Below are 112,864 nucleotides of genomic sequence, written 5' to 3'. Positions count from 1 at the left end.
TAACCAAAGTCACACGATAACAATTAAATTAATTAATACACTGACCTCACACAACTCCAAACAATCAGAAGTATCCCTTTATCCATATCTAAACTAAAGCAAGACATCTCCTCGTCTTCCAGAGTCGTGAAACTCGAGTTGTAACATATTCAGAGTCAGTTCACGATGCACGTTTTATGAATAGCTTCATGAAGGAGCAGAACACCTTTACATAAGGTAAATACATCATTCTGATGAGGAAACACTGAATTAATTGCAGTGGGGTATTAAAAATAAATGAGTGCAGTAAAGACAGTTTTTAATTTAAACTCGAAGCTCAAAGTAAAACTTGAATTCTTCATTAGAAACACAGAATTTTAAGCACATTTTTAGCGTCTATTTAAAGTTGCTTTATCTTCCTCTCACGTGTCGAAGGACCGTTAGACAACTCAGTGTTGCAGAAGAAGAAACCTGTCTTGTTTTCTTTTAACCTTTCTCAACATCTGGCTGCAGCTTGTCGTCTGTTACGTGAGGAACAGCGAGGAGACGAAGAATACATTAGAGGTAAATCAGTGGAGGAGGCTCTTGTTTTATGGATGAGACGACTGTGTGGGCGATCAGGTGACTCAGCCTTGTTAGAGAGAGAGGAGTGAGTTGTGGTCTTATAAAATCAGGTTGTGTGTGTGTGTGTGTGTGTGTGCATGTCTACGCCCTGTTTATAATTTGTTTCATTGATCTCACACACACTCATTAGCAGGGAAATCAATGGAGGAGAAGGGCAGAGAGAACAATTAAAGAGGTGCTGATGACTCAGGCTGTGTTATTGTCTGTTTGTATTTGTGTGTGTTTAGGGACTGAGCTAACTCCATAAAGACCCTGCATGTCCACACAGGTGTTCTCGTGCATTCTTCTACTTAATTAAACCAGGACTCAGACGCAGGAACTTATTGGGTAGGCGTAGATAGGGAAGGAAAAGATCCACTAACCCAAATACAAGTAAAAATAGTAAACCCACTTCCTCCGACAACACCCGCACCCACCGCCAATAAACCCTCCTCCAGACTAACCCCACAGGACAGCCAAAATCCAGCCCAACAACCGGTGCAATTTCAGTCAAGGATTTTTCTGACGTACCAGGGACTGTATTAACCTCTAACCACTGACCACTGGTTGCAGTGTGCAAAATTCACCGCTAAACTGTTATGTTTGCGCCACGGGTAGACCGAATCTAATAACCATGCCATTTCCACTCAATTTCACCAATTCTGTTAATGCTACTAAATGCATGTTGACCTCCGCAGGCCTTACTTCTTCAGAATGTAATGACTTACGCCTTTTAATTTCCCATCCTGAAACATCCAAAAACACTCCGTCCTGCAAATTTGCCTCAGGAATTACGAGTGTTTTTCAGTTAATCGTACCGGCCCAAAAATAGTCCCTAAAGGACACTTTCCTTTTTGTACCCTAACATGGTACATGAACTCAGCAGGAGGTATGACTGCACATGTCCCAGGAGACACTTCCCATGTGACTACAGTTTATATTCCCTTCACTACATCCTTTGCACCCTCAGCCAGATCAAATATCTGGTGGGCATGTGACGCGGGAGTAAGAATGACACAAGCATTACCCACTAACTGGTCAGGAACCTGGACACCAATAATGCTAAACTGGAGCGCAGCCGGTCCCTCAACCTCAGTTTTCTTTCTCTTCTCCCCCCAAGACCCAGCCTACGCATCTGGTCGCCCGGCACCACAGAGGGCTCCTCAAATGCAAGGGCTGGGGTGCTGGCGGTGCGGCAAGCCTGGCCACACCCGGCGGAACTGTCCAGTCATGGAAGTGGGATAATAATAAGATAATAATGGATCTGAGTTTGGGAGCATTTTCCCAGAAGAAGTTCCTGCTGCAAAAAAACAAACATTTTTGGAAATTTAAAGACATTTGAGTTTTTGGCATTTTATTATCTGGAGTTAAAAATGAAGCATGTTGTTAGAAAAGCTTGAAAGTCCACAAACGGACTGAAGGAAAGTGAATCCTGACCTCTAGTGGACAAAACACAGCAACATGCACAATCCACAACTATACATTTAATGTGCAAATATACAGATAGAAATATACATTTAATACATGAGTATAATATGCATGTATAAATTAAATATACAAATCTAATATGCATATTTAAATATAAAGGTAATATACAAATCTAATATGCATATTTAAATATAAAGGTAATATACAAATATAATATGCATATTTAAATATAAAGGTAATATACAAATATAATATGCATATTTAAATATAAAGGTAATATACAAATATAATATACATATATTAATTTTAACAAACATTTGCACGCTTCAAAATACAGAAAATATAACATAAGAACGGGGAGTGACACAAAACATCTTGAGTCTGGAATTATTTTTATTATTATATTTCCCCATCACTTATAAAAGTGTAAAAATATCCTACAATAATGTAAATATAGTGAAAATGTTTATCAAGGAGGCAGACACATTGAATTCATATTTGATTGTTTTCTATTTAGAAGTCATTTAGAGTCCAAACAGCCCAAAGTGTTTTGTAATGTGAGAGTAAAAGACACACAGTGAAATTAGATTTGCTTCATTTCATGAGGTTGTTGTACGAGGGTTACCGCCCCTTGAGGCACCTAAGACCTTGAGACCACTGCTCCTCACGGCAGCTTCAGGTGAACTCGGGTTCAATGCCCCCAACCTCCACAGGGATGTCTGATAAGCTCAGCCAGAGGTGTGAGTTGAAGATCTCCAGGACAGGGGCTTCCTCCAGACGTTCCCAGTTCACCCGCACTACCCGTTTGGGTTTACCAGGTCTGTCCAGAGTCTTCCCCCACCCCTTGATCCAACTCACCACCAGATGGTGATCAGTCGACAGCTCCGCCCCTCTCTTCACCCGAGTGTCCAAAACATGCGGCCTCAGGTCAGATGATACGACTACGAAATCGATCATTGACCTTTGGCCTAGGGTGCTCTGGTACCACGTGCACTTATGAGCATCCTTATGTTCGAACATGGTGTTTGTTATGGCCATTCCATGACTAGCACAGAAGTCCAACAAACGACCGTTCGGGTTTAGATCAGGGAGGCCCTTCCTCCCAATCACGCCTCTCCAGGTGTCTCCATCGTTTCCCACGTGCACGTTGAAGTCTCCCAGCAAGACTACGGAGCCCCCTACTGGAGCCCCCTGCAGGGCTCCATTCAGGGTCTCCAAGAAGCCCGAATACTCCGAACTGCGGTTTGGGGCATAGGCACAAACAACAGTCAGAGTTCCCCCCCCCCATAACCCGAAGGCGTAGGGAGGCGACCCTCTCGTCCAGCAGGGTGAACTCCAACGTAGCGGCGCTCAGCCGGGGGCTAGTGAGTATGGGATGGGAGGCACCACGTAGCTTCTTCGGGCTGTGCCTGACCGGGCTCCGTGGCAAACCCAGCCACCAGGCGCTCACTGTCGGGCCCTCCCTCTGGGCGTGGCTCCAGACGGGGGCCCCGGGCTTCCTCCGGGCAGGGTCTCTCCTTTCCTTTCCCTTTCTTTCATGAGGTCGTTTTTGAACCATTCTTAGTCTGGCCCCTCACCTGAGACCAATTTGCCTTGGGAGACCCTACCAGGAGCACTAGGCTCCAGACAACACAGCTCTCAGGTTCATAGGGACACACAAACCTCTCCACCACGATAAGGTGATGTTCCCTGGAGAGGCTATTTTTATACTATTCTAATTCTGCTATTTTATTTTTTTATTCTGTTTTTATAATTTAATTCTGCTATTTAATATTTTAATTCTGCTATTTTATATTTTAATTCTATAAATGCTATAATAAATGCTCTGTCTAATCTTGTACTATGTTTTTGCTGTGAAACACTTTGGGCTGCAATTCTTTTATGAAAGGTGTTATACAAATAAAGCTTATCATTATTATTATTATTATTATTATTATTATTATTATTATTATTATTATTATTATTATTATTATTATTATTATTATTATTATTGACTTGTTCACATACATTAGATGACATCACAGGTACCACCAAACATGGGTTTTTATTATCGCCCTTTTGTCCGATACATTTTCTGGGTACAGATCTGATGCTTCTGCTAAACATCCGTCTCATTTCCACTTCAGAAGGTCTCAAGGTGGTCAGAGAAACAGCCACTCACCTCACTGTGTGTTCATGTCACATTGATTTTGAGAATAATGATGTTGATGACAATCTTCCATTGTATGTGTACCAATGGAAGATTCCCAGAGACCCTGTTTCAGATACATTCTCTCAGATGAGGGTAAATCCTTGGTTTCATGGGGCAGAGACTGAACATATGACAATCTATTCTTTAATGCAGAGATGCTGTTTGTGTGCAGGATCTCATCCTGTTGTGCGGTGCTGCCACCTAGTGGCCGTTAAATGAAAGACAACGTGACTGCACGTTTCAGCTGATGTGCTCAGTGAATGCAGCTATTTCAGATTTCTTAATTGTGTTCTCCAGTTTTATTTCACTTTACGTGAGAAAACAAATCACCTGACCTCACATTATATTTGTTAAAGTTAGATAATCAACATCCTTTCATTGTTGCCAGATGTTGTGTGTTTGGAGGATATTACATGACACATTATCTGTGCTTCTACAGAGCAGCTGGTTGAGATCATGTTTCCCCCAAAACAGTTTCAAATTAACTTTGTGCAGATCAACTATTAACGACAAAATAAATCCATGACACAAAACTGAATCCGCTCACTAAATATGAAAAGTTGCAATGAAAAAAAAATAGTGCAAAGTTTTATTCCACATGTTATTATCTGAACATAAGCAGCAGCCGACAGTTTATATATATTTCACCACGAGGTGTCAGAGTTTTAACAGCTCGCGCAGCTCAGTGCGCAGAGGAAACACTGAAGTCAAAGCACGAACGAATACTGTTCAAAATAAAACCCTCCTCGACCTCACCTTTCTGTAGAAGTCCGATCAGAGCAGGGGAGGCTTTTATTTGTAAGGCACCTTTGCCTAACCGGAAGTCTTATTTTGTAGGTGTCTGCATCAGCTTGACGCATCTTTCATGGCAACATTTAGAGGCTGAGCCACGCGTGACACACCAGCACTTGTGTTTGTGTGTGTTACTACATGATGACAGCTGCTACGCACTTGGAGACACACGGTCACGATGTGACATTTGGCCACGCGTAATTTGCGCATTTGGAGAGCGGTACGCACGGTGAATGCGCCGCTGTGCGTGCGATGATTTGACTGTTTCTGTGCCTGGTGCTGTTGGAGTGAGTCCAGGGATGCTGCGGCTTATCTGGCTGCCGGAGTGCCTTCGCGCAACGAGGGGCTGCGCCCTCCACATTTGCTGAGCAGGAGTGGCGCGGATCTGGCGTTTCTGCGCGTTTGCCGACCTTATGATCTGACTCGCGCTATGGATCACTCCCGGGACATTTAAGCATCTCCTGCGGTGATATCGCTCGCTGCTGGGACTGTTGGAGTGCGTGTCCTTCCCAGGCTGCAACATGGGGAACAGTTTTTCCAATTTGGGTGCCTTCCAGTCCTTGCACATAGTCATGCTCGGCTTGGACTCTGCGGGAAAAACCACCGTGCTGTACCGGCTGAAATTCAACGAGTTCGTCAACACGGTGCCCACCATCGGCTTCAACACGGAGAGGATCCGGCTGGGCGGAGCGGGGGCCTCCAGGGGCATCAGCTGCCACTTCTGGGACGTCGGGGGCCAGGAGAAGCTGCGGCCCCTGTGGAAGCCCTACAGCCGCTGCACGGACGGCATCGTGTACGTGGTGGACTCCGTGGACGCCGAGAGGCTGGAGGAGGCCCGCACCGAGCTGCACAAGATCACCAGGTTCTCGGAGAACCAGGGGACCCCGCTGCTCGTCATCGCCAACAAGCAGGACCTGCCCCGGGCGCTGGATGTCGGGGAGATAGAGAGGCAGCTGGCTCTGGCGGAGCTCAGCCCCTCCACCCCGTACCACGTCCAGCCGGCCTGCGCCATCATAGGAGAGGGGCTGGATGAGGGCATGGACAAGCTGTACGAGATGATCGTGAAGAGGAGGAAGTCACTGAAGCAGAAGAAGAAGAGGCAGTGACCGCACATTCTCCTTACTATATAAATATAGAACTTTGCAGAGATATATAGCATTAATATCATCATTGATCACCACTGAAACATTGCAAGTCTCCATATATACAGAAATATATTTATAGTGATGCTAAGACATATTGTCACTTTAAACTCATTAGGGTATTTGGTTGTACATGAATGTGAAAGAGCGACATAAAGAAGACAAAGCTGTCGAAACTCCATTTAGCAGAGAATTAGATAAGTATAGATATTAATAACAAAACAATCTAAATAATCTTACATGTATTGTTCAGCAGATTCAACCTCTCCCTGAGTGAGTCCCTGATGTAGGATAAAGCTTTATAAAGCACGTGGATCTGCAGAGCGCCCTGTTGCACAGATGTGTGTGTGAGTGTGTGAGTGCTGCAGGATGCACTGATGCTGGGAGGTGGTGTTACACCAAAGATGATGAAGAAAGCTCTTCCATCCATCCGTCATTGTTAAGTCACGTACAACCCTCGCTGCCTCTCTGAGGTGAACGTGAAGTGAAACTCTTCGTTTAGGTTCTGCTCAGTCTAAATGTTCATGTTCAGTTAAGACGAGACTCTGCAGGTGAGGAGGCTCGAAGTTTAACTGATGCACATCATCACGTTACGCACGTTAAGACGCTTCTTCTTCACGTTTTCTGGAATTTATGTTTAAATATGCAAATGAGGCTTTCTCTTATTAAATATGTGCTGGTTTGCAGAAAAGTGAAGTCTGGATGAAGCAGAAGTGTTTCATGTTGTTCACATGTCAAAGGTTTGTACAGATTCTGGATCTGTCTTTGTATCACTCCATAAATCACTGAATCCTGTCAACACACAGAACTCTGTGCATCTCCTGCATGTAGTGAGTGTAGCGTGTATAACATGAGCTGTGAGTGACATGTGAACAAAGCCCTCTGCACAAAGCTTCAGAATATAGAGAGGAATGAAAGTGGAAAGTTTGGTGTATGTAAGTGCTGCTGAAGTGGAGACTTCTGCTGAAGAGTGTGAGAAAAAGCTCCTTTAGAGAAAAGCTCCTTTAAAGATATGTATTGTAACATTCATACGTGACAAGTTTTAGTTTTAAATATGCTAATGAGGCATTATGTAATGTAACTTTAAACAGACAAAGTTAGTAATTAAAGGTTTTCTTTCCACTAGTTTGAAAGAAAACTAAATGTTTGTGTAGAGTCTCGTCTGAACTTAGAAGCAGGTTGTTCATTGGGGATAAAGAAGGGCTAAACTTTCACAGGTTAAAACAATAATAAGTTGCATGTGATGCAGTTATGTGCCATCGATCCTCTATTGGAAAGAAATCTGCAGCGGTTTAAGATCAGGAAAGTCAACCTGATTTTGCACTTTGAGACTGAGCAGCGTCTCCTCCTCAGAGTCTTCACCTCAGAGAAGCCACAGTGGAGGTCTCGAGCTCTGCGTGACGCAATAAGTCGAGCATCAGCAGCTTCACAGCAGAAGAGATGCAAAGAGCTCGTTTAATGTAGCTGTTTGTGTCATTTGTGCACCAGAGGCTGCAGAGCGTCTTCTCACACACATCGTGCAAATGTTTCCACATGCGAGAGAACTAATGTCGTCGAGACGCTTCAGATTTAAATCCAAGAAAGTGCATCCCACAGTGTGGAGCTGCGGGCAGTGAGTCTGCGAAGTGTCTTCCTGTAAACAAACCGACGGGCTGGAACCTGTTCTGCTTCTCCCCCGACCCTGATCAACACGATGCTCCACCCACACGAACAGCTTGCAGAATAGTTCTTAAAAAGTCTTAACGTTAGTCTGTTCATTGTCTCAGATGGACTGTTTTGGGGTTAATTTGGTCATTTAATCTGTTGGAATGCTCACATATAATACCACAAGTGTTGAACATCGCATGACAGCCGCACCTTCACACTGTAACCGGTGCAGAGAAGTGTTACAGCCGAGATACAGCGAGACCAAACCATGTGTTACAAGCCAAAAGAAGTGGAGAGAAGTAAAGTATTTTTGGGATTAAACTCTTTGTAATTGAACTTGTGTTGTCTGGCTCGTGTTTCCAAAGCTTTCATCAGGGCGGGACCTTCCCAGCAGCTCGCAGCTAAGTGCCAGTTGTGTATATTGTTGTAAGTTACTATTAAAAATGATCTACACAATATAAAGTTCTTTATATAGCGTGAGCTGCTTTACCAACCTGCTGCAACGTCGGCTTGTTGGCCTCTAAAATAATCATCTAAATATTTGTTTTTACTATTTACTTATTTATTTTTTGTTGTAATTTACTTTTATATTTTATATTATTTATTTACTAACTTTATCTTACTCTTCTTGTTGTTATATTTGTGCACCCGTGTTAGTTTCTACTATATTTATTACTTATATTTTTCTAATTTTTAAGCGAAATCTGCTAAAGTTGTATTTTTATCTTTAAAAAGGTTTTATATGGTTTAACTTAACTGTTTTAATTAATACTTTACTAATGCTTTAAATATAGTTTCTAAGTCCTTAATGCGTCTCGGGTTGCCAGGCTTATCAAAAAGTGAGAAATAATAAGTATAATTAACATTTTAACGATGAACACTTGAGGAAGTAGACGTTAGTTCTGGCAGCGCTGTAAATAGTTTTCCTGCTGCTTGTTTACTCCTCTGTCTCGTGCCAAATGTACCTTTCTGTTTACAGCTCCCGTCTTGTTATTATGGTCTGTAACTCACTGATACTGTTATTTACTTGTTTGGTGTAATTGCAGCTTTGTGTTCCTGAAATAAGACGGTTTTTATCTCCTCGGGGATTAACTGTCTGGAAGCATGTTGACTGATTTATGTGAATATCACGTTTACCTGCAGAACTTCAAGTCTCTGCAGATAAACACGCTTCCATTACATCTCAGAGGACAAACGCTGTCTGCTCACGAAGTATCTTTTATTTAAGAAATAGTAGAAATGCCACAAACTCACACTCACTCAACCCCACACACACCGTCCTGCTGCCACAAACACTCACTACAGCACCGAATGTGGATTAATACGCCGCTGAAAATAGTCCCCAACAAAAGCACTATTTCCTCCTGTTTGTATGATAACAAACGACAGTTTGTTATCATTCTTTGGGGGGAAATTGCAGGTTCTAAATCTGCGTCTGGTGAAGCAATCATTGAGTTATGAGTGTTGCAGATCTACAGCCTAACCAGCCCCCATATATAATCTCTATTATGGTCATTTTCCAGAGAGAAAACTTGATTTAAGACGTGTTTATACATTTTCTACGTCACGCCGGTTGCTCCACATGTATTCCTCCTCAGTGGATGTTACTGTGTCGGCGTTCATCTGCTTCTTCTTCTCCACCTTCTGTGTGTTGTTTCCGTGGGCGGCTGTGAATGTGGTTTTCATCTTCTGCTCGCCGTCACGCCACGGCGAATAAAAAGCACGCTTGTTTTTATATCATGCCAAGAATATTAATACTACATTAATCCGAGCCGCACATACATGAGCGTCCAAGGTGCTGCTTCTGTAGGGAATGAAACTCTTCATGCAAAGTTCGTCTGCGGCCTCTTTCCTGCTGCGTCCAACGTGCTGCGTCACTTTTACTGTTTATGTGTCGAGTCTGCCGACAATAAAGCTGCAATGTTTCAGTTTGTTCTCGTCTAGTTTCAGAGTTTTAAATATCTACTTCCTGTATTTCTGTTGTCCTCCCCATGTGGCATTAAGACCCAAACGTAACCCTTTGTCTCTCCAAACTTTCTTCCTCGTGGTTTCTGTCCGTCCACCTCCGTCTTCTTTGGTTTTTGAGGAGTTTCTTCAGGATGAACTGATTTAGATTTTGGTGGTCAAAGGTCAAAGGTCACTGCGACCTCACAAGCACAGATGTGTAACAGGATCAAATGAAGTGAAGACATTTTGGACGGACATGAAGCTCTTGTCTTGATTTTGATGAACTCTGGTTCTGTTTGAATAACTTGTCCCACAACACTAAAACACACGATGTTGCCGCCACGTGTTGAGAGAAAATCCTTCGTTCAGCTCGCTGTTTCAGATCCAGAGCGTCCTAATTTCTATTCTTTTGTTCAAAATGGATTATTAGACACTTTGGAAATGAACTCCTATTAAAATGCTAATCCCACCTGCAGTGCTGCAGCTCCAACACACACACACACACACACACACACACACACACACACACACACACACACACACACACACACACACACACACACACACACACACACACACACACAGAGAGAGAGGGAGGAGTGTGTTCGGCGGTTCAGGCGGAGGCTAATCCGCCCGTGTCTCCTCCTGCCCGCAGTGTGCCGGGGTGAACCGGGAGTCACGGCTGACGTCACGACGAGGCTGCCTTTGAAGCGCCGCTCATTATCATTTTAATTACAGGCCGAGCGAGAGAGACGCTCCCTCAACAAGTCGTTTAAAGTCCAGTTCACGGTTTAAAGATGAAATATGTCACTTATTTATCAGGCAAGACGAAGGTCCTTTAAGGTCACGAGCGTAGAAGTCTCTTACATAGAGTGTGTACGGGGACCCAGAAGGAACAGCGACACAAACATATAACATATATCTCACAATATTGAATTAAAAGCTGAAGTTTAATGGACATGTCGGTGTTTTATTAAATATTTCCAGGAAATTAATTTTGCAGCATGAAAACAAAACACAATAAGAGAAGTGAAGACATTTTGAATTTCACAACATTTTATCTTTAGTGACGGAGTTACTGCAGGAGAAGAGGAGGAAGGTAATCGACATGAGAACCTGGAATAAATAAACCGTGTTGTTCATGCATAGACATGAAAACACAAGAGAAGGAACGTCAACGGGAAGTTTCCACAGTATTTAAACTCGACGCTTCAGAAGCTGCAGCTGCAGCTCGACGTCTGAAGGAGAGGAATCTGCTCGGATGTGTTTTCTGGGTGAGAGGCAGCGCAGCTGTGATGCTCTGCTGCAAAGAGTTCATATGTTGCACACACACACACACACACACACACACACACACACACTGAGGCACCGACTGGATGAATCGTCCTTTAAAAGACGTTTGTTAAGGAGAATTCATTCAGTGAAAGCTGCAGGCTGAGCCACACTGACGTGTATTTGTGCATCTTTTCTGCGCTGCCTTCACATTTAGGTGCAAATCAAGCTGCAACAAACACGCAGTGAAGAAGTGCGAATGAGAGTGGAAGAAGTTGACTTCAGATTTATGGCTTTAATGGCAGCTGTGTGGAGGAGCGTGTCATTAACGTGTTAAATTACACAGCTCAACGCAGAGTTTTTAATTGCAAAGTAAGTGAATAAAAGTGGCAGGTTCCATGTAAGCCTTACGTATGCAGGGGAATTATCTCCCACCGCCCATCAGTGGTGTTCAGGCCTCGTTACTGTACGCAGCACTTTGCAGAGTTCCAGTTTGATGGTGTTTCCAATGAAACATTTTGGGACACCTCGAGGACACATGTACGTGAGCGGTTTGTTTATGTTCTTAATGTGCAGCTGGAAAGTAGAAACACGGAGCACATTGTACTTACATCTGTGCGTCTGCAAACCTTCAACTTTTCGTAAAATAAGTGTTTTTATGCCGAAGATGAACTGATTAGATTTTGGTGGTCAAAGGTCACTGTGACCTCAGGAAACTCCTGCTCATTTCCTGTGGAGCTTCTCCTCTGCTGGGCTTTCCTTTAGCTCCCCCTTGTGGCCACTTTCCTCTCCTGCACTCTGTATGTGACAAAAACATCTCTGTTGCTGTTTCTTCTGACGTAGAGGACACACAAGGCTGCAAATTGAGAATGAACAGTTAGCTTTCTTAAAACCATGTTCTGTTTATGATGAATTGCACAAAACTGTTGAATATGTAATGGTCATTTGTATCTTGTCTTGTACTGTCGTATTCTCCATATGCTTATGTTTGTCGTACTTACAGCAATTAGGACTCATGTCAGCTTGTACTCTTGTATCAGCTGGATGTGCGTTCTATTGTATTCTCTGTTCGTTGAACTTCACAAACCTTTGGCTTAGTTTGTATCAGCTGAATTCCACGACAACACAGACTGGTCTTTACCTGCGCAGGTAACAGAGTGCAGGTAATTATTATATACTTGTATTATGACAAGCTGCAGAGGAAAGTTAAGCATCTGCAGACCTGTTGGTAAAAAAATGTTTTGTGTTTCACAAGTCAGAGATTTCTGGATCCAGTCAGAGGGAGTTCAATTCAATATAAATTGATATTTTGTCTTCACAAAGTCAACTGCGCTTGAAGATGTCTGGAGAGAAACAAGGAGATATTTTGTGCTTCTTTATCAACGGGAAAAAGGTACGTACAAATAAATATATATTTATATATATATTAATATATATTTATATTTATATATATATTTTATATTTATATCTATATATATATATATATATATATATATTATATATATATATATATTTATATATATATTTATATATTTATATTTATATATATATTTATATTTATATATATATATATATATATTTGTGATGGTGAGATATTGGTCATTTGATGACTGAGACCTTATCGATGTCCTCAACAGGAGTAAATGATTCAACATGACGGGGGAATATGTCTGTATTCTGTTGTAGAGCTGCAATGATTAATCAATTTGTAGATTGAGAAAATTAATTGCTGACTATTTTTCTAAATAAATATTCAGTTCAGTCATTTTTCAAGAAAAAAAGCCAAATATTTGCAGGTTCCAGCGGCTCAAATGATATTCTGCTTTATCTGGCCATATATGATAGTATATTAAATATATTTGGGTTTTGGACTGTTGGTCGACTTTTTGAAGACATCACTTTAAGCCCTGGGAAACCTTTTCATAATTTTGTGTCATTTTATTAACTAAAAGATAATGAAAATATGTTTTGTTTCAAAGTTCATTAATTAAGATGAAATGTTCTCCTTCTGGTAAAACAGGTAACAGAGAAGCATGCCGACCCTGAAACCATGCTGTTGTCCTTCCTCAGAGAGAAGCGTATCCTTCAGATCAGCTCCATCATGTGGTTTTATGATTTGAGTTGTATGTTGATGTGAGCGCCTGGTTACTTCCTTCACTGTGGCTGCAGTGAGGTTAACTGGAACCAAGTATGGCTGCGGCGGGGGAGGCTGCGGGGCGTGCACCGTCATGTTGTCACGCTACCAACCTGCCACCAAAACCATCATGTATCCTTTATGATAAACCACAGGAGCCAGTTGTGACTAAGTACATATAATCAACAAATGATCTTTTAATGGAATCATATCGAAATAAAATCATATATAGAAATATCATAAAACACAATTGCGATTATTAGCATGAAAGTAGTACTTGTGCTGTACCAGTTGAATGTTTTCTGCAGGATGTTTTCTTTCACTACACCCTCAGACATTACTCCGCCAACGCCTGCCTCCTGCCGCTCTGCCAGCTTCACGGAGCCGCCGTCACCACGGTGGAGGGCATCGGCAGCACCAAGACCAGGATCCACCCTGTGCAGGTCAGATGCAATATTTAAACTTCCTGATGCACTGAGCTGATTCCATGCAAGAATAATGTGATCATGGACGCAGTTACTCCCTCCTTTTTTCTTTAATTTAACGAGCACAAGCAACAGGAAGTTGCCTTGAAGATATTGTGTCAGTTTGCACAATATTGGCGTCCATCTCCCAAAGTTACAGAATATACATGTATGTGAAAACTGTAAATCCCTTAAAGTGCACAGCTCCAACCCCACTTCCTGTTTGATGCATAAACACCGAGCCAAAGAAGAACTGTATGATCGGATGTGTTTGCAGGAGCGAATAGCGAAGGCTCATGGCTCCCAGTGTGGCTTCTGTACTCCAGGCATGGTGATGTCCATGTACACGCTGCTGAGGAACACGCCCCAGCCCGCCCTGGAGGACATCACACAGCACCTCGCTGGTCTGTCTGCTCTCTTCTATCTGCTGTAATGTTTAGAGCTCTGTAACAAAGATTAGTGTGCACTGTTTCAATGTATAACACACATGATATGCAATGATTCCCATGCATGTGAACACGCAGTCCTCTCCTCATCCATCCATCCATCCATCCATCGTCTACCGCTTATCCGGGATCGGGTCGCGGGGGCAGCAGCTCCAGTAAGGAACCCCAATCTTCCCTTCTCCGGGCCACATCCTCCAGCTCCGACTGGGGGATCCCGAGGTGTTCCCAGTGAGGAGATATAATCTCTCCACCAAGTCCTGGGTCTTCCCCGGGGTCTCCTCCCAGCTGGACGTGCCTGGAACACCTCCCTAGGGAGGCGCCCACGTGGCATCCTTACTAGATGCCCGAACCACCTCAACTGGCTCCTTTCAACGTAAAGGAGCAGCGGCTCTACTCCGAGTCTCTCATGGATGGCTGAGCTTCTCACCCTATCTCTAAGGGAGACGCCAGCCACCCGTCTGAGAAAACCCATTTCGGCCGCTTGTACCCGTGATCTCGTTCTTTCGGTCATGACCCAGCCTTCATGACCATAGGTGAGGGTAGGAACGAAGATCGACCGGTATATTGAGAGCTTTGCCTTCTGGCTCAGCTCTCTTTTCGTCACAACGGTGCGGTAAAGTGACTGCAATACCGCCCCCGCTGCTCCGATTCTCCGGCCAATCTCTCGCTCCATCGTCCCCTCACTCGCGAACAAGACCCCGAGGTACTTGAACTCCTTCACTTGGGGTAATGGCTCATTCCCTACCCGGAGTAGGCAATCCACCGGTTTCCTGCTGAGAGCCATGGCCTCAGATTTGGAGGTGCTGATCCTCATCCCAACCGCTGCACACTCGGCTGCAAACCGATCCAGTGACTGTTGAAGGTCACAGACCGATGATGCCATAAGGACCACATCATCTGCAAAGAGCAGCAATGAGATCCTCAGGCCACCGAACTGCAACCCCTCTCCTCCACGACTACGCCTCGATATCCTATCCATGAAAATCACGAACAGGATTGGTGATAAAGCGCAGCCCTGGCGGAGGCCAACATTCACGGGAAACGAGTCCGACTTACTGCCGAGTATCCGGACACAACTCTCGCTTTGGGCGTACAGGGATTGGATGGCCCTCAAAAGTGACCCCCTCACCCCATACTCCCGCAGCACCTCCCACAGTATCACCCGGGGGACCCGGTCATACGCCTTCTCCAGATCCACAAAACACATGTAGACCGGTTGGGCGTACTCCCAGGCCCCCTCCAGGATCCTTGCAAGAGTAAAGAGTTGGTCTGTTGTTCCACGACCAGGACGGAATCCACATTGTTCCTCTTCAATCAGAGGTTCGACTACCGGCCGAACCCTCCTTTCCAGTACCTTGGAGTAGACTTTACTAGGGAGGCTGAGAAGTGTGATACCCCTGTAGTTGGCACACACTCTCTGGTCCCCCTTTTTAAATAGGGGAACCACCACCCCGGTCTGCCAACCCCTAGGCACTGTCCCAGACTTCCACGCAATGTTGACGAGGCGTGTCAACCAAGACAGCCCCTCAACACCCAAAGCCTTCAGCATTTCTGGACGGATCTCATCAACCCCTGCGGTTTTGCCACTGTGGAGTTGTTTGACTACCTCAGTGACTTCCATCAGGGAAATTGACGATGATCCCCCATCAGCTTCCAGCTCTGCCTCAACCATAGAGGGCGTGTTAGTCGGATTCAGGAGTTCCTCAAAGTGCTCCTTCCAGCGGCCGATAACCTTCTCAGTTGAAGTCAGCAGGGTCCCACCCTTGCTGTACACAGCTTGGATGGTTCCTCGCTTCCCCCTCCTGAGGTGCCGGATGGTTTTCCAGAAGCACCTTGGTGCCGACCGAAAGTCCTTCTCCATAGCTTCTCCGAACTTCTCCCACACCCGCTGCTTTGCCTCTGACACGGCAGAAGCTGCCGCCCTTCTAGTCCTTCGGTTCCCTGCAACTGTTTCCGGAGTCCTCCCGGATAACATAACCCGGAAGGACTCCTTCTTCAGTCGGACGGCTTCCCTGACCACCGGGGTCCACCATGGTGTTCAAGGGTTACCTCCTCTTGAGGCACCTAAGACCTTGAGACCACAGCTCATCACCGCAGCTTCAGATATAGAGGTTTTGAACATCGCCCACTCAGGTTCAATGCCCCCAACCTCCACAGGGATGGCTGAAAAGCTCCGCCGGAGGTGTGAAGTTGAAGATCCCCAGGACAGGGGCTTCCTCCAGACGTTCCCAGTTCACCCGCACTACCCATTTGGGCTTACCAGGTCTGTCCAGAGTCTTCCCCCACCCCTTGATCCAACTCACCACCAGATGATGATCAGTTGACAGCGCCGCCCCTCTCTTCACCCGAGTGTCCAAAACATGCGGCCTCAGATCAGATGATACGATTACAAAATCGATCATTGACCTTTGGCCTAGGGTGCTCTGGTACCACGTACACTTGTGAGCATCCTTATGTTCGAACATGGTGTTTGTTATGGCCATTCCATGACTAGCACAGAAGTCCAACAACAAACGACCGTTCGGGTTTAGATCAGGGAGGCCCTTCCTCCCAATCACGCCTCTCCAGGTGTCTCCATCGTTTCCCACGTGTGCGTTGAAGTCTCACAGCAAGACTACGGAGTCCCCTACTGGAGCCCCCTGCAGGGCTCCATTCAGGGTCTCCAAGAAGGCCGAATACTCAGAACTGCGGTTTGGGGCATAGGCACAAACAACAGTCAGAGTTTTCCCCCCCATAACCCGAAGGCGTAGGGAGGCGACCCTCTCGTCCACCGGGATAAACTCCAACGTAGCGGCGCTCAGCCGAGGGCTAGTGAGTATCCCCACCCCGGCCCGACGCCTCACACCTTGGGCAACTCCGGAGAAGAATAGAGTCCAACCCCTATCCAGGAGTACGGTTCCAGAGCCAAGACTGTGCATGGAGGTAAGCCCCACCAGATCCAACTGGTAGCGATCCACCTCCCGCACTAGTTCCGGCTCCTTCCCCCACAGAGAGGTGACGTTCCACGTCCCCAGAGCCAGCCTCTGCTGCCCGGGTCTGGTCCGTCGAAGTCCCTGACCATCACTGCCACCCGTGTGACAGCGCACCCGACCCCAGCGGTTTTTCCCATGAGTGGTGGGCCCACAGGATGGATGGATGGGAGGCACCACGTAGCTTCTTCGGGCTGTGCCCGACCAGGCTCCCAGGCCACCAGGCGCTCGCTGTCGGGCCCTCCCTCTGGGCCTGGCTCCAGACGGGGGCCCCGGGCTTCCTCCGGGCAGGGTCTCTCCTTTCCTTTCCCTTTCTTCCATGAAGTCGTTTTGAATCCTCATCCTGTGTGCAGGTAATCTGTGTCGCTGTACTGGATACCGACCCATCGTTGACGGTTGCAGGACCTTCTGTCAGGTACAAAGCTCAGCACTGTTTATTGAGTTTCTAAGCTAAGAGGCTTCAACTGAATCCTTTTGACTCAATTAAATAAAGAACGTGAGAAGTTAAATGCAACTAATTCCAACAGGAAGCAAACTGCTGCAAAGCCAAAGGGGCCGGAGACTGTTGCCTCAATGGAGCGGAAGATACTGACGAACCGGAGCAGGTGAGATCCAGAGATTATTTTTTAGTGTTTCTGTCTTTGTCTTTTCTCGGCATTTATCTTTTTTTTATTTATCTTCTTTTATTATAATGTTTATTGGTTTTTATTGCTGGTTATTTTTCAGTTTTATGCATTTTAGGAAATTATATAGTTACAGAGCAAATAAAACTAAAATTAATTAATAATCAACAAAACAGAGGAGGAAATTAAGAAAAAAACATTAATTAATATGAATTAATTCATAGGATGTAGTTGTTGTGGAATATTCTTCTATATTATAATAAAGTTCTCGGTGAGATGCTCAATAAAGTTACGGAAAACCAGATTTCGTCTTTAACACTTTATTCTGAGATCTCAGAGGCACAAGTCATACAGAGTACAGCGGAGTCTGCAGGAGAGTGCTTCAGACAGAGAGAAAACATATATCTTATATCCATCATGAGGTGACCTCGCAAAACATTAGTTGCCGTCGGGACATCTGTTCTGAGCAAGATGTTCTTTTGGTCTCGCAACAAGATATCAGTTGGATACACAAAACCCGTTCACAGCAGAATGCAGGCGTGGGAACGTCCTGGCACACAAAGCAGTTTTCTGCTGAAGGACGAGTGAATGTTACTCACAAGTCCCCGGCTGAGCGCCGCTACGTTGGAGTTCACCCTGGTGGCCGAGAGGTTCGCCTCCCTACGCCTTCGGGTTATGGGGGGGGGAACTCTGACTGTTGTTTGTGCCTATGCCCCAAACCGCAGTTCTGAGTATTCGGCCTTCTTGGAGACCCTGAATGGAGCCCTGCAAGGAGCTCTATTCAGGGTCTCCATAATCTTGCTGGGAGACTTCAACGCACACGTGGGAAATGATGGAGACACCTGGAGAGGCGTGATTGGGAGGAAGGGTCTCCCTGATCTAAACCCAAAAGGTTGTTTGTTGTTGTACTTCTGTGCTAGTCATGGAATGGCCATAACAAACACCATGTTCGGATGCTCATAAGTATACGTGGTACCAGAGCACCCTAGGCCAAAGGTCAATGATCGATTTTGTAATCGTATCATCTGATCTGAGGCCGCATGTTTTGGACACTCGGGTGAAGAGAGGGGCGGCGCTGTCAACTGATCATCATCTGGTGGTGAGTTGGATCAAGGGGTGGGGGAAGACTCTGGACAGACCTGGTAAGCCCAAATGGGTAGTGCGGGTGAACTGGGAACGTCTGGAGGAAGCCCCTGTCCTGGGGATCTTCAACTCACACCTCCGGCTGAGCTTTTCAGACATCCCTGTGGAGATTGGGGGCATTGAACCTGAGTGGGTGATGTTCAAAACCTCTATTGCTGAAGCTGCGGTGATGAGCTGCGGTCTCAAGGTCTTAGGTGCCTCAAGGGGCGGTAACCCTCGAACACCGTGGTGGACCCCGGTGGTCAGGGAAGCCGTCTGACTGAAGAAGGAGTCCTTCTGGGTTATGTTATCCGGGAGGACTCCGGAAACAGTTGCAGGGAACCGAAGGACTAGAAGGGCGGCAGCCTCTGCCGTGTCAGAGGCAAAGCCACGAGTGTGGGAGAAGTTATGAGAAGCTATGGAGAAGGACTTTCGGTCGGCACCAACGTGCTTCTGGAAAACCATCCAGCACCTCAGGAGGGGGAAGCGAGGAACCATCCAAGCTGTGTACAGCAAGGGTGGGACCCTGCTGACTTTGACTGAGAAGGTTATCGGGCAGTGGAAGGAGCACTTTGAGGAACTCCTGAATCCGACTAACACGCCCTCTATCAGCTGGAAGCCGGTGGATTGCCTACTCCGAGTAGGGAATGAGCCCTTACCCCAAGTGAAGCAGTTCAAGTACCTCGGGGTCTTGTTCGCAAGTGAGGGGACGATGGAGCGAGAGATTGGCCAGAGAATCAGAGCAGCGGGAGGCGGTACTGCAGTCGTCTTACCGCACCGTTGTGATGAAAAGAGAGCTGAGCCAGAAGGCAAAGCTTTCAATCTACCGGTCGATCTTCGTTCCTACCCTCACTTATGGTCATGAAGAACGAGATCACGGGTACAAGTGGTCAAAATGGGTTTTCTCAGACGGGTGGCTGGCGTCTCCCTTAGAGATAGGGTGAGAAGCTCAGCCATCCGTGAGAGACTCGGAGTAGAGCCGCTGCTCCTTTACGTTGAAAGGAACCAGTTGAGGTGGTTCAGCATCTAGTAAGGATGCCACCTGGGCGCCTCCCTAGGGAGGCGTTCCAGGCACGTCCAGCTGGGAGGAGACCCCGAGGAAGACCCAGGACTCGGTGGAGAGATTATATCTCCTCACTGGCCTGGGAACGCCTCAGGATCCCCCAGTCGGAGCTGGAGGATGTGGCCCGGAGAAGGGAAGAATGGGGTTCCTTACTGGAGCTGCTGCCCCCGTGGCCCGACCCCGGATAAGCAATGGATGGATGGATGGATCTTTTAACTAGTTTCTGTAATTTGTTTAATTATTGCTACTCAGAATAATCTCTTCTTCTGGTGTTTTCATAAATAGTAGGAATAGTGTTCTTCTAATGTTCTCCTAATAGAATTACAAGTTGGTTATTTTCCTAATTAATTTGTTTTCTGATGTCTTTGTTTTACTTTTGCTCTTGTGACAAATAAAAAAAGTGCAAATAATAACATTTCTGAAAATATGTATGTAGCCAGAAAGGCTAATTTTCATCTTTTATTTCACTTCACACTTCCATCCCCGTGAATCCCTTTTCAACTCTTGTTCTCCTCATCTTCATCCACTCCTACTCCTCCAGGAAAAGCCACAGTTGTTCCACGAGGAAGAGTTTCTCCCACTGGACCCGACACAGGAGCTCATCTTCCCCCCTGAACTGATTGTAAGTCTTAAGATGATGTTTCACACAACAACAAGTTGCAGTCTGAGGTTCAGCTCGCTCTCTGACTACAAAGTACCTTTAATAGTATTAACAGGATTTAAATGACACTTCCTCCACAGCTGATGTCTGAAACGGCGAACCCACAAACACTCACCTTTCACGGGGAGAGGATGAGCTGGGTGTCCCCCGCCTCCCTGCAGGAGCTGGTCCAGCTGAAGAGCAGGAACCCTGAAGCTCCGCTGGTCATGGGAAACACCAACATAGGTGTGAAGTTCATTCAGAGTTTCTTTCAACGTTTGTTACAGAGAAAACTTAAAACATAAGTTATGGACATTTTTAAAAACTCTTAGAGTTGTTGTTAGTAAGCAAGTTAACAGATCTGGGGTTGATTGATGAACTTAAATAATAATAAGTAATGTGTTCTCATCAAACTAAACTCCGGTCTTTCTGCTTTTGTGTTGAAGGTCCAGATATAAAGTTCAAAGGCTTCCTGCATCCGCTGATTATATCTCCAACCAGAGTCATGGATCTGTTTGAGGTCACGCAGACGCCACACGGTGAGTCAACCCCGTTTCTCTGTGATTGTGTCGTACACAGATTAATTGTGCCTGCAAGTACAAAACATTTATGTTTCTTTCACCGACCAGCGATGTTTAAAAACTCTTCTGCAACTTTTCAAAGTCCCGGAGCTTCATGAAACTCATGAAGCTTTGTTGGTTAAAACGCTGGTTCCTCTGCAGGTGTTTGGGTGGGAGCGGGCTGCAGTCTCACTGAGGTTCGCTCTCTGTTGGAGAAGTTGGTTCCTCCAGCTCCCGGAGGAGAAGACTGAACTGTTCAGAGCTCTGATCCAACAGCTGGGGAACTTGGGAACCCAGCAGATCCGTAACGTAGCTGTAAGTAGACTTCAGACGAAATCCTGCAAGTAAAATCCTGAGAATTCATATATTTAATGTGTGTTTATTCTTGCTTTTGCATATTTAGTCTCTTGGGGGCAACATCATGAGTGCATTCCCAAACTCAGACCTGAACCCTGTTCTGGCTGCTGGGAACTGCAAAGTGAGCGTCATTTCAAGCGGTGAGTACATCTGGAAGAATCTCTTTCACGTCGTGTTTCTTCGCTCCTGACTAACGAGCAGTTCTGTGTGAATCCACCAGGAGGAAGACGAGAGGTTCCTCTGAATCAACACTTCTTCGTGAGCTTTGGGAAAACCATCCTGAAGCCAGAAGAGATTGTTGTTTCTGTCTTTATTCCCTTCTCCAAAAAGGTACAAATATTCTTCCCCAGCTCTTGTTTTTCTCCAAGAGAAACTCACAATGTGTGGCTTGTTTAGAACGGCTGATGGTGACGCAGGTAAATCTTTATGCATTTCTGCGTCTGCTCCTGCAGGGGGAGTTTGTCCGAGCTTTCCGCCAGGCTCCGAGGAAGGAGAGCTCCTTCTCCACGGTGACGACCGGGATGAGAGTGTTTTTCTCAGAGGGGTCCAGGGTGGTTCAGGATGTCAGTATTTACTACGGAGGACTGGGACCCACCACCTGTTAGTGCCACCAAAACCTGCACAGCTATTGTGACCAGGTGTTTATTTAGTTACTGTCTTTATTCCATCATCCTTTTCTTTTCTGGTGTCTTCGCTTCTGCCTTTTTCCGTCTTTCTGTATCCGTGTCCTCTGTTTCTTTCTATATCCGGGATTATCACAGGAGCACCTGAATGCACCGTTGACCTTGGCGAAGGTCTGCGCTTTCCGCTGCCACTCTAGTTATTTTTCTCTTATTTTATTTCCTTTTCTCTCACTCTTTCCCGCCTACCTTTATCCTTACCAACCTTCCTCTCCCGTTCTTTTCCTTTTGCTTTTGCCCTTTTCTGTGTCTCTTTCTGTCCAAGACATATGACCCGACAGATGTTTCCTTCAGGCCTTGGGATGAGGAGACCCTCAGCCGGGCCTATGACATCCTCCTGGAGGAGTTGATCCTCCCTCCTTCGGCTCCTGGAGGAAAGGTGGAGTTTCGTCGCTCTTTGACTCTCAGCTTCCTCTTCAAATTTAACCTGGAGGTCCTGCAGAAACTTAGAGAAACGGTAGGACAGGGCAATGATGACAAACATGTCTAGTGTTTAAACCAAGGCTTACAAAGAGTTTCCATGCACAGAATGTGATAACAGATGAGCTTCCTGAGAGAATGCAGATCCAGCGTTTACCCAGAGAGATCCAACCCAGCCTGCAGGAGTTCCAGGTCAGATCCTGCATTTAAAGCATTTTCACAGTTTGATAAAACACTTTCAATATCCGACTGTTGCTTCTTCTTCAGCATGTGTCAAACAGCCAGAGCGACCAGGACCCAGTGGGGCGTCCCATCATGCATCGCTCTGCCATCAGCCAGGCCACAGGTGAGGCCGTGTACTGTGACGACATCCCCAGAACAGACGGGGAGCTCTTCCTGGTTGTGGTCACCAGCTCTCGAGCGCATGCTAAACTCACGTAAGCAGAAGGATGACCTCTAACTCTCCTCTTGTTTTACTCCCCTCCCGTTTCTAAACATTTCTTCTGAATGCAACAGAGGGCTGGACGTGAGCGAGGCTCTGCGGCTTCCTGGTGTCGTCGATGTCGTCACAGCCAAAGATATTCCTGGGCAGAAAGTTCGTAAAATGTGTGGTTATGAAGAGGAGCTGCTTGCTGGGACCGAGGTAAAGTGACAACAGCAGTTGTTTGCACGACAAAGTAATATATTGAAAACATATTATTATTTAATATATTGTGCAGTAAAGTACCTTACATGATGTGTAGTGTAATTCACTTTGTCTCAATGTATAAAATAATATTTATGTATATTTGTCTGTTTCCTCTGCAGGTGTCCTGCGTGGGTCAGATGTTATGTGCGGTGCTCGCTGATACGAGGGCACACGCCCGACGAGGAGCAGCAGCTGTGAAGGTCGAGTATGAAGACCTGCCCGACCCAGTGTTCACGCAGGAGGTCTGTGGAGCTTCACTGTCAGCAAACATCCCACAGACGCTGCTTCTCTGTGGCTGCACTGCTTGAAAGTTTGTCTGTAGAGAGAAGTAAATGTCCTCTTACGTTACTTCTCCATCTTTATTTTGTTTGTTGGTGACAGGAAGCCATCGAGAAGTCGTCTTTCTTTGAGCCTCAGAGAACGATTGAGAGAGGAAACGTGACGAAAGCCTTTAAAACTGTTGATCAGGTTTATGAAGGTAAAAGGATCATTAATATTTACACTTTTGTGAATGTTTGTACCTCACCGAGTGTTTTCTAACTGTTTCCACAGGAGAGTTTCGAATGGGGGGCCAGGAGCATTTCTACATGGAGACCCAGAGCATGCTGATCGTTCCCGGGGAGGAGATGGAGTTCAACGCTTACGTCTCCACTCAGTGGCCGACAATTACTCAGGTACACACACAACTATGTTAACATGTGTTTAAGATGTATTTTAGTTTTTTAAAACAGAGAGGATGTGACTTTCTAGTTACTTGTAGTGCGCTTTATCAATCTAGAGAGTTAGGTGTCCATAATATGTTGGAGAAACCATATCACCGAGCAGAAGGAAGCGTGCATCTACTCGGCAGGTGTGGTTCGGTAAAGAGAAAATAGTTCCTACATGAAACTGCTCACAACACGCTCTGGATTATTAGTGAAGAGACAGTTGCGTTAGACATCTCTAACACCTAAACTATCCAGGTTGATAAATAAAACTCATCATCGATTTGTCTTATTGTCCGGAGTGCAGGACGCAATAGCGGAGACGTTGGGCATCCCGTCCAACAGAGTCACCTGTCACGTCAAAAGGATTGGCGGAGCTTTCGGCGGGAAGGTCTTTAAAACTGCGATACTGGCTTGTATTTCCTCTGTGGCTGCGTGGAAGTAAGCAGCAGCAGCAACAACAACATGGACATTTCATTAGTGAAGACAAAATGTGTTTTTAATTATTATAATTGTTTTGAATTTTCTGCTCAGGACCAACCGTGCAGTCCGCTGCGTCCTGGAGCGAGGAGAGGACATGTTGATCACAGGAGCCCGTCACCCTGTCCTGGCCAAATACAAAGTACAACAACACACTCAAGATGATGAAACTCTGGATACTTTACTTCCTTTTCTTTCGATTTAAACTATCTGAGAAGGAATTACTGCATCACTTTTCTCTCAAACTGCTCACGTCAAAGGCTTTAACTTAAGGGGTCACAAATTATCCGTTTGCTTAAAATTTACATTTGTTGAGTGCATACATACATACATACATACATACATACATACATACATACATACATACATACATACATACATACATACATACATGGTTTAATGTAATCGATTGATGGTGAAGTTGTGTTGCTTGTTGCAGGTGGGTTTCATGAACGATGGAAGGATCGTGGCTGCAGATCTCCAGTACTTCATCAACGCAGGCAACGCTATCGATGAGTCTGTTCTGGTGGGTAAAATCGTTTTTCTTCATGCAGATATACAAAGAAAAAACAATCTAATCATCAATGTTCTTCTTCTTCTTGCAGATAGTTGAAAATATTCTGCTTCACTTTGACAACGCCTACAACATCCCCAACCTGAGAGGCCGCGCCGCCGCCTGCAGGACCAACCTGCCCTCCAACACTGCCTTCAGGGGCTTCGGCGTGCCCCAGAGCACCGTGGTCGTGGAGAACATGATTAACGACGTGGCCGCAGTGCTCGGACGCCCTGCAGACCAGGTCGCAATCCAAGCCGTACAATTTATATTAATCATCTTGTGAAACTGTCGTCATTAAAAAAAGAAACAAATCAGAACAACTTTCCAAAAAACTAGAGTTCAATGTTTCATTTTTAACTAAATGTTTTGTCAGATTCGGGAAATCAACATGTACAAGGGGCCGTCTATGACCCACTACAAGTTTGAGTTCAGCCCGGAGAACATGCTGCGCTGCTGGGAGGAATGTAAGGTGAAGTCTGACTACAGCACCCGCCGCAGCGCGGTCGACCTGTTTAACCAGCAGAACCGCTGGAGGAAGAGGGGCATGGCCATCATCCCCATTAAACACGGGATTTCATTTGCAGAGAGCTACTTGAATCAGGTCTGTGAGTTTCAGTTTGGTCTTTCTTAACTCTTTTACTCATGCACTGATACGGTTTTGTGCTTGTGTTCCCACCTTTTAATGGATTATTTCACTATGACTTAAAGCACAAATATAACTGGGAAGTTTATCTTATCAGCCATGGCTGTCTTAAGATAATGAAGGTGCTAAAGGGACAGTTCAGAGTGTGGCTGTATATGTAGATGCAGTTTTATGAAGCAGACAGGCGCAGACAGTACACAGGAGTTACTGTTTACAGCTGCGTGCATCAGTTAGTTTGTGTTATTGTGTGACTTTGGTGTTTTAAAGGGTTATGTAGCCGTGGTAGACCAGCGACCTCCGTTCTGCGAGGTAAAATTACTGTTTTTGTCAAAGAAGTCTGGTGAATAACTGCTTCAGTTCACTGTCAGACAAAGTAAAGTTATATATTAATATAAAGTTATGTACGTTAACTTATATTGAACACATCCGCAGCAGTACATTGTCAATTTTTAACTGAAATGTTTGTGATTTTTGAACTGAAGGGAAGGTGATTGTGAGCTTGTTTGTGTGTAACAGGCTGCAGCTCTGGTCCACATCTACAAAGACGGTTCTGTTCTGGTCACTCATGGTGGGACGGAGATGGGGCAGGGACTCCACACAAAAATCCAACAGGTACTGTGTCCAACAATATCATGAATCATTGACAACTGTATCACAAAGGTCTAACAATAAAGTACTTTTGTTTGAATTTAGTTTGGTGACATTTCTTTACAGGTTTTCTAGATTAAATTCAAACAATTCCAACATTGCTGGTACTATCTAGAAGACAGAAACGGATAGAAACGTCACAGCCACACAAACACAAAATATGCAAGTTGTTGTGGAAGGTCTTCATCGTGAGTGAAAAAGAAATCTTGTAATTTGTAACTCCTGCAAGTCAAATTTAGCCGTGGAGGAACAACCTTAAAAACTTTAAGGTTCGCTGAGACCAGTGGCAGAGCTGGGAAGGATGTTGTGGGCATACTTGATCCACAAGAGTTGCTTAGACCAGGAGAAGGGATTGCGGGAAGCGAGGCAGCGTAGAGCTGTCTCCATCTCTTGGTTCATTCTCTCTTCCTGACCATTGGATTGGGGGTGAAAACCGGATGACAGACTGACAGTGGCCCCCAGCAGCCTGCAAAACTCAGACCAAAAGCGAGAAGTGAATTGTGGACCACAGTCAGAGACCACATCACGGGGCAGACCATGAACTCGGACCGCTCTCACTACCTGCTTCAGGTCGAATAGTCCTCGAGCGACCTTTCTTCCAGGCGTGACATGATCGAAGACCTTCCTCAGCTCCTCAGTGAAGAGTTTGATGGAGAAACAGGCTGGAGATCCTTTCTCCCACTCGGCAGTTCCCCAGTCCTTAGCCCTGCTTGTAAGCAGAGAGACAATATATGCCACCCGGGATCTCTCTGTAGGGAAGGCGGAGGGTTGGAGCTCAAATACCAGAGAACACTGCACAAGGAATGCCCGACACGAACCAGGAACGCCAGAATAGCACTTCGGTGGAGGTAGGTGTGCATCTGACGCCGGAGAAGGGTGGACCGGAGATCTGGAGGCAGCAGTGGTATCCAGACTCCGGGCCGTAGTGGAGAGATTCGTGACGTGCTCCCGGAGAGATGCAAAGCTATGCTCGTTGCTAAGAGACATCGCCTGCATAGCCTCCGTAATGAAGATCAGCTGTTGCTCATGACGTTGTATCATCTCGACTGGTGTCGGCGACGCTGTCTGGAATGGTGCAGAGTCGGCTGGGTCCATGTTGGGCCAGATTGTACTGTAAGGTTCGCTGGAACCGACAGATCTGAACCCAAAAGCACGACACAGAGACAGGCAGAATACAATATAGTTCAGTTTACTCAGTAATCCAGGCAGGGTCAAAAAACGGTAAATCAGTCCAAAAGTCAAACAAATCCAGTAAGGGGCAGGCAGAAGAATCAGAGTCCAGAAACAGGCAGTCAGGGTCAAAACGGGCAGGTCAGGAAAACTAAACAGGTAAACTAGACGACCGCTGGAGAGCTTGGCAGGAAAACACAAGACAATCTGGCAGGGAACAAGTGGGACAGAACTGGTATATTTCCTAAATTAGAGACTAATGAGGAAATGAAAAGTGAGGAGATGGGCTGTGGAAACCAGGTGAGGGGAATAAGTTGATTGCAGGCAGTGAGGATGAACCAGGATCTGAAATGATAAGAGAATTACTGACAAGATAAAACCAAATGAAAACAAACTAATCGTGGATGGGACGTGTGACAAAAACAAGGTTTAGATAACACGACGGTTCCTGTAACTTGGTGCAGTTTTGTAGAAAGTGCAAGTTATTTAATAGTCAATGTTTTATTATGTACATACAGTTGAACAAAAATGTTTAGTGTATGCTGTCAGTTATAGTTCTTAAAAAGAAAGAAAATCAGACTTTACATCACCGGGTTTGTTTCCTGTTAGGTGGCGAGTCGGGAGCTTCACATCCCGTCCTCTAAGATCTACATCAGTGAAACCAGCACCAACACCGTCCCCAACACCGCCCCGACTGCTGCCTCCTTCGGTACGGACGCTAACGGCATGGCGGTCAAGGTGAAGTCCAGCTCCTGCATTGGTCTGTTCTGTATTAAAACTGCAGATTATTAATAATCATTCATTTTTCATCGTGTCATTCAGGATGCCTGCCAAACTCTGTACCAGCGTCTGGAGCCAATCAGGCAGAAAGACCCCAAAGGATCATGGGAGAGCTGGGTATGTGATAAGAAAAGACAACATGAGTTATTGGGGAGTTTACAGCATTTTAATGACAAACACGTTTCTTTCCTCTGTACTCAGGTCATGGCAGCGTTCTTTGAGAAAATCAGTTTATCAGCTACTGGATTCCACAAGTAAGACAAACAGGAAAGGAGTCTGATTGAATTTGTTTGTTGATACCGTGAAGGTCACAGCTTCCTGTGTGTCCTCAGAGGTCCAGACCTGTACATGGACTGGGACAAGATGGAGGGCGAGCCGTACGCTTACTTTGTGTTCGGGGTGTGTTGCTGCGAGGTGGAGCTGGACTGCCTCACAGGAGACTACAGGGTCAGAACTGAACCACTGCTTTTTATTATAACGGAGGGAAATCTTCACACTTTGAAAGAACTTTATTGGTTTTGTCTTGTAGACGCTGAGGACAGACATTGTGATGGACATCGGGAGGAGTGTGAACCCCTCAGTGGACATCGGCCAGGTGAGTTCAGTCTGTTGTCAACAAACTTATAATATTCATTTTCAATCAGTTTGTACTTTTAGTATTTACTTTTTGACTTATTTGACTGTTTCTTTCTTTTCTTACTTCATACTTTCTTCCTCTACTCCCTCCATCTCTCTTTCTCCCTCCCTCTCCTGTCTCCTCCCTCCATCTCTCTCTCTCCCTCCCTCTCCTGTCTCTTCCCTCCATCTCTCTCTCTCCCTCCCTCTCCTGTCTCTTCCCTCCATCTCTCTCTCTCTCTCCCTCCCTCTCCTGTCTACTCCCTCCATCTCTCTTTCTCCCTCCCTCTCCTGTCTCCTCCCTCCATCTCTCTTTCTCCCTCCCTCTCCTGTCTCCTCCCTCCATCTCTCTCTCTCCCTCCCTCTACTGTCTCCTCCCTCCATCTCTCTCTCTCCCTCCCTCTCCTGTCTCTTCCCTCCATCTCTCTCTCTCTCCCTCCCTCTCCTGTCTCCTCCCTCCATCTCTCTCTCTCCCTCCCTCTCCTGTCTCTTCCCTCCATCTCTCTCTCTCTCTCCCTCCCTCTCCTGTCTCCTCCCTCCGTCTCTCTCTCTCCCTCCCTCTCCTGTCTCCTCCCTCCATCTCTCTCCTCCCTCCATCTCTCTCTCTCCCTCCCTCTCCTGTCTCCTCCCTCCATCTCTCTCTCTCCCTCCCTCTCCTGTCTCTTCCCTCCATCTCTCTCTCTCTCTCTCTCTCTCCCTCGCTCTCCCCTCCTCCTTCTTCCCTCCTCATCTCTCTCCCTCCCTCCCTCTGTCTCCTCCTCCATCTCTCTCTCTCCCTCCCTCTCCTGTCTCCTCCCTCCATCTCTCTCTCTCCTCCCTCTCTCTGTCTCCTCCCTCCATCTCTCTCTCTCCCTCCCTCTCCTGTCTCCTCCCTCCATCTCTCTCTCTCCCTCCCTCTCCTGTCTCTTCCCTCCATCTCTCTCTCTCTCCCTCCCTCTCCTGTCTCCTCCCTCCATCTCTCTCTCCCTCCCTCTCCTGTCTCTTCCCTCCATCTCTCTCTCTCTCCCTCCCTCTCCTGTCTCCTCCCTCCGTCTCTCTCTCCCTCCCTCTCCTGTCTCCCCCTCCTCCTCTCAGATTGAAGGAGCGTTCATGCAGGGTTTGGGTCTCTACACGATGGAGGAGTTGAAGTTTTCCCCCTCTGGGCTCCTGTACACTCGAGGTCCGTCTCAGTATAAGATCCCTGCGGTCTGCGACGTTCCGCTCCGCTTCAACGTTTATCTGCTGTCAGACTCCAACAACCCCCACGCCATCTACTCCTCAAAGGTCAGAGGTCATGATGGACATAAATACACCTTTCTTTGTTTCTGTCTGTTATTTGGTATTCTTTCTTCCGTCTAGCAGCCTTGTCTCAGACTCCCTTTCTTGGATATTTGCTGTGTTTACCTCAATCTATGTAACAAGTATTGTTCCGGATGATTCATTCTGCAGGGTATTGGAGAACCGGTCCTCTTCCTGGGCACTTCAGTGTTCTTCGCCATCAAAGACGCTGTGACTGCAGCGCGCTCTGAGTCCGGATTAGTCGGCCCGTTTCCCCTGGACAGCCCTGCGACGCCGGAGAGAGCCTGTCTGGCTTGTGCCTCCCCGTTCACTCAGAAGGTAAACATTGTGAAAGGTTGGAGTTCTTACACGGTGAATTCAGCGGTAAACTATTTGTTTCCGCACCATTCACTAAACTGGCACATTTTTAAAGTGTCCTACTGCACTTAGTTAAAAGATAGGAGAAACTTCAGGATGCTTTCAGCCTTTAAAAAATATATTAATTCATCTGCAATAATTAAATCAATGTTCAAGGAAAATATATATATTATATATATATACTGCACGTTATCTGATTTTAATGTAAGGTCAATAATAAATGTCAGGTTAATTGGAAAACTGAAGCACAAGCTTCCATCTTTTTGTCCTGAATCTTTTCTGATTGACGCCTTCTGTAAAATAAATCAAACTTTAAACAATAATATAAAATATATTGAGTTTCCATCAATGTTTCTTTGTTTTTTGTTTTCAGATTCCAGTCAGCAAACCCGGATCTTTCAAACCGTGGGCCTTAAACATCTAAAACTGAATCTGGGTTCTTAGTTTTTATTTGATCAGACTAAAGCCAGGCTGTTTGAGAAATGAACCACAATAATGAAGTAATACAATAGTTCTCTAATACTAATCTTTCTTTACATTTACATTTTTAACAAACAAATTAAACTTTTGACTTGATTCATATTGCACATGTATTCTCATTTCTATTGATTTTTATTACAGTACATTTAGCTCTTATCCTACACTATCACTACTTCAATAAAAGCACAATAAATAATTGAACACATTGAATAAACCCGGTGTTTCCTCTTTATTTATTCAGTAGTAGTACACAACCATAGAAGCACAAAGAGCTTTCAACTTTTCATAAAATAAGTGTTTTTATGCCGAAAATAAACTGATTAAATTTTGGTGTTCAAAGGTCACTGTGACCTCAGGAAACTCCTGCTCACTTCCTGTGGAGCTTCTCCTCTGCTGGGCCTTCCTTTAGCTCCCTCTTGTGGCCACTTTCCTCTCCTGCACTGACGAAACATCTCTGTTGCTGTTTCTTCTGATGCGTCACATTTACTGTGCAAGGACACACAATTGAGATTAATGCATACCTGTCAACCCCCCCGTTCTCCCCGGGATTATCCCGTATTTTTGCTTCTATCCCGTTTTCCTCCCGTTTAAATATTTCCCGTATTTTTGACCTTTTAAAAAAAGAAAAGGCCTAATTAAAAAAAGTGTAAAGTGGTCCCCCGATAGAGCAGGTGGCAGTATTATGTTTAACTTTAGCTGAAAAACGTTACCCGCCAGTAAACACACAGAAGAAGAAGAGAACATGATGAGAGTCACAGTGAACGGGAGAGAGATGGAGACGCAGCTGTACCTGCCAAACAAGTTTAAACTTTATGCAAGTACCAAATGGGAGGAGGCCTTCCCTTATTTATTAAAAGCAGAGTCGGGACAACTCGTGCTTTTTGTAAAGTGTGCCATTCAGATGTTAGCATCGCACACGGCGGAATGAGCGATGTTCGCCAGCATGAACAATCGTCCAAGCACAAACACGCCAAGAGGCACAAAGACATTCACTGTCGATGACTTCATGTGTGACAAGAACTGTGTCGGAGGCAGACCAAGAGACCAGAGCTGAGGGAAAGATGTCGGTGCTTTGCACTAAAAATAATGTCGCCTTCAGCTTCTGCGATGATTTCAGTCGCAGTGTAGCGACATGTTTCCAGACTCTGCCATCGACAGGAAGTCCTCGTGGGGGAAACACAAACAAAAGCCACACAACTCATCCATCATCAAATGCATTGATGATAATAACTAATAAATAAAATACATAAATTGTATAAACATGTCTGTAGGCTATAAGTAATAGGTAGTGTGCAAACACGTGACCAAACTGTGTGACGTATATGATTCTGAAGGTAAAGGTACGTTTGTGGTTGCTTCACCGACCGGAGGTCAAAGGACTGTAGTTGTTTGCCTTATCTGTAGAGATAAGAGTCAGAGAGAGGCATCAGTGACAGGAAATGAACTGGCATTGCATCCAAAATAAAAGCTTATTGTCTTTTGATGGCACAAAGAATGTAAATAAATGTCACCAGAAAAGTCACCAAAGAGCATGAATTGTTGTATATTTGTCTAATTTATTTATTTAAAGTCTAATTTTCTGTTGAAAATACATAACCAATTAAAAAGAATGACACAGGCCTACATATACAATTTTTTTTGTTGCTAACTTTTGATATCATTTTATTCTATTTGAATGTGTTCAGATGAATTTTCTGCTAAATAAAAGTAAAATAAAATAAAATAAAAGCTTAATTTCTACTTATTCAGATGTAACAACCGGAGAATTAAAGTCAAGTATTTGCATGCAATGCTCACAGTTAAAACACATATTTGTTTTGTTTATAAGGTTCACAAGCCCAACAAGTTAGAACACATTTAGACCTATGTTTAAATAAGCTATAGTAGTGTATAAATGCAAAAGAGTAGAACATCTAAATGCAGGTCACTAAAAAGGAAAAAGCGAAGTACCACTTCAATTTTAAAATAAATGCTAAGATTTATTTTAAGCCTTGATGGGTTTTATTTTGAAAGTCTGTACAGGCGGAAGTCGTGTAGATTCAAGTTAACTTGATATTTTGTCTTCACAAAGTCGACTGTGCTTGAAGATGTCTGCAGAGAAACAAGGAGATATTTTGTGCTTCTTTATCAACGGCAAAAAGGTTTGTTATGCATTTAGTTTAGCTAGTTTTAGCCGTCAGCCAGTAGTTTCTGTCAGTTAACGTCTGATTTCAAGCTGAAAATTATTTAATTAACCCTAACCCCTCAGAATCTGTGACGGAAATGAGTTTAACAAATAAGATCTGGAAGAAAATGCAACAGAACAAATATAAAATAAAATTGCAATATGTTCATTTGATATGTTTTGAGGAAAATAAATGATCCTAGTGCCATGATATGACAAAAAAATCATACAAAACCATATAAACATATTTAAATTAATATTTAACTAACTGTCCTCAAATGACTCCGGGAAATGTAATGTAGTAAATGATTCAACATGACGGGGGAATGTGTCTGCTGTAAAGCTGCAATGATTAATCGATTAGTAGACTATTAGTCTGACTATTTTGATGAATAAATATTCAGTTCAGTCATTTTATCAAGAAAAAAGCCAGATATTTGCAGGTTCCAGCGGCTCAAATGTGAGGATATTCTGCTTTATCTGGCCATATATGATAGTATATTAAAAATATTGGGGTTTTGGACTGTTGGTCGGATAAAACAAGACTTTTTGAAGACTTTTTCATAATTTTGTGTCATTTTATTAACTAAAAGATAAGGAAAATATGTTTTGTCGCAACCCTATTTTGTTTCAAAGTTCATTAATTAAGATGAAATGTTCTCCTTCTGGTAAAACAGGTAACAGAGAAGCATGCCGACCCTGAAACCATGCTGTTGTCCTTCCTCAGAGAGAAGCGTATCCTTCAGATCAGCTCCATCATGTGGTTTTATGATTTGAGTTGTATGTTGATGTGAGCGCCTGGTTACTTCCTTCACTGTTGCTGCAGTGAGGTTAACTGGAACCAAGTATGGCTGCGGCGGGGGAGGCTGCGGGGCGTGCACCGTCATGTTGTCACGCTACCAACCTGCCACCAAAACCATCATGTATCCTTTATGATAAACCACAGGAGCCAGTTGTGACTAAGTACATATAATCAACAAATGATCTTTTAATGGAATCATATCGAAATAAAATCATATATAGAAATATCATAAAACACAATTGCGATTATTAGCATGAAAGTAGTACTTGTGCTGTACCAGTTGAATGTTTTCTGCAGGATGTTTTTTTTCACTACACCCTCAGACATTACTCCGCCAACGCCTGCCTCCTGCCGCTCTGCCAGCTTCACGGAGCCGCCGTCACCACGGTGGAGGGCATCGGCAGCACCAAGACCAGGATCCACCCTGTGCAGGTCAGATGCAATATTTAAACTTCCTGATGCACTGAGCTGATTCCATGCAAGAATAATGTGATCATGGACGCAGTTACTCCCTCCTTTTTTCTTTAATTTAACGAGCACAAGCAACAGGAAGTTGCCTTGAAGATATTGTGTCAGTTTGCACAATATTGGCGTCCATCTCCCAAAGTTACAGAATATACATGTATGTGAAAACTGTAAATCCCTTAAAGTGCACAGCTCCAACCCCACTTCCTGTTTGATGCATAAACACCGAGCCAAAGAAGAACTGTATGATCGGATGTGTTTGCAGGAGCGAATAGCGAAGGCTCATGGCTCCCAGTGTGGCTTCTGTACTCCAGGCATGGTGATGTCCATGTACACGCTGCTGAGGAACACGCCTCAGCCCGCCCTGGAGGACATCACACAGCACCTCGCTGGTCTGTCTGCTCTCTTCTATCTGCTGTAATGTTTAGAGCTCTGTAACAAAGATTAGTGTGCACTGTTTCAATGTATAACATACATGCTATGCAATGATTCCCATGCATGTGAACACGCAGTCCTCTCCTCATCCTGTGTGCAGGTAATCTGTGTCGCTGTACTGGATACCGACCCATCGTTGACGGTTGCAGGACCTTCTGTCAGGTACAAAGCTCAGCACTGTTTATTGAGTTTCTAAGCTAAGAGGCTTCAACTGAATCCTTTTGACTCGATTAAATAAAGAACGTGAGAAGTTAAATGCAACTAATTCCAACAGGAAGCAAACTGCTGCAAAGCCAAAGGAGCCGGAGACTGTTGCCTCAATGGAGCGGAAGATACTGACGAACCGGAGCAGGTGAGATCCAGAGATTCTTTTTTAGTGTTTCTTTCTTTGTCTTTTCTCGGCATTTATCTTCTTTTATTTTAATGTTTATTGGTTTTTATTGCTGGTTATTTTTCTTATTTAAATGATATAGTTACAGAGCAAATAAAATTAAATAATAATCAACAAAACAGAGGAGGAAATTAAGAAAAAAACATAAATTAATATGAATTAATTCATAGGATGTAGTTGTTGTGGAATATTCTTCTATATTATAATAAAGTTCTCGTGAGATGCTCAATAAAGTTACGGAAAACCAGATTTCGTCTTTAACACTTTATTCTGAGATCTCAGAGGCACAAGTCATACAGAGTACAGCGGAGTCTGCAGGAGAGCGCTTCAGACAACAAACATACATCTTATATCCATCATGAGGTGACCTCGTGAAACATTAGTTGCCGTCGGGACATCTGTCCTGAGCAAGATGTTCTTTTGGTCTCGCAACACGATATCAGTTGGATACACAAAACCCGTTCACAGCAGAATGCAGGCGTGGGAACGTCCTGGCACACAAAGCAGTTTTCTGGTGAAGGACGAGTGAATGTTTTGCATAGTTACAGAAGAACATAAAAGTACATGAACATATAATAAATGCTATCACATTCCCCCCTTTGATCATATTTGATCAACTACAAAAGGACAGTCATAACAGTCTTGGACGTCTACACATATAATTCATAAAGTGATTTTAATATCCACTTCATGATGACTAGTCATGAGAAAGTAGCTGTTTTTGTGGAGGGTAGTCCTCCTATTGTTTGTAAGCAAAAGAATTTAATAATGTATATCAGTTATATTTACAGTTCAGTGTCGGATTCGTAGCCATCGGAATTGTTTGGTTCGTCATCGGAGCTGTCTGGTACCGGGCTGTATCGGGTGTCAGTGGGAAACTGGGGAAATGAAGTGTATTGTACATACCTTTCTTAATTATGGGGATGACAACACATGTGCAACAACAGAGTAGAAACATGATGGTGAGGAATGGTACTGCTAGCCCAACCAGCCAAGCCTGCCAACCCCCGGAGGTCAGCCAGGACCACCAGTCCCAGCCACCAGGGCTGTTTGGCTTGTCGTCCGCCTTCATGTCTGCCAAAAGGTTGTTAAGGTGCTCTATAGTGTGAGTGATGTTTTCAGAATTGTCAGGAATGTAAGTACAACATGAATCTCCTATCACGTGGCATAAACCTCCTTTTGAGGCAAACAAAATGTCAAGGCCCATTTGATGCTGTAGCAACACGTTTCTACTTGCTAATGGAGTGAATGCTTGGAAACCCTGTGTAACCTCGAATGTGAGATTTTCTAAACGGGTATGAGTCTTATCGATATTGTGAGCATTATTTATAACACCCCACCAATTAAATATGCCGCTGAACCCTTTTTCTGCTGGAGAAGTGATCAAAGCTCGTTTTGCTCTGGGATGATCAGGGTGTATCAGATCTACTAGAGTGCATGTGCCAGTCCATACTAGTGCCAAAGTCTGGTACAATTTATTTCCGCAAAGCCAGACGTAATTTTGTGGGGCTCCTGCTCCGGCATCAGAAGGCCAGGCTAGGAGTGTTGAGGTGTGTGTGAAAGAGGGAAACGCCATAGAGGAGTTTATGCGATTTGGGACATTAGCTAGTGCACATACTGTTTTGTTGAATTCGCCGGGACCACAGGTGCAGTTTAGGATCCGTTGACAATTCTTTGTAGTCCCTAAAAACATGCCTACATGGCTCTTCCTACGGATTATAAATAGGGCATGAATCAAATTCTGTAGGTAGCTAGGGTGAACGCTTGCTACTGGTGCATACATTTCAAACGTACTTGTTTTTAGCTGAGATGCATTTGTGGCGCAAAGGGTGGCGTTGGACATAAACACACATGGTGCAGGTAGTGACCACCAGGAGTTGCCTCCTTTCACAGGATCGGTTAGTGCTAAAAATGCACAGAACTGTTCTGTTTCTGTCAATGGCATAGGTCGTACGGGCAGGGCCATTGAAGTTTGGTGTGGAAATGGAGTGCAGGCATAGCATGACCCATTGTTTCCTGCGGCTTGCAGAAATGATCTTAACGTGAGCCACCACATGTTTCCTTCTATGTGTTTTTTGTTGGTGTATGGAGTACGCACAATGTGTTCAGACTTTCCTATCGCAGTGAGGGTGGTAGTTAGTTTAGATGACGTAGATGTTTTATTTGTGGGTGTTGTTTTGTCTACGACGTCGAGATAAAATGCTCCACAGGGATCTGTCCCTTGGACGTATGCACACACAACGTAATAGCCACGGTCAGACAGTTGTGCTTTGTTTAACTGTAGTAGCACGGATGGACCGGTTGAATTTAGTTTAGCAATGGATAAGATTAGTTTTGTCATTTTATTTTTACCAGTAGAGTCACGAGAGGCAGAGCCATCTACGTAGAGCTCCAGATCTCGAGTAGGGGCACATCACTGAGATCAGGTCGTGGTGTGCAGGTGAGTTCTAATTCCGCCAAACAATCGTGTGAGAGATCGTGAGGATCTCCGTCTGTAGGAAGAGTTAAAGAGAGGCAGGATTAATGGTGTTATATCGTTGAACAGTAACATTTGGCATGTCTAATAAACATGTGTGATAGCGAAGATATCTGGCTGCCGACAAATGGCAAGTCCTTTGCTCAAGGAGAATGAGTGCGACAGAATGAGGGACGAGCAGAGTTAGTGGAGCATAGGCAACTATGTCCGTTTTCTGCTGCTGCGATTGCACGGAGGCATGTTGGAAGGCCTGCTGCAACTGGGTCTAATTTGCCTGAAAAATATGCCATGTGACTGAAGAAGGACGGACGTCATGCATCCTCCTTTTTCATCTACTGCTTGCACAAAGGGTTTGTTCGGATCAGGCAACCCTAAAGTGGGAGGGGACAACAACAACATTTTCATGTTAACAAATGATTTGTCTGCCTCTGGATTCCAGACTAGCACTTTGTTAGCGGTGGAGCCTGGAGTGTGTGATATCCCTAAGTGGCTGCTCAACTTGAGAGTAGTTAGGGATAAAACATCTACAGTAGGAAGCCATGCCTAGAAATGACATCATGTGTTTCTTTGAGACAGGCTTTGGATTGGACTGTAAAGCCTGTATTCTTTTAGGAGACAGTGTTTTCCCCTCTCCGGAAATGACATGACCTAAAAAGGTGACAGTAGGCAGAGAGAACTGAAGTTTAGACAGGCTGGCTTTATGGCCTTCTGCGGACAAATGCAAATCTCATCCACTCCTACTCCTCCAGGAAAAGCCACAGTTGTTCCACGAGGAAGAGTTTCTCCCACTGGACCCGACACAGGAGCTCATCTTCCCCCCTGAACTGATTGTAAGTCTTAAGATGATGTTTCACACAACAACAAGTTGCAGTCTGAGGTTCAGCTCGCTCTCTGACTACAAAGTACCTTTAATAGTATTTACAGGATTTAAATGACACTTCCTCCACAGCTGATGTCTGAAACGGCGAACCCACAAACACTCACCTTTCACGGGGAGAGGATGAGCTGGGTGTCCCCCGCCTCCCTGCAGGAGCTGGTCCAGCTGAAGAGCAGGAACCCTGAAGCTCCGCTGGTCATGGGAAACACCAACATAGGTGTGAAGTTCATTCAGAGTTTCTTTCAACGTTTGTTACAGAGAAAACTTAAAACACAAGTTATGGATATTTTTAAAAACTCTTAGAGTTGTTGTTAGTAAGCAAGTTAACAGATCTGGGGTTGATTGATGAACTTAAATAATAATAAGTAATGTGTTCTCATCAAACTAAACTCCGGTCTTTCTGCTTTGTGTTGAAGGTCCAGATATAAAGTTCAAAGGCTTCCTGCATCCGCTGATTATATCTCCAACCAGAGTCATGGATCTGTTTGAGGTCACGCAGACGCCACACGGTGAGTCAACCCCGTTTCTCTGTGATTGTGTCGTACACAGATTAATTCTGCCTGCAAGTACAAAACATTTATGTTTCTTTCACCGACCAGCGATGTTTAAAAACTCTTCTGCAACTTTTCAAAGTCCCGGAGCTTCATGAAACTCTGCAGACGCAGACTTGCAGCTTTGTTGGTTAAAACGCTGGTTCCTCTGCAGGTGTTTGGGTGGGAGCGGGCTGCAGTCTCACTGAGGTTCGCTCTCTGTTGGAGAAGCTGGTTCCTCAGCTCCCGGAGGAGAAGACTGAACTGTTCAGAGCTCTGATCCAACAGCTGGGGAACTTGGGAACCCAGCAGATCCGTAACGTAGCTGTAAGTAGACTTCAGACGAAATCCTGCAAGTAAAATCCTGAGAATTCATATATTTAATGTGTGTTTATTCTTGCTTTTGCATATTTAGTCTCTTGGGGGCAACATCATGAGTGCATTCCCAAACTCAGACCTGAACCCTGTTCTGGCTGCTGGGAACTGCAAAGTGAGCGTCATTTCAAGCGGTGAGTACATCTGGAAGAATCTCTTTCACGTCGTGTTTCTTCGCTCCTGACTAACGAGCAGTTCTGTGTGAATCCACCAGGAGGAAGACGAGAGGTTCCTCTGAATCAACACTTCTTCGTGAGCTTTGGGAAAACCATCCTGAAGCCAGAAGAGATTGTTGTTTCTGTCTTTATTCCCTTCTCCAAAAAGGTACAAATATTCTTCCCCAGCTCTTGTTTTTCTCCAAGACAAACTCACAATGTGTGGCTTGTTTAGAACGGCTGATGGTGACGCAGGTAAATCTTTATGCATTTCTGCGTCTGCTCCTGCAGGGGGAGTTTGTCCGAGCTTTCCGCCAGGCTCCGAGGAAGGAGAGCTCCTTCTCCACGGTGACGACCGGGATGAGAGTGTTTTTCTCAGAGGGGTCCAGGGTAGGTTCAGGATGTCAGTATTTACTACGGAGGACTGGGACCCACCACCGTTAGTGCCACCAAAACCTGCACAGCTATTGTGACCAGGTGTTTATTTAGTTACTGTCTTTATTCCATCATCCTTTTCTTTTCTGGTGTCTTCGCTTCTGCCTTTTTCCGTCTTTCTGTATCCGTGTCCTCTGTTTCTTTCAATATCTGGGATTATCACAAGAGCACCTGAATGCACCGCGCTTTCCGCTGCCACTCTAGTTATTTTTGTCTCAATTTCTTTGCTTTTCTCTCACTCCTTCCTGCTGGTCTCCTTTACCAACCTTCCTCTCCCGTTCTTTTCCTTTTCCTTTTGCCCTTTTCTGTGTCTTTTCTGTCCAAACATATGACCCGACAGATGTTTCCTTCAGGCCTTGGGATGAGGAGACCCTCAGCCGGGCCTATGACATCCTCCTGGAGGAGTTGATCCTCCCTCCTTCGGCTCCTGGAGGAAAGGTGGAGTTTCGTCGCTCTTTGACTCTCAGCTTCCTCTTCAAATTTAACCTGGAGGTCCTGCAGAAACTTAGAGAAACGGTAGGACAGGGCAATGATGACAAACATGTCTAGTGTTTAAACCAAGGCTTACAAAGAGTTTCCATGCACAGAATGTGATAACAGATGAGCTTCCTGAGAGAATGCAGATCCAGCGTTTACCCAGAGAGATCCAACCCAGCCTGCAGGAGTTCCAGGTCAGATCCTGCATTTAAAGCATTTTCACAGTTTGATAAAACACTTTCAATATCCGACTGTTGCTTCTTCTTCAGCATGTGTCAAACAGCCAGAGCGACCAGGACCCAGTGGGGCGTCCCATCATGCATCGCTCTGCCATCAGCCAGGCCACAGGTGAGGCCGTGTACTGTGACGACATCCCCAAAACAGACGGGGAGCTCTTCCTGGCTTTGGTCACCAGCTCTCGAGCGCATGCTAAACTCACGTAAGCAGAAGGATGACCTCTAACTCTCCTCTTGTTTTACTCCCCTCCCGTTTCTAAACATTTCTTCTGAATGCAACAGAGGGCTGGACGTGAGCGAGGCTCTGCGGCTTCCTGGTGTCGTCGATGTCGTCACAGCCAAAGATATTCCTGGGCAGAAAGTTCGTAAAATGTGTGGTTATGAAGAGGAGCTGCTTGCTGGGACCGAGGTAAAGTGACAACAGCAGTTCTTTGCACGACAAAGTAATATATTGAAAACATATTATTATTTAATATATTGTGCAGTAAAGTACCTTACATGATGTGTAGTGTAATTCACTTTGTCTCAATGTATAAAATAATATTTATGTATATTTGTCTGTTCCTCTGCAGGTGTCCTGCGTGGGTCAGATGTTATGTGCGGTGCTCGCTGATACGAGGGCACACGCCCGACGAGGAGCAGCAGCTGTGAAGGTCGACTATGAAGACCTGCCCGACCCAGTGTTCACGCAGGAGGTCTGTGGAGCTTCACTGTCAGCAAACATCCCACAGACGCTGCTTCTCTGTGGCTGCACCGCGAGAAATGTGCTTGAAAGTTTGTCTGTAGAGAGAAGTAAATGTCCTCTTACGTTACTTTTCCATCCTTATTTTGTTTGTTGGTGACAGGAAGCCATCGAGAAGTCGTCTTTCTTTGAGCCTCAGAGGACGATTGAGAGAGGAAACGTGACGAAAGCCTTTAAAACCGTTGATCAGGTTCATGAAGGTAAAAGGATCATTAATATTTACACTTTTATTCAGTTTTGCCAAAACGATTGGGCAAACCTTTCTGGGAACCATCACCTCATCGTAGTGGAGAGGTTTCTGTTTCCCTATGAACCTGAGAGCTGTGCTGTCTGGAGCCTAGTGCTCCTGGCAGGGTCTCCCAAGGCAAATTGGTCTCAGGTGAGGGGCCAGACTAGGAATGGTTAAAAAACGACCTCATGATAGACAGGGAAAGGAAAGGAGAGACCCTACCCGGAAGAAGCTACGTGGTGCCTCCCATCCATCCTGTGGGCCCACCACTCATGGGGAAAAAACGCAGGGGTTGGGTGCGCTGTCACATGGGTGGCAGGGATAGTCAGGGACCTCGACGGCCCAAGATGTGCTGCGTCGGGCGGGTGTGGAGATACTCACAAGTCCCCGGCTGAGCGCCACAACATTGGAGTTCACCCAGGCTGGACGAGACGGTCGCCTCCCTACGCCTTCAGGTTATGGGGGGAAACTCTAACTGTTGTTTGTACCTATGCCCCAAACCGCAGTTTGGAGTATTCAACCTTCTTGGAGACCATGAATGGATCCCTGCAGGGGGCTCCAGTAGGGGACTCCGTAATCTTGCTGGGAGACTTCAGCGCACACGTGGGAAACGATGGAGACACCTGGAGAGGCGTGATTGGGAGGAAGGGCCTCCCTGATCTAAACCCGAATGGTCGTTAGTTGTTGGACTTCTGTGCTAGCCATGGAATGGCCATAACAAACACCATGTTCGAACATAAGGATGCTCATAAGTGTACGTGGTATCATAGCACCCTAGGCCAAAGGTCAATGATCGATTTTTGTAATCGTATCATCTGATCTGAGGCCGCATGTTTTGGACACTTGGGTGAAGAGAGGGGCGGAGCTGTCAACTGATCACTCACTGGTGGTGAGTTGGATCAAGGGGTAGGGAAAGACTCTGGACAGACCTGGCAAGCACAAACGAGTAGTGCGGCTGAACTTGGAACATCTGGAGGAAGCCCCTGTCCTGGAGATCTTCAACTCACACCTCTGGCAGAGCTTTTCAGACATCCCTGTGGAGGTTGGGGGCATTGAACCTGAATGAGCGATGTTCAAAACCTCTATTGCTGAAGCTGCGGTGATAGCTGTGGTCTCAAGGTCTTAGGTGCCTCAAGGAGCGGTAACCCTTGAACACCGTGATGGTCCCCCCGGTGGTCAGGGAAGCCGTCCGACTGAAGAAGGAGTTCTTCCGGGTTATGTTATCCAGGAGGACTCCGGAAACAGTTGCAGGATACCGAAAGACTAGAAGGGCGGCAGAGGCAAAGCAGCGGGTGTGGGAGACGTTTGGAGAAGCTATGGAGAAGGACTTTCTTGGAACCATTGAAGCTGTGTACAGCTCCCGCGACCTGACACCGGATAAGCGGTAGACGATGGATGAATGGATGGATTTGGCAAATTGGTGAAATTTTGTACCTCACCCGAGTGTTTTCTAACTGTTTCCACAGGAGAGTTTCGAATGGGGGGCCAGGAGCATTTCTACATGGAGACCCAGAGCATGCTGATCGTTCCCGGGGAGGAGATGGAGTTCAACGCTTACGTCTCCACTCAGTGGCCGACAATTACTCAGGTACACACACAACTATGTTAACATGTGTTTAAGATGTATTTTAGTTATTTAAAACAGAGAGGATGTGACTTTCTAGTTACCTGTAGTGCACTTTATCAATCTAGAGAGTTAGGTGTCCAAAATACTACTCGGCAGGTGTGGTTCGGTCGAGGGAAAATAGTTCCTACATTAAACTGCTCACAACACGCTCTGGATTATTAGTGAAGAGACGTTGCGTTAGACATCTCTAACACCTAAACTATCCAGGTTGATAAATAAAACTCATCATCGGTTTGTCTTATTGTCCGGAGTGCAGGACGCAATAGCGGAGACGTTGGGCATCCCGTCCAACAGAGTCACCTGTCACGTCAAAAGGATTGGCGGAGCTTTCGGCGGGAAGGTCGTTAAAACTGCGATACTGGCTTGTATTTCCTCTGTGGCTGCGTGGAAGTAAGCAGCAGCAGCAGCAACAACAACATGGACATTTCATTAGTGAAGACAAAATGTGTTTTTAATTATTATAATTGTTTTGAATTTTCTGCTCAGGACCAACCGTGCAGTCCGCTGCGTCCTGGAGCGAGGAGAGGACATGTTGATCACAGGAGCCCGTCACCCTGTCCTGGCCAAATACAAAGTACAACAACACACTCAAGATGATGAAACTCTGGATACTTTACTTCCTTTTCTTTCGATTTAAACTATCTGAGAAGGAATTGCTGCATCACTTTTCTCTCAAACTGCTTACATCGAAGGCTTTAATTTCATTTTAATGGCTCACAAATGATCAGTTTGCTTCAACTTCACATATTTTGAGTGCCTACAGAGGACGGGGTTTAATGTAATCGATTGATGGTGAAGTTGTGTTGCTTGTTGCAGGTGGGTTTCATGAACGATGGAAGGATCGTGGCTGCAGATCTCCAGTACTTCATCAACGCAGGCAACACTATCGATGAGTCTGTTCTGGTGGGTAAAATCGTTTTTCTTCATGCAGATATACAAAGAAAAAACAATCTAATCATCAACGTTCTTCTTCTTCTTGTAGATAGTTGAAAAAATACTGCTTCACTTTGACAACGCCTACGACATCCCCAACCTGAGAGGCCGCGCCGCCGCCTGCAGGACCAACCTGCCCTCCAACACATCCTTCAGGGGCTTCGGCGTTCCTCAGAGCGTCGCGGTCGTGGAGAACATGATTAACGACGTGGCCGCAGTGCTCGGACGCCCTGTAGACCAGGTCGCAATCCAAGCCGTACAATTTATATTAATCATCTTGTGAAACTGTCGTCATTAAAAAAAGAAACAAATCAGAACAACTTTCCAAAAAACTAGAGTTCAATGTTTCATTTTTAACTAAATGTTTTGTCAGATTCGGGAAATCAACATGTACAAGGGGCCGTCTATGACCCACTACAAGTTTGAGTTCAGCCCGGAGAACATGCTGCGCTGCTGGGAGGAATGTAAGGTGAAGTCTGACTACAGCACCCGCCGCAGCGCGGTCGACCTGTTTAACCAGCAGAACCGCTGGAGGAAGAGGGGCATGGCCATCATCCCCATTAAATACGGGATTGCATTTGCAGAGAGCTACTTGAATCAGGTCTGTGAGTTTCAGTTTGGTCTTTCTTAACTCTTTTACTCATGCACTGATACGGTTTTGTGCTTGTGTTCCCACCTTTTAATGGATTATTTCACTATGACTTAAAGCACAAATACAGCTGGGAGGTTTATCTTATCAGCCATGACTGTCTTAAGATAATGAAGGTGTTAAAGGGACAGTTCAGAGTGTGGCTGTGTGAGTTACTTATCCTCGGTCAGTGTATCACCTGCAGTAGATGCAGTTTTAAGAAGCAGACAGGCGCACCAGACTCCATTGAAAGAAACTGTAATTTAACCTCACAGACTACAGGACTTACAGTTTACAGTTTTTGTCAAAGGAGTCTGGTGAATAACTGCTTCAGTGTGCCGTCGGTCAACAAGGTAAAGTTATACATTATTATATAGTTAAATATTTTAAATATACTTAAACTGATATTGATTTTTTTAGGTGTCTAAAACACGTCCACAGCAGAACATTCCTTAGAGTCCGTGCTGATACTCCTGTCTGCTTCTCTAAACTCGTACAACCTCACCTCAAAACACACAAATTATCCCTTTAAGATAATGAAGATGTTAATTATTGGACAAGTCTATTGAGTGCCACACTGCTAGAAAGAAACCGTCACAAAACATCAGATTTTGAACTGAAATCTTTATCTTTCATCTCTGTTTGTCATCTTTGTTCTTTGAATTGAAGGGAAGGTGATTGTGAGCTTGTTTGTGTGTAACAGGCTGCAGCTCTGGTCCACATCTACAAAGATGGTTCTGTTCTGGTCACTCATGGTGGGACGGAGATGGGGCAGGGACTCCACACTAAAATCCAACAGGTACAGTGTCCGTCATTGAAAACTGTCTGTATGTATCGCATACAGACGATAGATGTGGAAGTGAAAAAGACATAAAGCAATTTGAAACACCTGCAAGTGAACAACCTTAAAAACAAGGTTACACGACGGTTCTGTAACTTGGTGCAGTTTTGCAGAAAGTGCAAGTTATTTAATCAAATGTTTTATTATGAACATTCAGTTCAATTTGAATTTTCCATTAAAAAGGTTACTAAAATGTTTAGTGTGTGCTGTCAATTATAGGGAATCTGTCTATCTCTCTCGTACTCTTACATCTCCGGGTTTGTTTCCTGTTAGGTGGCGAGTCGGGAGCTTTACATCCCGTCCTCTAAGATCTACATCAGTGAAACCAGCACCAACACCGTCCCCAACACCGCCCCGTCTGCTGCCTCCTTCGGTACGGACGGCAACGGCATGGCGGTCAAGGTGAAGTCCAGCTCCTGCATTGGTCTGTTCTGTATTAAAACTGCAGATTATTAATAATCATTCATTTTTCATCGTGTCATTCAGGATGCCTGCCAAACTCTGTACCAGCGTCTGGAGCCAATCAGGCAGAAAGACCCCAAAGGATCATGGGAGAGCTGGGTATGTGATAAGAAAAGACAACATGAGTTATTGGGGAGTTTACAGCATTTTAATGACAAACACGTTTCTTTCCTCTGTACTCAGGTCATGGCAGCGTTCTTTGAGAAAATCAGTTTATCAGCTACTGGATTCCACAAGTAAGACAAACAGGAAAGGAGTCTGATTGAATTTGTTTGTTGATACCGTGAAGGTCACAGCTTCCTGTGTGTCCTCAGAGGTCCAGACCTGTACATGGACTGGGACAAGATGGAGGGCGAGCCGTACGCTTACTTTGTGTTCGGGGTGTGTTGCTGCGAGGTGGAGCTGGACTGCCTCACAGGAGACTACAGGGTCAGAACTGAACCACTGCTTTTTATTATAACGGAGGGAAATCTTCACACTTTGAAAGAACTTTATTGGTTTTGTCTTGTAGACGCTGAGGACAGACATTGTGATGGACATCGGGAGGAGTGTGAACCCCTCAGTGGACATCGGCCAGGTGAGTTCAGTCTGTTGTCAACAAACTTATAATATTCATTTTCAATCAGTTTGTACTTTTAGTATTTACTTTCTAACCATACTTTCTTCCTCTCATCCCTCCATCTCTCTCTCTCCCTCTCCTCTCCTGTCTCCTCCCTCCATCTCTCTCTCTCCCTCCCTCTCCTGTCTCCTCCCTCCATCTCTCTCTCTCCCTCCCTCTCCTGTCTCCTCCCTCCATCTCTCTCTCTCCCTCCATCTCTCTCTCTCCCTCTCTCTCCTCGTCTCCTCCTCTCCTATCTCTCTCCATCTCTCTCTCTCCCTCCCTCTCCTGTCTCTTCCCTCCATCTCTCTCTCTCCCCTCCCTCTCCTGTCTCCTCCCTCCATCTCTCTTTCTCCCTCCCTCTCCTGTCTCTTCCCGCCATCTCTCTCTCTCGCTTCCCTCCCTCTCCTGTCTCTTCCTCCATCTCTTCTCTCCCTCCCCTCCTCTCCTGTCTCTTCCTCCATCTCTCTCTCTCCCTCCCTCTCCTGTCTCCTCGCCCTCCATCCTCTCTCTCTCCGCCCCTCTGCCTTGTCTCCTCCCTCCATCTCTCTTCTCTGCTCCTCCCCTCTCCTGTCTCTTCCCTCCATCCGATCTCGCTCTCGTCTCTCCTCCTCTCCTGTCTCCTCCTCTCCTCCGTTCTCTCCTCTCCCTCCTCTCCTGTCTCCTCCTCCCTCTGCGCCATCTCTCTCGTCTGGGGGGGGGGGGGGGCTCTCTCCCTCCCTCTCCTTGTCTCCTCCTCATCTCTCTCTCTCCCTCCCTCTCCTGTCTCTTCCTCCATCTCTCATCTCCCTCCCTCTCTCCTCTCATCCCGTCCGCTCCTGTCTCTTCCCTCCGTCTCTCTCTCCCTCCCCCTCTCCTGTCTCCTCCTCCGTCTCTCTCTCCACTTCCCTCTCCTGTCCTCCCTCCCATCATCGCTCGCTGCCCTTCTCCGCCCTCTCCTGTCTCCCTCCATCTCATCTCTCTCTCTCCTCCCTCTCCTGTCTCTCCTCCCGCCCATCTCTCTCTCTCCCTCCCTCCTCCTGTCTCTTCCCTCCATCTCTCTCTCTCTTCTCTCCATCTCCCTCTCCTGTCTCTCCTTCTTCCCTCCATCTCTCTCTCTCTCTCCCCTCCCTCTTCCTGTCTCTTTCCCTTCCATCTCTCTCTCTCCCTCCCTCTCCTGTCTCTCCTCCCTCCGATCTCATCTCTCTCCCTCCCTCTCCTGTCTCCTCCCTCCATCTCTCTCTCTCCCTCCCTCTCCTGTCTCTTCCCTCCATCTCTCTCTCTCTCCCTCCCTCTCCTGTCTCCTCCCTCCGTCTCTCTCTCCCTCCCTCTCCTGTTCTCCCCCTCCTCCTCTCAGATTGAAGGAGCGTTCATGCAGGGTTTGGGTCTCTACACGATGGAGGAGTTGAAGTTTTCCCCCTCTGGGCTCCTGTACACTCGAGGTCCGTCTCAGTATAAGATCCCTGCGGTCTGCGACGTTCCGCTCCGCTTCAACGTTTATCTGCTGTCAGACTCCAACAACCCCCACGCCATCTACTCCTCAAAGGTCAGAGGTCATGATGGACATAAATACACCTTTCTTTGTTTCTGTCTGTTATTTGGTATTCTTTCTTCCGTCTAGCAGCCTTGTCTCAGACTCCCTTTCTTGGATATTTGCTGTGTTTACCTCAATCTATGTAACAAGTATTGTTCCGGATGATTCATTCTGCAGGGTATTGGAGAACCGGTCCTCTTCCTGGGCACTTCAGTGTTCTTCGCCATCAAAGACGCTGTGACTGCAGCGCGGTCTGAGTCCGGATTAGTCGGCCCGTTTCCCCTGGACAGCCCTGCGACGCCGGAGAGAGCCTGTCTGGCTTGTGCCTCCCCGTTCACTCAGAAGGTAAACATTGTGAAAGGTTGGAGTTCTTACACGGTGAATTCAGCGGTAAACTATTTGTTTCCGCACCATTCACTAAACTGGCACATTTTTAAAGTGTCCTACTGCACTTAGTTAAAAGATAGGAGAAACTTCAGGATGCTTTCAGCCTTTAAAAAATATATTAATTCATCTGCAATAATTAAATCAATGTTCAAGGAAAATATATATATTATATATATATATACTGCACGTTATCTGATTTTAATGTAAGGTCAATAATAAATGTCAGGTTAATTGGAAAACTGAAGCACAAGCTTCCATCTTTTTGTCCTGAATCTTTTCTGATTGACGCCTTCTGTAAAATAAATCAAACTTTAAACAATAATATAAAATATATTGAGTTTCCATCAATGTTTCTTTGTTTTTTGTTTTCAGATTCCAGTCAGCAAACCCGGATCTTTCAAACCGTGGGCCTTAAACATCTAAAACTGAATCTGGGTTCTTAGTTTTTATTTGATCAGACTAAAGCCAGGCTGTTTGAGAAATGAACCACAATAATGAAGTAATACAATAGTTCTCTAATACTAATCTTTCTTTACATTTACATTTTTAACAAACAAATTAAACTTTTGACTTGATTCATATTGCACATGTATTCTCATTTCTATTGATTTTTATTACAGTACATTTAGCTCTTATCCTACACTATCACTACTTCAATAAAAGCACAATAAATAATTGAACACATTGAATAAACCCGGTGTTCCTCTTTATTTATTCAGTACCATAGAAGCACAAAGAGCTCCAGTGTCACAGTACAGCCACAGTACACGTACAGGCAGTACATGATTGTTTCTAAACTCACGCAGATTTGTCTTCTTGTGGACCGATGCGGATCTCTCATCGATGCATCGGAGATGAGACCTGAAAGAGATATATATGTGTATATATATATATATATATATATATATGTGTGTGTGTGTGTGTTCTCTTTATGGCCACTCCCGGGCTACGTACACAATAGATAGGAGATGGAAAAAAATCACAGAAATTGTCTAAAAGATACACAAAGTAAAAGCATAAAAAAATTAAAAAATAAAGTAAGGCCATTGAGCCTTTAGTCCTTTTTAATTGTAGAAGTGTGACCCAATATTTAAAAATGAATCAATCAAATTGCATTTTAAAAGTATCAAATTAACTGAATAAATATGTAGTAATATAGTTGTAAAATACTGAAACAAACAAATCCGTATGTATTCTGTAAATGCACAAAACAATTAAAGATTAAAAAATATATATATATTTTGTAAAACGGGAAGCCCCTTTAAAGCGCGCATGCGCAGAGGGAGGAGCTTGCGGAAGTACTGACGGGAAGGTCTTTTTGTTTGGGCCGCTGAAAGAGTCGACACTTAGTTTGATTCCCCTGGTTAACAACCGTTTTTTATCTGCATTACTTTCGGTGAGTACTTGTATTTCCACATTCTCAGTGTTGTCTTGCACCTTGGCCTCATTGCAAAGACTATATTATGTCGGAGTATATCGTGTAAAATAACGGGTTTTATGTTTTATGTACCATCATGGGCGCTGCTTTTAGGGCGAATTTTGGTTTTCTCCAGTTAGCCTAGCTGAATTAGCATTAGCATTAGTCTCATTAAAGCTCACATACCTCAAGACTGTCTTAATATTAAATACAAGTTTGTAATGACATTTCGACAGTAGGTTTCTTGTAATGGCAGATCAGTACAACGTGTTGTTTTTTAGTGTTTAAGCCGTGGTGTTTAGTAATTAAACAAATATGGTTAGCTAGCTAGCGGGCCCGGCTAACCAGCGCAGGCTCGGCGCATGGTGAGGCCCAGAGTTAGCTGATGCTAACATACATTTAGCCAGCTGTAGTTTGGAGAATCTCGTTATATCCGAGCCGATATTTACCTTTTTAAACTCTCGAAAATTCTCCTAAAACATTTCTGCCTTAGGTCACACTTATGTGGAATATCTAAACTCTTAAATCTTCCTGATGGCAGCTACCAACACTCATCAGCTCCATTGTACCACCTCGTATTGTCTTTTGTCTGCTCTGTCTTCATTTGCGTTTGTATGGGTAATTATTCAAATGCTCTCCTGTAATTTGGCACGCATTACATTATCAGATTATTTTTATTAATTTGTATATTGTATAAGCAAAGTTTACACCGAATCAACATTGTCTTGTTGCATCTACATTTAGTTAAGTAAAGTATTAAAGACAATATATTGATTAAACGCGTAAAGCACATGCTGCCACATCTCTGCAATGCTGAACAATATAATATTATTTAAGGAAATGATGGCGTTATTTTCTTTTAATTTCAAATGACATGAAAAGAAAACTAAGCTACTTTCACCATCTTCCATCAGTCTGTTGTGAAGATGGGAATCTTTTAACATGGGTTACAATTATATTGTTTGCACGGCCATTTGTGCACAATGTAAATGGTGCATTTGTTGGACTTTAAACAACTTGTGTAGTAATATACATTCGATGCTCATGAGCGCTTGCAGTATGGTGTATGTGAGATCAGAAGATAAACTACAGTGACCTGGTTCATGAACAGACGTGTCACCAGGTGCAGCAGTGTGGAAACTGGACCTTTTATACAGACAATATTAGTTATTAAGCTCATGCATTTTGTCAATATAAGCAGTGTATCTTTAAGTATACAGCGTAAACGTGTTATGTAAGAATAATTTACAGCTGTGAACTCATGAAGGTGCCATGGAGCCCATCCAAGTCACACCTAAGCCTTGGCAGTGCAAAACATAATTAAAGAAACATTGTGTACTGTTCACACATGTGTTGATGTATTCTGCACAGCTTGAGTAAATATTAACTGTCTTTGCTCTGTCCCTTTTTCAGAGTGTCTTTTATGAGTACTCAAAAGCCGCAAAAGCCGACGCTAACTGGCCAGCGGTTCAAAACGAGGAAAAGAGGTTTGTGTTCATCGCTGCGGCTTGTCCACATCTTTGCCTTATTCCTGGAGGTTGTTCTTTTCCTAAATCCAACATGTGTGTCCTTCTCCCCACAGATGAAAAGGAGAGGTTTGACCCTACTCAGTTTCAAGAAAGTATCGTACAAGGCTTGAATCAAACTGGCTCTGATTTGGAAGCGGTCGCAAAATTCCTTGATGCCTCTGGCGCCAAACTTGACTACCGCCGGTATGCAGAGACACTCTTTGACATCCTGGTGGCCGGCGGAATGCTGGGTGAGTTTGAGTGTTTATCAAATCTTTGAAAAATGGATTAAATTCAAGACCTTAATTTGGTTCAAGGGTTAAGTCTTTTAAAAGGCTAAGGCTTTAAAATCTGAAAATAATTAGAGAATCTGTTTTTTAAATGGCACATAATAAGTCCACCAGTGGCAGGTGGACAAAGAAGTGAATTTCCAAACCTGTATGGAACCAACAACACTCGCTTTTTGTTTGCTGTCGGGAAGTTCGAAGCAGATTTACTATGAAACAACACGGGAAAGTGCAAATTCAATGAGTTGGCTTACGTTCTCTCAGCATGGCTTGAACCAATACTGGGAAATGTATACGAGACGCAGTGTCATTCATACAGGAAGTGTTTCAAACTCGGCACAATAAAGGTGGTGTTGAAGTTCATTGTGAGTGGCATTAAGTCTTAAATCTAACATGCTTTAAGCTGTAGGAACCCTTTGTTTCTAATGGACACGTTCGGTTTGAATGTTTATTTAACGGGCAGTAGACTGTTGTTGGCGAGAAAAAGCTTTTGCATTAAGAACTAATGTAAGGAAAACATTTGCTTGTAAATGAATAAACATTAACACATTGTAACTTGTGTTTGGCATCTAATGCAGAAATGTTTTCATCTGGCATGTGTAGAAGGTGATAAGAGGTTGATGGAAGCTAAATTAAAATCATTCATACGTAGAAATGTGGACAGGAAGTAGACAGTCCACGTTGTTAAAGCGGGCGGCTCCTGTTTTGACTCAAATGGTCGTTTTCGTTCCTCTCCTGCAGCCCCAGGAGGGACTCTGTCCGACGACATGACCCGCACTGAGTTCTGCCTCTTCACGGCACACGAAGACCTGGAGACGATGCAAGCATATGCTCAGGTAGAAAGCACGTCTAGATCATTCGTTATTGATCCACCACTGATTTGATTTCATGCATGTCTTTAAGCATTGTGTCTTTTCCCACCAAAAATAGGTTTTTAACAAGCTGATCAGGCGTTACAAGTACCTGGAGAAAGGTTTTGAAGAGGAGATCAAGAAGGTGAGTGTGTTGTAATCTTCTAGTAATGTTTATATGCCGGCTGCAAAATAATCAAATTGATGCAAAAGGCACAGTTCACAGTATGACTTTGTCCACACGACCACCCGGTGTTTGTTTCGTCCTCTGTAGTTGCTGCTGTTTCTTAAAGGGTTCAATGAGTCTGAGCGCAACAAGCTGGCCATGCTGACCGGCATCCTGCTGGCCAACGGCAACATATCAGCCTCCATCCTCAACAGCCTCTACAACGAGAACCTCGTCAAAGAAGGTGAGAGAACGCTTCCTTTAGCTCCTCAGCTCCTCCTTGAAGAACACAAATGGTTTTGTTCTAAACTTGTTCTACTGGCGATGCCGACAGCGGGGTCTAACAGAAAACTTGTCTTTGTTTAGGCGTGTCTGCAGCCTTCGCCGTCAAGCTGTTCAAGTCATGGATCAATGAGAAGGACATCAACTCTGTTGCTGGCAGTCTCCGCAAAGTCGGCATGGACAACAGGCTGATGGTAAATGAAAATCGTCTTTGGATTTAGTTATTCCAGATTCTTTGCATCAACTCCAACCTAAATATATATATCTGCGCCACAGGAGCTCTTTCCTGCCAACAAACGGAGCTGCGAGCATTTTTCTAAGTACTTCACCGACGCCGGGCTGAAGGAGCTGTCAGACTTCGCCCGCAACCAGGAATCCATCGGTGCCCGCAAGGAGCTGCAGAAGGAGCTCCAGGAGCAGATGGCCCACGGAGAACCTCAGAAGGAGGTGAGGACGGTTTACTACTTCCTCTGGGACCTGAAGGCTGCATTTATATGGCAGCGCAGTTATCCGTATTGCTCCTCTTTGGTTACATGATTGTGTGTTTGGCGAACGCCCTCATTATTGACACTTGCCCTCGTTTGCCATGTTGCATAATTAGTTTGACTGACGCGTTAGCAGTTAGTCAGTGTTATTACACGGCTGCAATGGGAAGATCAGTGTGAATATGATGCTTAGTGACCGATAAGAATCTCTGACCCCGCTGTGTTTATCTCCCTGTTGGCTCAGATTATCATCTTCACTAAAGAGGAGATGAAAAAGGCCAACCTCTCCGAGCAGGCCATGATCAGCATCATCTGGACCAGCGTGATGAGCTGCGTGGAGTGGAACAAGAAGGAAGAGCTGGTGACCGAACAAGCCATCAAACACTTGAAGGTATAACACTGTCGACTTGTTTATATGCATTGAATACAGTCAGCACCAGTTAATAACACAAACATGGGATTGGGCAATAAATTGTGAACATTGCATCTGCAGGTTCGGGCAAGTCTGAGAATGTTGTTCAGCGAAACCGTTGAGCTTCAGCAGCTTTGTTCTCTTGTGCTGTTTTCAGTTTACTTTGCATTTACTCTAAAGGTCCTCTAAATGTTTTTTACTTTTGGAACGTCTCTGATATAGTCGTTATGGTTTTGAGTAGCGTTGGTCTGTATGCACGGTGCTTACAGGTGCTGGAAATCCTTGTTTTCCTTAAATGTGTCAACTTTCTAGTGAATGCTGTCACGACAAAACATAACTTTGGTTATTTATCGCTCAGTAACCTCTAATTTAATGTGATAAAGAAGTGGAGTTATTAGTACACTGTATATAAACATGCAATTTACCACAAACGTGGCGAGGTGTAGGAACCTTTATGTGCACAGAAAACATTGCAAAATGGAAATAAAGCCATAAACTTTCTATAGTCGAGGAATAAAGCGACTGAATCGCTTTTTATAATCTAAAAGAATCCCGGCCTGTTTCGTGCTGAAGTCGTAGAGCTGATTGTTGGTGTGAAGTTATCGTCACAGATGGAGTTTTTACAGTTAATGTGTTTGGAAGGTGTTGAAATAACCAGAGACGAGAACAACAAAAGTGTAAACTGTAACTGCAGTAGTGTGAAGACGAGTCCTGCTGTTGCTCAATACTCTTTAATGCTCCAACACGCTTTTACTTTGTGCATTACGCCTCCAAAGAGAGCGAGCGGAGAGCATTTCTATAATCTTTCTGACGTGGCGTCACATTTCTGCAGCTATACAGCCTGCTGCTGAAATCCTTCACCTCCCAGGGTCTGTCCGAAGTCACCCTGCTGCTGAAGATCCAGGAGTACTGCTACGACAACATCCACTTCATGAAGGCCTTTCAGAAGATCGTGGTGCTCCTCTACAAAGGTCGGTGTCCCCTCCACAAACTTTCCTCGACACGCTGGAAAAATGCATCGAGTGGTTTTGAGACGCTGAGTAATGGCGCCTCACGCAGGACTTCCTGTTCAGTGGTGAAGCCACTTTCAATGCATGTTGTGACGGCGTCCTTTTCCTCGTTGCAGCGGATGTATTGAGCGAAGAGGCCATACTGAAGTGGTACACTGACGCCCACGTTGCCAAGGGGAAGAGCGTTTTCCTCGAGCAGATGAAAAAATTTGTCGAGTGGCTGAAGAATGCAGAAGAAGGTACACACACACACACACACACACACCCTGAGGCGACGAACCGGTCTCATAGCAGATAGTTTGACTTGTCAAAGCAGCGTTAGAGATTTCACTTGTTGTAGCTCCAGAGTTTTATATTAATGCACTTCCCAGACACGTCTTGAATTCAAACCGTGCTGAAGTTTTGTGCTCAGTTTTCTACAGAATAGTTTTTGTCATGGAGGGAAACTCCTCTGAAGGTTCAGATAACATCTCACGTAACGTAAACGATTAGCTATTAAAGCTTCTCTGTATTTTAAGTAACTTATAAATGAATTCTTGGACAAAACGGGCAATAAAAAGATGTAATGTTCTGTTTTCTGACGTTGCATAGATAATTAATGAGACGTCAGATTTCATCACTTTGACCACGTCAATCCTTTTCTCTCTGCAGAGTCTGAGTCGGACGAAGAGGAGACGGACTAAAGCCTCCGCCGACGGATGAGCGGTTTTTTTACAAGTAGCAGCAGGAGCAGTAGAATGTCTTTTCCCGTCTCTTCTACCTCCTGTTACTTCTTTAACCCTAAAGAAACGCGCACACACCCTTCCACTCAAACATTTAAACATTATTTAAACAAAGCGTTAAACGAGGACTCGGCCCTCCGCGTGTTTAGGTGTCGCGGCTCACAGTGGAAACGATGAATTATCTCCCTTTTCTTTTTTAAATGTACATCCTTCTGTAATTTGGATAAAAACATTCCACGTCTCGATGGCCGCCGCTCGGATGAATCGGAAACAGGATTTGTTTGATACTCTTTGCGGTTCTGCCATGCGACTATGCGGCAGACGAAAATGCAATTTTGCCAAAGTTTCTTCTTCTCCCCCCCCCCCTTTTTTTTTTTTTGACTTTTCTCTCGGCTCACGTTTCGGCTCCTGTTGGGTCTTCACGTCGCCTCCTTTCTTGACTTCTGGGTAAACGTGTACCGCGTGTCTCCATCGCTCAGTCCGTCAGACGCCCCTGTGAGATGCCTCGCCAGCTAACTGATTATTGGTTTCTACTTTCTTTAATCTGATAAACCGATTGACTTTTTTATGAAAATAAAGATTATTGAAATGGTTCGACTGTTCTTTTATCAACGTGTTTGTATTGTGAAGTGTTTAATAAACACTAAGCTTGAAATAAAGAGCATTAAAACATAATATTTATAGTAATTGAAGTCAGGAAAATTAGATAAATGTGATTTAAAAATATAAAAAACATGATTTACGTCCAACTTTAACGCATATTTATTTAATAAATCAAAATGTATCTACAGTGTAAAGGATCATATTAGCACTTTATTGTTATTTTAAACTTATACAGACAATGAACAAAGCAGATAGTTTGATATTTTTATTTGTATTGTACAAAAATACATTTCTCTTCAAGCAGCTTCTCAGTATTTGTGATGTGCAAAGGACACAATCGTCAAGTTGATGTCGTTCCACAGTAGATTCAGAGGTAGGCCTTCGTATTAAACAGGTCTGAGGTAGTGTGCAACATCTATAATAAATATATATATATATATTCTCCAGATTAGTGCAACGTAATGCACTTTGCATGAACACAAAACGTCAGCTCAGTGTTTTTAAAGTGATACAGAGATTGTGCAATAATGCAAAAGTAAGTATTTGAACATTTCATCTTGAGTTGAAACCGTTGAGATGTTCAGAGTTTGAGAAGCTCCTCTTCACGTTAGGAACAAATCAAGTTGTTGCAGTAAATCGTCTTTAAATGCAATCGAGCGTCTCCGATTCTCCCGGTTTTAAAGGGAACGCTTAAACGCACCATGTACAAATTAGACACAGCAGTGGATTAACACTAATTTCAAGGTTCCCACGGGTCCTTGAGATCCTGGATGTTTGTGAATTTGAGGAAACGAATACTTTGAAGGATTTTGAAAATAGACAATTTAAATATTTTAATGCGAGAATAGAAATCGAAAGACTTTAAAGACCGTCCTGTCGAAGGCCCTGAAGCAGAGCCTGCAGCAAGTTCATAGAAGTTCACGCCATGACCTTGAGAATGGGCCTGGAAAATCCTTGAATTAGATTAAGAATGTGGGAACCTTGAAGTTTCTAGATGAAGAAGAAAAAACTCCCTTGTAGGGTTTGGTTTTAAACAATTCAGATTCCTGAAATGTAATGTTTTAACATGCAGAGACAAAGTGCACGAGACTCGGATGACGTCAGTGTTGATGCAGTTCCCACCGCTCACCACTAGAGTTGACTTCTTTAAAGTCACCCTGAATCATTGTGATATTTCCGACGCCCCTTGAAGGCGGCGTTAACTCCACTCAACTGACAGCACCCGCTGCTCCTCGGTTTGTCACGTGACTTTTTTTTAAAGGTGGTGTTGTGGGGTTGGGGGGGGGGTATTTTGTACTATTCGTGGGACCAAAATACCCCCCCATCAGGTGCAACTTTACACATCGGCTCAGGTTACAGCTCAACCAAAACACGGAGTGCACCAACGTGAGCAGAAAGTGCTTTTCAGTGTTAATTTGTTTTTCAAGTCTAATCCAAAAATAAATATATTTATATATGTACAAAGTCCTACAGGTGTATGTAAACATGGAGGTGGGGGCTGTCCGGGGCGCTTTGCTTCACACGGAGTGCTTTCCTCCATCTCGGAGCTGTGGGGGCAAAGAAACGGTCGTTTTTACCACAAACACAGTTCAGTGAACGCACCATGGCATGTTTCCTAACACTGATCTTACTTTTAGTTGTTAATGTTTGTTTTTTAACAAATCTTTATTTAAAGTCACATTTATTCTGTAAATATAAGATTTCAGGTTGATTTGTGAATGATATCTAAATGTTATTTTCTTTAAAAAATAATAATTTGAAGACTTAATGAGACATAAATCTTTCCAGAGTTAAAATATGGAAGTTTACGCTTTTATAATAGTGAAAATACAGTTTAGAATAAAGGCAATAGTGACATAATATTACTGATGTCGTGCCAGTGTCTAGTCTCTATTAATAACTGCAAGGTGACCAGATAAACTACTGTAAACACTTCTAATCCACAACCACACGTGTGTATTTAGGATAGAAATGATCGTTCAGGGGCTGAAAATCATCAGTATTGTTTAATATTCATAATGCACATTTACATTTTTTTAAATATTTACAGCACTTTTCCATTTCTATGGTGCTTTGTAGTTTCTTTTTTTAAATTGTGGAACTTAATTTTTCATCTAAAGCACTTGAAATGACCATTAATCATAAAGTGTGCTGCCAGGCTATCCTTTAACAAACCACATTAATCCATATTTTGTGTCACACTTCTACCTGAGACTCTTTGGATCCAGTGTAACTGAGTCCAGACACTTATTTTAAACCTGTGAAGGCACCACAGCTTGTTTTCATTTTGTGTTGTCAATCACTGGAGCAACAGGTGCCACTCTGGACAAGCCAAATCATCTGAGAGTCACCTGAAATTGAGTTTCCAATACACAGAGGATGCACAGGGCATCATCTGAGTATCATACTGGATTCAGTGACTTTGGAAGAGGTAACCTCCTTTCTGCTTCTGCGTAAAAACCCGAGCAATTCGTGGCTGCACGAGGGAGTAACTTTGTTTTATATGGGACCATGGTGCAACATGTGTAAGTGGCCGCTCACCAGCTTCCTCTGGTTGCCGAGGCAGAAAGTGCAGATGGGCCGCAGGGAGGCCGCGCTGCCGTGCAGGATGCTCTGGTATCCGAGGCAGGGCTGCCCGTCCCGGCAGTCCTCCCCCAGCAGCAGCACGTTGGCCAGGTGGGAGATGTAGCTGGAGGCCAGGCGCAGCGTCTCTATCTTGGAGAGCTTCCTGTCTGCGGGCTCGGTGGGAATGAGCGTGCGGAGCGACGTGAAGGCCGTGTTCACGCTGTGCGTCCTGTCCCGCTCCCGCGCGTTGGCCGCCTGCCTCTGTTTGCTCGCACCGGCGACACACGCGTCTCCGTCGCTGCTGCGCCTCCGCCTTCTCCTCCGTCTGCCTCTCCGGGGACCACCTTCGGCCTCCTCCCCTGCCACCTCCCCGGGGTCTCTGCGGGGGCTGCAGTCGCCGGTGGACTTCCCGTCGGAGCTGTCGCTGCCGCTGTCCAGGTCGTCCAGGTCGGAGGTGAAGCCGTCGGGCTGCGCGCTGCGCTCGCTGCCGGTGGACTTCATCTTGGCTCTGCTCTGGTCTGACTGGAGCTGCGGGGGCCGTGCTGCACATCACTTTATCCTCAGGGTGAAAATAGCACCGATGCCGAGCAGCTGCCGCCGATCCGGTGACCGAGGGGGTTTGCGCCGTCCTCCGGCCCCCCGGCGAGCATACCATACTAATGAATGACGGCTGCTTTCTGGGTCGCCAGCCCGCCGCGGAGAAGGGAAGACAGGTGGAGCCTAAAGGGAGGGAGGGAGGGAGGGAGGAGGGGGCACCTGTTGTGGTCTGGAGGATACACGTTTAAATTAGGCTCCACTGACACGGGGGCTGCCTTCAAGGCCAACTTCAAAAATATAGATTTTATTCGCCGATATTTCGTGTTTAATAACAAAAGCAATGTTCGGGTCATCCGGCCTCAGCAGGTCCTGGAGCTTCTGCACACACACCATATGTTGTGCACATATTTAATACATTTGCTAAACAGAATTCTTAAAGATAAAGTAAATATTGGGTTCATCTTTCATACATAATGCAACATTTAAATACAATAAAATATTATTATTTTATTTGACAAGTGAAATTATGGCACTTAATTATATTCTTTTATGTTTTAAATCCTATTTTGTGTCCTTATATACATTCTATGTTCATGTGAATGAACTTGAAAACAGTTTATTGTTTTAGACTCAACGTGCTTTGTTTTATTTATATCTGTAAAACGAGCTGGTATTTAGTCGAGCGCCGTATTTAAGTACAATTTATGTATTTTACTTTACTTACTTTACTATTGTATACTTCTACTCCTCTGAGAAATATTGTACTTTTTACTGCACAAAATGTATTTGATCATTTATATTTATTTAATTTAATAATCTAATACTATAAATAAATGATTTATATTTATTTTATATATTGATATGATTTATTACGATGGTTAAGACATCAGTATATAAAGTCTTTAAAATGATCTCCTTTACGGCAACATCAAAGTGATGAATAACACGAATGCATCAATAATTATAATGCAATAATATATATATATATATATATATATATATATATATATATATATATATATTATTCTTATTACTCGTAAAAGATATAAGTACTTCTACTTTTATCTGGATCTGTTAGAAACACAATAACTTCAAATATTTCACACATATTTCATAATTGTCTGTGTGTGTGTGTGTGTGTGTGTGTGTGTGTGTGTGTGTGTGTGTCCAGGCTGCAGGATGACTTCGCTGCATTGGCCGGCGGCTCTGAGCCTCGACTGAGTGAACAGTCCAGGTGGACCCGTCCTGTCCGTGCCCACCAGGATGGACACACACGCACACACACACACACACGCACATGCCCAGTGCCATCTTTGGGGGTGGATATAAATATCTGTGTGTGTGTGTGTTGCTGAAGACGCTCGGAGCTTCAGGTCTGGTCGTCGATATTCAAATCTCACCAGGAAATTAATTTAAACCTGTTGAAGTGTTATTTTAAGTTTTATCTGCATTTCTGTGCAGTTTTATATTCTTGACATTATTATTATTATTATTGCCACCAGAGGGCAGTAAACCTCTACTGATCATTTCTCTCAAAGGAAGCAAATGAAACACAATACAGGTGATCATTTCCTGGGGTCAAAGGTCACCCTCCTGCAGGATTAGCTCTAATCCTGCCAACTATACTTTTTGTCAGATGTCACACATGCTTTGTTCTATTATTCCAAATCCTTCACAAGTTTCTCAATCAATTTGTTCCTAATTATTTCATATTATTCTGTTTTAGCAGAAATACTCAGTGAAAAGCACCAAAACGGCTTCAATCGATTTATTATGTTCATGTTTGCAACGGGTCCTAATTTAAAGTATCACACAGACACAGATTTCCTCATTTTCATATCAAACAATAGGCAAATCAACTATGTTTCCTAACATAATAATAATAATCTGGGTCCGTGTATGCTATATATGACGGTAGGATGAGGGTTAAGCTTGCAGCAGGAGGTAAAGGCAGATATATCTTTGAGGACATTTAAAGAAATGCAAACTGCAGGGATTACGCAGCTTGTTGCTCCTAATCAGCTGTTTGAGGTCTCTTCAGTGTCGGCCGTGCAGAGGCAGGAGTCGGGGAGCGGCTGGCGGAGAGGAAGCCTAATTGGTGCGGAGCTAATGCGGCCTCATTAATCTTTTAATCCCCATTTCCTCTCCGCCCCCGTGGCCCCGACCTGCTGGCCGCGAACTTGTCTGGCCCCTGCAGCAAAGTCAAACGCTTCTCTGGTGCTGCCCACAAAGACTCGTCACAAACGTTTTAAAAACTTTGTGATTGTTTCTTCTTCAATTGAATCTTTATTTCCAGGTGACATGTTGGAGGTCTTCTGCGCTACGAACAGCTGTGAGCAAAGCATTAGTGGGTACAAGGAGCCGGATGTGCGTCATATCAAAGATATGAAAGGTGAGGAACTTCTGATGGAAGAATGTATTTAAAAAGTCCGATTTTATAGTTTCCACCCTTCGTTTTAAGAAATGCATTAATAACCTGAAGACATGAATCCATACCTTTAAAGGATCTTTATTTATTTTCTTACAAAACAACCATTACACAATGCCTTAATAAGAAATATCATCGATTACACACTGATTAAGATATATACAACAAGAAATATGCCACAATATAAAACAACCAAATAAATAAATACTCATACAGAGGTTTGTGTTTGTGGTGAAGAACCTGAAGGCGTTTACAGTACGAGGTTTCTGACGTGATGTTTGAATATGCAAATGAGGCTTTATGTAATCCAGTAAGTATGGAAGAGACCAGTGCATGAAGAAACATGAAGAGAAGGTTGTGCCTCTCGTAGACTTCTATAATGTTGGGAAACTAAATAGTGACAGTCAGGTCATGATTTCTGCAGAACGTAAATGTGATTTAAATCTACCTGGCAACAGCTGCTGGAGCTGCCGGAGCTGCAGGACGGACACATACAGTACATGGTAGTTTATCAAGAAGTAACTGCAGTTGTATAACCGCTTGTAAAAGTCTCGTGTATTCTTTGCATGCTATAACGTTATAGAAACCTACATCTCCCCCTGATGATTCAAGTGTGTTGCTCTGCACTGGGTGCACAGAGACGCTGATGGCGTCACCTGAAGGTTTATCTGAGCTGATTGAACTCCTGCTGTTTGGTGTTTGTTGCCTGTGAGACAACCCCGAGTCTTAGCGAGCTGAACTAACGACAAGGTTTCAGAATGAATGTCCGATCTGAAAAGCAAAGAGAAACAATTTCAAGAGGACAAAGTTTGATATGTTCATGACAAATATGAAACCTAGATTTGATGGAAAGATTGACACCAAGGTGCCCTTAAGCAAGGCACCTAATGTGCAATTTAACTCATAATCCACAGCTTGTTTAAGCTCATGTGTAAAAAGGAGACTGGAAAGAGGAAGCGTTTCAAGTGAAGTTGTTTTTACCCGTCTGGAGCAAAGAGAACCAGAGTATCCGTTCCGGCAGGCGCAGACGTTTGGTCGAACACATCGACTGCCGTAAAGACATTTTAAATCGCAGAGAGCTGAGGAGAAACATCAAACGTCAAGCGACCATAAATCAGATCAGAAAGCCGGTACGTGTGTGACATTAAGAGTAGAGGAAATGCATTCTGTTGGGATACTCACGGATCTGGCACAGCATGCCCTGCCAGCCCGGCGTGCAGTGGCAGGTGTTTGCTCCCACACACTCCCCTCCGTTCAGACACTTCTGCAGGCAGCTGGCTGCAGAGACACGACACTCACATGAGAGTCAAGTCTCAAAGATGGGGACCGAAAGACATGACATGGACTAACAAACAGCACCTGGCAGCTAAAGTCAAATGAAACACAGACGGAGAGCCGACGTGAGCTTCCAGGAGATGGCGCTATGCTGCAGCTGCTTCACATCAGACACATGAAGGCCATCACAGCTGTACTCTGTACGTGTAGCTACTTCTGAGACACCCGACAAACACACACTCTGGATTTAAGACATTGTCTCTGCCAGTGTCCATAAAACAGGAAGAGAAGGAAAAGATGAAGAGGAGACGGTGTGCAGATGTTCCAGATGCCTCCTGACAGACAGGCCGTCCACGTTGTGACAGGTGTGAAGCCTGATGAAGGAGGGGGGCGAATTAAGGCTGCAACTAACGATGATTTTATTTTGATTAATTGATCGTTTGTTCTATAAAATGTCAGAAAGTAGTGGAAATGTCCAAGCTGGTTTTAAATGTCTGGTTCCGTCAGTCCAGAGCTCACAACAAACAGCGCTGTCCATGGTTCTGAAGTAACGGCGCCGTGTTTACATGCTGTTTGGGACATATATTATATTTAATATACTTTATTAAGACGTTACCTGATCTTATAATGAGCATCTTTCACTATTACTTTATATTTATGGACCAAAGGAAACAAGCTGTTCGGTAATCTTCTTCTTCTTTTAACCTTCACATATTTTCACACTTAAAGTTTTGGTGCAGGAAAGAGAAGGTTTTCAGGCGCACGGATCTGATTCTCGTGTCACGCTACTTACGTTTATCACATCTCGTTCCACGCCAACCTGACGGACAATCGCAAACATCTGGACCGACACACCTGCCGCCGTTCACGCACATGGGCTCACACACGCCTGCAGACAGAGAGATGATTTAAAGACGATTACGGGAGAAGCATGCTGAGTTTGACGCCACGTTCAGCACATTACAGGCGACGATGATGCGTATATGTGATTACGTTAAGGAGAGAAGCATCTCAGGTTTAGAGATTTGAAAGATCTTAAGTAGAACATTCAGCTTATTGAATAAAAAAGAAGGATAGAGATGAAGAAGAAATACTTTTCTGGCATTGCCTCCCGTTGTATCCCTGCACACAGGAGCACACATCGGTCCTTATACACACGCCGCCGTTCTTACAGGGAGGACTGCAGACCGCTGCACGGGGAAAACAAATAGAATAAGATACTAAAATCAACCACGGCGGGAACATGAGAGATCGATTGAAGTTGTAAATGTACCGTTCTGACACTGTGCGCCGTAGGACCCGTGAGGACACTCGCAGGTATTCGGCCGAACACAGGAACCTCCGTTGAGACACACGGGAAAGCAGAGGGCTGGAGGGAGACACGAGAGCATCAGCACGGACACACACACACACACACACACACACACACTCACACACACTCACCAGTCTCACAGGACGGTCCGGTCCAGCCTGTCACACACATGCACTCGTCTGGAGATGCACACTGGCCTCCGTTGTGACAGTGACGGCTGCACACCACTACGATCAACAAGGAAAAGAAAATCCATCAGAATCAGTGAAGTGAAGTGAAATATGTGTGAAGTGCAGAAGATCCCAGGAACAGGAACTCACTGGTCTCACATCGAGGGCCGACGAACCCGTAAGGACAGGAGCACGTGTGCAGTCCCACGCAGGAGCCTCCGTTCTCACATGGCAGCCTGCACAGAGCTGCACGGACGCAGTTCAGTTATGTCATTGAGAAAAGCTCCATACATATCCATACACTTCTGCTTTCTAATCTTTAATTGATAAAGTTTCTAAAGGTATTTATTTGTAATATTATGGTGCGTGCGTGCGTGTGCGTGCGTGTGAGTAAAAGGAAGTGAGCTTTACCTTCCTGACAGGTTTCTCCATGAAACCCTCTGAGACAGCGACACACACCTGGGGCAACGCAAACCCCCCCGTTCACACAACCCGGCTCACAGATTGCTTATGGATAAACAAAGACAAATAAAAATGTCAAAACAAATACAAAGAGAGGAATAATAGCTCAAATAATTTGCATAAGCTATTTAATTGTTCACCTGTCTGACAGTCGGATCCAGTGTAGCCTGGTTTGCAGCGGCACGTGTTGGGCGCCGCACACTCCATGTTCCTACCACACGTGTGTCTGCAAACAGCTGGAGGAACAGACAGTGGAGGTGTTAATGCAGATTCTGTCTCTGCATGTAGTGAGTGTAGCGTGTATAACATGAGCTGTGAGTGACATGTGAACAAAGCCCTCTGCACAAAGCTTCAGAATATAGAGAGGAATGAAAGTGGAAAGTTTGGTGTATGTAAGTGCTGCTGAAGTGGAGACTTCTGCTGAAGAGTGGGAGAAAAAGCTCCTTTAGAGAAAAGCTCCTTTAAAGATATGTATTGTAACATTCATACATGTTGTACACACTACAGGTGAACAGGGTCATACATGTTGTACACACTACAGGTGAACAGGGTCATACATGTTGTACACACTACAGGTGAACAGAGTCATACATGTTGTACACACTACAGGTGAACAGGGTCATACATGTTGTACACACTACAGGTGAACAGGGTCATACATGTTGTACACACTACAGGTGAACAGGGTCATACATGTTGTACACACTACAGGTGAACAGGGTCATACATGTTGTACACACTACAGGTGAACAGGGTCAAACATGTTGTACACACTACAGGTGAACAGAGTCATACATGTTGTACACACTACAGGTGAACAGAGTCATACATGTTGTACACACTACAGGTGAACAGAGTCATACATGTTGTACACACTACAGGTGAACAGAGTCATACATGTTGTACACACTACAGGTGAACAGAGTCATACATGTTGTACACACTACAGGTGAACAGAGTCATACATGTTGTACACACTACAGGTGAACAGAGTCATACAGGTGAACAGAGTCATACATGTGTACACACTACAGGTGAACAGAGTCATACATGTTGTACACACTACAGGTGAACAGGAGTCATACATGTTGTACACACTACAGGTGAACAGAGTCATACATGTTGTACACACTACAGGTGAACAGAGTCATACATGTTGTACACACTACAGGTGAACAGAGTCATACATGTTGTACACACTACAGGTGAACAGAGTCATACATGTTGTACACACTACAGGTGAACAGAGTCATACATGTTGTACACACTACAGGTGAACAGAGTCATACATGTTGTACACACTACAGGTGAACAGGGTCATACATGTTGTACACACTACAGGTGAACAGAGTCATACATGTTGTACACACTACAGGTGAACAGAGGTCATACATGTTGTACACACTACAGGTGAACAGGGTCATACATGTTGTACACACTACAGGTGAACAGAGTCATACATGTTGTACACACTACAGGTGAACAGGGTCATACATGTTGTACACACTACAGGTGAACAGGGTCATACATGTTGTACACACTACAGGTGAACAGAGTCATACATGTTGTACACACTACAGGTGAAACAGAGTCATACATGTTGTACACACTACAGGTGAACAGAGTCATACATGTTGTACACACTACAGGTGAACAGAGTCATACATGTTGTACACACTACAGGTGAACAGAGTCATACATGTTGTACACACTACAGGTGAACAGAGTCATACATGTTGTACACACTACAGGTGAACAGGAGTCATACATGTTGTACACACTACAGGTGAACAGAGTCATACATGTTGTACACACTACAGGTGAACAGAGTCATACATGTTGTACACACTACAGGTGAACAGGGTCAACATGTAACTAACAGATATCATGAAGCTTCCCCACTTCATGACTCACATCAACACAAGTTTATATTACAAGGTTTCTGATTTTGACATGGAGGGTTACCTCGACAGGCTCGTCCATCCCCGGTGTATCCCACAGGACACCTCCCACAGCGGAAACCCTCATCCATGACCGGCTCACACGGGACACCAGGAAAACATGGCCGGTCTGCGCAGGTCCTCCCCCCTGGCTGGACGGAGGTATCTCTTTGTCGCGGGGAGCTGTGCACCGTCTTGCCCGGCGTTGTGAAGGTCAATGCCGGCACCATCTGCGGCATCTCCGGGCCTTCAGATCCAGTGTCCGCCTCGTCTCCGTCTGCAGAGAACTCTGACTCAGACAGCGAGTACGACAGAGCCGGTGAGGGCCGCTGTAAGGGGGAAGGCAGGTCTCGGAGGGGTCCAGGGTCGGGCCTGCGTGGAGGCCAGGTGGTGGAGCTGAGGCTGCGCTGCCTGTTTGCCAGTGGAGAGGCGGGGAGCGGGCGGTGTTACCTGGGAAGGTGCGGCTCCTTCAGCCTGCTGCCAGAGAAAGAAGATAATACACATTTAGTGTCCAGCAGGGTCTTTGGATCACAAACTCAAGAAACCTCAAACGTTGGTAAAACAAACACTAGAAAGTTCGTAGAGCTGCAGTTTGGGTGACCGTCCCAGACAGGAAGGAAGCTCATCCCACGATAAAGGTGTTGGATGTCACCTACACACACATGGGCAGCTCACCTTAGAGACCGTCACACGGGGAACCACAAACTCTCTGGATCTGCTGTATGTCCTGGCGTCTGCTCTGAGGTTGGCGCTGTGGTGACTGGTGTGAGTATTTGCAGTGACTGCCTCTCTCCTCCCCGTCCCGCCCCCCCTCCCTGCCGCGGGAGCCTGGCGCGCTGCGTTATCTCGGTTAGCTCTGGTGACGGACCAGGACAGGTGTTTGATGCCGTGCCTGGAGGGCAGGTGGGGCAGGTGGAGCTGGGACACTTTGCTGCTGCTGCCGTGCGGAGATCGGTTGGCCTTGCTTAGCGTCTGCTGCTGGAGAAGATGATTGGATGCTGAGGAAAGACAGGAAGTGACATCAGTGCCTCAAGCAAATTAAACCCCCCCCCCCCCCCCCCAGACACTTATTGTCCAATCATAGCTTAGCAGCCGAGACAACCTCCACGTGCTAAAGCAGTGCGTTTGTGGCTGAACATTTAAAAGAGAGCTATCTGCACGCAACATGTGCCAAATAATGAAAGATGGCGCCGTACAGCGGGCTCAGTGAACTGCAGTAAACTGTGAAGAGAACATTTTTACATGCACGGATTTGACTCTTCAGCACGACTTTGCGATTTAAGTGATTCATGTCTTGTTTGACGCCTCCTGACTTTGTTCTGCCTTGTTGTGACTTTCACAGTAAAGAGATTAAAGTTGGAATAGTTTCCCGCTCCCTTGGGAAAGAATAGCATTTAGAATCTTCTGTTGAAACTTTGCGGCCGGGCGCTGCCTCTTTAAAAGCAAAGTAAACATCGGGACATCCATTCAGTCTCCAATTAAAGAGATTTATCTGCTGCAATAAAAGTCATTCCTTCCAACCACGTAAACACATAAAACAACACCAGGGGAACCAGAGCGTGATAAAAACTAAAGGTCTATACAATGTTTGGAGAGTTTCCACTTTACTGACGGATGTTTACAACACATTCTGGATGCATGTTGATATTCATGCATGTAGTCTGTTGTCAGAGCTGCAAAATCAATCGGAGAACATCCCTTACCTGCCTTAGCGTTCTTCATGCAGACGCGGCCGTTCCCGTAAAGGCCGGGCGGGCAGCGGCCGCAGACGTAGCCGACATGTGGCGGCCTGCGGTTGATGCATTGAACCCCGGGGAAGCAGGGCCGGCTGGCACATGTAGCCGACACATTCACAGACTGACCCGATCCTGAGACACAAGCTGGGGTCAGTGCGCTACAGGAACACTTGACATGTTTGTACAGTTGTTAGGCTTTGTTGGAAATACCTGAAGCTGGTCTGACGTCTCCCGATGGCTGGGCCACAGCGGACGTCTTGGCGATAGTGTTTGGCTGATCAGGCTGGACGTGGTGCGGTGTTGTTCCTGAGATGTTCTCGAAGGTGTTTGTCGTGGATGGGTTGAGTTTAACTTTTCTGGAGACCTCGGTCTTTGTTTGGGACACGATTGGTGAAACTTCTGTGATGCTCTTGTGAGGTTCTGCCTCAGTGAGCGCCGGGTTCAGACTCATTCCTGGAATCCGTCTCCACGTGTTGGTCTTAGTTTGTGCTCTGTCAATCCTTAGAGATGTCTTCCCCGCTTCAGTCCTCGCCTGCGGGGAGCCACCGCTTGAGGTCTGCCGGAAAGTGTCTGTTATTTTGGGTGGCTGCAGCAGAACATCTGGTATCTTGTAGACCGTCTTACGAGGAGCAGATGTGGGGGAGCCCGCTGCATGAAGAGAAACACGGATTATATTTTGGATTGCCATGTCATTCAATTAGATTTCTAGATCACCCGCATTGCAATGAAGGATTGAAGAATATACTGTAGCCTGGAAGGGTCAAAAGGTGTTTTTTAATAAGACTCAGCAAGAGACGAGACTTGTAAAGATCTCAACGAGGCGTGATTACCACTCAACCTCTCAACACTTTCACAAGTCAAACCAACCTGACTGCTTTATCCTGCGCTGGCTGTTTAAACCCAACACAACAAAGACAGATTACTTATTATTAGTAGTTTAGAGAGACATGTACTGTGTTTCATGGTGTACTCGTCTGTTCTTACCCTAAATCAACCTTTTCTGTTGCTGTGTCTGTTCTGTATTCAGTTTGAGATACTTGTTTGGGATTAAGGGCTGTACTGGAAATACATGCATTTTATTTTAGAATTTGAATTTACTGAGACTTGACTTTGCAGCCAAGGCATTCAAGATTTAGAAACTTCCCAGTGTCCCTGACACATACATTTGTGCATCTGAACGAGGAGGTCAAATAAGTCCAAAGTTCTTGTGCTGCAGAAGATCAGAGACTTTGAGAGTAAGCTGTCAAACAAAGGGACTGAGGATCTGTCTTCACAAGTCCACTTTTGCAAAGTGCCATAAAAATGAGAAACTATACATTACTGACAGTAATTTATGATGTGTGCTTTGCCGTGAGCCAAATGTTCCATTAGCGACGATATTGTCTTGAAACATACCAGCGTTTGAGGTTCTGTGATTACTCAAAGGACAACAATGCAATTATAAGAAAGCCACACTCGACATCTAGATCGTCCAGGGCTTCAAAACCTTTTATTATGAACTTTAAATACACAAGTTCTGCATTTATCTGGCAAGCGCCTCCAAAACAAACTCCACCATCACTTCGTTGACCTTTAGTGCACCGTCGTGACGACAATCCAACTTTGTTCTCCGCGTCAATCTGTCACCAGCTCAAAAAACAAACCTGGAAAGCATGGCGGTGTGTTCGCTGGTAGAGTGAACGTAGGATAACTTTGTACTCAGAATGCAAAGAGGGACGGATTAGTGGTTAAAAGTGTGCAGAAAATAAAAACACCTGCTTGCCTTAAGCACAAAACAAATGAGTCCTGATCCACAGACGTTTAAGTTCTGCAACCTTGCAGCTTTCCTTCCTGCTCTTCTACACATTCCTATCCGCATAGAGGTGTCCACTGAAGCATCTGCAGGCATGCAACATCTGGAGCTCTATGAATATCAGACGCATACTTTATAATTGCAACTATTCCTGATGTGTTTACTGTGTGAATTCACATCCGTGCACATGCATGTACACAAACGTGATTGAGCGATTTAACTGGAAGCAGTTCTTCCCCCACAGCGGCTTCTCAAAGCACTAAGTCCTGTTAGCAGTGGCTGCGTTTCAAAGTGAGCACATGGAGGGAGGCAGCGTATCAGCTCCCATCAGCCATCTGTTTCCAATCAAGTACAGTCTGCCTGCTGAGTGTTCAGAGACGCATGGCCGCGACGGACATATTCACCTTCACGTTCTGCGTTAACAACAGCAGAGAAATATACAGAGAAAATGCACGATCAGCAATATCTGATGCACTCATGTCGTGCCAGTTAATGATATCCAGGTTTAGGGGTGCGAGCTACGTCCTCATGCGTAGGTGTCGTATGAGTTGCATGTGAAGCATGTGAAATCGTTTTTTTGTAATAAAATAACCCCATAATCGTTTTAACTCATTATAATATCCTGTGATCCTGTTAAACTCTACTTCCACCCTAAACTGAGTGAAATATCTCACTTATTAAACCATTTTAAGACGGAATATGAAGTAAAATTATTGACTTCTGTTCAGTTTTTTACTTGAAAGTTGGTATTTAATCCAGAATAATGTTATAGATGCTCACAACTGCTGCTGTTTAACACGGGAATATTCAGCCTTAAACGTGCACAATATGCTCACCTGTACATATTGTCCCATTTCCCAGCATGCCTTTGGGGCATGAGCCGCAGCCGAAGGAGCCAAAGCTGTTGAAGCACTGGACTCCTGAGAAACACGCCATCCTCTCACACTCGTTGACATCTTCCAGACATGTTACACCTGCACACGGGATTGTTTAACAAAACCTGCTTTTTGTGAGCTTAAAGAAATGTGTCTTTGTTATGGTTTTCATTAACCTCTTACCTCTCAGCCCCGCAGGACACTCACATCTGTACCCGCTGGCTGTGTTGATGCACTTGCCGACGGTGCATGGGGCTGACAGACAGTTGTCCATGTGCTCGCCGCAGAGGTCGCCCTGCGTGCCCTCAGGACACACACACAGGTACATCCCGCGGCCAGCAGGGAAGTTGACGTCGGTCACACACGTACCTCCATTGTGACACCCACACGGCACCACGTCAATCTGTATTACAGATGAGAGAGACACGTCCTGCCTTTAATGTTTCTTAAAATTAAAAACCACATTTCCCATAAACCGTATCTCTTCCCCAACCACACCTCCACGGAGACGGTGCTCTGGGCATTGCACTCGTCTGACAGCGTGAAGCGAAACGAGCGGCTCGATTGTCCCTCCTCCTCGGGAAGCGACGGGACCCTCCAGATAAGGAGGCCGGCAGGGGAGAGGACGGCCCCCTCCGGCCCGTCCTCCAGCTGGAAGAGGAGAGCCGAGCCCTCGGGGTCTGACGCTGCAAACTGGAAGACAAAGTTCTCCCCGACAAATGTCCGCAGGTCGCTTTGAGGCTGATGGAAGGCCGGCGGCTCGTTGACTGAAGACAGAGGAGGGAAACACATGAAACTAAAGAGTCTGTGTACAAATACCACGAGCTTTGCAACTAACAACACAATTAGTACTTCTTATTCACCAATAACATCTACACATCTTTGATTCGATCGACTCCCTGTCCTGGAATAAACTCTCCACCAGGCTGTTCCTGGAAGAATCCTTGTAAACACACATGTCCGTGTCCAGAGGGGTTTCCTGCTTTTCTTTCCAAATGGAGCTCTCAACAGATCAACAAGATCATGTATCATCCACTTACTGAGATCACGCTTTCCCCCTGGATGTTAAGAGCAAGAGAAGTGACGCTGATCCCAGGAAACACCTGCTCGGCATGCTGGTCAGATGTTAGGACACTGATTATGGCTGTTACTGAATTAATAACTGTCTAGACATGTCTGGTGAGATTCCACTTGCATCCAAAATAAAACTTGTTTCAAGAATATAACGACGAACCATCAGGATTATCTTTGAGAAGCGTTGATCATTTGCTATTACAGCCTCACTATTACAATTGACTTGTGGCTTGTTGAGTGTAAGGATAAATGTCAGTCTATGTAGCTGTAGTAATCAACCATGTGATTTACCCCCCCACCCCCCTGCCCCTCTGTCTCACAGTGGTTAAGCGACAGGTCAGGGCATGCTGGGAAACTTAAACCTCCGCTCCTTTGATCTGCTAATGGAGACAAACAGGATCACAGTTGGACGGCTACGACAGTAACAGCCACTAAAGCAGTAAGATAAATACCGTTTGTGTTATTCATCATTAGTGGGCGACAAGCTGAGTCCTGGGGGAGTTAAAATATCACTGCTGCAGCTTTACAAAGGAGGCCGAGCAGCTCCAGACTGACGGCATGTCCACATGTTTATGGACATGTCGTGTCACAATTTACTATGGATCATTGTTTTCTTAACATAATGAGACAAAAAATAAACATAAGCTAAAATAAAATATATATACAAACAAACACACGCACACTTAATAAACACACACACATAAAGAAACAACAAAGAAAAATAAATAAATAGGGAAACAAAAGAAAGAAAGAAAAAAAAGAAAATCAAGAAAAAAATACACACACACACACACACACACACACACACACTTAATAAACACACTTTTTTTTCTTTCTTTTTTTGTTTCCCTATTTATTTATTTTTCTTTGTTTTTCAGTTTTTTCTTTATTTGCTTTATTCTTTATTTACCTCATTACGTTAAGAAAACAATAGTATATTGTAAGTTTAGAAGAGTTTTCACTATAAGCCCTTTGGGGTTTCTTACCTCTGCACACTATACGTTTCTCGTTATAAACTTTTATCACTTAATTTGTGCTAATAAACTAAACATAAATAACGATGTCTGTTTGTTCCTGATCTGAATGACTGAAATGTGTCCAGGAAGATCAATCTGTAATTATTTTGACGATGTATTGTTCTCTTTTCGCAGGATGATGCACAATAAGTTTGTACCTTGATTCACAGACCAGGTGAACTTGGAGGTGTCGGGGTCACAGAGGAGGCAGGGGCTGCTGGGACTGGACACCCCCTCTGTGAAACACATCCCGTCGATGTTACAGGTCTTCTCCTGGAAACCAGAGACGGTAAGTAAGGTTTGTTTGTTCATATTTACAACGTTGTTTTAAAATGCTCATATGCAGAGGCAGCTTCCAGAAGGTTTCCTCTGGAGATGATAGGTTCCTAACAGGAAATCAGCTCTAGATCCACATCATCCTCTCCATCTCTACTTAAGTTAATTCAATTTAGTCCAGCTTTGGCGAGCACATGCATCTCTCTGCGATCCCATGTGTTCACTCCAGGTTGTTTGTGAGGTTACATGTTTTCCTGTCTCCCATAAAAGCAGTTCCAGTAACAACATGACCCCCTTTGTACCTTTTGTTGGGGGTTTAAAACGCCAGCTGCTGCATGTTTGGAGGTGGAGGATGGGAAATCACACTGTCTCTGGTTTAGTCATTCAGCCAACAACAAGCTGTTCAGAGCGTAGAGTGTGCAGCTCTAACAGGACATATAAAACGCTTCAGCTCTTCCCACTGAATCACATCTGTCCCCTGAATTTGTTTCACTTACACAAATACAACAAACACTACAGAGTCCAAGTTTTCATAGATCAGCCATGTCAGGAAAATAGTGACCTTGATAATGACAATGACCCATACAGGAGGTGCAAATATTAGTCTCAGAATAATTACAAATCTCATTACCAGCTGATTTAACTTCTGTTTTGTGAGTTTCATCTACTTCTATTTTTAATAATCAAGCCGTTTTTGACAGTCATGAAAAGGTTCTAGAAGTGGTGGTGAGGTTTCATGGGCTTGATGTTTGAGTCATCAGTGTGGAGGAAATGAACAACTGACAAGGAGAAAAACATATTTTGTTGTATGCAAGTTACCTTTAACTTACAGAGTCCTGAGCGGGACCCCTCGCACACCTGGCAAACGCCATCGTAGATTGTCAGCACTTTGGCTTGGCTGTACTGGGAGCCATCATTGGTAACCTGGGACGGGAAAGAAAGGAGCTGACTTATGGGGGGGAAAGAAGCTTCTGATAAAACAGCCCCGAACCAACAGACGAGATCGGAGACATTACCTTAATCTCCCAGCGTGCGTAGGGTTTGTCGTCCATCATGAAGTCTTCCGTGTTGACGGCTGTGTTGCTCAGAGACGGCACAGCACAGTCTAAAGCCTTGGAGCTGAGGAAGGTGGCTTTTGTTCTCTGTTTTTCCCCTGGAACCCAAATGCCGTTCATGTACTGCGGAGATCAACACAATTCAGAGGAAGGAGGTTGAAAAAGAACACTTTCATCTTGCAGTCTGACCTTTTGACCTCGCCTTTCCTCACCTTCAGTCTGTTGGCATGGCAGCTGAGGTCAGGAGAGTCGATGAAGCCGAGGCCGAAGACTCGGATGTTGCGACAGTTGAAGGCTCGGATGTCACAAAGTCCAGCTGTTCTCCAAATCTGTTAACTCTACCGGCTGGCCTATAAGAGCAGAGATTACTGTCTGATTATGAGCTCATTACGAGAGAGAAAATGAGTTATTATAATCTGATAACACTGACGGACATCACCAGAGAAAGGATTCTGCTGTACACTGTGGTCGTGTAGTTTGAGCACAATATATAGTACACAATAATGTTAAAGCCATTAATGATGGGAACAACAGTCTCCAGATACTCACTGATGGCCAGGCTGCAGTCGTAGAAGCTGTAGCGGGGGTAGCATTGGCAGCCCCACTCTGTACATTCCCCATTTCCGTTGCAAAAGTTGGGGCAGCGCAGCGCTGTCACCACCTCCCTGGATGTTCCCGGTAGACCAGCCACCTCCAAGTCTCTCTGGGTCCGGTTTTCCAACAGCCTCCTCTCACACTCGTTCTCCAGGTATGGCAGCAGAGCTTCCTCCCAGTCCAGGTCGTCTTTGAGCTGCAGGTCCAGGATGCACAAATCTACTGCCTCGTCCAGGCGGCGTCCCAGCAGCCCCCGGCACACTACGCCAACAGTGGAGTTGGCCAAAGCCATCTGACACACCTCCAGAGCTTTGGCTGAGGTCAGGCCACTTGGTGTGGGCCACTGAGGTTGCACCTCCGGTCTGGCCTCCTCTAAGTGATCCTCAGGGAAGAAGTAGGCTAAGTTCTCCACATCGGCCTGGCTGAGGCTCTGAGCAGCAAAGATGGGTTTGAATTCATAGGCTGCCTGTCTCCTTGGCCTGTCAATGGAAAGCAGGAAATCCTTCCTGAACTCGCTGTCCAATTCAAGATCACCGTCGCTGTTTTGATTGTTGTGAAACCGAAGGCCCCTCCTCTCCAGAGGATGACTGTTAAAGGCAGACATGTCCAGGATGCTTTCCTCTCTCTTAGGACTCTTGATGTATTCCACTGTTGTGTCCATAGAGGGGAACACAGATGTGTAATCCACATTATCGTACGCTATACAGCCGGAGTGAGCGGAAGGATTGTACAAGTTCCTGATCCCTCTGCCAGCGTGATGAGAAGTGCTGTATCCTTTTTGGCACTGACAAAAAGGCCTCCGGACCACCTGCGTCGTCCCAGGAGGTGTCCTGTCAAACAGACTCTCACCTGGAGCTATCCTAGCACACGAAACAAAGGAAAACAACCAAATAACAGCTCTGTGAAAATCTACAATTTCAGCCAAATCAGGTCTTAAGAAAGATAAAGTTTAATTAACAAATTAAAACATTGTATTTGTTGCAGACTCACCTCCAGTCCTCTATGAAGCGATGCAGGTCATCGGGGCCGTAGGAGCCTCCGTCAGAGCCGTGGAAGTCGTTGTTGCCGTTGTGGTCGAAGGTGCCGCAGAGGCCTTGTGTGTTGCTGTAGTCGACGCTGGGCACACGTACGGACAGGCTCATCCCCCAATCGCCAACATCGGCCCTAACAAAGGCCCCGGAGGGAAAGATCAACTACAAGAGGAGAGTCACATCCAGCAGCTCATTAACATAATCTCGTCATGCAGCAATAATAAACACGTAGAAAGCGCTGCGCATTTTTGATCAAATGTGTATATATGATGGATGTAAACAAAGTCAAGGTCCTTCATGCAACTGACAGCGTATAGTTCAAGCATGACAGCAGCCAATGATGTTTTCTGGGGAGCAAATTATGATTTTCCAAACAAATCTGCACCAATTATTTCATCAAAATGTTCGGATACCTACGGTGACCTTCTTCCCCTGGTGGGACTCCAGCACTCTGACTCGGCTGCCCTCGCTGTCACCTACGCTCTTCAGAATAAGCTCCGGTCTGGTTTCCTGCGGCTGGCCCATTGCACATGTCAAAAATGGCAATATCGTTCCCCTCTCGCGCCACAACACCGCAGTTGCAGGCGACGGCGTAGTGTCGGCTGCCACAGTCCCACTGCCGAGAGTGGACCTCAAACTCCCTGACGAGGCTCCGGTAGAGGACAAAGGTGCCCGTCTGGTGGTTTTCATAGCGCCTGCACATATTGACAGAAGGATATAGAGATGTCACTGTCTGAGTTAATCTGGTGTTTTACCGTGTAAAACTGAAATGAGCATTTGACGCCTGTTAATAACCGATTACGAGATAAATTACCTGCCGTCCAGAGTAATGACATGTGGGTCAGTCAGGGAGTAGCAGATGGAAGTAGGAACGTCCTGGACTGTGACCTGGGGGCAGAGGTCAGGAGAACAAAGATTAAGGACTCTCCACCCTGTGACCCTCAGACCTTTGGCTTTGATGTTTTCACCTAACACAGATGGGAAAACTCCTCTGCTACAGGCCTCTCAGAGACACAATGTCTGGAGGGCTGACATCATATCTTGCACAATGTAATGACTTGTGAAGGCGCAACTAATAACTACCTCGAGCAGCGCCTTTTACATGTGATGTCAACCCATCAAACGGCCACACTTTTAGCCCAAAACAACCATCGTCCCTCTCCGATTTCATCAAGCACTGCACAACTGTGTGTATATGTAAACAGTGTGACGGAGAGACCTGTAATTAGAGCCATCTTTCTCATTAAAGTAATACTTGTAATTATATCGCACTGCTGTTACTTGATTCTTCATTTAGTTTTGGACCTTGGTGAACACTTAAAAAAAATCCAGGACTCCTTGAATCCTCAAGAGCCAGGACCCTAATATCAAAAATGCTAAAATGACCCATGGTTCTGCAAAGATGATTTACCCAAGGACCCCTGAAGCATCTTTTGTTTTTTCCAAACCCATCAACGTCCACTTAGAAGGAGCTGTACATAGGACGCTGAGCAGTTAAGTGCCTTGCGACTTGCATGCCTCAGATTCCAGTTTTCTCTGAAACCTCAACATTTCAAGGCTCCTCATCAAAGACCTCTCAAAGCCCCTCAAGGATGACAGGAGAGTACTCGTTGCTACTCCAAATGGTCTGCTAAATCTGTTTAGGTTCCCTCAATGACTAGTGAAAAGCCCTTAAAGAGTGGTGTCAAGAACGACTTGAACTTTTCCCTTAACCCCTGGAAACCCCTCAAGGATCTCTTGAACCCCTGAACAGATTACAGCTCCAGATTGAATTTGTAATGCCACATAGCAGCGTAAGTATGATTTAGATTAAATGTTTATTAAGGAGTTTACTTTCAACTCACTCTCAGAGACGTTGGGACGTAGCTTCTCCAGAGTCGTGGTGCGTTGAGTCCGGGGAAAACACCGATCAGACTTGGCCGATTTCCATCTCGTGTGAAATCGGTGACGGCGGTGACAAATAAGGTCGCCTGGCCGCAGCTGCCTCCACTGCAGGCGTTAGGCTGGAGCTCCACCTGGCAGGTGGACAACACCACATTTGGGGCCTCGTGTCCGAGTCCGTCTGTGGATGTCAACATAGTTAGTGTTAACAGATACAGCTGCCTGCAGAACTGTAATAATGCCTTCCTGAGCTGGCTTTGATGTGATGATGTACGGGGCAAGTCACAGCATAACGGGAGAATGTGTGATGACAATTCCTTTTTATATCCTATATCCATAAATAAGAAGTTAATTGTCAAATTAAGTGGATATTGAAGCTAAAAGAATGGTATGTTTGGTCAGCTGTCATGTGTTGCTGCAGGCTCTTCCCACTCAGATCCAGCCTGCTGCCAAAATAAGAATAAGAACAGACAAACAAGATGGTTAACTTGCAGTACTCTCAAACACTTTCTCCTGTTTCCCTGCAGGTCTGACCTGGGTCGTTGACGCTCAGAGCCAGAGGGAGTCCACACTGGTGACCGTGTTCGGTGCCGAAGCAGGGGATGGGCACTGTGCTGTGCACGGTCACCTCGTGCTCTTTACTGTTCTCTGCTATGTGCAGCGAGTCTGGAGAAAACTGCAGAGGAAGAGGGAACAAAGAGCCTTTGGTGAGTTGTCTCCATTTGCTACTGAATAACAGAATGGCTCTGAAATACTCTGTTTGTGTGTGTGTGTGTGTGTGTGTGTGTGTGTGTGTGTGTGTGTGTGTGTGTGTGTGTGTGTGTGTGTGTGTGTGTGTGTGTGTGTGTGTGTGTAGAGTGGAGTTAAATCGTAGCACAAGACTGTTCACCTTCAGTCCTGCGTAGAAACTCTCACTTTCTCTTGGAGGAGATCTGCTGTGGCTGGAGTTGGCTCTGAAAGTCGACACACTGCAGGAAAACTGCAAGAAAAAGGAAACATGATGCTCGTTTTAATCCATGAAATAACACATGTTTAAGGAAAGATAAAGGTTTGTATCCCTCCATTTAACTCACTCTCATGGTATAAGACATGTAACCCAACTCAGCTGCTGCATCAACATGTGTTAAAGAAACGCTGTGTGAGCGAGCACAGCCCTCTGCAACACGTTCCAGACGCTAATACAACCCCGGTGTCCAAATGTGGACAATGAGCACACGAGTCCACAGCTGTACGAGGGCGATCGCCAGAGACATCGCCTCACTTTCAAATCGCATCATGTTGAAAATCTAATAATTAATTTTTCCTGGTATGATTTCTCTGGGAAATGAGATGCCTCTGGGTTCTGAGGCTGTGCAGCAGACTCGCTGGATGAAAGCAGTTTAATTCTAACAATTATACCAGAAAATAAATCTTTTGAGTTGTGAGAAAGAAACATAATGAGACTCCGACGCTCAACCAGCTTTCAGATTTATTCCTCGTGTCCCTGCTCAACAGGATTTGTTTCGAAGAAGAAGAAGGAGAAGAAGGAGAAGAAGAAGGAGAAGGAGAAGGAGAAGAAGGAGAAGAAGAAGGAGAAGGAGAAGGAGAAGAAGGAGAAGAAGAAGGAGAAGGAGAAGGAGAAGAAGGAGAAGAAGAAGGAGAAGGAGAAGGAGAAGAAGGAGAAGAAGAAGGAGAAGGAGAAGGAGAAGGAGAAGAAGGAGAAGAAGAAGGAGAAGGAGAAGGAGAAGAAGAAGACATTACATGTTCATGAGCGATATTTCAGCAGCACACACGTCTTGATTTATTCTCCCTATTTGTCAGCAGCACAAGACTCAACAAACGCAGCTGAATGTAAGATGTAGTTTCTCTCCGGGATTGATAAAATGACTTATGGTCGCGCCGCACGAAGCCGACCTTAAAAAAACTTGCAGGCTGATTAAAATGTTTTTCATCAACGGATGTCTTCTGGTAAAGGAGCACAGCTGATGGCCATCTGACCACCAACATGCAGACACACTTAGAGGAGGAACTGCTCTGAAGTCTGTACAAGTTCAACAAACTAGCCGAGTATTCTCATGCCAATATGAATCTGCACGCTGCTTTGCTTTGTTCTGACATTCGGAGGAGATGCACACAACGGCAGGTTGCAGAACAGCCAACACGCACATCTTCCAACTTCCTGTCACGAGGTTCAGAGCTGGACATGTTAACATTATAATCTGTGCAATGAAGTTTAAAAGAAAACAGCCAAATGAATGCATATGAACAGCTGTTCTGTGCAAGTGTTGAGAAAACAACTTTATTGTACACGTGTACATCTCTGCATGTACAAATATCTGAATGGAGAGGTTTTAATGTGAAGCATGTGAAGCGAGGCTTTCCCAACCTGCAAGTGATTTAACTTCCCCCTCTCCTCCTGCCTTCTCCTGATTTGATATGACATGCACTGCCTCTCTGCCTTTGCTTTGTAAGAACCCAGGCGAACAAGAGGTCGGTATGATCCGCAGCTTATGTTGCCCACTCGAGGGGTCAAACCCTCCACATGTTCTCCCCGAAACCTTCAGCACGGTCTGGCAGGAATTACCGTTTCCCCGAGCCTGAAGTGAACGCCATCCATCTCCACCAGAGAGAAGGGCTTCAGCGTGGCTTCCTGCCTGATCTCGGCCTTCATGCTGTGGCCGATGTGTCTGGCCCACACCACCTGGAAGCCCAGCGGCTGGTTCCACGGTGGCGGGACGAAGGAGCACCTCAGGTGGACACTGTGGCCGAGGAGCTCCGGGGTGATCACAGGCCGGGACAGCAGGGACGGGACGGCAGCTGAGGACACAGACAGCAGGGAACTAATACACGCCTGACGACGACGTCAGTTTTCCAAGGAATTAATAATACAATTCGTCTCACCTTTGCATCGGCCGTTGACTTCTTTCTCACCCGGTGGACACAGTCTGGGTCCCAAATCTGGAGTAACTGAGACATAAGGTCTTTCAGATTAACTATGTGCACAAATATCATTATAGGAAACTAACTTATGAAGCACAAAGCCTTTTTAAAGGTCGGCTCACCTGTAGCGCAGTATCCCATGCACCCCTGTGTGGGCTGCAGTCGGTAGACCATAAACTCGCCGCAGTTGCGCACCGTGATGGGGATGCGGAAGAGGCAGCAGTCCTTGGTGCTGCCGTGGAAGAACTGCCAGGTGGCACAGGCGGAGAGCTGGCGGAGCTCGCCGGGCCGCGGCAGAGAGGTGTCCTTCAGTGACAGCCACACCGGAGCCTGTGTGCCACAGCGGTTCATCTGCAGGGGGCGTCAACAGAAGCAGTCATTACCTGCAGGGTTATCATGCTCTGCACCTGGGCTGAAGCTGCTTATTAAAGCGACCTGCTGGATGTTTGATGCTTTTTTGGCAGAGATTGTATTTACTGATTTTGACAATCGAGGAGTCAGAGTAGAGACACAGCGGCTGGTGCATTGATGTGAACGCAACCACTTTGTTGGCCTACCTCAACGCAGGTGGTCGGCATCTCCGCCGGCTTGTTGTTGATCCAGAACCTGTACCAGCCCGGCGACAGCGAGTGGTCGCAGATTAAGTCCTGGATGGCCGTGTCCTGGATCTCCGTAGAGTCAAAGTCGACGCTGCGATACGGATTACTCAAAGTCCGATGACCTCCCGGGTAACACTCTGGAGCTGGACGAGGATGGGAATGACAGTAATGTAGCAGATGGGATGCGTGTTTGCACAGGGACGTTTATTTCTCGGCCTTGGTCCTAGTTTGACAAAACAATCCTTTAATGCACGTTAAGAGTTTCAATCCCGGTTATTTTATTTAAAGATTTTTGCATTTAGAATAATTAAAAGTTAATGTTATTTCTGGTTGGTGCAACCCTGGAACATAAACTCAGTTTGAAGTCTTGGATAAAGGATTAAATTGAGCACATTAAATGAATGATTTGTAGCTGAGGAACTTTAATTATCAAAGGAAAAGAGAAGTAATGGTGGCACAGAAAAGGTGACAAAGTCACGTGCTCTCTTTAAACTGTCACTTGGCATTGAGCAGATGAGCAGGAAGGATCGCTTCACCCCCAGAGGTTATCTAAATTGCTAAAAACAACAGACATTCCTGTGAGCCTCTCGCCTCTCTAAACTCGCCGCGGGAAAGGACGATAAAACCAACGCCGCATGACCGGCCTCTGAACACCGCCTGCAGCTGCAGGCTGAAACAACTGGGGGAATTATTTGAGCAGAACATGTAGTTTTCCACACTAGCACACTCTCAAACGCTCCACATCTGTCAAGTGAAATGGGTCAAAGTCGTCAACGGAGGCTTTTCTCAACAAACCTGAACAAAAAGGCTGTTTCCCTTTCCCCTGTTTGAGTTAGATGGTGGCGGCTGAGTAAAGTCACATCAGGGAAAACAAACATGGTGGTATTTAGGATGTCTTGAGACCCAGCGAGCCTTGAATGGACAGAGGGAAGTTACAGCCGGTGATCTCGAGTCTAAACAAGGTCCTCGTGTTGACGACCCCTTGAAAGCAAATGCTCTTGTTTACTTTGCCGCCTGTCTGCGTGAAGCTCGTCTGGAAGCTCCTCTGACAAGATTGGAGGTCACAGGTTGTCCAAACAACCAGGTTTTTCAGGCAGGGGGACAATCGGCCAGACTTGGGCTGCTGGCTAAACTTTTCCAATTGGCGGCTTGATGAGTTTACAGAGCCGTGAGCTAATGAAGCGGCCACCGGGGGGAGGGGACCCCACTGTGAGGGAGGCCCTCAGTTGCCCAGATGTGCAGGCACTCTGCAGGGAACTCTGCCGTTTCTCAGGAAAGAAGATTAGTTTGGGAGAGCGTGGTGTTAACACAACTGAGGCTTTTCCCAGAGGGCCTGTCACTCAGCATGAAAACAGAAACTACGGTCAGACCGACTGGGACAGGCTCACGGGTCAGGAGGACACCCGCTTAAATTATATGAGACACATTATCACTCATTATTAAAGCAGCTTTGTGGGAGAAAACACGCGTCGACGTCTGTATTTAAGAGCAGGGTTTAGAGAATATGTGTTTTTAAAGACCAGAAGTAGCAGAAAAGCTCCTGATGGATTAATAATCTTTCTTTAGAGTCTCTCTTAACAAGCAGCATTTATACAGTAAAGAGACGTAAACACGTGTGTGACAGAACAGATAAACAGTTTGATTCAGCTGGCAACATATTAAGGTCTCTTGTTTCTTTAAACTTCGGAGGTGCACCACAATAACCTGCGGATCCTTCACACTTCACGCAAAGAATACATTTAAGATAGATAGAATAAAGATTTGAACACAACGAGAGTTTGTATTGATGAACCACTGAAGGCCTTTGAAGCACCTGGAAGGACTTTAGTTGAACTAATACTGTTTGATTGGTCAACTGGACCAAACGTGTCTCCTGGAGTTACAGGAGCTGCTCAGAAATGTCTGGTATTCTTGTCGCGAAGCTTCATGAGGACCCACAGCGGTTCCTTTTACGCCGGCCGGCCGGCCTTAAAGTTTACGACTGTTTGCTTTGATGTGTCGCTGGACTGCCCTGCAGACGCAGAGATACGACGCTGAAAAAGAGGAACGAAGCAGATTTATGGATCATATCGAGCAACAAGTATTATGTCGTGTGATGAGTGTTCTGCTCTGATCGTGTTTACAAGTCTGCTGTTACTTGTATTCCTCTTGTCTTCAGTCAGTCCTGCTTGTAATTAAGGTAGTGATTTATACTTTAATGTCCACTTTAGAGTACGGCAGTTAGAGCTCATTACATTACCACTTTATTCTCGTAATATTACCTTTTCTGTCAAATTATTCTGAGTTTATTCTCCACTTCTCAGAGAACAGACGTGTTCTGAATGAGCAGTAATCTTGTAGTCCAGAGGTTTGGAAAGGAATTCAGATGCATTCATTAATCACATGAGTAGGAGCCATGTGCACATGTAAAGAGGTCACCTCCCCAAACACCAGACACAAGAGGAGCGGGTTGGGATCATGATCATCCCTCATAACTGGAACCAGAAGCAGTGATCACATCATCAATTAAGGAACTTCTTACAAAAATGAAAATGCGTTTAGATCAACAGGAGACATTTCAACATGAGTTGCATTAGCGGATCTTGTATCTGAGAAGTGTCAGTGCTCTGTGATCTCCTCTCTGAAGGTCCTCCAACCTCCGGACCTGCTGACTGACAGGAATGCAGCCTCACAGGCCAAGTCACGCAGCTCTGCAGAATCTGCTGCTTCCAACAGACGAGAAGTTATTGTATCTGCTTTTTAAAGAGGGAATGATTTTTAAGAGGTGTATATGAGACTCCTGCATTCGACATCTTGTTATATTTAATGCGCATGAAGAAGAAAAGTAGTTTTATGTCTTATGGCAGCTGGAAACCATTTGGAAATCACACTTAATTTGATATAAAAGGTGTTTATGAAAACCTACCGTGTTGCGCGAACGCTCCTAATTGCAAGACCCACATCAACGCGATGCGTAAACATCCAGGGAGCAGCAGGCGCACCGCACCAAATGCGCAACAGTCCATGTCTGCGGCTCCGGGTTCAAGAGATGTGGCAGGCTGGCTTCAGTCGTCGGGTCCCATTGGAAGTTTGGAGAAACGGTGCGAAAGTGGCGCAAACTGAACTTATCGTGAGATAATTAGAGAAACGAGGCTTCGACATGCGCCCCGCTCGCTGGAGACTTTGGCGTTCCTGTGCGGAGTGCGCAAGATGACCACAGGAGAGGGAGGGAGGAGGCACCAAACTACCGAGGAGTCTGCTGCTATAGGTGGGTCCTCTGTGATCCCCGTCACGTGCATGTACATCTACAAACGATGCATCCCAGCCGTCACATCTGAAAGCCTCCCAGCAGCGTCTCCAAGGCTTTTAGAACTGAGATGGCAACCACGAGCCACGAGGTGCGCGCGTGAAAGTTAGAACGTCAGAGACACGTGCTGCTGCTGCTGCATGTTGACATCTCTACAACAAACTCACCTGCAAATCACGTTGATCACCAAGTGGATAAACATATATAAATACTCGCAGTGTTGTGCAGCTGTTTGCACTCAGTGTGTTGCGTGCGTGTGTGCGTGTGTGTGTGTTGTGTGTGTACTCGCAGCATGTCAGCAGCTGCGGAGGAAGTCCAGCAGGCTTTCAGTTAGAGAAACATGAGGATAAATTAATTCACATGCAATTCATTATTAACAGTGCAGGACATGGTATGAAAGACTTTATTCAATATACTACAAAGTTCAGGAAGAAATTACATATTTTTATTATAAAACTAAGTTTCTATAATCCTGTTTTTAATTAATTTAAGTATTTTATTATCCTAATTATAATGCCATTTGATAAAGATTCACAAAATGACTTTATTTTTTACTTTTTAATGCCTTTTTTTAAACATAATATACAGAGGAATGCAACAATATCCACACGTGGTATAGAATACGAAGTGAAAACAGTGCAACCAAATAACAAAACAATAAATATGGTCATTTGTACTTAATTTATACTCAAATCCGGGGAATAAATTGAAAGAAATTAACAAGAAATTATGCATTTTGTATTTCTGGAACATGAAAACACGTCTCAAGACGAAGGCGTCCATCATCTGTCCATGTGACTGAGATGAGTTCCCTGCAGGGGGGAGTAAGTGAGGAGTAAACATCAGGTGCTGGAGGCTACAGGGACTACACAGACATACCTTTCCACTAAATAAAGAGCTGCGAGGAGCAGCAGGTGTTCTGCCTTTTCATTCACACCTCTCTTGAGTAATGTGAGAAAGTCTCCGGCTGCACTGTTCAGACTAGTAGACGTTTGAACAACACGCTGCACCGGGCAGGGGTCAGACTTTGGTTGTTGGGATTCAAACCAACAACTCACTTGTGCAGACGTGTATTAACACCTCACAGAAGACATAATGGGGGACTCCTTGCGTACGCTCCCCTGTCATCCTCCCTGCTGCTCTACAACCTCAATTTGTCCTGTAACCCTAACCTCTCACACCTGTCCTGCTTGTGTCCAGAAGTTCCTCATCATCCACACCCTCCTGAGAAGCTCCCTGGTTACAGACCGCAGTGGTGGCGCGAGAGAAATCATTATCTGCCGCCTGCTTTGATGTTTGTGTCCTGAGAAACGACAAGGGGGGGAGTTTCAGTCCTGCCTCCTGAGCACTTCCAGATGTCACACATCCTCCTTTACTGTGAGAAAAACAAGGGAAGAACATACAAGAGGCATGTCAGCCGTTACAGTGGCCCCAAACATCTTGCAACCATATTGTGTCTGCACCCTTAAAAGCCATGAGTCACTTTTAACACGTCTGCATCTCCCGAACATGTAAAAACATATTTACTTGTTTATGACGTGGACAAAATTACGAATTGTTTCCAGCTCTTGTGGAAAACATTTCTAAAACGCTTGTTTCGGGGGAAAACAATCCTCCAGCGTCTGTAAACTCAGAGGGCGGGGTCAATGGGGTCAAAGGTCAATCCGCTTGACCTCGAGGGCACCTCGTCTTAAGCTTAGCTGAAGGTCATGACTGAGGTGAGACAGGGTTTTTTTTTCCCACACGTGAGGCTTTAGGAGTCACTTTATGTGCAGCTACATGAAGATGTGACGCGGCGCACACGATGACAGCGTTTCTCCAGCTGCTCTGATCTTTGTGCTGCACGTTGGGAAACTTTAAACCTTATTTTCCTTTAAATTAAATCTTTGCAAAACACATTTCTTCCATTTTCTTTGACGTATCTTTGGAAACTGTGGGATCTTCACTAATATGTATATACATGTAACACAAACTTACATTTAAACGATGACTAATGCAAACTTTTAGTGAATTTAGGAGAAATCTACAGACACAAAGTCAGTCAAATAAACTCATAATGTGGATTCTGGATGTTTTCTTTACACTCGAACTCTCAGAAATTGAGCAGTTAATTAAAAGAAAGATGTTTCGCCTGCAGTGTCTCTTTAATTATTCAATAAAATGTGATTCTGGTTTAACTTTACAAAAACTGAACCAAATGATCGATGGATATTTGCGTACTGTATTAGCATGTACAGGGTTATATATATATATATATATATATATATATATATATATATATATATATATATATGTTTTGAAAAGACAAATATCATCATGTTGAAGCACTTTATATAATACAACAGCCACATGCAATGCATAAACTGATAGATGGAACATTTTAGGGGATTCCTCGGATCCAATAAGCTGCAAATTGTGGCGGAGTTCCTCAGGGCAGCTTCTCGGGTCCCTTTAAAAGCTCTAAAACATCCAGTGAAGAGGTTTCCAGTGCGGATGCCGGATGTTTTGCAGAGATGCTGTTCGTCAGAAGGCTCCGGCTTCACTTTGAGTCAAAACACAGGCAGCTGGGCCTCTCGGAGGGACGGCTACACCTCCGTACTGCAGGTCGGAGAACAGCTCCACCTCTAAACCTTCAGCGTTTGCTTTCCTCACACTGTCAACTTTGATTATGAGACATTTGCCAAACAGTGAGGTGTCACTGATGCAATGTCAGGAAGAGAGAAATCTGTTTCACTCCAATATGGGTAATTAAAAACACCTCATCACCCACTGCAGTTGCCTCGGGCCCACCTCACTAAAGTAAATGTTAACAAAATAATATGTATACATATATAATATGTATATCTTCATCTATAATCTATAGCTACCACGCAGCATCACGTAAAGATATATTATAAATATATATAAATATAAATAATAAAATATTATAAGAGATTTTCTTCACATTCATTTTCAACACAAATCTAATATATTATTTAAAAAATAATAAGCATTAAACATTCACACACCAGAACCAATATAAATCCACTAACATAAATATAAGTACATATGGTCAAATTAATCATTTTAATTTAATGTTTCATTATTTATCATTATTCATTATTCATCATTATTATATTTATTATTTATTATTATTTACAATCTCTGAATGATTATTTATCTCTATATATAATAACAATATAATAATATATATATAATATAAATAATAATAATAAAGTGCAATATTTCCCTGTCCTCACAGCTAACATGATACATCTTATTAATGTTTATTTATATGTAGTATAATAGTGTATATATGTGATATTTACTGGTTTTATTTCTCACCTCTAAGATTATCAACACTTTGCTGCCATCTAGTGGAAGTCCACTGCGCAGCACACATTTAATTCTAAGTAAAGTTTGTGTATTTATAAATAAATGTATGTAAAGGGATAAAAACACACGTGCATCTTACGAATTAAAAGTTAAAGTATCCAAAGGATGAAATCTAAAAACAGCACAATGTAAGAGACATATACAAATAACAATGTTATTGCAAATGTCACACTGAATGTGTTCCCCTGACGTGACCTGAGTCCAACACACGAACAAGAGTTCAATTATTGACCTGTTCCCTAAATCCAAACAACACATAGTAGTTAGACATTATGTTCTTCTCACGAAGCCTTTATTCCTGCATTTTCGCACCAGAAAGTGAAACCATGATAAAGCGGAACTCTCTCTGTGTTGCACAGAAGTACATGTGATTACAGGAGTTAGTCTGACCCGAGAGTTACAGCACAGAACACTCTGTATAGTTAACAATCAGAGTTGCATCACGAGGGCAATGATTAACGTGACGCTGAACTGAAGAGATAAAACCCAGCGCAGGTTGACTCAGTGTGACTTCTGTCAGAGGAGAGGAAGCTCATCTGCAAACTGTGAGTTACTGTAAACTATTTAACCTCTTTCTTCCCGTATACAAATGCATGTTTGATACACATATGTGTATTTATATATACAGAAATATAAAAACAGATTACATACTGGAGGACAGCTCTGTATTCTCCACATATCTGGAGCTCTTTTGATAAGCAGATTAAGACCTAATTAAAACATTAATTATTACAAGAAATTATTTGTATTGGCAACTTTAAATCAGTCCTCCTCGCTTCTGATTGGTCGGTTGAGTCACATGTTAGTCAGGAACAAGGAAGTGCTGGAGAACAGTGAGCTGCAGAAGAGAGTTAGTTATTTGCTGCTTCTACACATTAAGTGATAAGAATCTGCACGTTGCAATATTGTGTGTGTGTGTGTGTGTGTGTGTGTGTGTGTGTGTGTGTGTGTGTGTGTGTGTGTGTGTGTGTGTGTGTGTGTGTGTGTGTCCTCTGTCTGCAGGCCAGCAGCCTCACAATCACAGTCAATCACAGTCATGGAGCAGTTTGTTGGCTCAACTCCGAGAGAGACTCTGGAGCAGGTCTCAGCGGCGCTGGGCTGCAGGCCGACCTCTGCAGAAGTGGCTGCGTACCTGGACAAACACGACGCACTGCGGCACCTCAGGGACCACTTCCTGGTGCCCAAAATATCAGATTTGCCTCCTTGTGAGTACAAAGTAGTGCATCAAAGTGCTGGTTATTAGTTAGACCTCAATGTTCAGTTACTGAGAGTAGTTTTACTTCCTCTGGTGTTTCTGTAGCTGACCTCTCGCTGGTCGATGGCACCGAGGAATGCATCTACCTCGTGGGAAACTCGTTGGGACTTCAGCCCAAAATGGCGAGGAAGTACCTGGAGGTGGAGATGGAGAAGTGGGCCAAAATGTGAGACCGCTCTTATATTCCACATTTTTTAAAAAGGAGATGGATGTTCGGTGACATAAAGTAATGTCTGTTTATAGGGGTGCGCACGGCCACACTCAAGGCTCCCGACCGTGGGCGTGGGCTGAAAACACCATCGAGGCGCTGATGGCGGACGTTGTCGGTCAGAGACGTTACTTTTAAAAGTCTAAAAGCTTCTTCAGCACTTCTTTTATGTGATGCTTCAACAACTTTTAACAACTCTTCTGTGCAGCAGCGCTTTCAGGTCACTGCTCTGTTTCCAGAGTCCAAAGTTAATAACAACATATTTGCAGTTAGGAAACAGTTTCTATTGATGCGCAGGCAGATGTGTAATGTTACGTCTTTAAGCTACTGGATGCCTACATTTCTCTCGGGATGAATAAAGTGTCTGTCTGTCTGTCTCTCTGCCTGCCTGTCTCTCTGTCTCTGTCTGTCTGTCTCTCGTCTGTCTGTGTGTCTGTCTGTCTCTCTGTCTGTCTGTGTGTCTCTCTGTCTCTCTGTCTGTCTGTCTGTCTGTCTGTCTCTCTGTGTGTCTGCCTGTCTGTCTGTCTCTCTGTGTGTCTGCCTGTCTGTCTGTCTCTCTGCCTGTCTGCCTGTCTCTCTGTCTCTCTGCCTGTCTGTGTGTCTCTCTGTCTCTCTGTGTGTCTGTCTGTGTGTCTGCCTGTCTGTCCGTCTCTCTGCCTGTCTGTCTGTCTCTCTGTGTGTCTGTGTGTCTGTCTGTGTGTGTGTCTGATGAATATAGATTATTGGCTGCATTGCAGAATACTTAGTAATATCATGTATTAATATATAGTGTTGTCTCTTCTGAAAACACATCAGAGATGAATATTAAATGTGTTTAATGATAATAAACAACAAGACGTGTTTCTCTTCCAGGAGCTAAAGCTGAGGAGGTCGCCCTGATGAACGGCCTGACAGTGAATCTACACCTTCTACTGGTAACATGCTCGTTACATTAAAGACGATTGAGAGGAGCTGCAGCTCAAACATCTGTAAACTCTGATGGAATATTCAGCACTAAGAGGACCTCTTGTGTTTATTCTGCAGCTTTCCTTCTACAGACCGACAGCAGCTCGCCACAAAATCCTCCTGGAGGACAAGGCCTTCCCTTCAGACCACGTGAGTGTGCAGGTCAAAGTGCACGAGGACACGACTCTATGTAATCCTTCCAACAAAGGAAGGTCTGGTGATGCAGTGTGGATCTGTTCATACTGCTGCTGCTGATTCAGTGTTAAGATTCTTTGTTTCAGATGCAAACAGTCTGTCTGTCTGTCTGTCTGTCTGTCTGTCTGTCTGTCTCTCTGTCTGTCTGTCTCTCTATCAGTCTGTCTCTCTGCCTGTCTCTCTGTCTGTCTCTCTATCTGTCTGTCTCTCTATCTGTCTGTCTCTCTATCAGTCTGTCTTTCTATCTGTCTGTCTCTCTATCTGTCTGTCTCTCTATCAGTCTGTCTCTCTGTCTCTCTATCTGTCTGTCTCTCTATCTGTCTGTCTCTCTATCTGTCTGTCTCTCTGTCTCTCTATCTGTCTGTCTCTCTATCTGTCTGTCTCTCTGTCTCTCTATCTGTCTGTCTCTCTCTCTGTCTCTCTGTCTGTCTGTCTGTCTGTCTCTCTATCTGTCTGTCTCTCTGTCTCTCTATCTGTCTGTCTCTCTGTCTCTCTATCTCTCTGTCTCTCTATCTCTCTGTCTCTCTATCTGTCTGTCTCTCTCTCTGTCTCTCTGTCTGTCTGTCTGTCTGTCTGTCTCTCTATCTCTCTGTCTGTCTCTCTGCATCAAACAGGAAGCACATGTTTACAGTCTGTTTTGTAGATTTAAACATCTTAAAGAATCTGCGTCTTCATTCTTTCATCTTGGATTTTAAAGCATTTAACAAATTAAATACTTAAGTTTCAAGTCCGTCTTCAACATATTCCATCCCGAAGGAGCTGAAAGCTTGAAGAACCCTGAGAATGAAGAGTCTTGCACTAATATATCACTTTTCACACAGGATTAGCACAACAAAACAACTGTTTATGAATGTTACTGTGTTTCCTGCACTTTGCTCTCCGTCCTCAGTACGCTGTGGACTCTCAGATCAGACTGCGAGGGTTCGACCCTCAGACGAGCATGCTGCTGCTGTCACCCAGACCCGTACGTCCAAACATGTCACACAAAGTGCAATAAGTGCGGCGGAGAGAAGCTGAATGTTCTCTGTGGTTGTGCTGCTGTTCAGGGAGAAGAGACTCTGAGGACTGAGGACATCCTGGAGCTGATCGAGAAGGAGGGCGACTCCATCGCTGTGGTGATGTTCAGCGGAATTCAGTATTACACCGGCCAGCTGTTCAACATAGCCGCCATCACCGAGGCCGGCCAGAAGAAGGTGACACGCACACGCACACGGACATGCACACGCACATTTTAAATGCAGTACTTTTACTTGTACCAGAGTATTTCTACACTGTGGTAAAACTAATGGTCCTTTGTGTCTGTCAGGGCTGTTATGTGGGGTTTGATTGCGCCCACGCTGCAGGAAACGCCGAGCTGCAGCTGCACGACTGGGGAGTGGACTTTGCCTGCTGGTGCTCCTACAAGGTCAGCTGATGGGACCTTTGTGTCGTGTTTATGTGTAATGTGAGAATACAAATACATGTGGACGATACAGTGCATGTGGAAGTGATGGCTGTCTTCTCACAGTATGTGAACGCAGGTGCTGGAGGTCTAGCTGGGGCATTCATCCACGAGAAACACAAAGACACCGTCAAACCTGCGTGAGTGTGTGTGTAAGATCGTTTTTCAATTTCTTTTGAATTGTTTTGCTTGACTGATCCAGATATTTTAGCACTAAGAAGAAAGCAGTTATTAATATCTGAACTCTCAGATGTGTAGTGGAACGTCTGTGCAGAGTGTCTACAAAGACACTTTGATGTGGGCAGGTCGCTGTTCAGACCCAAAGAGAACATGTCTCTTTGATGCACTTTATTTTGATTGCGTTTGATTACATAGGGACTGGCTCTGAACACCATTTAGAACCAGGTGTGCCAGTCTGTGGGATGAAGAGAAGGGAAGGCCAATCTTTGGAGCAACAAAGTCTCAGGAGTCATTTCACCTGATGTCTCGGGTGATCCGATTTCACAACCGTGACACCAGAGCTGGTCGACGTGAAAGAGACAAACCAGCTGCGATCAGCGACGTTTGGGATAAATGGGTCGAAGTTCTTCCTCTGTTGCACAATCCTGGTCCCCGTGTTACTGTAGACGAGCGCCTTGTTCCATTCAGTAAAACAAGAACCTCTTGTGTGAAACACAAGAATCACATCCGCAGGAAGCACACAGTCACATGCTGCCCATCATGTGGAGAGCATTGAGAATATGAATATGATACCATGATTGTCTCTCCTGCAGGCTGGTGGGATGGTGGGGACATGACCTGAAAACTCGGTTCCAGATGAATAATGGTAAAGGAAAAAATATTTGTATACTTCCCCCTCAACCATGTTTATATGTGACATCCAACGTATTGTGTTTTATTATAATAGTTAATATTAAAAAGGTCTTCTGAAGCCAGTGGCTGTATGATGCCACCTTGTGGTGTTCTTTGGGTATTACATCTAGAGTACATATCCCTGTACCCTGTTAAAAGACACATGTCTCCCCACATATGACTGTAATAAATCAAACACACAGATGCAGTTGTTGTGTACAGTATCAGTGTGTTTGTGTTCTCAGTGTTGGAGCTGCAGCCTGGAGTGAGCGCCTTCAGACTGTCCAACCAGTCCATGCTGCTGGTCTGCCCCCTGCAGGCCAGTTTGGAGGTACTGCAGTCTTCTGATTTAATGTTTTCACAGCAACTTCCCAAAAAATGCTTTAAGAAATATGCTCTGCATTTTAATTCATGCCTCTTAATGCCCTCATAGAGTAGATACAATATTGTCAGTGTCCTATAAAAAGCATGTAACTCCAAAACATCAACTTTTCAAGAAAAACAGCTGTTTTCAGTGCATTTATTTATCTTAAAAAATCATTTTAAAATAAATTCAACCCCTTCAGGAATTCCTAATCCAAAGGTTCCCCCGGATTATTAAAAATAAAATATAAATAAAAGGCAGTGAATTCATGAATCTAAAAACAAGGCCTTAAGTGGTATTAAACCGTCTTAAATCAATCTTTAAAAAGTCTTAAAAAATGCATTTTAAAATCTAAAAATAATAGATATTGTAAAATTGGTCTTAAATTAAATTCAGATTTGAAATAATTCTGAAATTTGACTTGCCCTAAACTGTAGGAACCATATATATGTTTCTCACTGCACGTCAACGATATGATCAGATGATATAAAAGTCTTTTTGTGAATACATTTCCATTTCCCAGGTGTTTAACATGACCAGTATTCAGGCGTTGCGCAGGAAGTCCCTCCTGTTGACTGGCTACCTGGAGTATCTGATCCAGCATTATTTCAGTGAGGACGCCACGCAGCCTCACAAACCTGTCGTCAGCATCCTCACGCCCTCTGACCCTCAGCAGAGAGGCTGCCAGCTCTCGCTCTGCTTCTCCGTCCCCGTCCAAAAGACCTTCCAGGAGCTGGAGAAGAGGGGAGTCGTCGTGAGTATAAATTAGATTTAAGAGTTTTATTGTATTGGAAAAATCCAAATCAGCCTGAATCTGAGATTAAAAGCAGAACGATGTTTTATGCACATCAACTTTGTCTTTTTGTTTTGGTCCAGTGTGACATGAGGGAGCCCAGCGTGCTACGAATCGCTCCGGCGCCGCTCTACAACTCGTTCAGCGACGTTCACCGCTTCATAGAAACACTGGGATCAGTTCTCAGTGTCTCAGTCTGACACACACACACACACACACACACACACACACACACACACACACACACACACACACACACACACACACACACACACACACACACACACACACACACACACACACACACACACTGGTTTATGCAACTTTAAAATAAACCTTTATCTTCAGCAGCTTCATGTTTCAATGTGTGCCTGTTTACATGCATCCAATTTAAATAAAGTAAAAACAGAGTTGGAGATCGAGCTTCTTTTTTTACTTAGTTTGGTTACTTTTTAAACAAATTATATATTTTACAAGAGATTATTAAATACAATTTTATATTTTAGTTTGTGTGCAGTTTAATGCACTTTTGAGGTCTTTGTACTATACTAGAGAATTAAAAATGTCTTATTATTTGATGGCTACTTCATATATCACATACAATATATATTTCTACCCAACAGTATATAAATTAGATTAAATTAAACCCACTTCATAATAATAATAAAAGTAGCTTTATATGTTACTTTTGTTACTTTAATTTAATATTTTTTAATTAATGCATCAATAAAATGTAATAATGTACCAATAGATAAAATAATGTAAATAATTACCTTTTACAATATAAGTACATTTTGTAGATATACTTCTATAAATTAATTAAGGAATTTATTTAAGGTTAAAATATGACTTGATGTCTAGATTAAAACTGGGCTGAATTTCTTCACACGTCTGGATTATAAATAAGTTTCAGCGACTATATTTAAACAATAGTTGTACGTAACCTGCACATGTTGATACAGCACACCTTAAGTCACCAAATCAAACTTCTCTCCACTTATTTACAGATTGCATGTTCTGCTTTTGAAATTGTTTTCTCTACGCTGCAACTTCAAAATAAAAGCTCCCACAATCCCTTGCCCCCGTGACCCTCCTCTTCAGTCAAGCGTTTGGGCGCGACACCCAGAGAGCTCGCAGCATGGGGTTTGCAAATGACATGATTTTGGGGGGAACATTTGATGAGACCCCCTGTTCCTCCCTCCTCACCCGGCTGTACATTACACACATGAGTGAGCCGACAGTCCTCCCCTCACCAATTAACACCTACTTTATTATAACGCTGACTTCTCCCTAATGTTCTTGCATGTGTTTATGCACTATTACCTTGACGGATGCCTCTTCCACGATTAGACATAATTGGCATATCAATATGCAAAACCTAAATGGATTAACCTTCTTTAAAACTAATGAGCACTTGGGTGCCCAGCTGGGGAACGGACCAGAATTAGCATTTGTCATCTTTTTGTGGTGATGTGAGAATAAATAATTGAAGAGTGGCTGAGTATTGTCTTTCCTTGGGCTACTTAAGCGTAAAGGAACTGTACTATTAAAAAAAGAGAAAAAGGGAATATGCAGATTTACTGTCTTAATGATGACTGGGAGCTTGCTGGTTTCACTCATGCAGTGTCTGAGGAAGAAATACAAAGACGCTCCGTCTCCGCTGAGGAAAATGGACAGTTTTGATCAAAGAGGAGCTCGTAAGAAAAGTAAATCTGCATGAGTTTGATCGGAAAAACACACACAGTGGTACTTTTGAAAAGATATTAAGATCAGGGGTTGCAAAAATACTAAAACATCCTAAATTAAGAAGTTCAAGCCTGGGGCCAGTTTGACAAAGATAGACTTTGACTAACAGTCAGACTTCAGATCGACGTCTAAGACATGATGCATCGCTAATAACATGTTGAATAAAATAAAATACCACAAAGTCTCTGTGTTTATAAGATGTTTTCTTTTCAGTTGTACACCTGTCACCTCACCTGTTCGTCTGCATGAGAAGCAGCTGGATAAACTGATGTAGTTTGGTGTCAGACTGATGTAACTGAGTACTTTTCTTAGGTACTTTCATGATACTGTATATTTCTAGCTACAATAATAATAATAATAATAAAATGTTACTTTGATTTACTATGAGGGCCCAAGAAGTCCAGATGTGTTGAAATTCACAAAATGTGTAATGTTGATTAAATGTAATAATATATTATTATTATAATCCAATGTCCTGCCAGTTTTTAGTGTGTGTGTGTGTGTGTGTGTGTGTGTGTGTGTGTGTACAGACAAAACAGCACGTTCAATGTCCCTCCTCGAGTTCCACATATTGAACTCTGAGACAACAACTTGAAACAAACACGAATCTGCTTCAAAAACTCGTGTGGAGGACGAGAAGAAACAACGGGAGAGAAAACTGCAGTTTCTTGTGATCTATGAGGTCAGTCGGAGTCACAAACAAACAAATGGCGGCTGCGTCCGTTGCTAGCTAGCTAACAGCTAAGCTACGGCTGAGCTAACAGCTAGCTAACGGCTGAGCTAACAGCTAAGCTAACGGCTGAGCTAACAGCTAACGGCAGTTGGTACAGTTTGGGCCGAAAAACAAACGACCCAGCGGTCAAATTCACCCGAATTAGTTGAAAAGTAGATTATTGTGAGAAAGAACATGACTTTTGATTACTTTTATATCGACTTTGTTAGATTTTTACTATTGTTATTATGTAGATGAGCACTTCCGGCTCATGATGTACATACTTCCTATGTTATTCTTATTATCTTAATATAGTTTAACTTGCTTGAACATACTTTAAGTTGAATCTCAGTGTGTAACATGTTCAGCTGTATTTTTATTAGTTATGGTGCAGTTTTGATTCACAGCACATGATTTTGCCTGTGATCTGTTATTGCCTCACATTACCATCTGCTTAAATATTGTAACGCTCCTCTTGTTAGGAAAATATGCTCGTGATGGCATAACAGTTTATACTCAGTGATTTAAAGATGTGTGCATATATTGATTGACTAACAACATGCCATGTTGGTGGACATAAATGGTAAGGGAAGGTACACACCTGTGCCGGCTAGTGCACAAATTATGCAGAGCTAAGTGTGTACCCTATCTCAAAGAGTAAAACACACTAAAAGCAGCTGCTGGATCCCAATGTCACAGAAACATTTAGTCATAAAAACACTGTTATACAAGCTTAATTGCATGATGACAAAATAAATATAATTTAAATGAACGATGATTGTTTAATATCCTTTTAATTTCAAACACCAAGGTTGGTTTAAATGGAAATGAATGCAACTCAAAACTCTTTATTTTGTGTTTCAGTGTATTGACGGCTGCAGGTGGACTGGATGCACGGTCTGTGGGATATGGAAGAGTCTTCATGCATTATGCTATTCTTCACCTTCCAGTGTTAATGCACTATATAAGTATAACTATATAGGACAGATGCTTTTATTTCTTACACACATAGATGAATGACACGTGGGAAGAAGGGGATCATTATACAAACCATCTTTTTTTACGTTATAGAAAAGTGTTATGGTACAGTTTGACTAAACCTATTTTAAGTTTGCGGCACCTGGTAGCTCACCTGGTAGAGCAGGTGCCTAATGTGCAAAGGATTATCCTGCTACCTGGTTCAACCCTGACCTGCTGCCTTTTCATCATTTAGTCAAAGGGTCGTGTGTTTCGTCCTTATGTGGTACACTGAGTTTTAAGGTCTTGCATACAAAATGAGGAAGTGAAATACGCAAAGAAACACTCATCAACTGTCAGACCAGATGATGTGTTGCACCATTAAACTGTTTTTGTGAAGTTGTGAGTTCAACTCTTATTAGATGCACTTATTTATAAAGGTCCAACACCCAGAATGAAGAAGACAAATATAACTTTTTTGGAATGTTTGTTGAAACACTATACTATAACTTTTTCATGACCTTTTTTGATACTATACTGTGCCTTTATTCATAACTTTTTCAGTCTTCTGTGACTGTTCTGCTATTATATATGATATCAGACTCATGCATTAATGCAAAAAGCAGGATTTTATTTAGTTATTCCTCATCAGCTGCAGCCGCTCAGCCGTCAATCAAGAGGAAAGAGTCCTCCGCCGGCTCGGAAACATCCCGGAAGTGTCCTCGTGCACCATGGAAGTAAACAGGTCTAACAGCCCGCACGCGCTCCTTCCTCGTCACCATTTAGTAAGTATTGTTGGTGGACGTTTACAGTGTTGTTGTTTAACGCTTGAGTCAGGTTTACTCAGAGCACCGCTAATATATTTCGTGGATTAAATCTGTAAATTAAACCGTAGCTAGGTAGAATGTGTTAGCCGCAGCGCATTCACAATCCACTTCCGTGTTTACAACCGACGTCACGATGACGTACATTAACCCCATCTTTGGTGTCAACCTCATGTAGTCAGTTTATAGTGTCAACACGTCAGTCTCCTTATAGACGGAATCGGAGTTTCGGGCTTCCGGTGGAATCGCAGTGCATGCTGGGGTGGCGGGCCTAGAAAAGTGAGCACCAACTCTACAAGGGCCGCCATATTGGATTTATTCTCTACGTGTTTACATTGTATTTAGCTTATTCTTCAAGTGTGTCGTAAACAAACCTACTACTCTACAATGAGTTCTGTGTAATGTACACATTCAATGAACATTTCCCAAACGCCACATTCGACATAGAACTGCGCAGTCAAGAAAACTGGCGATATCATAAGTGCTTATTGCAGTTGTGTTGCAGGGTAAGCTATTATAAATATATACCTAACTTGTGTTTGTTAATTATTATAAAACTCCATATATAGAAAGTACATTTGTCACACATTGAAGAATAAGCTAAATGCAATGTAAACGCATAGAGAAGAAATCCAATATGGTGGCCCTTGTAGAGTTAGTGCTCACTTTTCTAGGCCCGCCACACCAGCATGTATATAGTAGTAGTATAAGTGTGTCGAAAACTCTCACAGTCATAGTATATTGTTTCAAATAAATGTTATGAAACAAGTCATGAAAAAAGTTATAGTATAGTGTTTCAACAAGTCATATTGTAACATGTCAAAAAAGATCACAAAGAAAGTCATGAAAACAGTTGCAGTGAGTTATGTTAAAAAGTATCTTGAAAAAAGTTGCATTTTATTTTCTGCACGGTCAGCTTGACTTTGTGTCTCTGTGCAATTTATTCCTCCTTATGGGAAGAAAATGTACACAAATGTAATGAAGCAGAATAATCCAAGATGTCGTCCCTCTTCTTTTCTCCCCAGATAAGTGCAGAGCTTCCAGACCAAACTGAGGACGACCGAGTTTCTTCACTTCTTCTTCCTGTACTCGTAGTATAGTGTGCCATTAATATTAATATAGTGTCATAGCTTATGTCGAAAAGAAAGTCGTATTATAGCATACCATGCAACAAGAGACAAATCATAGTTTGTCAAAAAATATCACAAAAAGTCGTAAAATATTGTAGCATGTCAAAAAAGTCTCCAAAAATGTTAAAAAGGACGTATTTAAAAAATAATCATTAATATGCCAAAAGTAAAAGTACAAAAAGTTGCAATTTAATTAAATTATTATAATTTAGTTTTTACTCATTGAAAAGTGTTATGATAGTTTGACAAAACCTGCTTTATATATAAGGCACCTCTGTAGCTCACCTGGTAGAGCAGGTGCCCCGTGTGCAAACTATTGTCCTGCGACCTGGTTCAACGCTGACCTGCTACTTTTTCATCATTTTAAAGGCAAAATAAATTATTCCGCCTCCAAAAACATTTGAATTGCTCACTTTTTCTTATTTGCTCTGTTCTAATCGCTGCACTGCCTTACTTCATTTGTGCTTCTCTTTATTGTTGCATTACTCTGTTTATTACTTCCTGTATTTAGTACTCTATTTCTTTTGTCCCTTGTTTTTTTATTCCTGTTTTATGTGCACATTTCCTTATTTATTTACTTTACCCTTTAATTATTGCACACTTGCTGACAACGAGCAGGTCGAGTACAAACCCACCGCATGGTGTTCATGGTGAGCTCTTCTCTTGGGATATTTGTCTTCTTCATTCTTCTTCATTTTTTTTCTTGTGCGATGCGAGGGTCTAAGGACAGAGGGTCTGAGGACAGAGGGTCTGAGGACAGAGGGTGTAAGGACAGAGGGTCTGAGGACAGAGGGTCTAAGGACAGAGGGTCTGAGGACAGAGGGTCTGAGGACAGAGGGTGTAAGGACAGAGGGTCTGAGGACAGAGGGTCTGAGGACAGAGGGTCTGAGGACAGAGGGTCTAAGGACAGGGTCTAAGGACAGAGGGTCTGAGGACAGAGGGTGTCGTATCCTGTACAGTCTGTAAACACTGAGACAAATGTATAATTTGTGATATTGGGCTGTATAAATAAATGTGATTTGATTTGATTCTGGGTGTTGGACCTTTATAAATAAGTGCATCTAATAAGAGTTGAACTCACAACCTCAGGTCCTCTGAGTCGTCTCGTATCTCTCTGAGCTCTCTGAGCTATCTCTATTGTTTGTGTTGTTGGATCTATAAGTTGAGTGCAGCTCATAAGAATTGAACCTATAACCTCCTGACTTCTTGTCTTCTAGCACTCTGAGCTGTACAATCTGAAACACTTTCATCTGGTTTGGAAGAGGTCACAGGCGCCATCGCACCAACACAAGTACATGTAAACTCTTCTCTTCACTTCTTCACTTTGGCTGTTGGACGATAGAAACCTGTGCACCTCCATGTTATACTTGTAGTAGCTGCTAATCTGAAGCTGTCAGATAATAGTATCATGATATATAAATAATAATATGTTAGACTTATTTAGTCTGTGGAAAATGAAGAGTCATAGTATCGTGAGCGCCCTGTTCTCACTCACATAAAACAACGGAAGGAGAAGGAGGTTGAACAAAAACAGTTTAATGGTGCAACACATCATCTGGTCTGACAGTTGATGAGTGTTACTTTGCGTATTTCACTTCCTCATTTTGTATGCAAGACCTTAAAACTCAGTGTACCACATAAGGACGAAACACACAACGCTTTGACTTCCAAACGTTCTGTCACCACCCTGAGCCGTCTGCGCTGACAGCTGACGAGTGTTTCTTTGAGGTTATGGGTTCAATGAGGTGCAATGGCATGACTTAACATACTTGAGCTAAACATACTCTACAGTTAAGGCAGCTGGTTCTGGCCTATCCTGCTTATATCTCTGCAAAACTACAATGGAAAACTCGAACCCTCATCTCTCAACCCTTCTGCGTACGACTGGAGCTACTGATCTGACATCTGTTGAGTGTTTCTTTGTGGATTTGACTTCTTCATTCTGGATCTCAGACCTTAAATCTCACAAGAATTAAACACACAACACCTTGTCTTAATTTCTTTATTCTTGTAGTTATGCACACAAACAATTCTTTAATTGTTTAGATATTACCTCGAGCAGGTCTTGAACCTGACATGGACGCCTTTGTGGCGAGAACAAACACACCACGCCACCAACACGTGGCGATCTCTTCTCCGGATATTTGACTTCTATATTTTGGGTGTCGGAAAATAATGTCAGTATATTGATATTTTACAACAACTAATCCATGCTTTTGTCTCAAGCCGACTCGATTACTGTAATGCACTCTTTACCGGCCTTCCAAACAAAACAACGGAGAGACTTCAGCTCATCCAAAACGCTGCAGCGAGGCTGCTGACTAGAACCAAGAGGAGAGACCACATAAGTCCAGTGTTAGCCGCTCTACACTGGCTTCCAGTAACTTTTAGAATTGACTTTAAGGTCCTCCTTCTTGTATACAAAGCCCTAAACGGAACCGCACCAAGTTACACTGCCAACTCTCTAATAAACTATGTGCCCCCAAGAACATTACGATCATCCACTACTGGTTTATTAAATGTTCCCAGAAACATCCAAAAGAAAATTGGGGATGCAGCCATTAGCAATTATGCACCAAAGCTATGGAACACTTTACCTGCAGACATTAGGGAGGCAAGCTCGCTCAATATCTTCACAAGTAAACTGAAGACATATCTCTTTACTTTAGACTTTTAATGGTGATATTTTATATCTCTTTACTTTAGACTTTTAATGGTGATATTTTATATCTCTTTACTTTAGACTTTTAATGGTGATATTTTATATCTTTTTACTTTAGACTTTTAATGGTGATATTTTATATATTTTTATCTTAGCCACTTTAAACTAATTTAAATGATTTCATACATTTGTAAGCTTGTTTTTCCTGAAGGAGGATCATTTAGTGTTGAGGAAGTAAGAAAGTTAAAAGTAAGGTTGAGAGAGCAAGAGGAAAAAGTAATGTCAAAGAGAAAGATTAAATCTGAAGCGTTGAAAACAATGGAAGAACATAAAGAGTTTATGTTCTGGGAGAAGGAAGCAGAGAACAGGGAGAGGAAGAAAGTATGTGGATTATTTGCAAAGACAAATATAGATGAAAGTACAAACAAAGGGATTATGAAAATGTCAAAGAATGTGTAAAGGCTGCTATTTTATCTGCTATTTTAATTCTGCGATCTTATCTGCTATTTTATACTATTTTAATTTGGCTATTTCTATAATGTACTTCAGACTCATGTACATCAACACTGTGATTAAATAAATATGTGTAAATGCTCTTATTCTGTCTGTAGTTACTAATTGTTATGTTTTTTGCTGTGAAGCACTGAAATTCTTGTATGAAAGGTGCTATACAAATAAAGCTTATTATTAAAGCTTATGATAGTATGCCATTAATACAATAAAATAAAAAGTCATAGTATAGTATGCCATAAATAAAATAAAAAGTCAAAGTATAGTATGTCATAAATAAAATAAAGTCATAGTATAGTATGCCATAAATAAAATAAAAAGTCATAGTATAGTATGTCATAAATAAAATATAAGGTCATAGTATAGTATGTCATAAATAAAATATAAAGTCATAGTATAGTATGTCATAAATAAAATAAAAAGTCACAGTATAGTATGTCATAAATAAAATAAAAAGTCACAGTATAGTATGTCATATTTTTATTAGCTGCTCTGCACTGGCTCCCGGTAAAATACAGAATAGAATTCAAAATCCTTCTCCTGACTTACAAATCAATTAAAGGTCAGGCTCCAGCATATCTTAAAGATCTCATAGTACCTTATAAACCAACTAGAGCATTGCGCTCCCAGACTGCAGGGTTACTTGTGGTTCCTAGAGTCTCTAAGAGTACAATGGGAGCCAGAGCCTTCAGCTATCAAGCTCCTCTCCAGTGGAACCAGCTTCCAGTTTGTGTTCGGGAGGCAGACACACTCTCCACATTTAAGAGTAGGCTAAAGACTTTCCTTTTTGATAAAGCTTATAGTTAGGGCTGGCTCAGGTTTGCCCTGGATCAGCCCCTAGTTATGCTGCTATAGGCTTAGACTGCCGGGGGACACCTCCCTGCTCTCTTCCTTCTCTTCCTCTCTCCTCCCCTCCCTCTCTTCTTCTCCCTCTCTATCTGTATGCATTTATGTAAATGTATGTTACTAACTCACCATCCGGGGTATCATCCCCGGAGTGTCTGTCTCTCATGTGGCAGGTTGCTACTGATAAAGTTTACGTCAGGATCATGAATCGTGACAGCGCCTGCTGACCTGGTCCTGCTGGACACCGGGAAGCCTTATTGACATTTTCCTGGATTCATCCAAACTTTCTATTTCTTTTTTTTTTTTCCAACACAACATAATTTCTGTCAAATGTTGTATTTGTACTATGTTGTTTATCCTGTACACACGACATCTATTGCACGTCTGTCCGTCCTGGGAGAGGGATCCCTCCTCAGTTGCTCTCCCTGAGGTTTCTTCCATTTTTTCCCCTTTAATTTTGGGGTTTCTTTTAGGAAGTTTTTCCTTGTGCGATGCGAGGGTCTAAGGACAGAGGATGTTGTAACCTGTACAGTCTGTAAAGCACACTGAGACAAATGTATAATTTGTGATATTGGGCTATACAAATAAATTTGATTTGATTTGATTTGATTTGCCATAAATAAAATAAAATACAAAGTCATAGTATAGTATGTCATAAATAAAATAAAAAGTCATAGTATAGTATGCCATTAATAAAATAAAATACAAAGTTATAGTATAGTATGTCATAAATAAAAAAAAAGTCATAGTATAGTATGTCATAAATAAAATAAAAAGTCACAGTATAGTATGTCATAAATAAAATAAAAAGTCATAGTATAGTATGTCATAAATAAAATAAAAAGTCATAGTATAGTATGCCATAAATAAAATAAAAAGTCACAGTATAGTATGTAATAAATAAAATAAAAAGTCATAGTATAGTATGCCATAAATAAAATAAAAAGTCATAGTATAGTATGCCATAAATAAAATAAAAAGTCATAGTATAGTATGCCATAAATAAAATATAAAGTCATAGTATAGTATGCCATAAATAAAATAAAAAGTCATAGTATAGTATGCCATACATAAAATATAAAGTCATAGTATAGTATGTAATAAATAAAATAAAAAGTCATAGTATAGTATGCCATAAATAAAATAAAAAGTCATAGTATAGTATGCCATACATAAAATATAAAGTCATAGTATAGTATGTAATAAATAAAATAAAAAGTCATAGTATAGTATGTCATAAATAAAATAAAAAGTCATAGTATAGTATGCCATAAATAAAATAAAAAGTCATAGTATAGTATGCCATAAATAAAATATAAAGTCATAGTATAGTATGCCATAAATAAAATAAAAAGTCATAGTATAGTATGCCATACATAAAATATAAAGTCATAGTATAGTATGTAATAAATAAAATAAAAAGTCATAGTATAGTATGCCATAAATAAAATATAAAGTCATAGTATAGTATGCCATAAATAAAATAAAAAGTCATAGTATAGTATGCCATACATAAAATATAAAGTCATAGTATAGTATGTAATAAATAAAATAAAAAGTCATAGTATAGTATGTCATAAATAAAATAAAAAGTCATAGTATAGTATGCCATAAATAAAATAAAAAGTCATAGTATAGTATGCCATAAATAAAATATAAAGTCATAGTATAGTATGTAATAAATAAAATATAAAGTCATAGTATAGTATGTCATAAATAAAATAAAAGTCATAGTATAGTATGTCATAAATAAAATAAAAAGTCATAGTATAGTATGTCATAAATAAAATAAAAAGTCATAGTATAGTATGTAATAAATAAAATAAAAAGTCATAGTATAGTATGTCATTAATAAAATAAAAAGTCACAGTATAGTATGTCATAAATAAAATAAAAAGTCATAGTATAGTATGTCATAAATAAAATATAAAGTCATAGTATAGTATGTCATAAATAAAATAAAAAGTCACAGTATAGTATGTAATAAATAAAATAAAAAGTCATAGTATAGTATGTCATAAATACAATAAAGTCATAGTATAGTATGCCATAAATAAAATAAAAAGTCATAGTATAGTATGCCATAAATAAAATAAAAAGTCATAGTATAGTATGCCATAAATAAAATAAAAAGTCATAGTATAGTATGCCATAAATAAAATAAAAAGTCATAGTATAGTATGCCATACATAAAATTAAAAGTCACAGTATAGTATGTCATAAATAAAATAAAAAGTCATAGTATAGTATGCCATACATAAAATATAAAGTCATAGTATAGTATGCCATAAATAAAATAAAAAGTCATAGTATAGTATGCCATACATAAAATATAAAGTCATAGTATAGTATGTAATAAATAAAATAAAAAGTCACAGTATAGTCTGTAATAAATAAAATAAAAAGTCAAAGTATAGTATGCCATAAATAAAATAAAAAGTCATAGTATAGTATGCCATAAATAAAATAAAGTCATAGTATAGTATGTAATAAATAAAATAAAAAGTCACAGTATAGTATGTCATAAATAAAATAAAAAGTCATAGTATAGTATGTCATAAATAAAATAAAAAGTCATAGTATAGTATGTCATAAATAAAATATAAAGTCATAGTATAGTATGTCATAAATAAAATAAAAAGTCATAGTATAGTATGTCATAAATAAAATAAAAAGTCATAGTATAGTATGCCATAAATAAAATAAAAAGTCATAGTATAGTATGCCATAAATAAAATAAAGTCATAGTATAGTATGTAATAAATAAAATAAAAAGTCACAGTATAGTATCTAATAAATAAAATAAAAAGTCATAGTATAGTATGTCATAAATAAAATAAAAAGTCATAGTATAGTATGCCATAAATAAAATAAAAAGTCATAGTATAGTATGCCATACATAAAATATAAAGTCATAGTATAGTATGTAATAAATAAAATAAAAAGTCACAGTATAGTATGCCATAAATAAAATAAAAAGTCATAGTATAGTATGTCATAAATAAAATAAAAAGTCATAGTATAGTATGTCATAAATAAAATTAAAAGTCATAGTATAGTATGCCATAAATAAAATAAAATAAAAAGTCATAGTATAGTATGTCATAAATAAAATAAAAAGTCATAGTATAGTATGTCATAAATAAAATTAAAAGTCATAGTATAGTATGCCATAAATAAAATAAAATAAAAAGTCATAGTATAGTATGCCATAAATAAAATAAAAAGTCATAGTATAGTATGTCATAAATAAAATTAAAAGTCATAGTATAGTATGCCATAAATAAAATAAAGTCATAGTATAGTATGTAATAAATAAAATAAAAAGTCACAGTATAGTATCTAATAAATAAAATAAAAAGTCATAGTATAGTATGTCATAAATAAAATAAAAAGTCATAGTATAGTATGCCATAAATAAAATAAAGTCATAGTATAGTATGTAATAAATAAAATAAAAAGTCACAGTATAGTATGTCATAAATAAAATAAAAGGTCATAGTATAGTATGCCATAAATAAAATAAAAAGTCATAGTATAGTATGTCATAAATAAAATAAAAAGTCATAGTATAGTATGTCATAAATAAAATTAAAAGTCATAGTATAGTATGCCATAAATAAAATAAAATAAAAAGTCATAGTATAGTATGTCATAAATAAAATAAAAAGTCATAGTATAGTATGTCATAAATAAAATTAAAAGTCATAGTATAGTATGCCATAAATAAATTAAAATAAAAAGTCATAGTATAGTATGCCATAAATAAAATAAAAAGTCATAGTATAGTATGTCATAAATAAAATTAAAAGTCATAGTATAGTATGCCATAAATAAAATAAAATACAAAGTCATAGTATAGTATGTCATAAATAAAATAAAAAGTCATAGTATAGTATGTAATAAATAAAATAAAAAGTCATAGTATAGTATGCCATTAATAAAATAAAATACAAAGTTATAGTATAGTATGTCATAAATAAAATAAAAAGTCATAGTATAGTATGTAATAAATAAAATAAAAAGTCATAGTATAGTATGCCATTAATAAAATAAAATACAAAGTTATAGTATAGTATGTCAAAAATAAAATAAAAAGTCACAGTATAGTATGTCATAAATAAAATAAAAAGTCACAGTATAGTATGTAATAAATAAAATAAAAAGTCATAGTATAGTATGCCATTAATAAAATAAAATACAAAGTTATAGTATAGTATGTCAAAAATAAAATAAAAAGTCACAGTATAGTATGTCATAAATAAAATAAAAAGTCACAGTATAGTATGTAATAAATAAAATAAAAAGTCATAGTATAGTATGCCATTAATAAAATAAAATAAAAAGTCATAGTATAGTATGTCAAAAATAAAATAAAAAGTCACAGTATAGTATGTCAAAAATAAAATAAAAAGTCACAGTATAGTATGTCATAAATAAAATATAAAGTCATAGTATAGTATGCCATACATAAAATATAAAGTCATAGTATAGTATGTAATAAATAAAATAAAAAGTCATAGTATAGTATGCCATAAATAAAATAAAAAGTCATAGTATAGTATGTCATAAATAAAATAAAAAGTCATAGTATAGTATGTCATAAATAAAATTAAAAGTCATAGTATAGTATGCCATAAATAAAATAAAAAGTCATAGTATAGTATGTCATAAATAAAATAAAAAGTCATAGTATAGTATGTCATAAATAAAATAAAAAGTCATAGTATAGTATGCCATCAATAAAATAAAATACAAAGTCATAGTATAGTATGTAATAAATAAAATAAAAAGTCATAGTATAGTATGCCATAAATAAAATAAAATACAAAGTCATAGTATAGTATGTAATAAATAAAATAAAAAGTAATAGTATAGTATGTCATAAATAAAATAAAAAGTCATAGTATAGTATGTCATAAATAAAATAAAAAGTCACAGTATAGTATGTCATAAATAAAATATAAAGTCATAGTATAGTATGTCATAAATAAAATAAAAAGTCATAGTATAGTATGCCATAAATAAAATAAAATACAAAGTCATAGTATAGTATGTAATAAATAAAATAAAAAGTAATAGTATAGTATGTCATAAATAAAATAAAAAGTCATAGTATAGTATGTCATAAATAAAATAAAAAGTCACAGTATAGTATGTCATAAATAAAATATAAAGTCATAGTATAGTATGTCATAAATAAAATAAAAAGTCACAGTATAGTATGTCATAAATAAAATAAAGTCATAGTATAGCATGTCATAAATAAAATAAAAAGTCACAGTATAGTATGCCATAAATAAAATAAGGCAAAGTATAGTATGTCATAAATAAAATAAAAAGTCATAGTATAGTATGCCATACATAAAATATAAAGTCATAGTATAGTATGCCATAAATAAAATAAAAAGTCATAGTATAGTATGCCATACATAAAATATAAAGTCATAGTATAGTATGTAATAAATAAAATAAAAAGTCACAGTATAGTCTGTAATAAATAAAATAAAAAGTCAAAGTATAGTATGCCATAAATAAAATAAAAAGTCATAGTATAGTATGTCATAAATAAAAAGTCATAGTATAGTATGCCATAAATAAAATAAAGTCATAGTATAGTATGTAATAAATAAAATAAAAAGTCACAGTATAGTATGTCATAAATAAAATAAAAAGTCATAGTATAGTATGTCATAAATAAAATAAAAAGTCATAGTATAGTATGTCATAAATAAAATATAAAGTCATAGTATAGTATGTCATAAATAAAATAAAAAGTCATAGTATAGTATGTCATAAATAAAATAAAAAGTCATAGTATAGTATGCCATAAATAAAATAAAAAGTCATAGTATAGTATGCCATAAATAAAATAAAGTCATAGTATAGTATGTAATAAATAAAATAAAAAGTCACAGTATAGTATCTAATAAATAAAATAAAAAGTCATAGTATAGTATGTCATAAATAAAATAAAAAGTCATAGTATAGTATGCCATAAATAAAATAAAAAGTCATAGTATAGTATGCCATACATAAAATATAAAGTCATAGTATAGTATGTAATAAATAAAATAAAAAGTCACAGTATAGTATGCCATAAATAAAATAAAAAGTCATAGTATAGTATGTCATAAATAAAATAAAAAGTCATAGTATAGTATGTCATAAATAAAATTAAAAGTCATAGTATAGTATGCCATAAATAAAATAAAATAAAAAGTCATAGTATAGTATGTCATAAATAAAATAAAAAGTCATAGTATAGTATGTCATAAATAAAATTAAAAGTCATAGTATAGTATGCCATAAATAAAATAAAATAAAAAGTCATAGTATAGTATGCCATAAATAAAATAAAAAGTCATAGTATAGTATGTCATAAATAAAATTAAAAGTCATAGTATAGTATGCCATAAATAAAATAAAGTCATAGTATAGTATGTAATAAATAAAATAAAAAGTCACAGTATAGTATGTCATAAATAAAATAAAAAGTCATAGTATAGTATGCCATAAATAAAATAAAAAGTCATAGTATAGTATGCCATAAATAAAATAAAGTCATAGTATAGTATGTAATAAATAAAATAAAAAGTCACAGTATAGTATGTCATAAATAAAATAAAAAGTCATAGTATAGTATGCCATAAATAAAATAAAAAGTCATAGTATAGTATGTCATAAATAAAATAAAAAGTCATAGTATAGTATGTCATAAATAAAATTAAAAGTCATAGTATAGTATGCCATAAATAAAATAAAATAAAAAGTCATAGTATAGTATGTCATAAATAAAATAAAAAGTCATAGTATAATATGTCATAAATAAAATTAAAAGTCATAGTATAGTATGCCATAAATAAATTAAAATAAAAAGTCATAGTATAGTATGCCATAAATAAATAAAAAGTCATAGTATAGTATGTCATAAATAAAATTAAAAGTCATAGTATAGTATGCCATAAATAAAATAAAATACAAAGTCATAGTATAGTATGTCATAAATAAAATAAAAAGTCATAGTATAGTATGTAATAAATAAAATAAAAAGTCATAGTATAGTATGCCATTAATAAAATAAAATACAAAGTTATAGTATAGTATGTCATAAATAAAATAAAAAGTCATAGTATAGTATGTAATAAATAAAATAAAAAGTCATAGTATAGTATGCCATTAATAAATAAAATACAAAGTTATAGTATAGTATGTCAAAAATAAAATAAAAAGTCACAGTATAGTATGTCATAAATAAAATAAAAAGTCACAGTATAGTATGTAATAAATAAAATAAAAAGTCATAGTATAGTATGCCATTAATAAAATAAAATACAAAGTTATAGTATAGTATGTCAAAAATAAAATAAAAAGTCACAGTATAGTATGTCATAAATAAAATAAAAAGTCACAGTATAGTATGTAATAAATAAAATAAAAAGTCATAGTATAGTATGCCATTAATAAAATAAAATAAAAAGTCATAGTATAGTATGTCAAAAATAAAATAAAAAGTCACAGTATAGTATGTCAAAAATAAAATAAAAAGTCACAGTATAGTATGTCATAAATAAAATATAAAGTCATAGTATAGTATGCCATACATAAAATATAAAGTCATAGTATAGTATGTAATAAATAAAATAAAAAGTCATAGTATAGTATGCCATAAATAAAATAAAAAGTCATAGTATAGTATGTCATAAATAAAATAAAAAGTCATAGTATAGTATGTCATAAATAAAATTAAAAGTCATAGTATAGTATGCCATAAATAAAATAAAAAGTCATAGTATAGTATGTCATAAATAAAATAAAAAGTCATAGTATAGTATGTCATAAATAAAATAAAAAGTCATAGTATAGTATGCCATCAATAAAATAAAATACAAAGTCATAGTATAGTATGTAATAAATAAAATAAAAAGTCATAGTATAGTATGCCATAAATAAAATAAAATACAAAATCATAGTATAGTATGTAATAAATAAAATAAAAAGTAATAGTATAGTATGTCATAAATAAAATAAAAAGTCATAGTATAGTATGTCATAAATAAAATAAAAAGTCACAGTATAGTATGTCATAAATAAAATATAAAGTCATAGTATAGTATGTCATAAATAAAATAAAAAGTCATAGTATAGTATGCCATAAATAAAATAAAATACAAAGTCATAGTATAGTATGTAATAAATAAAATAAAAAGTAATAGTATAGTATGTCATAAATAAAATAAAAAGTCATAGTATAGTATGTCATAAATAAAATAAAAAGTCACAGTATAGTATGTCATAAATAAAATATAAAGTCATAGTATAGTATGTCATAAATAAAATAAAAAGTCACAGTATAGTATGTCATAAATAAAATAAAGTCATAGTATAGCATGTCATAAATAAAATAAAAAGTCACAGTATAGTATGCCATAAATAAAATAAGGCAAAGTATAGTGTGTCATAAATAAAATAAAAAGTCATAGTATAGTATGTCATAAATAAAATATAAAGTCATAGTATAGTATGCCATAAATAAAATAAAAAGTCATAGTATAGTATGTCATAAATAAAATTAAAAGTCATAGTATAGTATGCCATAAATAAAATAAAATACAAAGTCATAGTATAGTATGTCATAAATAAAATAAAAAGTCATAGTATAGTATGCCATTAATAAAATAAAATACAAAGTTATAGTATAGTATGTCATAAATAAAATAAAAAGTCATAGTATAGTATGTCATAAATAAAATAAAAAGTCACAGTATAGTATGTCATAAATAAAATATAAAGTCATAGTATAGTATGTCATAAATAAAATATAAAG

At 42.3% G+C, this 112,864-nt stretch overlaps 7 protein-coding genes and 1 long non-coding RNA gene across 15 annotated transcripts; 6 read left to right on the top strand and 2 right to left on the bottom strand.

Annotated features, from left to right (window-relative positions):
* Nucleotides 1-4,832: 4,832 nt before the first annotated feature.
* Nucleotides 4,833-6,885, top strand: arl4ca (ADP-ribosylation factor-like 4Ca). The gene has a single exon (XM_029452063.1). It carries the CDS (start codon nucleotides 5,515-5,517, stop codon nucleotides 6,097-6,099), a length of 585 nt encoding a protein of 194 aa, XP_029307923.1. The 5' UTR covers nucleotides 4,833-5,514; the 3' UTR covers nucleotides 6,100-6,885.
* A 6,136-nt stretch (nucleotides 6,886-13,021) lies between these two features.
* Nucleotides 13,022-30,980, top strand: LOC115018359 (aldehyde oxidase 1-like). Its single transcript, XM_029447275.1, is given in 36 exon segments — nucleotides 13,022-13,079; nucleotides 13,171-13,267; nucleotides 13,470-13,578; nucleotides 13,877-14,003; nucleotides 17,368-17,429; nucleotides 17,542-17,619; nucleotides 20,364-20,444; nucleotides 20,564-20,708; nucleotides 20,909-21,001; nucleotides 21,185-21,249; nucleotides 21,251-21,337; nucleotides 21,426-21,519; nucleotides 21,600-21,709; nucleotides 21,832-21,978; nucleotides 21,980-22,017; nucleotides 22,354-22,516; nucleotides 22,588-22,671; nucleotides 22,747-22,916; nucleotides 22,996-23,122; nucleotides 23,287-23,409; nucleotides 23,549-23,645; nucleotides 23,720-23,841; nucleotides 24,179-24,312; nucleotides 24,406-24,493; nucleotides 24,791-24,877; nucleotides 24,957-25,148; nucleotides 25,281-25,508; nucleotides 26,067-26,162; nucleotides 27,978-28,106; nucleotides 28,191-28,265; nucleotides 28,350-28,402; nucleotides 28,481-28,595; nucleotides 28,678-28,743; nucleotides 29,838-30,026; nucleotides 30,192-30,359; nucleotides 30,772-30,980. Coding segments are annotated over 36 exon segments (3,918 nt in total). The 5' UTR covers nucleotides 13,022-13,051; the 3' UTR covers nucleotides 30,823-30,980.
* A 1,903-nt stretch (nucleotides 30,981-32,883) lies between these two features.
* LOC115021409 (aldehyde oxidase 1-like) lies at nucleotides 32,884-49,237 on the top strand. The gene is given in 36 exon segments (XM_029451859.1): nucleotides 32,884-33,019; nucleotides 33,720-33,777; nucleotides 33,869-33,965; nucleotides 34,168-34,276; nucleotides 34,575-34,701; nucleotides 34,845-34,906; nucleotides 35,019-35,096; nucleotides 38,361-38,441; nucleotides 38,561-38,705; nucleotides 38,905-38,997; nucleotides 39,194-39,345; nucleotides 39,434-39,527; nucleotides 39,608-39,717; nucleotides 39,840-39,935; nucleotides 39,937-40,025; nucleotides 40,337-40,499; nucleotides 40,571-40,654; nucleotides 40,730-40,899; nucleotides 40,979-41,105; nucleotides 41,269-41,391; nucleotides 41,542-41,638; nucleotides 43,134-43,255; nucleotides 43,551-43,684; nucleotides 43,781-43,868; nucleotides 44,111-44,197; nucleotides 44,277-44,468; nucleotides 44,601-44,828; nucleotides 45,559-45,654; nucleotides 45,970-46,098; nucleotides 46,183-46,257; nucleotides 46,342-46,394; nucleotides 46,473-46,587; nucleotides 46,670-46,735; nucleotides 48,093-48,281; nucleotides 48,447-48,614; nucleotides 49,029-49,237. Coding segments are annotated over 36 exon segments (4,002 nt in total). The 5' UTR covers nucleotides 32,884-32,965; the 3' UTR covers nucleotides 49,080-49,237.
* A 688-nt stretch (nucleotides 49,238-49,925) lies between these two features.
* bzw1a (basic leucine zipper and W2 domains 1a) lies at nucleotides 49,926-56,390 on the top strand. The gene is made up of 12 exons (XM_029450904.1): nucleotides 49,926-50,052; nucleotides 51,487-51,560; nucleotides 51,656-51,832; nucleotides 52,610-52,704; nucleotides 52,799-52,864; nucleotides 52,994-53,129; nucleotides 53,252-53,361; nucleotides 53,444-53,614; nucleotides 53,897-54,043; nucleotides 54,897-55,035; nucleotides 55,191-55,313; nucleotides 55,726-56,390. The coding sequence occupies exons 2-12, from the start codon at nucleotides 51,497-51,499 to the stop codon at nucleotides 55,755-55,757; spliced, it is 1,260 nt and encodes a 419-aa protein (XP_029306764.1). The 5' UTR covers nucleotides 49,926-50,052; nucleotides 51,487-51,496; the 3' UTR covers nucleotides 55,758-56,390.
* A 209-nt stretch (nucleotides 56,391-56,599) lies between these two features.
* On the bottom strand, nucleotides 56,600-59,499 carry LOC115020881 (transcription factor 15). The gene is made up of 2 exons (XM_029450918.1): nucleotides 58,941-59,499; nucleotides 56,600-57,946 (listed from the first exon to the last, which is right to left on the bottom strand). The coding sequence occupies exons 1-2, from the start codon at nucleotides 59,463-59,465 to the stop codon at nucleotides 57,917-57,919; spliced, it is 555 nt and encodes a 184-aa protein (XP_029306778.1). The 5' UTR covers nucleotides 59,466-59,499; the 3' UTR covers nucleotides 56,600-57,916.
* Nucleotides 59,500-59,555: 56 nt separating this feature from the next.
* LOC115020887 (uncharacterized) lies at nucleotides 59,556-79,123 on the top strand. Of its 4 annotated transcripts, XR_003833695.1 has the most exons (7): nucleotides 59,556-59,677; nucleotides 60,673-60,874; nucleotides 61,798-61,893; nucleotides 71,682-71,813; nucleotides 72,888-73,004; nucleotides 73,717-73,870; nucleotides 78,946-79,123. It is a non-coding gene; the product is annotated as an uncharacterized LOC115020887 (long non-coding RNA). The 4 variants fall into 4 exon arrangements; XR_003833696.1 differs by lacking the exon at nucleotides 71,682-71,813; XR_003833690.1 differs by having other exon boundaries at nucleotides 60,673-61,893.
* Nucleotides 62,012-84,941, bottom strand: LOC115020837 (von Willebrand factor D and EGF domain-containing protein). Its single transcript, XM_029450850.1, is given in 36 exon segments — nucleotides 62,012-62,700; nucleotides 62,911-63,008; nucleotides 63,112-63,207; nucleotides 63,998-64,093; nucleotides 64,299-64,394; nucleotides 64,478-64,573; nucleotides 64,648-64,743; nucleotides 64,837-64,932; nucleotides 65,098-65,193; nucleotides 65,289-65,384; nucleotides 67,114-67,405; nucleotides 67,407-67,565; nucleotides 67,764-68,086; nucleotides 68,792-68,956; nucleotides 69,035-69,472; nucleotides 71,453-71,590; nucleotides 71,675-71,894; nucleotides 71,990-72,258; nucleotides 73,740-73,854; nucleotides 74,677-74,781; nucleotides 74,874-75,035; nucleotides 75,125-75,229; nucleotides 75,231-75,262; nucleotides 75,462-76,366; nucleotides 76,497-76,699; nucleotides 76,955-77,059; nucleotides 77,061-77,232; nucleotides 77,352-77,425; nucleotides 78,382-78,599; nucleotides 78,953-79,094; nucleotides 79,308-79,397; nucleotides 80,982-81,214; nucleotides 81,299-81,364; nucleotides 81,460-81,688; nucleotides 81,895-82,079; nucleotides 84,842-84,941. Coding segments are annotated over 36 exon segments (6,129 nt in total). The 3' UTR covers nucleotides 62,012-62,682.
* A 4,038-nt stretch (nucleotides 84,942-88,979) lies between these two features.
* kynu (kynureninase) lies at nucleotides 88,980-96,577 on the top strand. Of its 5 annotated transcripts, none has more exons than XM_029450867.1 (15): nucleotides 88,980-89,142; nucleotides 89,593-89,802; nucleotides 89,898-90,018; nucleotides 90,096-90,178; nucleotides 90,913-90,974; nucleotides 91,084-91,155; nucleotides 92,090-92,164; nucleotides 92,247-92,393; nucleotides 92,507-92,605; nucleotides 92,708-92,781; nucleotides 93,415-93,467; nucleotides 93,739-93,824; nucleotides 94,381-94,611; nucleotides 94,734-94,848; nucleotides 94,895-96,577. In XM_029450867.1, the coding sequence occupies exons 2-15, from the start codon at nucleotides 89,634-89,636 to the stop codon at nucleotides 95,104-95,106; spliced, it is 1,599 nt and encodes a 532-aa protein (XP_029306727.1). In that variant the 5' UTR covers nucleotides 88,980-89,142; nucleotides 89,593-89,633; the 3' UTR covers nucleotides 95,107-96,577. The 5 variants fall into 5 exon arrangements, with proteins under 5 accessions (XP_029306727.1, XP_029306721.1, XP_029306752.1 ...); XM_029450861.1 differs by having other exon boundaries at nucleotides 88,981-89,142; nucleotides 89,600-89,802; XM_029450892.1 differs by having other exon boundaries at nucleotides 88,983-89,142; nucleotides 89,600-89,802; nucleotides 94,734-94,849; nucleotides 94,898-95,000.
* Nucleotides 96,578-112,864: the final 16,287 nt, after the last annotated feature.

This window comes from Cottoperca gobio, chromosome 2 (assembly GCF_900634415.1).
Source record: "Cottoperca gobio chromosome 2, fCotGob3.1, whole genome shotgun sequence".
Classification (NCBI taxonomy): domain Eukaryota; kingdom Metazoa; phylum Chordata; class Actinopteri; order Perciformes; family Bovichtidae; genus Cottoperca; species Cottoperca gobio.
The sequence above is the reverse complement of the archived record's forward strand: the minus strand, read 5'-3'. Positions and strand labels throughout refer to the sequence as shown.

Coding starts and splice junctions, on each gene's coding strand:
- arl4ca (XM_029452063.1), top strand. CDS start 5,515: ATGGGGAACAGTTTTTCCAATTTGGGTGCCTTCCAGTCCTTGCACATA.
- bzw1a (XM_029450904.1), top strand. CDS start 51,497: ATGAGTACTCAAAAGCCGCAAAAGCCGACGCTAACTGGCCAGCGGTTC. Junction 51,561..51,655: donor GTTCAAAACGAGGAAAAGAG/GTTTGTGTTCAT, acceptor TTCTCCCCACAG/ATGAAAAGGAGAGGTTTGAC. Junction 55,036..55,190: donor CGTGGTGCTCCTCTACAAAG/GTCGGTGTCCCC, acceptor TCCTCGTTGCAG/CGGATGTATTGAGCGAAGAG.
- LOC115020881 (XM_029450918.1), bottom strand. CDS start 59,465: ATGAAGTCCACCGGCAGCGAGCGCAGCGCGCAGCCCGACGGCTTCACC. Junction 57,947..58,940: donor TCGGCAACCAGAGGAAGCTG/GTGAGCGGCCAC, acceptor TTGCCCCCACAG/CTCCGAGATGGAGGAAAGCA.
- kynu (XM_029450867.1), top strand. CDS start 89,634: ATGGAGCAGTTTGTTGGCTCAACTCCGAGAGAGACTCTGGAGCAGGTC. Junction 92,394..92,506: donor CCGAGGCCGGCCAGAAGAAG/GTGACACGCACA, acceptor TGTGTCTGTCAG/GGCTGTTATGTGGGGTTTGA. Junction 93,825..94,380: donor CCCTGCAGGCCAGTTTGGAG/GTACTGCAGTCT, acceptor TCCATTTCCCAG/GTGTTTAACATGACCAGTAT.